Source organism: Somniosus microcephalus, chromosome 4, assembly GCF_052327205.1.
Source record: "Somniosus microcephalus isolate GS21.2 chromosome 4, FLI_Smic_1.0, whole genome shotgun sequence".
NCBI classification, from domain to species: domain Eukaryota; kingdom Metazoa; phylum Chordata; class Chondrichthyes; order Squaliformes; family Somniosidae; genus Somniosus; species Somniosus microcephalus.
Window position 1 is genome coordinate 95,852,765 of NC_140990.1, and position 144,179 is coordinate 95,996,943.

Below are 144,179 nucleotides of genomic sequence, written 5' to 3' on the forward strand. Positions count from 1 at the left end.
GCCCTTTGTATTTCTGGACCGGTCGACCACTCGAGGCAGACCTTCATTCTTTTGTTAATAAAAGCCTTTAGTTACTCTCTTAACTCTCAGTCTTTTATGAGTAATTGATAGCGCATCAGGGAGGAAAGGGGGAGGGGGGAGGGGGGAGGAAAGGGGGAGGGAGGAGGAAAGGGGGGGAGGGGGGAGGAAAGGGGGGGAGGGGGGATGAGGGGGGAGGGGGAATAAGGGGGAGGGAGGGAGGGGGAAGAAGGGGGAGGGGGGAAGAAGGGGGAGGGGGTAAGAAGGGGGAGGGGGAAGAGGGGGGAAGACGGGGGAGGGGGGAAGAAGGGGGAAGGGGGAGGGCCCGATCTCCCGAGGCCCGCCCCCCGAGCCCCGATCTCCACCCCCTGCCCTCCCGAGCCCCGATCTCCCGAGACCCGATCTCCTGAGCCCCGCCCGCCGCGCCCCGAGGCCCGATCTCCCGAGCCCCGCCCCCCGAACCCCCGAGCCCCCCCGATCTCCCGAGGCCTGATCTCCCGAGCCCCGCCGCCACCCCCCCCCCCCCCCCCGAGCCACGATCTGCTGAATCCCGAGCCCCGCCCCCCCCCGAGCCGGCTTCAAGAGCAGAGAGACGCCACCGTGCAACCTACCGCGTGAGGCCCGGCCGGACTTAAGTCGCACGCGCTGACTCCTGCCCCACCCACCTTTACTAAGATGGCGGCGGGTGACGACGCCCGGCTCAGGCCCGCCCCCTCCAGCCTTCACAAAGATGGCGGCGATCGCGAGCCGCTTGCTGAGCGTGACAGGAGGTGCCTAGCTCGGGCATTGCTGGGCAACAGAGGCCCAGGCTTACAGGCCTGGAAAAACGGTGAAAGGTAGGAAAATTCTAGATGTTAGAGAAAAGATTTACAAATTAATTAACTTTTTTAAAAAACAATTTGTGTTTTAAAAGCAACTTTTTTTTTGCTGGAAATGTAGATTTGAAAAGAAACACGCAGAAAGTGGGAAAAAGAAATGAACAGTTTGGAATCAAGATGGCGGCCACTCACCTCGGTTCAGAATGATAAGGCCCGCCCACACACGCACCGATTGGTCAACCGTCAAGTCACTGAACTGTAGGATTGGTCAATCATCACGTCACTCAACTGTAGGATGGCCCGCTCGCACACACAATGAACCCGCCCCTACTCAATGCAAATGAGCGGATAATGAGCGGAATTTTGAACGTTTTTTGGATACCGTCGGCACAACTTTTGTCCGAGCAAAAAGTAAATACACCTACAAGAGTCCCCTAATGATGAGCTTTCTTTTGATATAACATATGTGTAGGTACGCTCTATAACTTTTGATTGTATAGCCGGACAGAGAGACAGACAGAGAGACAGACAGAGAGACAGACAGAGAGACATATCCTTTTTATATATATAGATAGAAGATATATATACACCAGATTTTTATTAACTGCAATTTAGATCCCTTTAATGTTGGTATCCCCTTAGTTAATTTTAATTTTGTTCGTTTAGATCTAATGAATTCCTGATTATTTATATATTTACTGTTGCCTGTTGGTTTAAATCACTTAGCACCAACGTTCCCTTTAAGTTGCGCGACTGCTCCGAACTCTGCACGTGCACGGATTTTTGAATGGGCCTAGCAGCCCGTTAAAGGGCCCTCACGGCTCAAAAAAAAGGGAAGATTGCTGAGCACCTCCTTCCCCCTCTGCAGCAAATTCCGATTCTCACCAAATTCCCATTCCCACTCTGTTTAGCAAACTATTCCATTTAACAGATACTCCCAGCTCTGTGCACACATAGCTTTACTCTGTATCTAAACCATGGTGTACCTGCCCTGGGAGTGTTTGATGGGACAGTGTAGAGGGAGCTTTACTCTGTATCTAAACCGTGCTGTGCCTGCCCTGGGAGTGTTTGATGGGACAGTGTAGAGGGAGCTTTACTCTGTATCTAACCCGTGCTGTACCTGCCCTGGGAGTGTTTGATGGGACAGTGTAGAGGGAGCTTTACTCTATATCTAACCCGTGCTGTACCTGCCCTGGGAGTGTTTGATGGGACAGTGTAGAGGGAGCTTTACTCTGTATCTAACCCATGCTGTACCTGCCCTGGGAGTGTTTGATGGGACAGTGTAAAGGAAGCTTTACTCTGTATCTAACCCATGCTGTACCTGCCCTGGGAGTGTTTGATGGGACAGTGTAGAGGGAGCTTTACTCTGTATCTAACCCGTGCTGTACCTGCCCTGGGAGTGTTTGATGGGACAGTGTAGAGGGAGCTTTACTCTGTATCTAACCCATGCTGTACCAGTCCTGGGAGTGTTTGATGGGACAGTGTAGAGGGAGCTTTACTCTGTATCTAACCCGTGCTGTACCTGCCCGGGGAGTGTTTGATGAGACAGTGTAGAGGAAGCTTTGCTCTGTATCTAACCCGTGCTGTACCTGCCCTGGGAGTGTTTGATGGGACAGTGTAGACGGAGCTTTACTCTGTATCCAACCCGTGTTGTACCTGCCCTGGGATTGTTTGATGGGACAGTGTAGAGGGAGCTTTACTCTGTATCTAACCTATGCTGTACCTGCCCTGGGAGTGTCTGAATGTGCTTCCTTTTACAACAGTGCCACCATTAATCTTGATCAGCAAAGTATCTTTGTCAATTTGATTTACAGTGTAGGGGAGGGGGCTGGGAGCTGTATTTCTCGATATGGGCCCTGCGTGAATATCAGAAGCATTAACAGTGAAAATCCCGGCCCGTCAGCCTGTGCCCGATGAACTGTCAGGGTCGAATGTAAATCATTGCTTACCTTCTTGGGTCAAACCGCTCGTGTCCTCCATTTGAGATACTGCTCCATGTCGTCCCGGGCCTGTCTCTCCCGCTCCCTCTCTGACCTTGATTGGAGTCCTCCAGTCACCTCTCTCAGTGCGTACAGAGGTAGGTATTGAATTGGCCATGGCAGTATTATCACCGTAGGGCGCCTCTTTCGCCCTCTCCTCACTGCACTCCGGAGACTTTAGGACTGAACAGAGACCTAGTGCTGCGGCGGGTAACTCCTGGGGTGCCTGTGTGGGCTCTGTGCTCTTCCGCCAATGGTCTTTTAGGTCTGAGGGAGTCTCGCATGGTAATATTGTGTTGCAATCCGTCACCTGAGACTTCACGGGTCCAGTGGATTCTGGGCTCTTGACAACTTGTTGACGGTCAACCTCTGACCTTTGCAGCAGTGCGGCCGATTGGTTATCTTCAGAATAATCAGCCAATGAGTGCTTGGACCCTGTTGGTGTAGCTGGTGCTGGAGTCCCGGTTGTAGATGTATCCTGTTCAGCCAATGACTGCTCAGATCCAATTAGTTCAACCAATGAATGCACAGTCCCAGTTATAGATGTATCTTGCTCAGCCAGTGGTTGCTCAGTTCTCATTTTACATCTTACCGGTTCAGCCAATGACTGTTCCGTCTTGATTATCGATTTATCCTGTTCAGCCAATAGCTGCTCAGTTCTCATTCTAGATCTGACCTCTTCGACCAATGACCGTGCAGTCTCAGTTTTAGTTGCATCTTGCTCAGCCAGTGGTTGCTCAGTTCTCAGTTTGCATCTTACCAGTTCAGCCAATGACTGTACAGTCCCAGATAGTGCTTTGTCCTGTTCAGCCAATAGCTGCTCAGTGCTTAATGTGGTTCTGACAACTTCGACCAATGGCTGTTCAGTCCTACTTATAGACGTTTCCTGTTCAGCTAATAACTGCACAGATGTGCTTGCGGGTCTCTTGACCAATGGTTGCTCAGGCATCATTGTCGGTGCAGCCTCTTCAGCCAATGATTTCTTGGCTCTACCGGCAAAGGCAGCCTGTTCGGCCAATAGCGGCTGACCTGGAGACTTGTGACCTCCGCCGCCGGTCATTGGCTGCTTTCGGGGGTCGCTGCCTCGCTGGCACGCACCTGTAATCACGTGCCCCGCGCCGGCGGGGAGCGCTTGCGCTTGGCTCCCCACGTGGACCAAACCCCGTTGGCCCAATGGCTGGTCGCAGGCGCGTTCTGCCTTCGCGTCATTGGCCGAAGCTCCTTCGCGGTCCGCGGCCAATGGGCGGCCTCGGCAGGCCCTCTCCTTCGCCCGGGCCACCTCCGGATCGCCGGCGCACGTGCCACGCTCAAGATCGGCCAATCCGGTGCCTCCGTCAGTTGCTCCTGCGCGCGCCGCGTGAGGCTGATTGGAGAACGGGCGGAAGCGCGAGATCTCCTCCTGTTGGTCCCTCCAATCAACGTCGCCGTCGCCGGTCACCCTTGGCAACGGCGTTAATGACGACGACAACGACGAGGCGACGGCCCCACTTCCTCCAGTATCCGCAACGCAGGCGTCGTCCTGGTTGATGTAGACCAGGGAAGCGTGGCAGGTCCTCCATTCTGCTTCCTTCCGACAGCCCTCGTCCTCCTCCTGCACCACCGGGTCACCGTCGTCGAGGGCGTCGGTTGGCGCCGCCGGGTTCAAACGGCGCCGGCGTTCCGCGGCGGCGGAACTTTCCGGAACCGGCCGACTACTCTCCCCACCGCCGTCGTTTGAAGACTCTTCTTCGCCGCCGGCACCGGAATTCTCGGCTGTGGCCTCCAGGTCTTGGGCGCCCGACAATGTCCTCCCACTTCTGACGGCTTCGGGCTTCCGACGGTGGCGGCGGCGGCGGTGGAGCCAAGCCTTGTGCCGCGCCGCCGCACCTCTCGAGCCACGACGGCACGGCAGCGTGGTGGTGGTGGTAGTGCGCAGGCGTCGTTGCCTGGCGACGCCTTGGACCGGCGCCGTCTGACGCACGACGTCGTGAGCGTCGACGTCGTGTTCGACGTGGCTTTTGGGCGCGGAAACCTCGAGAAGCTCGACGTACTCGCCTTCTTCGACGTCGACGACGCCGCCTTCCTCCCGGTAAGTCGAAGCCTCACCGTCCAGCAGGCCGTCGCCGGCTCCTCGCTTGTCGTCTTCAGCCGCCGCTCCGTCTCCCGAGGGCCTCCTAGGCCTCCAGCTCCCGCCGACGGCGGTCGTCGGCGGCCCGGCCACCGCCAGCAGCTGCGGGCAGACCAGGCGGGCCCAGGGCATCCGTCGCAGCCGGCCGCCCGCCGCCACCACTAGGCAGGTGTCGAGCCGCGCCCGGTCTCCGCCGCCTCCGCGATCCCGGTTGACGCCGTCCAGCCACTCGGCGGTGAAGAGGTGCGGGTAAGCGGCCTCGGGCACCGCCTCCTCCTCCTGCAGGCCGCCGTCCAGCCACTTGAGCAGCAGCCGCGGGCCCCGGCCCCCCCGAGGCGCCACCTGCAGGTAGAAGTCGCCCGGCCGCAGCGCCCGCCAGTGCAGCGCCGACAGCTGCACCACCACCCGGTCGCCCAGGCACAGCGGCCATCCTTCGTGGGCGAAGAGGCAGCCATCGTACTGCGCCTGGGTGGGGAATAGAGAGAGAGAGAGATTTTATTAACCGTGACATTGAGGGGGCCGGGAAATTGGTCTCTGGCGGCAGCGGCTCAAAACGGGCGCTGTCGCACCAGCCGCCCGTCCTACGCCTGACATTCGGTCGCGCCGACTGAAACGGAACCGAATATCGGGCGTTGCGCACAACGGGCGTCCGATCCGACACAGCCCATTTCGCGCCACCGCCACCAGAGATCAATTTGCAGGCCTTTTTGCATTTATACTACTGAAAAAGAAATTGTCCCACCCAAGGCTCCGTCATCGGAGCTATTCCCAAGCGAAATTCGACACCCAGCCACTTGAGCGGACATTAGGAGATGTAACTCCCGCCCTTTCACCTCCTACCTTCCCACCATCCTGTCCCCTCCCCAGACGCTCCTTTCCAGGTGAAACAGCGATTTACTTGTACTTTTCGCAATTTAGTATACTGTATTCGCTGTTCACGATGCGGTCTCCTCTACATTGGGTTGACCAAACGCAGATTGGGTGACCGCTTTGCAGAACACCTCCATTCAGTCCGTAAGGGTGACCCGAGCTTCCGGTCGCCTGTCACTTTAATTCACCGCTTCACTCCCACTCTGACCTCTGTCCTTGGCCTCCTGCACTGTTCCAGTGAAGCTCTACGTAAGCTCGAGGAACAGCACCTCATCTTCCGATTAGGCACTTTATAGCCATCCGGACTCAACACTGAGTTCAACAATTTCAGATCGTCACCTCTGCTCCCATTTTTTCAGATGGCAGCTGTTGGTGATTCTGCCATTTCTATTTACGCCTCCTCCAGACCCATCTCTTGTTCCTTAACTTGTCCCATTACCATCTCCTTTTGTCTTGCACCATCCTCCCTTTTATCATTCAATCTCTCCTGCCTTCCACCCTATCACAGACCTTCCCTTTTGTTCTTTCCTTCCCCCTCTCCCTGCCTTGTACTTGCTTAAAACCTGTTACATCTCTAACTTTTTCTAGTTCTGACGAAAGGTCATTGATCTGAAACGTTAACTTTGTTTCTCTCTCCACAGATGTTGCCTGACCTACAGAGTATTTCCAGCATTTTCTGGGGTTTTTTAAGCAGATATCAGGACAGGGGACTAAAAGCTTGGTCAAAGAGTTAGGTTTCATGGAGCGTCTTGAAGAAGGAAAGAGAGTTAACAAGGCGGAGAATTTAGGGAGGGAATTCCACAGCCTAGGGCTTCGGCATCTGAAGGCACAGCTGCCAATGGTGGAGCAATTACACTCTGGGATGCTCAAGAGGTCAGAATTGGAGGAGTGCAGCGATCTCGGAGGGTTGTAGGGCTGGAGGAGATTCTTCTTAGGCAGTCCCTTGGAACCGAGGATGACTTGCTTCCACATTAAAAATGAGTTCTCAGGAGATTACAGAGATAGGGAGGAGGCAAGGCCATGGAGGGATTTTTAAAATCGAGGCGCTGCTTAACCGGGAATCAATTTGGTCAGCGACTTGGTGCAATGTTGGAGGCCGGCCAGGAGACCATTCGAATCGTCAAGTCTAGAGGTACTGAGGGTTTCAGCAGCAGATGTGCTGAAGCAGGGGTGGAGACGGGCAATGTTACCGAGGTGGAAGTAGGAGATCTTGGTGATGGAGAGGATATGGGGTTGGAAGCTCAGCACAGGGTCAAATAGGATGCCAGGGTTGTACAGGAAACTTTTTTTTTTATCCGGGACCGACGTGGTGCCGGTTCATCAAAAATTCTGGATCACCGAGCGCTATAGTTAAAAATTGCGAGAGCTGAGAGCTCCGTATAAAGCAACAAACCCTGTTGCTTAGCAACAGGTTCAGAACAATGGCCACAAGTTACAAGCGTCTCTGTAGCTTAGCAACAGCTGCAGCCACACCCTTGCACAGCAACAAATGGAGGAAGGCAAGTAATATGAAATATGAACCTACTCCTGAATTTTGCCGGTTAACCGAGATTTACGGTTATTGAGGTGCCGGTTAATCGAAAGTTTCCTGTAAACTGTTTCATTCAGCCTCAGACAGTGGCCAGGGAGAGCGATGGAGTTGTTGGCTAGGGAACGAACTTGTGGCGGCAACCGAAGACAATGGCTTCGGTCTTTCCCAATATTTAAGTGGAGGAAGTTTCTGCTTATCCAGCTTTGGATGTCGGACAAGCAGCAGGACAAAGCAGAGGTAGTGGAGGATGCCTTTCACGACCTTGGGACGTCCCAAAGCGCTCTACAGCCAATGAAGTACTTTTCAACTGCTCTTTTGGATGAGATCTTATCCGACAATGCAGCACTCCCTCAGCACTGCAATGAAGTGTCAGCCTAGATTTAGATTTTGTGCCCAAGTCTCTGGAGTGGGACTTGAATCTGCAACCTTCTGACTCCGAGGCGAGAGTGCTACCAGCTGAGCCATGGCTGGCACCTAGGATGGATGAGGGGGGATAGTGCACCATGGTCAGTCACATAGGATGTCATTTGTGACTTTGATTAAGGCCGTTTCAGTGCTGTGGATTGGAGAGGTTGGAGTTGCAGGAAAGATGGGCACGGATTTGGGAAATCATAACCTGTTCAAGGACTTTGGAGAGGAAAGGGAGGTTGGAGATGGGGCGGTAGTTTGCACGGGCAGAGGCATCAAGGGTAGGTTTTTTGAGGAGGGGTGTGATAGCAGATTTAAAGGAGAGGGAGACAGTACCTGAGGAAAAGTCACAGTTAACAACATCAACTAACCTGGGGGCCAGGAAGGGAAGCTGGGTAGTCAGTAGTTTTGTAGGAATAGGGTCAAGGGAGCCAGGCGATGGGTCTCATGGACAAGATGAGCTCAGAGCGGGCAGGAGGAGAGATGGGAGAGAAACTAGAGAAAGATATGAGTTCAGGGCTAGGGCAGGGGAAGTTTGGCTTGGTGGGCTGTGGGAAGGGAGGGAAGCAGCAGTGGATGGTCTCAGTCTTAGTGACAGAAGCCAATGAGCTCCTCGCACTTGTTGGTGGGGAGAGGGGTTTAAGACAGTTTTTAGTGGAGAAGAGAAGCCGGGTGTTACCTTTTGCACTCCAGGATGACCCTAGAGTAGTGAGCAGTTTTGGAAGAGGAGAGCAGGACCCAATAGTGCATTATGTGATCCAGCCAGATATGGCAATGAATGGCGAAACCATTTGTCTGCCATAAACATTCAAATCTGCCTCCCTTGTACTTAAGGGAGCAGAGAGGGGGGCAGGAACTACCAGGGTGACCGAGATTGAGGGTTTTACTGGGGACAAAGGCATCAAAGATTGAGGTGAGGGTGAGATTGAGCAGCAATATCGTGGTGAATGGAGGGCCAAAGGCTAGACTGTTGGGTATTTGAAAGGGACGTCGTGACTTGTGGGAGAGTTTTTTTTCCAGGGGTGGACACAGAATGGGGATATGAGTGGAGTGGGATACAAGAAAGTGAACAGAGATGACCTTATCTGTGATTGACACAATGGGAATAGAGGGGCCACGAGGTGGCACGGTGGAGGGCCTGACCCTGAATATGGGCAGGTAACTTTCTGTGGAGGGAGCATTTAAGGGAGGGCAGTGAATTCAGAGGAAAGATGGCAGGGTCAGTCGTGGTTTTTGGAACAGCCAAAGATCACTTATCACTCAATGATTCTCTTCCTCCCGCTCTTGAAGGCACTAACCTATGCTGGGGTACCACTACCGACCTCTGTGCGAGCCCAGGACAATGAATGCCGGGTGAGCTGTTCCCCAATGGAGGGTATCGGTATCACAGCAAACCAAACGCAGGCAGTTTGGCCCATTGCTTGCGTGCTTTCTCTCTCTCTCTCTCTCTCTCTCTCTGAAAGAGCTCTCCCCTCAGTCTCCATTCACACCATCGCCCCGTGCTCTCTCTCTCTCTGAAAGAGCTCTCCCCTCAGTCTCCATTCACACCATCGCACCGTGCTCTCTCTCTCTGAAAGAGCTCTCCCCTCAGTGTCCATTCACACCATCGCCCCGTGCTCTCTCTCTCTCTCTGAAAGAGCTCTCCCCTCAGTCTCCATTCACACCATCGCCCCGTGCTCTCTCTCTCTCTCTGAAAGAGCTCTCCCCTCAGTCACCATTCACACCATCGCCCCGTGCTCTCTCTCTGAAAGAGCTCTCCCCTCAGTCTCCATTCACACCATCGCCCCGTGCCCTCTCTCTGAAAGAGCTCTCCCCTCAGTCTCCATTCACACCATCGCCCCGTGCTCGCTCTCTCTCTGAAAGAGCTCTCCCCTCAGACTCCATTCACACCATCGCCCCGTGCGCTCTCTCTCTCTCTCTCTCTGAAAGAGCTCTCCCCTCAGTCTCCATTCACACCATCGCCCCGTGCTCTCTCTCTCTGAAAGAGCTCTCCCCTCAGTCTCCATTCACACCATCGACCCGTGCCCTCTCTCTCTCTGAAAGAGCTCTCCCCTCAGTCTCCATTCACACCATCGCCCCGTGCCCTCTCTCTCTCTGAAATAGCTCTCCCCTCAGTCTCCATTCACACCATCGCCCCGTGCCCCCTCTCTCTCTGAAAGAGCTCTCCCCTCAGTCTCCATTCACACCATCGCTCCGTGCTCTCTCTCTCTGAAAGAGCTCTCCCCTCAGTCTCCATTCACACCATCGCCCCGTGCCCTCTCTCTGAAAGAGCTCTCCCCTCAGTCTCCATTCACACCATCGCTCCGTGCTCTCTCTCTCTCTCTCTGAAAGAGCTCTCCCCTCAGTCTCCATTCACACCATCGCCCCGTGCTCGCTCTCTCTGAAAGAGCTCTCCCCTCAGTCTCCATTCACCCCATCGCCCCGTGCCCTCTCTCTCTCTCTCTCTCTCTCTCAAAGAGCTCTCCCCTCAGTCTCCATTCACACCATCGCCCCGTGCTCTCTCTCTCTGAAAGAGCTCTCCCCTCAGTCTCCATTCGCCCCGTGCCCCCTCTCTCTCTCTCTCTCTCTCTCTCTCTCTCTCTCTCTCTCTCTCTCTCTCTCTGAAAGAGCTCTCCCCTCAGTCTCCATTCACCCCATCGCCCCGTGCCCTCTCTCTCTGAAAGAGCTCTCCCCTCAGTCTCCATTCACACCATCGCCCCGTGCTCTCTCTTTCTCTGAAAGAGCTCTCCCCTCAGTCTCCATTCACACCACCGCCCCGTGCCCTCTCTCTCTCTCTCTGTTTGAAAGAGCTCTCCCCTCAGTCTCCATTCACCCCATCGCCCCGTGCCCTCTCTGAAAGAGCTCTCCCCTCAGTCTCCATTCACACCATCGCCCCGTGCGCTCTCTCTCTGAAAGAGCTCTCCCCTCAGTCTCCATTCACACCATCGCCCCGTGCCCTCTCTCTCTCTGAAAGAGCTCTCCCCTCAGTCTCCATTCACACCATCGCCCCGTGCTCTCTGTCTCTGAAAGAGCTCTCCCCTCAGTCTCCATTCACACCATCGCCCCGTGCCCTCTCTCTGAAAGAGCTCTCCCCTCAGTCTCCATTCACACCATCGCCCCGTGCTCGCGCTCTCTCTGAAAGAGCTCTCCCCTCAGTCTCCATTCACACCATCGCCCCGTGCTCTCTCTCTCTCTGAAAGAGCTCTCCCCTCAGTCTCCATTCACACCATCGCCCCGTGCCCTCTCTCTCTCTCTGAAAGAGCTCTCCCCTCAGTCTCCATTCACACCATCGCCCCGTGCCCTCTCTCTGCAAGAGCTCTCCCCTCAGTCTCCATTCACACCATCGCCCCGTGCGCTCTCTCTCTGAAAGAGCTCTCCCCTCAGTCTCCGTTCACACCATCGCCCCGTGCCCTCTCTCTGAAAGAGCTCTCCCCTCAGTCTCCATTCACACCATCGCCCCGTGCTCTCTCTTTCTCTGAAAGAGCTCTCCCCTCAGTCTCCATTCACACCATCGCCCCGTGCCCTCTCTGTGAATGAGCTCTCCCCTCAGTCTCCATTCACACCATCGCCCCGTGCGCTCTCTCTCTCTGAAATAGCTCTCCCCTCAGTCTCCATTCACACCATCGCCCCGTGCCCTCTCTCTCTCTGAAAGAGCTCTCCCCTCAGTCTCCATTCACACCATCGCTCCATGCTCTCTCTCTCTGAAAGAGCTCTCCCCTCAGTCTCCATTCACACCATCGCCCCGTGCTCGCTCTCTCTGAAAGAGCTCTCCCCTCAGTCTCCATTCACCCCATCGCCCCGTGCCCTCTCTCTCTCTCTCTCTCTCTCTCTCTCTCTCTGAAAGAGCTCTCCCCTCAGTCTCCATTCACACCATCGCCCCGTGCGCTCTCTCTCTCTGAAAGAGCTCTCCCCTCAGTCTCCATTCACACCATCGCCCCGTGCTCTCTCTCTCTGAAAGAGCTCTCCCCTCAGTCTCCATTCACACCATCGCCCCGTGCCCTCTCTCTCTGAAAGAGCTCTCCCCTCAGTCTCCATTCACACCATCGCCCCGTGCTCTCTTTCTCTGAAAGAGCTCTCCCCTCAGTCTCCATTCACACCATCGCCCCGTGCCCTCTGTGAATGAGCTCTCCCCTCAGTCTCCATTCACACCATCGCCCCGTGCGCTCTCTCTCTCTGAAATAGCTCTCCCCTCAGTCTCCATTCACACCATCGCCCTGTGCCCTCTCTCTCTCTGAAAGAGCTCTCCCCTCAGTCTCCATTCACACCATCGCTCCGTGCTCTCTCTCTCTCTGAAAGAGCTCTCCCCTCAGTCTCCATTCACACCATCGCCCCGTGCTCGCTCTCTCTGAAAGAGCTCTCTCCTCAGTCTCCATTCACCCCATCGCCCCGTGCCCTCTCTCTCTCTCTCTCTCTCTCTCTCTCTCTCTCTCTCTGAAAGAGCTCTCCCCTCAGTCTCCATTCACACCATCGCCCCGTGCTCTCTCTCTCTGAAAGAGCTCTCCCCTCAGTCTCCATTCACACCATCGCCCCGTGCTCTCTCTCTCTGAAAGAGCTCTCCCCTCAGTCTCCATTCACACCACTGCCCCGTGCCCTCTCTGTGAAAGAGCTCTCCCCTCAGTCTCCATTCACACCATCGCCCCGTGCTCTCTCTTTCTCTGAAAGAGCTCTCCCCTCAGTCTCCATTCACCCCATCGCCCCGTGCCCTCTCTCTCTGAAAGAGCTCTCCCCTCAGTCTCCATTCACACCATCGCCCCGTGCTCGCTCTCTCTCTCTGAAAGAGCTCTCCCCTCAGTCTCCATTCACACCATCGCCCCGTGCTCTCTCTCTGAAAGAGCTCTCCCCTCAGTCTCCATTCACACCATCGCCCCGTGCCCTCTCTCTCTGAAAGAGCTCTCCCCTCAGTCTCCATTCACACCACTGCCCCGTGCCCTCTCTGTGAAAGAGCTCTCCCCTCAGTCTCCATTCACACCATCGCCCCGTGCTCTCTCTTTCTCTGAAAGAGCTCTCCCCTCAGTCTCCATTCACCCCATCGCCCCGTGCCCTCTCTCTCTGAAAGAGCTCTCCCCTCAGTCTCCATTCACACCATCGCCCCGTGCTCTCTCTCTCTCTCTGAAAGAGCTCTCCCCTCAGTCTCCATTCACACCACTGCCCCGTGCCCTCTCTGTGAAAGAGCTCTCCCCTCAGTCTCCATTCACACCATCGCCCCGTGCTCTCTCTTTCTCTGAAAGAGCTCTCCCCTCAGTCTCCATTCACCCCATCGCCCCGTGCCCTCTCTCTCTGAAAGAGCTCTCCCCTCAGTCTCCATTCACACCATCGCCCCGTGCTCTCTCTCTCTCTGAAAGAGCTCTCCCCTCAGTCTCCATTCACACCATCGCCCCGTGCCCTCTCTCTCTGAAAGAGCTCTCCCCTCAGTCTCCATTCACACCATCGCCCCGTGCGCTCTCTCTCTGAAAGAGCTCTCCCCTCAGTCTCCATTCACACCATCGCCCCGTGCCCTCTCTCTCTGAAAGAGCTCTCCCCTCAGTCTCCGTTCACACCATCGCCCCGTGCCCTCTCTCTGAAAGAGCTCTCCCCTCAGTCTCCATTCACACCATCGCCCCGTGCCCTCTCTCTCTGAAAGAGCTCTCCCCTCAGTCTCCGTTCACACCATCGCCCCGTGCTCTCTCTCTGAAAGAGCTCTCCCCTCAGTCTCCATTCACACCATCGCCCCGTGCCCTCTCTCTCTCTGAAAGAGCTCTCCCCTCAGTCTCCATTCACACCATCGCCCCGTGCCCTCTCTCTCTCTGAAAGAGCTCTCCCCTCAGTCTCCATTCACACCATCGCCCCGTGCCCTCTCTCTCTCTGAAAGAGCTCTCCCCTCAGTCTCCACTCACACCATCGCCCCGTGCCCTCTCTCTCTGAAAGAGCTCTCCCCTCAGTCTCCATTCACACCATTGCCCCGTGCTCTCTCTCTCTGAAGGAGCTGTTCCCTTTCCCCGGTGTGCCACAGTTAGCTCTGGCTGGTACTCACACAGGCCTGCTGCTGGACGGTTTGCAAGATGTGCTTGGCGGGGATGAGGAAATCAATGACGTAGCGGAGGGCGTCGTGGCGGAAGGTTTTCTCCAGCACATCAAACACCTGGTCGAGGAGTATTGCGGCCGTTTCCTCGAATGGAGGGTAGAGGGCGGAGAGCAATCTCTGGATGCAGCTGTCCACTGCTTCAGACTCCTGCAGAGATGGTGACCAAAAAATAGGCAGGCGTTAGGCAGCTTCTGGAAAGATCACAATGGCGCCAGCAGCCATTATAGCAGACGGGCGGTGCAGGGCCCAGGACAGAGCTCCACGCCATAACAACGACTGGAAAGCAGCAGAGGTCTACGCAGCCCACTATATTTTCCTAAAATGTGCCATGGCTGCAGCCAAATCGGGCACACTGATTCCCTCGGGCACGAATTCCCAACAGTTTGCTCCCATCGGGCAAAACCGGAAGGTTCAGCAACATGGCCCATGAAAGCCTGATTGTTTCATTCACAGGTTCGGCAATCCTCCTTACCGTGTGCCTCAGTCCCCCCTTTTCCCCGTGTGCCTCAGTCCCCCCCCCTTTTCCCCTCCCAGAATCCCTCAACCCCACCTTCCGAAATATCTCAATCCCACCTTCTCACCTCCCCAGAGCCCTCAACCCCACCTCACCATGTCCTTCAAATCAAATTTCTCAACAAGACCCTCAACCCCACCTAAGCACCTCTCCAGATTCCTCGACTCCACCTTCTCACCATAACCTCCACCCCACCTAATCACCATATCCCTGAGCCCCACCTTCTGACCTACCCATATCCCACAACCCCAACTTTTGGCATCCCCATATCCCTCAAACCCACTTTCTATCCCCATATCCCTCGACCTCCCCTCCCAAACCCCTCAAAGCTAACTTCTCACTTCCCCATATCCCTCAACCCCACCCGCTCACCTCCCCATATCCCTCAACCCCACCCACTCATCTCCCCCATCTCTCAACCCCACCTCACCTCCCCAGAGCCCTCAACCCCACCTTCTCACCTCCCCAGAGCCCTCAACCGCACCTTCTCAACTACTCATATCCCTCAAACCCACATTCTCACTGAAGTAAGATATTAAAAATTGGATATAATAGGGCAAGACAAACCAGGATTCACTTGTAACACCAATATACAAAGTGGAGGGAATGGGTTAATTCATGCTCTGAGTTGAACAATAGAGGTCTGTAAAATTGTATAAACCCAGTTAAGTTTTAAACATGATTAAGGGTCAAATGCTGAGATATTAAAACTGCCAGAACAACTGGAAAGATTGAGGTGGGTTCGGCCAAGCGGGTCGACACCTATGCACTTAAGAGTCTGTTTAGTGTAAAGCACAACAGGGTTCTATTCAAAGTATACTGAGGATTAACTAGTGTTTTTGCTTTGCAGAAATGACCCAAAAGGTGAGACACAGTCTGCGGGTTGCCCGCTTTAAAAGGAATGATATCTTAAGAAAACACTTAAACAGACCGAACCATCTGACCACGGGCAAATGGATGGTTGTAAAGTAATTAAGATGAGGCCCATGGTCACAAGAGGTGACGGGACCAACTGATAACGAAATGTGGGATTTGTAAGCGGCTGGACGGATGAAATGTCACAGTTTTATAATTACAATTTAGCTATAACTCTATATGCTAATAAGCTTATCCCCGCCTCTAGAGCAGGGCCTTAATTTTTGTATAACTGTGTGGACTTTGAGAGGCTTGTTGGAGTTGGATCCAGACATGATCTGGAAGGCTCTCAGGGCTGAGTAAACCGTTTTGACTTCAATTAGTTGGTTTGTCTTTCTTTCAACAAGCCAGTGACGTCGACCTTGTATTCACTTGGTCCGCACTTTGGGGGCTTACATCACTCACCTACTTGTATCGCACAACCCCACCTTCTCACCTCCCCAGAGCCCTCAACCCCACCTTCTCACGTACTCCTATCCCCCAGCCCCACCTACTCATATCCCTCAACCCTACCTTCTATCCCTCAAACCCACCTTCTTACCTCACCATGTCTCTCAAGCCCACATTCTCATCTCCCCATATCCCTCAGCCATAACTTCTCACCTCCCCATAACCTTGAGCCTCACCTCCCGAAATATCTCCATCCCACCTTTGACCTACCAAACCCGTCAACCCCACCTCACCATGTCCTTCAACCCCACCTAATTACCATATCCCTGAGCCCCACTTTCTGACCTCCCCATATCCCTCAACGCCAACTTCTCGCATCCCCATATCCCTCAACCCCACCCACTCACCTCCCCATATCCCTCAACCCCACCCACTCACCTCCCCATCTCTCAACCCCACCCTATCACCTCCCCAGAGCCGTCAACCCCACATTCTCACCACCTCATATCCCTCAACCCCATCTTCTCACCTCCCCATATCCCTCAACCTCACCTACTCATCTCCCCATATCCCTCAACCCCACCTATGCACCTCCCCAGATTCCTCGACTCCACCTTCTCAACATGACCTTCAACCCACCTAATCACCATATCCCTGAGCCCCACCTTCTGACCAACCCATATCACACAACCACAACTCGCACCCCCATATCCCTCAACCCCACCAATCTCACCTACTCATCCCTCAAACCCACCTTCTCACCTCAGCATATCCCTCAACCCCACCTTCTCACCTTAGCATATCCCTCAACCCCACCTTCTCACCTTACCATATCCCTCAACCCCACCTTCTCACCTCACCATATCCCTCAAACCCACCACCTCACCATATCCCTCAAACCCACCACCTCACCATATCCCACAAACCCACCACATCCCTCAAACCCAGCACCTCACCATATCCCTCAAACCCACCACCTCACCTCACCATATCCCTCAAAGCCACCACCTCACCTCACCATATCCCTCTAATTCCTAGAGTGTATACGGGATGGTTCTCTGGACCAATATGTCGAGGAACCAACCAGAGATCAGGCCATCTTAGATCATAAGAAGTAGGAGTAGGCCATACGGCCCCTCGGGCCTACTCCGCCATTCAATAGGATCATGGCTGATCTGAACCTAGACTCACGTCCACTTCCCTGCCCTCTCCCCGTAACCCTGATTCCCTTATCCGCTAGGAAACTCTTATCTCTGTTTTAAATCTATTTAAATTCGCAGCTCTCTGGGGTAGCAAACTCCATAGATTTACTACCCTCTGAGTAAAGAAGTTTCTCCTCATCTCAGTTTTGAAAGGGCAGCCCCTTATTCTAAGATTATGCCCCCCTAGTTCTAGTCTCGCCCATCAGTGGAAACATCCTCACCGCATCCGCCCGATCAATCCCCCTCACAATCTTATGTTTTGATAAGATCGCCTCTCATTCTTCTGAACTCCAATGAGTAGAGGCCCAACCTACTCAACCTTTCCTCATACGTCAACCCCCTCATCTCCGGAATCAACCGAGTGAACCTTCTCTGAACCGCCTCGAGAGCAAGTATATCTTTTAAATATGGAAACCAAAAATGCACGCAGTATTCCAGGTGTGGCCTCACCAATACCCTGTATAACTGCAGCAAGACTCCCCTGTTTTTATACTCCATCCCCCTTGCAATAAAAGCCAAGATTCCATTGGCCTTCCTGATCACCTGCTTGTGGTAAACCACTGTTTGTATTCCACTCTGTACATGCCTCGGCTGACTCCTCCCATGAATCCAGGTATAAAGGTGACTGCTCCACAGCCCCTTTGTATTCTGGACCGGTCGACCACTCAAGGCACACCTTCATTCTCTTGTTAATAAAAGCCTGTTAATCACTCGCTTAATCTCAGTCTTTTGAGTTATTCATAGCGCATCAATTTTATTAACAAGATTTTTATAATGGAGAAGATCCTTACACCAGCATGCCTGGACTTAGATCATCGGGAGGCGGACTCATCCACCAAGTTTACTCACTGGCTTTGGTGTTTCGAAAAATTCCTGACCGCCTCCGCTGCAATCAAATCGGACGAGGACAAACTGGATGTCCTGACCTCCAAAGTGAACCACTGAGTGTACTCGGTCATCCAAGACGCGACCTCGTACGCGGATGCTATCAAGCTCCTCAAGGACCAGTACGCGCGCCCAGTGAACGAAGTGTACGCCAGGTACCTTCTGGGGAGTCGTAAACAACAACCTGGGGAATTGACCGAGGAATACCTTCAGGCACTGTCTGTGCTTGGCTGGGCCTGTGGTTGTAAGGATGTAAAGGCCGCCGTGTACACAGAGGAACTTATCCGGGACGCTTTTGTAGCGGGCCACAGGTCCAATTACACCCGACAGTGACTGTTGGAGCAGAGTGACCTCCACCTCAACAAGGCCTCTGAACTCGCACTATCATTGGACGCAGCCTACCGGGGCATGGATGCCTACTCCTCTGCACCGTGGACGCCGCGGGGAACGACAGCCTGGGACACGGTAGGACCGTCTCATAGCGCCGTGCCACCCCAGCCACATCCCAGCAACGGCCCAACTACCGCAGCAGTGTCCCAAGGCCAGAAATGCTACTTCTCTGGCCAGGCCAAACACCCCAGAGCGCGCTGCCCGGCGAAAAATGCGATCTGCTCGGGCTGCGGGAAGAAGGGACACTACGCCAGCGTCTGCAGGGCCAAAGCCACCCCGAACCCCAGCAGCGCCGCGTGCGGGCCGCCACCTTGGGCCTCCCCAGCCATGTGCGAACCACCGGAACAGCAGCCATTTTGGACGCCTCCAGCCACATGGGGATCATGGACGCCGCCATCTTGGACGACAGCCGGGACGCAGCAGGCCCCCAACACCGCCTCATCTGATACCCGCAGCGACACACCGACCCCTACGCTGGCCTCCGTTACACTGGACCAAGCGAGACCACACCAGCTGGCCAGTTCCACAATGGACATTAAGGTAAATGGTCACGAAACAATCTGCCTTTTTGACTCTGGGAGCACGGAGAGCTTCATCCACCCCGACACGGTGCGGCGTTGCTCTCTCCCAGTCCTGCCTGCGCACCAGCGGATTTCTATGGCCTCCGAGTCCCAGTCGGCGGACATTGGCGGCTACTGCGTGGTGACACTCGTAGTAGACGGGACTGTGTACGATAATTTTAAACTTCTGGTCCTGCCCGACCTCTGCGCTGCCGTTCTACTGGGGTTAGATTTTCAGTGCCACCTTAAAAGTGTTATGATGGCGTACAGTGGACCCCTCCCCCCACTCACAGTCCGCAGCCAGCAGCTTCCAAATTGCCCACCGCGCACCAGGTGCAACCTCTCCACACTCAGAGTCACCCCCCCGCCACTGTTTGCTAACCTCACCCCCGACTGTAAGCCCATCGCCACAAAGAGCAGGCGATACAGTGCCGGGGACAGGGTTTTCATTAAAACCGAAGTGGAGCGGCTCCTGAAGGAAGGGATTATTGAGGGCAGCACCAGCCCCTGGCGAGCCCAGGTTGTGGTCGTTAAGACCGGCGAGAAGCAGCGCCTGGTCATCGACTACAGCCAGACAATAAATCGCTACACCCTGCTGGACGCTTACCCACTCCCCCGCATAGCTGATATGGTCAACCAGATCGCGCAGTACCGCGACTTCTCGACCATTGACCTGAAATCAGCGTTCCACCAGCTCCCTATCCGCCCTGAGGACCGCCAATATACTGCCTTTGAGGCAAACGGCCGCCTCTATCACTTCCTTAGGGTCCCCTTTGGCGTCAACCAACGGGGTCTCCGTCTTCCAAAGGGAGATGGACCGGATGGTCGATCAAAATGCATTGCAGGCCACTTTCCCATATCTGGACAATGTGACCATCTGCGGCCATGATTTGCAGGACCATGACGCAAACCTTGAAAAATTCCTCTGCACCGCCAAACTCCTCAACCTGATGTATAACAAGGAGAAGTGCATATTCCGCACAACCCGCCTCGCCATCCTTGGCTGTGTTGTGGAACACGGAGTCATCGGCCCCGACCCCGACCGGATGCGTCCCCTTACGGAACTCCCACTGCCTCAAGGCCCTGAAGAGGTGCCTAGGGTTTTTCTCTTATTACGCCCAGTGGGTCCCCTACTATGCGGACAAGGCCCGTCCGCTGATCAAGTCCACCTCTTTTCCCGTGACGGCAGAGGCCCGCTTAGCCTTCCACCGTATCAAGGAAGACATTGCCAAAGCCACCATGCACGCAGTGGACGAATCCATCCCCTTCCAGGTGGAAAGCGACGCGTCCGACTTTGCCCTGGCCGCTACCCTCAATCAGGCGGGGAGACCCGTGGCCTTCCTTTCACGAACCCTCCAGGGCCCGGAGACCAGACACTCTGCTGTTGAGAAGGAGGCCCAGGCTATTGTGGAGGCTGTGCGTCATTGGAGGCACTACCTGGCCGGAAAACGATTTACCCTGCTCACTGACCAGCGTTCAGTTGCTTTCATGTTTAACAACAAGCAGAGGGGCAAAATCAAAAACGACAAGATCTTGAGGTGGAGAATCGAACTTTCCACCTACAATTACGAGATCTTGTTCCGGCCCGGGAAGCTCAATGAACCCCCGGATGCTCTATCGCGTGGCACCTGCGCCAGCGCGCAGATCGATAGACTGCGGGCCCTCCACAATGACCTCTGCCACCCGGGGGTCACCAGGTTCTTCCACTTCATCAAGGCCCGCAACCTGCCTTACTCCATTGAGGAGGTCAGGACCATGACCAGGAACTGCCAAGTCTGCGCTGAGTGCAAACCGCACTTTTATAGACCAGACAGGACTCACCTGATAAAAGCCACTCGCCCCTTCGAGCGCCTGAGCGTTGATTTTAAGGGGCCTCTCCCCTCCTCCGACCGCAATGTGTACTTCCTCAATATTATTGATGAGTACTCCCGTTTCCCGTTCGCCATCCCCTGCCCGGACATGACCAGTGCCACGGTCATTAAATGTCTGAACGACCTCTTCACCCTGTTCGGTTTCCCCAGCTATATCCATAGCGACCGGGGCTCATCGTTTATGAGCGACGAACTCCGTCAGTACCTGCTAGCTAGGGGTATTGCCACAAGCAGGACCACCAGTTACAACCCCCGGGGGAATGGACAGGTGGAAAGAGAGAATGCGACAGTTTGGAAGGCCGCCCTGCTAGCCTTAAAGTCTAGGGGCCTTCCGACCTCCCGCTGGCAGGATGTGCTCCCCGATGTGCTCCACTCTATTTGGTCACTGCTCTGCACTGCCACTAACGCCACCCCTCATGAGAAAATGTTTGTCTTCCCAAGGAAGTCCACATCGGGGACATCGCTACCGCCATGGCTGACGTCCCCAGGGCCGGTCCTACTGAGAATACACGTGAGGACCCATAAAATGGACCCCCTGGGCGAGAGGGTCGACCTCCTCCACGCCAACCCCCAGTATGCTTACATTGCGTACCCAGACGGGCGGGAGGACACAGTCTCCATAAGAGACCTCACACCCTCGGGGGCCGCAGTAACCCACTACCCACTACCACCCCCCCCCCCCACGATCCGATATCCAGCCCCAGCAGACGGCAGGCCTGGGCCCCGCGACCCGCTCGACATCTACGAGGACTACACACCAGTGCCCCAGCCTACGCGGGACTCGACGCCGGAAGCTTCACTACCCCTGCCGTCGCCACGTCGATCACAGCGGCAGCCAAGACCTCCGGAGAGACTCCAATACACTAACTTTTAATACACTTCACCCCGCCGGACTCAATTTTAAACAAGGGGTGAATGTGGTAAACCACTGTTTGTATTCCACTGTGTACATGCCTGTACATGCCTCGGCTGACTCCTCCCACGAATCCAGGTATAAAGGTGACTGCTCCACAGCCCCTTTGTATTCTGGACCGGTCGACCACTCGAGGCACACCTTCATTCTCTTGTTAATAAAAGCCTGTTAATTACTTGCTTAATCTCAGTCTTTTGAGTTATTGATAGCGCATCACTGCTGTACCTGCATACTAACCTGTGTTTCATGCACCAGGACCCCCAGATCCCTTCGTACTGTAGCACTTTGCAGTTTCTCTCCATTTAGATAATAACTTGCTCTTTGATTTTTTCTGCCAAGGTGCATAACCTCACACTTTCCAACATTATATTCCATCTGCCAAATCTCTGCCCACTCACTTAGCCTGTCTATGTCCTTTTGCAGGTTTTTTATGTCCTGCTCACTTACTGCTTTCCCTCCCATCTTTGTATCATCGGCAAACTTGGATATGTTGCACTCGGTCCCTGGATATTAGACTGGGTATTATGTAATGAGAAAGGATTAAAATAGCAATCTTGTTGTGCGAGGCCCCTTGGGGAAAAGCGATCATAATATGATAGAATTCTTCATTAAGATGGAGAGTCAAGTAGTTGACTCAGAGACTAGGGTCCTGAATTTAAGTAAAGGAAACTATGATGGTATGAGGTGCGAGTTGGCTAGGATGGATTGCAGAACATTACTTAAAGGGTTGACGGTGGATAGGCAATGGCAAACATTTAAAGATCGCATGGATGAGCTACAGAATTTGTTCTTCCCTGTTTGGCATAAAAATAAAACAACAAAGGCGACTTAACTGTGGCTAACAAGGGAAATTAGGGATAGCATAAGATCCAAGGAGAGGACATATAAATTGGCCAGAAAAAGCAGCAAACCTGATGATTGGGAGCAGTTTAGGATTCAGCAAAGGAGGACAAAGGGATTAATTAAGCCGGGGATAATAAGAGTATGAGAGTAAGCTTTCAGGGAACATAAAAACTGACTCAAAGCTTCTATAGATATGTGAAGAGAAAAAGATTGGTGAAGTCAAACGTAGGTCCCTTGCAGTCAGACTCAGGGGAATTTATAATGGGGAAGAAAGAAATGGCAGACCAATTATTAAATACATATTTTCGTTCTGTCTTCACAAAGGAGGACACAAATAACCTTAGAGATGTCGGGGAACATAGGGTCTAATGGGAGGGAGGAATTGAATGAAATCAGTATTTGTAGGGAAATGGTGTTCGAGGGGCCGAATGGCTTACTCCTGCTCCTATCTTCTATGTTTCTCACCTACTCATAGCCCTCAAATCCACATTCTCATCTCACCATATCCCTCAACCCCACCTTCTCACCCCACCATATCCCTCAACCCCACCTCATCTCCCCATATCCCTCGACACCACCTTCTCATCTCCCCATATCTCTCAACCCCACCTTCTCACCTCCCCATATCCCTCAACCCCACCTTCACTCCTCCCCATATCCCTCAACCCCACCTCACCAGGTCCCTGAACCCAACCTTCTCAGCTCCCCATATCCCGCAACCCCACCTCACCATATCCCTCAACCTCACCGTCTCAAACCCAACTTCTCACGTCCCCATATACCTCAAACCCACATTCTCACCTCCATCTACCTCGACCCCACCTTCTCATCTCCCCATATCCCTCAAACTCACATTCTCACCTCAACTCACTATGTCCCTCAACCCCACCTTCTTACAACCCCGTAGTCTTTAAACTCCACCTTCTCACCATGACACTCAACCACACCTTATCACCATATCGCTGAACCCCACCTTCTGGCCTACCCATATCCCACAATCCCAAGTTCTCACCTCCCCATATCCCTCAAACCCACCTTCTCTCCACATATCCCTCGACCTCACCTCCCAAATAACTCAGCCCTACCTTCTCACCTCCCCATGAGCCTCCACCCCACCTTCTCACCTCCCCATGAGCCTCCACCCCACCTTCTCGCCTCCCCATGAGCCTCCACCCCACCTTCTCACCTCCCCATGAGCCTCCACCCCACCTTCTCACCTCCCCATGAGCCTCCACCCCACCTTCTCGCCTCCACCCCACCTTCTCACCTCCCCATGAGCCTCCACCCCACCTTCTCACCTCCCCATATCCCTCCACCCCACCTTCTCACCTCCCCATATCCCTCAACCCCACCTTCTCACCTCCCCATGAGCCTCCACCCCACCTTCTCGCCTCCCCATGAGCCTCCACCCCACCTTCTCACCTCCCCATGAGCCTCCACCCCACCTCGCCTCCACCCCACCTTCTCACCTCCCCATGAGCCTCCACCCCACCTTCTCACCTCCCCATATCCCTCAACCCCACCTTCTCACCTCCCCATGAGCCTCCACCCCACCTTCTCACCTCCCCATATCCCTCCACCCCACCTTCTCACCTCCCCATATCCCTCAACCCCACCTTCTCACCTCCCCATGAGCCTCCACCCCACCTCACCTCCCCATATCCCTCCACCCCACCTTCTCACCTCCCCATATCCCTCCACCCCACCTTCTCACCTCCCCATATCCCTCAACCCCACCTTCTCACCTCCCCATGAGCCTCCACCCCACCTTCTCACCTCCCCATGAGCCTCCACCCCACCTTCTCACCTCCCCACATCCCTCCACCCCAGCTTCTCACCTCCCCATTTCCTTCAACATAACCTCCCCATATCCTTCATCCCCACAATTATCAACCCCACCTTCTGACCTCCCAATCCCCTCAACCCCAACTTCTCACCTTCCCATATTTTCTCAACCCCACCTTCTCACCTCCCCATATTTTCTCAACCTCACCTCACCTCCCCATAACCCTCAATGCCAGCTTCTCATCTCCCCATATCCTTTAACCTCACACCCCATATCCCTCAACCCCACCTTTTCACCTCCCCATATCCCTCAACCCCACTTAATCACCTCCCCATAAAGCTCAATCCCACCTTCTCAACTCCCTATATCCTTCAAACTCACCTCCCAAATCCCTCAACCCCACTTACCGTATCCCTCAACCCCACCTTCTCTCCATAGCCCTCAATCCCCTTTCCTGCCTCACCATATTCCTCACCCCCACCTATCTGTCTTCTCTCCATATCTCCAGACCACCCCCCCCAGCTCACCTCCCTATATTCTCAAACCCCACTAACCCACCTTCTCCCTGCATCTCCAAACCGCACCTTTTGCCCACCTGCCAATCTCACCGTGTCCCATAGTCCCTTCTCCCTCCAGGAAAACATCTTTTGATGCCATTGTTACTGTCTGCTTCAGTGTCCTTCCCTGAAAACTTCTCCCACGACTCAGTTCTGCCCCTAACTTTCTAGTTTGCTTATAAGTCCCTCGTTTTTAATCCGGGATTTGAACCCTTCAATGCCGTGAGTAATAGGGTAATCTGCGGTACGTCTTGCACTCAGACCTCCCAGGCAACCGGTCCTTATCAGAAAACAGCGCCTGTGATTTCCTGTCTATTAGCTAAGGCTTGGTACTATTTATCCTAATTTACCAGCCAACTCCTTTCATAATCTCAAACTTCAATCAAGTCAGGCAGAGAATAATGGGGAGAAAAAAAGTTACATGAGTAATGCAGAGAGTAATGGTCAGGGAGTGAGTCACACAGAGTAATGCACAGGGATAGAGTTGCACAGAGAGTTTCATGGAGAGTGGTGAAGAGGGAGTGAGTCACAGAATAATGAAGAGGAGTGAGTCATGCAGAGAGGAACGGACAGGGAGTGCCACAGAGAGGGTAATGGAGATCATAGAATTTTACAGCACAGAAGTAGGCCATTCAGCCCATCGTGTCTTTGAAAGAGCTGTCCAATTAGTCCTGCTACTCTGCTCTTTCCTTATAGCCCTGCAAATTTTCCGTTTCAAGTTTATATCCAATTCCCTTTTTGAAAGTTACTATTCAATCTGCTTCCACCACCCTTTCAGGCACTGCATTCCAGATTATAACAACTCACTGCATTTTTAAAAAACCATCTCCCCTCTGGTTCTTAGGCTGATTATCTTATATCTCTATCCTCTGGTTACCAACACTTCTGCCAGTGGAAACATTTTCTGCTTATTTACACTTATTGAAACCCTACATAATTTTCTATTAAATATCCCTTAACCTTCTTTGCTCTATGGAGAACAATCCCAGGGTCACTAGCCTCTCCAAATAACTGAAATCCCTCATCCCTGGCACCATTCTAGTAAATCTGCACCCCCTCCATCTGTTGCTTCTAGGAACAGGAATAGGCCATTCAGCCCCTCAAGCCTGTTCCGCCATTCAATTTGATCATGGTTGGTCTGTACCACGACTCCATTTATCTGCCTTTCTTTCCCTTGATAGCCTTGCCTAACAAAAATCTTATCAATCTCAGTCTTGAAAGCTATAATTGACACCCACAGTATTTTAGGGGATGGAGTGTTCAAGATTTCCACTACCCTTTTGTGTGTAAAAGTGCTTCCTGATTTTGCTGCTGAATGGCCGAGCTCTAATTTTCAGATTGTGCCCACCCCTCCATTCTGGATTCCCCCACCAGAGGAAGTAGTTTCTCTCTATCTACCCTATTGAATCCTTTAATCATCGAATTGCGTGGGTTTTCTCCGGGTGCTCCGGTTTCCTCCCACAGTCCAAAGATGTGCGGGTTAGGTTGATTGGCCATGATAAAAAAAAAATTGGCCCTTAGTGTTAGGGGGGATTAAATACGTGGGGTTACGGGGATAGGGCTTGGGTGGGATGGCTGTCGGTGTAGGGACCGGGTGCTAAGGGTTTGGATGATCAGCCATGATCTCGTTGAATGGCGGAGCAGGCTCGAAGGGCCGAATGACCTACTCCTGCTCCTATCTTCTATATTTCTACGATCACATCACCCCTCAACCATCAGAAATCGAGGGAATACAAGCCAAATTTGTGCACCCTGACCTCATAATTTAACTGTTACAGCCCCAGTGTCATTGCGGTGAATCTGCGCTGCACCCCCTCCAAGGCCAATATATCCTTCCTGCGGTGCAGTGCCCAGAACTGAACACAGATGGGGTCTGACCAAGGCTCTGTAAAACTGAGGTATCGCTTCCTCCTCTTTGTAATTCAGCCCCTTGAGATAAAGGCCAACATTCCATTAGCCGGCCCAACATGCTTAAATCTTGGAACTTAAAATTCCTGATACCCGATGGATTGGTTCTGCAACTGGATCCGTACACGCCAAAATTTCCGAGTGTCTGGAAACGGGGCGCACTTCGTGAGATGAGTGAATGGGAATTGTGCTCCACGTTATGGCCGCAGAGTCTCAACTGGTGCAGTCACATGGGGCGGGGGAAAGAGTCGCAGGGTCAGGTTTGGGAGACACAGACGGAGACTGCTGAGTCAGGGGAGTGGGGGATAGTTGGAGACTGCTTATTGTGCTGGGATTGTTTATAGTGGGAAGGGATTGAGTACAGTGGGAGTGGGTGGGACAGGATTGGGCCTGTTGGGATTGTGTAATGGGTGTGAGAGGGAAGGGATTGGGCCTATTGGGATCGTGGGAAGGGATTGGGCCTGTTGGGATTGTGACAAGTGAGTGGGAACGGGTTTGGATTGTATACAGTGAGTGGGATGGGATTGGGCCTGTGGGATTGTGTACAGTGCGAGTGAGTGGAAGGGGAAGAATGAGATTCTGTACAGGGGGAAGGGATTGTCCTGTTGGGATTGTGTACAGTGGAAGTGAGAGGGAAGGAATTGGGCCTGTTGTGATTGCGTACAGTGGGAAGGGACTGGGCCTGTTGTGATTCTGGATTCCACCCAACTCTGCTTTTAAAGTTTGTCTGCGTTTAGGAGAGCAGCCCTGTGATTTTAGATGAGCTCGGAAGCCCCCCTCGGTTGGCCCCCCTGTTTTACAAGCAGGAATTCCTGGCCTGGGATAGAGTGCTTGGTGCCCCTTTGATTCGAGGGCGAGCCAGAGAGTGTGTTGATCATTCTGTACAAAGGCAGCATTGGACATGCAAGGATGGGAGATTCACAATACCACCAAAGAGGGCGGGAGATCAGCTCCAGCGCAGTGCCGGATGAATGGCCAGTCCCCAATTAACCTCCGATAGTGCCAAATACAAGAGAAACAACAACAGCTTACATATATATAGTGCTTTTACCATAGTAAAACATCCCAAGGTGCTTCACAGGAGCGTAACAAAGATTGACAGAGTGTCAGTTAGCTATTCATCCATGTGGGGCATCACATCGGATCCCTGATTCTATCCTTATCCGCCGCGCGCATCCAGACTTTCAAGGAGGTGTCAGTAGATAGAGATCAGGAGTGGGAATCCTGGCTAATATCTACATCAGCCCAGGGGGAACTGAGGCCAATTGTAGCCTCCCCGGCTGGGATCAGTTAATTCAGCACAGACCAGGGGGCTGGAACCTGGGCCCTTATTACTCTGTGGGGCTCTACCAATTGTAGCCCCCCCACCTACCGCCTGCTCCTGGCTGGAATCAGCTCACTCAGCACAGACGGTGGTGGTGGATGGAACCTGGACCCTCCCTGCTCTCTGGGGCTCTGTACACAACTTGAAGCTGGACATCAACTTACCACAACTTCAGGATTGCTCTTGTCTTCTATCCTGCCCTCCTTTCCAGCCTTGGGGGATGTCAGGAGACATCCCTTTCAATATTTTTCTCTCTTTAGATACCCAGGTGATGGAGCTTGGACACGGAAATAAATATTAATGGGGCTGTCACGTACCCTCTTTCCCTTGCATAGCTTTTCACTAAGACAGGCTTTTCTACATTCAGCTTCATTCAGCTTCCAATTCTCAATGCAATAACAGCATTACGACAGCCTCATTCAGATGACCCAACGACTCCCGATTTCACTGGTGTCTATCTTGATGTTGTAAAATACTGAGCCCTCTGCTCATTAAGGTCAGGGATGTCAGTGCTGGAGAGTGGAACACATTCTATTTGTCACCCCACTATCAGCACAGGTTAGATACAGAGTAAAGCTCCCTCTACACTGTCCTTCAAACACTCCCAGGGCAGGTACAGCACGGGTTAGATACACAGTAAACTTCTCTAAACTGTCCTGTCAAACATCCCCACGGCCATTATAACGGGTTACGTACCAAGTAAAGCTCCTGCTACACTGTCCTTTGAAACACTACCAGGGTAGGTACAGAATAGGTTAGGTACAGAGTGAAGCTCCCTCTACATTGTCCCATCAAACACTGCCAGGGCAGGTACAGCATAGGTTAGATACAGAGTAAAATTCTATCTACAGGGCTGTACGGAGAGCATTGGGCCGTAGGATTAATTAGGGATTGATACAGGGCCATGGGGAGAGCGGGGGGCAGTGGGATTAGTTTGTGATTGTTACATGACTATCACGAGTGAGAAAAGCCATGGGATTAGTTTGGGATTGAAACTCGGTTATGGGGAGAGCATGGGGCAGTGGGATTAGTTTGTGATTGATACAGGGCTATGAGGAGAGTGGGGTTACTTTGGGATTGATATAGGGCTATGAGGAGAGAGTGGAGCAGTGGGGTTAGTTTGGAATTGATGCAGGGCTATGAGGAGAGAGTGGGATAAGTTTGGGATTGATACCGGGCTATGAGGAAAGAGCGGGGCGGTGGGGTTAGTTTGGGGTTGATACAGGGCTATGGAGAGAGAGAGCGAGGCAGTGGGATCAGTTTGGGATTGATGCAGGGTAATGGAGAGAGGGGCAGTGGGATTAGTTTGTGATTGTTACACGACATATCACAAGAGAGAAGCCATGGGATTAGTTTGGGATTGAAACTCGGTTATGGGGAGAGAGTGGGGTAGTGGGATTAGTTTGGGATTGATACAGGGCTATGGAGAGAGCGGAACAGTGGGATTAGTTTGGGATTGATGCAGGGCTATGAGGAGAGAGTGGGTTTAGTTTGGGATTGATGAAGGGCTATGGGGAGAGAGCGGGGCCGCGGGATTAGATTTGGATTGATACAGGGCTATGGGGAGAGAGCGGGGCAGTGGGGTTGGTTTGGAATTGATACAGAGCTATGAGGAGAGAGTGGGATTAGTTTGGGATTGATACGGCTATGAGGAGAGAGTGGGATTAGTTTGGGATTGATACAGGGCTATGAGAAGAGAGCGGGGCTGTGGGATTAGATTTGGATTGATACAGGGCTATGGGGAGAGAGCGTGGCAGTGGGATTGTTTTGGGATTGATTCACGGCTATGAGGAGAGAGCGGAGCAGTGGGGTTAGTTTGGAATTGAAAGAGGGCTATGGGGAGAGAGTGGGGCAGTGGGATCAGTTTGGGATTGGTGCAGGGTAATGGAGAGAGTGGGGCAGTGGGGTTAGTTTGGGATTGATACAGGGCTATGAGGAGAGAGTGGGGTCAGTTTGGAATTAATACAGGGCTATGAGGAGAGAGGGATTAATTTGGAATTGATACAGGGCTATGAGGAGAGAGGGGTCAGTTTGGAATTGATACAGGGCTATGAGGAGAGAGCGGGGCAGTGGGATCAGTTTGTGATTGATGCAGGGTAATGGAGAGAGAGGGGCAGTGGGATTAGTTTGTGATTGTTACACGACTATCACGAGAGAGAAAGGCCATGGGATTAGTTTGGGATTGAAACTGTTATGGGGAGAGTGTGGGGCAGTGGGATTAGTTTGGGATTGATACAGGGCTATGGAGAGAGAGCAGGACAGTGGGATTAGATTGGGATTGATACAGGGCTATGAGGAGAGTGGGGTTTGGGATTGATACAGGGCTATGAGGAGAGAGTGGGGCAGTGGGATTAGTCTGAGGTTGCTCTTGCAGTGAGCCAGCGCGGAAGTGATGGGCGGAATGGCCTCCTGTGCTAGAGCAGACGGGATTCACCATCCATGGTGTTAAAAGGAAACTGCAGCACTCGTGGGACAGGCTCTCGTGGCCCCAGCATTTAGGCGTGACGTGGTTACTGGTTTCCTTCAGCTGCTGCAGCTGTTGTGAGGCCTGAGCCAAAAATATCAGCCCCCGGGTGGGCCTGAGGCCTGATTTACCAGTTCAAACGAGGGAGACGCTGGGAATGTTCCGGGTCGGATGATTAGGGTCAGCAGGGCTGGTTGGTGAAGGTGGCGGTGGGGAGATAGCCATCCGGGTGCGAAACAGTCAGTTCGTAACCCATTTATTGCAGGTGAAAGTTCACAGGTGTAAGTTCACAACAGTGACTTCTCGGCTAGGGAACCGTCCATATAAATGGCCAGATAGTGACATTGGTTGAGTGATAAATATTGAGCCCAGGACACCGGGGAGAACACTCCTGCTCTTCTTCAAAATGGTGGCCGTGGGATCTTTTATATCCACCTGAACAGGCAGATGGGACCCTCAGTTTAACATCACATCTGAAGGACGGCACCTCCGACAGTGCAGCACTCCCTCAGCACTGTATGAGTGTCAGCCTGGATTGTTGGTCTCAAGTCTGGCGTGGGACTCAACCCCACGACCTTCTCACTTGTGGGAGAGCGCTACAAACTGTGCCATGGCTGAAATAAGCATGGCAGGGGCCTAGGTAACGGCAAGCTTTGACAGCTTGCAGCTGGGTTGTGAGGGAAAGTGAGTGTGCCTGGGGGCGAGGAAGGGGTCACCCTTTGGATGCTTGCCTTGAAGTCCTGGGCCCCTGCTGGAGAATATATGTGCATGTGGTGGATGATGACAGATTTCTCGCAGTCCATCCTGTTCCGTGATCTTGGATCACAACTAATGTCGTCTCAAAGGACACTGAACTTGTCATTAAATCAACCGCCTGGTGACAGTAGCAAACCAAGCAAATTGAACGGTCCTCTCCAGGACCAAAGCAAATTACATGTAGGCCCAATCACCCGAATATGTCAATTTAACATCGCAGGCATCTCTCGTTCAAAATGCATATATCTCGAAAGGTTACTCAAGAAGCACAGCATTCAGCTAAGGCCACGGCACCATGGGTGGCTCAGCTGCACAGGGGTGGAGGAAGAAGAGTGGAAGAACAATAGTGATAGGGGATTAATTGGTATAGGGAACAGATGGGCGTTTCTGTGGACGCGGGTGTGACTCCAGGATGGTATGTTGCCTCCCTGGTGCCAGGGTCACGGATGTCAATGAGAGGCTGCAGGACGCTCTGAGGGGGGAGGGTGAACAGCCAGAGGTCGTTGTCCATATCGGTACCAACGACGTAGGCAGAAAGAGGGATGAGGTCCTACAGGCAGACTATAGGGAGCTAGGAAAGAGATTGAAAAGCAGGACCTCAAAGGTAGTAATTTCTGGATTATGCCTGGTGCCACGTGCTAGTGAGTACAGGAATAGGAGGATAGAACAGATGAATGTGTGGCTGGAGAGATGATGCAGGAGGGAGGGCTTTAGATTCCTGAGGCACTGGGACTGTTTCTGGAGAAGGTGGGACCTGTACAAGCCGGACAGATTACACCTCAACAGAGCCGGGACCAATATTCTCACGGGGAGGTTTGCTAGTGCTGTTGGGGAGGGTTTAAACTAGCCTGGCAGGGGGATGGGCACCAGCATATAGGAGTAGAAAAGAGGATTAATGTGCATAAAAGAGTGAGTGTGTTGGATAACACTAGAGGCGGAAGTAGTACCATATTAGATAGGAGCAAACTAGGAAAGACTACGAAAAATTAAAAAATGGGTTTAGAATGTATGTACGTAAACACACAAAGTGTGGTAAATAAGGTTGGTGAGCTACAAGCACAATTAGCCGTGTGGCAATAACAGAAATGTGGCTTAAAAACGGTGAGGACTGGGCACTTCATATTCAAGGATACATGGTGTTCAGAAAAGTTAGGGATGGAAAAAAGGGAGGTGGCGTGGCAGTGCTGATTAAGGAAGACATTGTAGTGTTGGAAAGGGAGGATGTCCTTGAGGGGACAAGGACAGAATCCATTTGGTTAGAGTTGAGGAGCAAAAAGGGTATGATTATGCTATTGGGGGTATTCCATGGGCCTCCAAATAGTGAGAGGGAGGTAGAGGAGCAAACCTGCAGGGAAATCGCAGAGATATGCAAGAGCTATAGAGTGGTGATATTGGGGGACTTTAATTACCCAAATATCGATTGGGATAATGCTAGGGGAAAGGAGGGGGAGGAATTTCTGAAATGTGTTCAGGAGAATTTCCTTGACCAGTATGTTCTTGGCCCAACTAGGAAGGAGGTATTGCTGGGGAATGAGGTGGGCCAGGTCGACCAAGTGTCTGTGGGAGAACACTTGGGTACGAGTGATCATCGTATCATAAGATTTAGATTAGCAATATAGAGGAGCAAGGAATAATCTAGAGTGGAACTTCTAAACTGGAATAGGGCTAACTTCAATGGGATGCAAAAGGATCTAGCCAGGCTAAAATGGAACCAAAGACTGACGGGAAAAACTGACGGAACAATGGGTGATCTTTAAGGAGGAGATGTTCCAAGTACAGGCTAGGTACATTCCAACAAGAGTGAAGGGTAAGGGAACCAAAGCAAGGGCTCCTTGGATGACGAGGGAGACAGAGAAGATGATGAAACATAAAAAGAGGGTGTGTGATGCATGTCAGGTGAATTCTTCAAGGGAGAACCAGACCAAATAGAGGGGACGTGAAGGTGATAAGATTGGCAAAGAGAATATGAGAGTAGAATGGCGGTTAACATAAAAGGGAACCCAAAAATCTTCTACCGGCATGTAAACAGTAAACGGATAGTAAAAGGCAGGGTGGGGCCTATTAGGGACAAAGAAGGTGATATATGCTTAGAGGTGCAGGGCAAGGCAGTATACTCAATGAGTACTTTATCGGTGTTTACTGAAGAGGTGGATGCTGACAAAATATCGGTAGAAGCGGAAAAGGTAGAAGCAATGGAAGGGGTGAAAATTGATAGACAGGATGTACGAGAAAGGCTGGGAATGCTTAGAGTGGATAAGTCGCCTGGTCCAGATGGCTTTCATCCCAGGTTGCTAAGGGAATTGGGGGAGGAGATAGCAGAAGGGCTTGCCATAAATTTCCAATCTTCCCTAGATGCGGGGGAGGATTGGAAAGTGGCAAATGTGACACCATTGTTCAAGAAAGGGTGTAAGGACAATCCTAGTAACTACAGGCCGGTCAGTTTAACATCAGTGGTGGGTAAAGTTTTAGAAACAATAATTGAGGAAAAAATTAACGGGCACTTGGGGAGGTTTAAGCTAATTAAGGAGAGCCAACATGGATTTGTAAAAGGCAGATTGTGTTTGACTAATCTAATTGAATTTTTTGATGAAGTAACAGGGAGGATTGATAAAGGGAATGCAATGGATGTTGTCTACATGGATTTTTGGAAGGTGTTTGACAAAGTACCACATAGAAGGCTGGTTAACAAAATTGAGGCTCATGGAATAGGTGGATCAGTGGCAACTTGGATAAGGAATTGGCTTAAGGGCAGAAAACAGCGAGTTGTGGTAAATGGCTGTTTTTCAGACTGGAGGATGGTAGACAGTGGTGTTTCCCATGGGTCAGTGCTGGGGCCACTGCTTTTTTTGATATATATAAATGACCTGGACATTGGAATACAGAGTAGAATTTCTAAATTTGCCAATGACACCAAACTTGGTAGTGTGGCAAACAGTGAGGATGATACCAATCGACTGCAGCAGGACATAGAAAGGCTAGCAGAATGGGCAGACAAGTGGCAAATGGAATTTAATACAGAGAAGTGTGAGGTGATGCATTTTGGCAGAAGGAACAGGGAGAGGCAATATACACTTAATGGCACAGTTTTAAAGAGTGTGCAGGGCCAGAGGGACCTGGGAGTTAATGTGCATAGGTCCCTGAAGGTGGCAGGACGTATTGAGAGAGTGGTTAGCAAAGCATATGGGATCTTGGGCTTCATAAATAGAGGTATTGAGTACTGTAAGATTCGCGAAATTTTCATTAAATAATCACGTAGGAAAATAGGGTTAATAAAACAGCTTTATTGACCAAAAGAAGCTTTTACAGAGAAACCTTTGATAAAAGGGCACACAAAATGGCCGCCAGACCTCGTGACCAGCTTCTGGGACCATTTGAATTTCTGTTACTGCAAGCCAGACAGGCTTGTGGATTGAGGACATTAAAAGCCCGCAGAAACCAGTTTTCGGGAAGCCGAAACTCATGGAACTGAGCATATATATTGATTAGATTATAAGTACAGGACAGATTTGGGTGGCAGGATGAGACCCATCAAGGAATGGGCGGACAATTGAACGAACGCTTAAACCCATTACACTGTACAAAGAGAAGCCGTTTAACAGCCATCCAGGGCAATCTCCAGACCGATCAATATACAAACCAAGTTACGGTAACAAAGCAAAGACATTATCGGCCCAGGAAGGCCAGTTCACCGACTCCCGTTATGAAGACAAAACACCCCTGCAGAGAGTTCTGCCCGCCAAAATTATTACAAAGACAGGACTATGATTTGGCGGGAGATAAGAATGTTCCAAAAAGTATAACTGTGGATTAAGTAAAGTCCATCAGAGAGTTCTCCATCGGTACGCTTCAGGACAGACTCCATCGGAACCAAGCAGCACTTCGGTTCGGACCGTGTTCGGTGTTCGGCCAGGCAAGGCCCGGCCACGACGAGAGGACGACGAGAAGATTTCGGCTTGGAAGCCAGCTCGGCCAGGCAAGGCCCGGCCACGACGGGAAGACGACGAGGGAGGCCCGGGTACTTTTGTCGGGAGATCATCGACGACCCAGGCCGGAGAAGAAGACACTCAGGGCCCAGGTACTCCAGTTCTCAGAAGGACAATTATGACTGTATAAAGAGTCATTTCGGGGCCCGGTACTCCAGTTCTTCAACATCACATCGGCGAGTGCTCATCGCAGGAGAACCAAGAGGAAAACAAGCTGCGCCAGAAGCTTCCAAACCCACGTGACGGCGGAAAGCTGTGTCGAAAGGCTGCAAAGCCTTTTTCGCAATTCTTAAAGTGGTGAGCATGATCCTGAGTCCCTCAAATCGAAACTTAGTTAGGTCTAGGGGAGGGGGTTAAGGGTAATTGTAATGTGTTACCCCTTTTACGATGTGCCGTGTGTTCCCCATTTCTATAGAGTTAAGTTTATAGATGTGTGCATGCTTGTAGTTGCTTTAATCTGTGCATATGACATGTATTTTATAATGCTGCAAACTGTTCAATAAAGGCATCCATTTCGTGCTATTCGACCTGGTCTATTGAGTTTTTTTCTGCACTACAGCTCCCTGCACCTAAGTCCAAGGTCTAGAACTGTAGGGGCGAGTGGGTCGAACCACTCACGGGTAATTATTGCAAGAAGCCTGGCAGGAGACCAGAGCAAGCAAGAGAAACCCCCTACAGAGATGGCGACCGCAGCAGGACCTTGGCAGCAGGAATGTAGTGTTTTAGATCAAGGTCTGAATAAACGAAATGTGATGGATGAGAGAATAGCGGATTATGTTTTTGGGAAGGTAAACCTTACAAAACAGTGGATATCCGACCTATTAAGAGATAGGCGCCCACTAGACGCAGCCATCAAGTGGACAGAAAGCAAAGAGCACAAAAGATCTGTAGAAAAGGCGGTCAGGCTGATGTGCTACAAGAAGCAAGTCCAGCTTTTGGACCAAGTCGTTGTAGCACAGACGGCCCAGATCAAAGGGTTACTAGCAGAAGTAGAGGAAAAGGTTGCGGGAGGAAAGAGACTGATTGCATCGCTCAACGCGCTGAATCAGGAACGCCACTCCGTAACCACTCGCCATGAGACTAAGATAGATTACTTGGAGTGTCAGGTCACTGAGGCCAAGACCAATGAAGGAAGAATAAGAGACAGGTGTGTCCGCCTAGCTCAGCAGGTAAAGGCACAGGAGGAGAGTATTCTGGGAGCTAGAGCAGCGTACAAGATGGCCATCGAGGATAGGTCTGAGAACGCCGACCATAGCGCTTGCCAAAGGGAGCTAGAGGACCTGAGAACGGCCCTAGCGAAGGCAAACGGCTTGGTGTGTCTCATAAACCCACCAGCGAGCCATCTACAGTTAGCCAGGGAATCCAAAAGACCGATTCCGCGAGAGGCAATTGGGGTACCAACCACCGAGCCCTCGGCACCTCCCAACTATGATGAGTCTTGGGTTGCGGGGGAGGAAACGGTGGAGTTAGTCGAAGAGATTCCTGAGGTAGAGCAACCCCAGGTAGTAGGGTCGAAGCCGGCACCGATGTGTCCCGCTCGACACCGGAGGCTCGGTCCGGACGACGCCAATGGCGATGACGGACCCCTCGTGAATCAGATCGTAATGCCCCACAGCGCACAACAGCTAAGGGCAATGATAAGCCACATCCCAAAACTCTCCGAGTCAGGAGATCCCTCCGTCCATTTTAGGGACGTGGAGCAGACCGCAGCAGTTAATGACTGCGATGGGAGAGAGCAGTCCAGAATGCTGCTGTTCTCCCTGGACAGCTCGATCCTCCAGTGTCTCTCTGACGAGAGCAAGAGAGGGCACAAGGAGTATGAGGATTTACGGGACGAGATCATGGAGGTTATGGGGGAAAATGACGGAAGTCCGTTCCTCCGATTGGATAGGACGGTACAGCTAGAGGGAGAGCCCCCACGGGTTTTCGCCGGAAGGTTGTGGCCAGTGTATCGGCGCAGCTGCCCGGGCGGGCCGGCCCGAGACGGGCTGGACGCTGGTCAAAGGGCTCATTGGCTCCGGTGCCTGGTCACCAATTGCTTGCCGCAGGTGAGGGAGCAAGCCAAAACATGGTTTGACTCCAATAACCCCCGCTCCACGGAGGAGATAGTACTTGATCAGCTCACGATAGGTTACAGGAACAGCAGGAGTAAGGAAGTGCCTCCCCCGAAGGGAAAGGTGCATGAGGTGAGGCCTGCAACTCCTGTTAAAAAGGAATGGCATCAGGAGGGGAATCGCCCTCCCCAAGCCAAGAATAGTTGTTACGGGTGTGGGAAGGAAGGTCACTGGCACCGGGACTGTAAAAATCCCTGGAAGGATTTAAAGGGAAAAGCTCCCTCAGCCCCAGCCCAAACGCCCATCCGGGAGAAAGGAGCCGATGTGTCGATCCATCCCGATGCAATCGAGTCAGTTTTAGAGGCAATGCGGTCTCTAATGACCTCGCAGGGGAAGGTGGCAGTCGCCAACGGCCCTGTTGCTCCCCCCGCCCCAACCGCAGCGCCCCAATGACTAAAGCCCACGCAGCCCGTCTACCTGTGTCCGCTCCGATATGACGCATGGAGAAGACCCCTTGTGGAGATGGAGGTAGAGAAGGAAAAGGGTAGTTACCTGTTGGATACGGGGGCATCATGTACCGTGATCCACACAGCTAAACCTTTTTCCTCACCTCTGTCTACCCAGGCTCCATTCTCATTAGCGGGTTTCACAGGCAAAGAACAGGCTGGCGCGTTCTCCATCCCGCTCTCCATTCATTTGGGAGCACTCCACACCACATGGACGTGTATCCTGATGAAGTGGAACGAGGGGGGTGGTAAAGGCATCCTCGGGTCTGATTTCTTGGTGGAACACGGGATCCTCGAGGACCTTAGAAATCACTGTCTCTGGGGAGCCGAGAATGGGTTAGGCAAGGTAGTCGTGATCCCAGAGAAGGGAGGAAAGGGGACCCTGTGCACCATGAAGCCGTCAGGAGGTTACGACCTCGAGCTTATGGTCGCGGACGTCCCAACGGACTTGCAAGCGTTTGTGTCGGACAATCTGACCGCGCTTGCCACCCACAAGCACGACTGTGGGAGGGTCACCGGGTTTGAGGTCAGCGTAGACGGGGACCCCATGATCCGACCCCAAAAGCAGTATAACTTCCCCAAGGAAGCAGAACCCGACATGGAGACAGCAATATCTTCATTGGTGCAGCAGGGCGTGTTGAGGCCGATAGCCACTCACGTGAACTCCCCATTATGGCCGGTAAGGAAGCCGGACAATTCATGGAGGGCCACGGTGGACTACAGAGTCCTCAACAGTAACATCCCAGCCTGCGCGCCCACGGTAGCAGCAGTTGCCGACCTAATAGGGAGTATTCCAGCATCCGCGACCACGTTCACGGTGCTGGATATCTCGAACGGTTTTTGGTCCATTCCGTTGCGGCGGGAGGATCAGTACAAGTTTGCCTTTACTTTTAAAGGGCAACAGTACACTTGGAACTGCTTGCCACAGGGTTTCCACAACAGCCCCAGCATTTTCCATCAGTGCATGGCAGGAAGTTTAAAGGAATTTAGCCAGCCCAATCAGATAGTGCAGTATGTGGACGACTTGCTCCTGTTCACGGACTCAAGGGAGGAGCACGGCCCACTATTAGCCGAATTATTGGAGCTACTGGAAAGGAAGGGTTTTAAAGTAAACCCAAAGAAAGCACGGATCGGCCAGCAGGAGGTGAAATTCCTGGGTCTGACCATCCGCGCTGGGGAAAGAGCCATAGATAAGACCAGGCGGGAATTGGTGCAAGATTTGCCGATTCCTAACACAGTAACGGGTGTGAGGTCCTTTTTGGGATTGACCGGGTACTGCAGAGACTTCATCGAGGACTATGCAGCCACAGCAGCCCCGCTACTCCGACTCTTACACAAGGGAGTCGAGTGGTCTTGGGACGAGGGTTGTCAGTCAGCATTCGAGAAGCTGAAAAGGGACCTGCAGACCGCGCCGGCCCTAGGGGCCATAGATGGGGGGGGAGGAGTTTTTCCTGGAAGTAGCCGCTAGTGGAGACAGCCTGAGCACCGTGCTGCTCCAGGAGCGACACAGCAAGCTGAGGCCGGTTCGGGTCTACTCCTCCAGGGTGCTTACGGATGTGGAGAGGAGTTTTTCCAATTGCGAACGGCATCTCCTGGCCACGCATTGGGCTGTGAACAGATCAGCGATCTTCACAGGAACCTCTCCCATCACTCTCCTCACCCATCACACCCCCACAAAGATGCTTCTGGATGGAAGGATTAAGGATGGGACCGTAAGCAGCGCTCGGATTGCGCGCTGGACCCTCCTCCTTTCCCAGATGGATCTCAAGGTTAAAGGTCTTTGCGAGCCGAAGCTCGCGGCCAACATGGTATATCCCGGAACAGCCCATCGGTGTTCCGTCGAAGGGGTATGGGAGGTCAACCTAGGTTTACGGGCCGGGATACACCCCACAGGCCGCGAGATCTACGTAGACAGTTCCAGCACGGTATCTGCTGGCGAACGACTCACAGGGTGTGGAGTTTATGACCCCGCGGCAAACATTGCCCTGGCGATTAGGCTCCCCAGCACCATGAGCGCACAGCAGGCTGAACTGTCCACGGTGGCGTACGTGGTTACCCACCCCGAGATCTTCCCAACCCCATACACGATTTGCTCGGACAGCATGTTCACATGCAATTCGTGTACAGAATACCTGGCCATCTGGTCCCGCCGCGGATACACCTCCGCGGACGGACGACCTTTAACAGTTAAGCCCTTGCTGGAAAAGATCCTGGCCGCAGTGGGGGAGGAAGGGGAGGTGTTCATCCACAAGGTGAAGGCTCATTCCACCACAGAATCCCGCAGTCAGGGCAACCAGCAGGCGGATGCGTTAGCCAGGGAGGGTGCCCGCAACGGCATTTTCTGGGACCCCTATGGACCCGGACCCGTGGCAGCGATCCGAGGCAGGGAGGGGACTCCAGGGAACACAGGGGTGACACCGCCCCTAGACCTAAAGACCGTCCAAACCCTGGATCCCGCCCTGAAAACAGTCCTCAATGCTATTGCTGAGGGCAAGCAGGTAGAGGGTCCGTACAGTACGGCAGCCCTCTCCGTCAAGGAAGGCATGTTGTTCCGGGAGGAACAGTGGGTTGTGCCGCAGCAGCACCGAAGGGAATTCCTTCAACTGGCCCATGAGGGTCCAGGGGCAGGACACCCCGGGCCTGAGGTTACCTGGCAACGGGTAGAGCAGGCGGGATGGCGGCCGGGACTTCGAGACGATGTCCGCGAGTTCTGTGCAAGCTGTCTTGTGTGCGCTGCAAACAACCCAGACCCCCAGAAAAGGAAGGTGCCCATGGGGCACATCAGGAGGGTAGAGGGACCATGGCAGTCGATACAGGTCGACTACATAGGGCCCCTGCCCACCGCCCAGGGAAGCTATAAGTACTGCCTTGTCCTGGTGGATGTGTTTACCAAGTGGTTAGAAGCCTTCCCGTGTAGAACAGCTACGGCGCTGGGTACTGCCAAGATCTTGGTCCGGGAAGTGTTCTCACGGTGGGGGCTCCCCCAGTTTGTTGAGTCCGACCGAGGGAGTCATTTCACCGGCCAAGTGATGCAGAACACCCTCATGCTCTTGGGCATTGAAGGGAAGTGGCACGTAGCGCACAATCCCCAGTCATCCGGGATTGTTGAACGCATGAACCGGACCCTCAAGGAAAAGCTGAGGAAAGAGGCAATGGGCTCGCCCAAGAAATGGGCGGAGATCCTGCCTCTAGTCCTCATGGGGATCCGGGCCAGCCAGTCCAAAAGTACGGGGTACTCCCCGCACGAGTTAATGACTGGGAGGATCATGCGAACACCCACCCATGTACTAGCCCCGGTGCTCACTGAGGGCCAGCTCCAAGAGGTGAATCGGGACAAGTTCGTCCAAACCCTTTTGGAGCGCCTGAAACAGGTTTATGAGCAAGCGGCTGGGAACATGGGGAGACAGCATCAAGGCAATCGACTGTTGCTGGAACCCCGAAGAAGCAAGAGTGGGAAGTCGGAGACCAGGTCATGGTTAGGAACTATGCCCAAGTAGGGAGTCTAGAACCACTGTACATGGGGCCCTACAGCATTGTAGACAAGGCCAACCCCATGGTGTACGCAGTGAAGGTGCCCCGACGTACTAAATGGTTTCACATTAACCAGTGTAAACTGTTTAAGCCGGGTGCACAAGGGCCAACAACAGGGGCCAGGTCTGAGGACAGAAACCCTCAGCCTGAGACAGGGTCACAGACCACACAGGCTGGAACTGTAGCCTGCGTGAGGGGAGGAGTCATCCCATCGGAGTGGGAGGTCTCCCCGTTAGTTTGGGATTCGGACGAGGAAGAGCCCGAACAGCTCGACCCCGCCCTTGACCCGATCACGGAGGAGGAGGAGTCGGAGGACGAAGGTCTCGCCCCCGACTCGAGCTTAGGGGAGGTAGGGATTGGGGGCGGAGACTCACCACCTGTGGGGACAGGTGGGGTGGAGTCGGATGCCACGGATCCCAGCCCCAGGGGGGCGGAGCCTGAGGGAAGGGAGCCGAAGCCGGCAGCTGTGGTGGGACCACAGGCTGCGACGGTGAAGGTCCCGATCCCCGGTCCGTTAGCCCTGGGAGCCTCGCCCAAGGTGCCCCCTCGTAGGTCGGCTCGGACGCCTCAGCCCAGAAAGTCTTGGCCAGATCCTCCTTACTTCCCCCAACATCGATCCAGGGTAGCCCAGGAAAGACACGATTCCCGTTCAGCAGCGACAGGCTGCGGGGGATCAAAGCCGAAGGTCAGTGCAGCCCCACCACAAGGAGCGGCACACTGCAGCCCTCACAGGAATTAGGTAGGCTGCCCGAAGGAGGGCGGCGCTGTACATAAGTTTAGGTAATGATAAGTTAAGTTAAGTAATTTTTAATGATAGTTTAAGGTATGTAAAGTTTAAGATGATGGGGATGTTTTAAAAGGTAGTTTTCGAAGTCTGCCCAGTATGTGTGTTTGTTTGGAAGCGGGGTCAAGGGACCCGAGCGTCCGTTTAATTAGGCCAGCACCTATTGGGAGCCTGGCTACATCATCTTATCGGTTACAGAAACCAGGAATACAATGGAGAGGATTCTCGTGGTGCTCGCGGCGATCGGGTGCGGGCTGGCCCACCGAGGCCGCACCAAGGACGTCGTCGTGTTCGGATGCTCCGGGGACACAGCCCCCATCGCGACGGATGGGACGGGGAAGCGAGAGGTTGAGGAAACCGCCACCTACTTCCACCAAGGGAGATGGCCAGGATGGCTGGGGTCGAATTCTACGGAATACTCCAGCAAATCCGGGTTTGCCTACCAAGAGACTTCGTTACTGTGCCCTCAGGTGAGGATCATTGCACCCAGAGTCAGCATTACCGTGGGAAAGAGGATCTGTTTGGTGTGTAATGGGAACGTACCGCTAAGTAGATGGTGGTGGCTTCGAAAGCTGGGAAAGAATATGAAGAACTCTACAACCGAGTGGGAGCGACTGGGTAACAATACCCATTGGACAATTACGGGGACTCACGGACAATTACGTGTGTGTTGGGACAAATGGTGGGAACCAGATGAAGGGATATATGTCTGCATGTGGGGTTCGAAGTACGTTTGCCCCAAAGGCATATCCATCTTTTTCCAGAGGCAGTGGCAGGATGAAGGAAAAGGGATGAGGTGGGACGTCAGCACCCGGGCGTGCGGAGTCCCATTCTCCCCGATTCCGGTAAACGCCACTGAACTCATCACCCGCCCACGCAAGCCCCTGCCCACGATTCCGGTAGCACTAGCCCAGAAGGAAGGGTGCCCCACCACCACAAAGGGACCCGGGAACGGTTTAGTATTGGTACCCACCGGTCAGATGCTGTACCAAGGGGTACACTACGCGGTGGCCTCAGTGATTTTAAACCTCACTGAGGTACGATTACCGGAGTGGTGTCCCAAGGAAACGGAGCAATTGTACCAGGTCCTGTTAACCAGGATGTTCAGACAATTTTATGAGTTTGACTTTGCCGACATCGACAAAGCCGAATTGTACACCACACCACAGGAAGTTTTGGATCGGGTAAGGAGGCAAAGAAGGGGTACTGTAAATGACATTTTCACTGCTTTTAGTACCGGGACGTCTGTTGTCAACGCTCCAGACAACATGGAGCTGCAGACACAGATTAATGGTCTAAAGGCCCAGTTAAGGAACATACTGACAAACAAAAATAAGGTAGTGGGTTCTGAGCTACATGAGGACCAGGCCATGACACTACACTTAAAAGAAATAATCGCTGAGCTGGAGAAACACGCTAGAACGGTAAATGCACTCATTAAGGAGGATCGGAATGCGTCTGATCAGGCTGCACAGAACGAGGCTTGTGTGCTATACGGGGCGTGGTTACTGGGCGAGGACCGCAGTAATCTGGAGGATTTAAAACAAGGTTTGGTCCCGTCCTGGATCAGCAATAAGCACTTGCAAGCGCTCCACCCTTTTGAGAACGCATTAAGTCCGTGCCAGCTCAGACTAGCTGCAGAGGCGTACCCAGTCCCAGTGGACTGCGGACGCTCGAATCACACTATCATGGGAATAGTGGTGAGGATGCCGGTGTTGGGTCCCACAGCAAAACCCGCCCCGGTATACAGGGTGGAGAACATTGGAGTCATTCAGGGGGGTGCGTACATTCGTTACGCAGTGGTCCCACCTTATGTCATCAGATGGGAGCGTACGATGACAGGCACCGACCTCTCGGGGTGTCGAAGCCGGGGAGCACACATCATCCTGTGTCCCCAGCACTTGAATGCCTTTTTTAAAACCACAGTGCGGGTTCAGAGCTGCTAGCGCGAAGCCGGTAAATTGCACCATGGAGGCAATGGCAAAAGACCATGTGCCCCCGCAGGTGGCATATATCGGAGGTGGGACATACTGTGTTACCACTGCAGCGCCTCACTACCACCACGGACAGCACGGGTGGTGTCCGGTCAGTGACAGCAGTTTCTGTTTCAAACCCAGGGCTGAAGTTCAAGTGGCACAACAGCGAATTGTCCCCATTCCTGTACCTTCCACTGTTCACCTCACTGTAAAAGAGAATTTCACGGATTTGCAGCGATTCATTGCGCATTTTGGTTATGCCATTCCCCCTCTCCCCGAACACCTCGCCAAGATTTTAAAAGCCGTAATAGTCTCACAGAAGCATTTTTACACACTAGAGCAGAAGACAGTGGAGATAGGGAAAGACATATTAGACATAGTCACCCCACCATGGTGGGACCTGTTCACTAATATAAAGGTCCCGCCCTGGGTTAGAATAGCATCCCACATCCTAGTAGTGTGTCAGGTTTTGATTGTAATATATTTACTGCTCGTGCATTGCAAGAGAGGCAAACGCCTCCAGAGGCACGAGAACACAGGAGAATGGAGAGAACGCTATGTACGAGTGGGTGAAGAGACCCCCGCTTAGGCTGCTATGTATTAAAGGATAAAGCGTCCCTCCACTCTTGGTTTTGGTTACTATATGATTTAAGTGTATGAATACTGTTGTGTTATAACCGTTGATTGGTTTTTCAATTTTTGATTAACAAAATGTGTATGCAGGTGGTGTAAGGGGCATCGGCCCCTTCACATCTGAAAGATGAATGTGTTATAGTTTGAGGTAGTATTGCCTATGGTTGTCCAACTGTACACAATGTAATTTTTCTGAAATGGGAACTGCATGTGTCGTGGGGGTTATAGGTAGTTAATTACCAGGAATGTTTGGATGTGAGGAATCAGGGAAAATTTGCTCACCAAGGGTTATTGATACTTTAAGCAAGCTATCAGCCTCACAGGAGGGACTGTAAGATTCGCGAAATTTTCATTAAATAATCACGTAGGAAAATAGGGTTAATAAAACAGCTTTATTGACCAAAAGAAGCTTTTACAGAGAAACTTTTGATAAAAGGGCACACAAAATGGCCGCCAGACCTCGTGACCAGCTTCTGGGACCATTTGAATTTCTGTTACTGCAAACCAGACAGGCTTGTGGATTGAGGACATTAAAAGCCCGCGGAAACCAGTTTCGGGAAGCCGAAACTCATGGAACTGAGCATACATATTGATTAGATTATAAGTACAGGACAGATTTGGGTAGCAGGATGAGGCCCATCATGAAATGGGCGGACAATTGAACGAACGCTTTAACCCATTACACTGTACAAAGAGAAGCCGTTTAACAGCCATCCAGGGCAATCTCCAGACCGATCAATATACAAACCAAGTTACGGTAACAAAGCAAAGACATTATCGGCCCAGGAAGGCCAGTTCAGCTATCACCGACTCCCGTTATGAAGACAAAACACCCCTGCAGAGAGTTCTGCCCGCCAAATTTATTACAAAGACAGGACTATGATTTGGCGGGAGATAAGAATGTTCCAAAAAGTATAACTGTGGATTAAGTAAAGTCCATCAGAGAATTCTCCATTGGTATGCTTCGAGACAGACTCCATCGGAACCAAGCAGCACTTCGGTTCGGACCGTGTTCGGTGTTCGGCCAGGCAAGGCCCGGCCACGACGAGAGGACGATGAGAAGATTTCGGCTTGGAAGCCAGCTCGGCCAGGCAAGGCCCGGCCACGACGGGAAGATGACGAGGGAGGCCCGGGTACTTTTGTCGGGAGATCATCGACGACCCAGGCCGGAGAAGAAGACACTCAGGGCCTAGGTACTCCAGTTCTCAGAAGGACAATTATGACTGTATAAAGAGTCATTTCGGGGCCCGGTACTCCAGTTCTTCAACATCACATCGGCGAGTGCTCATCGCAGGAGAACCAAGAGGAAAACAAGCTGCGCCAGAAGCTTCCAAACCCACGTGACGACGGAAAGCTGTGTCGAAAGGCTGCAAAGCCTTTTTCGCAATTCTTAAAGTGGTGAGCATGATCCCGAGTCCCTCAAATCGAAACTTAGTTAGGTCTAGGGGAGGGGGTTAAGGGTCATTGTAATGTGTTACCCCTTTCACGATGTGCCGTGTGTTCCCCATTTCTATAGAGTTAAGTTTATAGATGTGTGCATGCTTGTAGTTGCTTTAATCTGTGCATATGACATGTATTTTATAATGCTGCAAACTGTTCAATAAAGGCATCCATTTCGTGCTATTCGACCTGGTCTATTGAGTTTTTCCTGCACTACAGCTCCCTGCACCTAAGTCCAAGGTCTAGAACTGTAGGGGCGAGTGGGTCGAACCACTCATGGGTAATTATTGCAAGAAGCCTGGCAGGAGACCAGAGCAAGCAAGAGAAACCCCCTACAGTACAAAGGTAGAGAAGTTACGCTGAACTTTTATAAAGCGCTGGTTAGGCCACAACTGGAGTATCGCGTCCAGTTCTGGTCACCACACTTTAGGAAGGATGTGAAGGCCCTTGAGAGGGTGCAGAGGAGATTTACCAGAATGGTTCTGGGGATGGGGAATCTTAGTTACAAGGACAGGTTGGAGAAGCTGGATTTGTTTTCATCAGAGCAAAGGAGGTTGAGGGGTGATTTGATAGAGGTGTACAAGATTATGACGGGTTTGGATAGGCTAGACAGGGAAAGACTGTTCCCACTAGTTGATGGTAGAAGAACTAGGGGACACAGATTTAAGATTTTGGACAAGGGATACAGGGGGGAACGTGAGATAAAACTTTTTTATGCAGCGAGTGGTGAAGACCTGGAACTCGCTGCCGACGGAACATATGTTCTTATGTTCACTCAATGTTTTCAAGGGGAGACTGGATAGGCACTTGAGGGAAATAAACTTACTGGGCTACGGGGATAGAGCGGGGGAATGGGACTGACTGGATGGCTCTACATAGAGCCGGCACAGACTCGATCGGCCGAATGGCCTCATTCTGTGCCATTATGAATCTATGATGTCCTGGTTCTTGAAGAAACACACATCGAACACATCCACCAGTTCGACACGAGGATGTATCACAGGTTTTGACCTAATCACTTGCAATAACCATCCCAAGTATGGCCTGGCATGCAATGTCAAACAAGGCATCGAAGGCTGCACCGAACTCAAGCATACCAGTATTGCTGGAGTTTTCACTACAGCAATACGCCTAGGAGAGCTAACAATCTCCAATGTCTACAAAACACCACTCGTACAGTGGCCTGACCTACCACTCCCTCCTAGTCAACATCCATCCATCTCAGAGACTTTAATAGCCACCACAAAATCCTGGAACTCCCTCCCTAACAGCACTGTGGGAGTACCTTCACCACACAGACTGCAGCGGTTCAAGAAGGCGGCTCACCACTTCCTCAAGGGCAATTAGGGATGGGCAATAAATGCTGGCCTTGCCAGCGATGCCCACATCCCAGGAACTAATATAAAAACAAATCTGGAGGGAGACTAACATAATTGCCCTCCCTGAAGCAGGGGAAGAATGCTTGGGAAGAATGCTTGTGAAGCTTCCAGCTACTGCCCGATCTCCTTACTTTGTACTTGTTATAAAGTGCTGGAGAGGCTACTACTCCACAGACTAGCCCCATCATCGAGCCAACCATCCCTAAGAAACAAGCGGGCTTCCGGAGTGGCCATAACTGCTGCGACCAAGTGGTAGCTTTAACAAAGCACATCGGAGCAGGCTTTCAGCACCAGCTCAACACCGCCGTAGCACTCGTGGACCTGTCGGCGGCATATGGAAGGATGGACGGCTTTTCAAGCTCTCCATCATTTTACCTTGCAGAACAACAATCCACCTTCTCAACTCCATGCTTAGCAGCTGATGCTTCTGTGTGTACACTGGCACCCAGAAGAGAAGATATAGGACATTGAACAATGGACTCCCATAAGGTTCTGTCCTGGCACCCATGTTATTCAATGTTTACACTTGTGACCTTCCCGAAAGAGTCCCACAAGTTCGTATACACTGATGACATTGCCTTGGCCACGCAAAACATGAATTTGTCCATCACCGAGGAGACGCTGACCAGTGATTTACAGAGGATGGAGGCCTACTTCTACCGATGACGACTTTGGTCAAACCTACAAAAGACCCTCACCTTGACATTCCACCTCAACACCCATCAAGCAAACCAAGCTTTGAAAGTTTCCTTTTGCGACGCAGTGGTAAACTATGCCACAAAAAAACCCTATTTATAAGTCATGCTTGATCGCACCCTGTCGTATAGACAGCATCGCCAGAACCTTGGGAAGAAATTAAAGAGTAGAGTCAACTTAATCAAGAAACTCGTGGATTCACATGGGAAGCAGATGCTCAAACCCACCGTAAGGCAGCACTCGCCCTGGTGTACTCTACAGCGGAGTACTGCTCTCCGGCATGGTTATCAAGTCCGCATGTCAAATCTGTAATGTCCAGCTGAATTCTACTATGAGAATTATCACTGGTACGCTTTTATTGACACCAACACCTTGGCTGCCCATTGTGGTGTATGTAACCTGTTCCACCTTAAGAGAACTACTTTAAGAGATGTACTACTTTCTCTTGGCTGCTGTATACTGTAATACCGGTGGTGACCACACCGGTATATAAGTGTTGTGTAAAGATTTGCTGGGCAGTTCAGCCCTGACCTCCGAATAGTAAAGACCTGTTAAAAGTTATTCTTGTTGTCTGTGTCCAGTGATTGATCCTAACATTAACTGGGACACACAGACTCAACAGTGGTGACGAGTCCGACCTTACCCTGCGGCAAATTTACATCCAAGGCAGCTTCGTCCTCAAAACGGGCGTCGAGAAGAGGCATCCGCCCTCATCATCCTGCTGAGCACCATCGCACGGGAGGCATCAAGAACCCGGGTTAAAAAGAAAAAGAATTCTGACCACGAAGCCCTCCATCAGCGACAGGCAGTGATCATCCCTTCTACCACGATGGTGGGTAAGCCGATCAGCGACACGAGCAGAAAGTCGGCCGCGTTGACTGTGGAGTAGGGGAGGGAAAACGGAGGAATAAGGGCGGAGAGCTCGACCACGGCCGGTAGAAAGGGCCGGGCTGCAATCGAGGCCGAGGGGCGCAGCGACTGGGGCAGCTTAAGGCTCGAGAGCCGCGGAGAACTCAAACGCAGCCGGTGTACAGGACCGGGCTGCGGGCGGGGCTGCGAGGCAAAGCAGCGTCGGGGAGTTGAGAAGCTTAAGGCACAAGAGCCGCGGAGAATTCAAACGCAGCCGGTGTAAAGGACCGGCCTGCAAGCGGGGCTGCAAGGCAAAGCAGCGTCGGGGAGTGAGAACCGCTGGGGAGGCGAGAACGGCAGCAGCAAGGCAATCGCCATTGCAGCCAGCGGGGGAAGAAGGCAAACGCGGGAATCCGCCATTGTAGTCGGCGGGGGAAGAAGACGAGCGCGGGAAAGACCGCCAAGCGCGGGAAGCCACCATTTTAGTAGGCGGGGGAAGAAGACAAGCGCGGGAAGCCGCCATTTTGAGAAAAAGAAAAATTTAAAAACTTGCAAGGATGCCTAAACATGGGAGCATTAATACCTTTGATAGTGATATCGAAGATTGGACCACGTATGTAGAACGCATGGAAGTTTATTGTAAAGCAAATAAGGTACCAGATGATGAGAAAGCATTAACCTTATTAAGCTCAATGGGAGCGAAGGCATACGGGCTATTGAAGCACCTTCTATCACCAAATAAACCGACGGATCAGACCTTCGCGAATATTGTTACTGCCCTGAAAAATCATTTAAACCCCATGCCGCTGATGATAGCGGAACGATTTAAATTTTACAGAAGAACGCAGTTGAAAGATGAAAGCAACGCTGAATTTTTAATTGAACTATGTAAGCTATCGAAGTACTGTCAGTTTGGAACAGGGCTAGCAGATGCGCTGAGAGATAAATTTGTGTGTGGATTGTTAAAAGAAGGAACACAAAAGCGACTGCTTGAAGAGAATGATCTTATGCTTGATAAAGCTGTCACTATTGCAGCATCGCAAGAAGCCGCAGCGAGAGGCACTGTGGAAATGCAGCTACGGTCACCGGAACTCTGCACCAATCAAATGGTCTTGAGTACAGTAAAATGTTATCGTTGTGGAAAGACAACGCACGATCAGAACCAGTGCTGGTTCAAAAATCAGGAATGCAGAAAATGTGGCAGGCTTGGTCACATAGCTAAAGTATGCCGGTCAGGAAAGAAGACCAGCAACAAAAAGTCACTGCAGGAAAAGTACAAAAAGGTACACAAGGTGACAGAGAACAGTTCGAACGAACAGAAGTCAGATTCAGACTCCAGCAGTAATGAACTGGGTAGTCTAAGAGTACACAATGTTGGTAAGGAAGCAGACCTCCAAACAATTTGGGTCACACTTCAGATAGCAGGAGTCCAAGTGAAGATGGAATTGGACACTGGATCGGCATTGACGGTCATGAATAAGAAAGATTACAAAAGGTTATTCCCACATATTCCCCTACGGGATACGGAGATTGTATTGAAAACATACACGGGGCAAAGAGTATACCCCATCGGGAAGATAGAGGTAAAGGTGGTCCACAAGGGCAAAGAAAGCCGAGGAATGGACTTATATGTGCTACCTGAGGGAGGTCCACCACTACTGGGACGGGAGTGGATTAGGAAAATAAATATGGACTGGCATTCCTTAAAAGCACTAACGGTAAATTCCGGTACAAAAGATGTCAAACCTAAACGATTGTCCAGAATATTGGACGATGCTAAAGAGGTGTTCCAACAGGGACTGGGAACACTGAGAGGAATTACGGCAAACATCAAGGTTGAAGAACATGCAAACCCGAAATTTTTCAAAGCCAGACCGGTACCTTATGCAATACGACCTGCTGTGGAAGCTGAGCTGGAAGGGCTAGAACGTTCAGGAGTACTGTCTAAGGTAGACTGGAGTGAGTGGGCCACGCCCATTGTTCCAGTCATGAAGCGTTCATCGAGCAACAAGCCGGGGGAACCAGGGAAGGTTCGCATCTGTGGAGATTTCAAGATCACTGTTAATCCGGTGCTTCACATGGTGCAGTATCCGCTTCCACGGATTGAGGATATCTTCGCTTCGTTGTCTGGCGGGAAACACTTCACCAAGATAGACCTGGCGCAGGCGTACTTACAGATGGAAGTTGAGGAAGAGTCACGACAGTATCTCACGATCAACACGCATAGAGGCTTGTACCGGTATAATAGGCTGGTTTTTGGAGTGGCATCAGCTCCAGCAATTTGGCAGAGGGCCATGGAGCAGGTGTTACAGGGAATTCCAGGTACACAATGTTACCTGGACGATATTCTGATTACAGGAGATGATGACGAGGAACACCTTGCAAACTTGGAACTGGTGCTCACCAGATTGAAAGAATATGGTCTTCGAGTTAATCGCCAGAAATGTGAATTCTTTCAGAAGCGGATCTCGTACTGTGGTCATGTCATTGACCAGGAGGGGCTTCATAAGTCTCCTGACAAGATCGAAGCTGTTGTGAAGGCTCCCGCTCCGGATAATGTATCCCAATTGAGGTCGTTTCTAGGGTTGATTAACTATTACCATAAGTTTCTGCCAAATTTATCCACGGTGCTGCACCCGCTGAACGCTCTTTTGCAGAAGGGAGTACCATGGAAGTGGAGCGAGGACTAAGAGGGCCTTTCGCGAAAGCAAGGCATTGATCACCTCAGAGGAAGTGTTGGCTCACTTCAACCCAACGCTGCCTATTCGTTTGGCTTGTGATGCTTCTCCATATGGTATTGGGGCAGTACTCTCACACAAGTTGCCAAATGGCCAGGAGAGGCCAGTTGCGTTCGCATCCAGATCATTGACCTCCGCTGAGCGCAACTATGCTCAGATAGATAGGGAGGCTCTCAGCCTTGTGTGGGGAGTAAAGAAGTTTAATCATTACCTGCAGGGCCAAAAGTTTACGCTTCTGATAGACCACCAGCCGTTGGTATCCATTTTTAACCCTAAGAAGGGTGTTTTGGTGATGACAGCACAGAGACTCCAGAGATGGTCCCTTTTCCTAGGGGCACATCAATATCAGATAGAATTCAAAGGTACAAAGCAGCATGGTAATGCTGATGGGCTGTCGCGCCTGCCACTACCTACAGAGGAGGAGGCACCGACGGTTGACCCTGTTGAGTTATTTCACTCGACTATCATCGAATGTTTACCAGTCACCAATGCAAGTATTGAAAGAGAAACCAGGAATGACCCGACACTGTCCAGGGTCTACGAAGTGACAGTGAAGGGATGGCCAGCACATGGTGATCCACTGTTACTGGCATTCTCAGCAAGACGAGAACAGCTGTCCGTCTGTCAAGGAACATTGATGTATGGGACAAGGGTGATTATTCCTCCTAAGTTAAGAGAGAGAGTTCTAAAGGAACTGCATGAAGGTCATCTGGGGGGAGTCAAGATGAAAAGCCTTGCTAGGGCTTATGTGTGGTGGCTGGGTATCGACCAACAGATAGAGGAGCTGACGAAAAGCTGCTCAGGGTGCCAAAAAGTGCAAAATGCACCTCCGATTGCACCGCTGCATCCATGGGAATGGCCTTCAACCCCATGGCAACGTGTACATATTGACTTTGCTGGTCCTTTCATGGACTCCATGTTTTTAATTGCAGTGGACGCACATTCTAAATGGCCAGAAGTGATTAAGATGACTACCACTACCTCGGAAAAGACGATCGCGGTGTTAAGAACGATATTTGCGAGAAATGGATTGCCAGAACAAATATGTTCAGACAACGGACCGCAGTTCGTGTCAGAAGAATTCCAGAGATTCATGAAGAAGAATGGGGTGAAACATGATGGCCTAGAAATTCAGTTGCCTTCGCGCCGCTTTTGAGGCGCTAGAGGGACTAGCGCCAGAGTTATGGCCAGTTTAAAAATTCCCTGGGGCCCTAAATCGGCGTTGCACCGGTAGCGCTGCGCCGGCACCGATGACGTCATCGGTGTGCGCAGCGTCCCGGTTGCCATGCCGACGGGCCCTAGCGCCGAAATTCAGTTGCGGCCGCCTCGCCCGTGGCAGCCGCAACTAAGGCCTAGAAATTCACTGGCCTTAGCGCCGCTTTTGAGGCGCTAGAGGGCCTAGCGGCGAAGTTATGGCCAGTTTTGAAATTGACAGGGGCCCTAAATCGGCGTTAGGCCGGTAGCGCTGCGCCGGCACCGATGACGTCATCGGTGTGCGCAGCGTCCCGGTTGCCATGGTAACCCGCCCGAACTCGGAAATTGAGTTGCGGCCGCCTCGCCCGTGGCAGCCGCAAGCAACGTTCTGGCAGAGGTGCCTTACAGAACGTTGCGCCGGCGCATTAAAGGCCCCGCGGCGGCCGGCCGCTTTCCCGCCGCCCGCCTGGCCGCAGCTCCCTCCCCAGACTTCCCCACCCCCCCCCGGAACAGAAGCAAGCCCGGCACTTGTCCGAGGTGCCGGGCTCATTTTTAAAAAGATTATCGCGGGCCGCGGCCGGGTGCAGGCAGCTCCTCCTTAAGGGAAGGAGGAGGCCTGCACTTCCCGAACCTGCCGCACCGCAGCAGGCGCCGCAGCGCCGGAATAGCGCCGAAATTCAGCGCATAGCGCCAGTTTTCAGGCGCTAACAGCTTTCAGCAGCGCCGGCAGCCGTTTGGGCGCAGAAGTAGTGAATTTTTGGCCCGCCCAGCGCGACTTAGCTCCGGCACTAACTTCCGGCGCTAAAGCCGTCGCTGCGCCAAAACCCAATTTCTAGGCCTAAGACTCTGGCAACAGAGTCTTGCATGAGTTTGCGCCGGCGCATTAAAGGCCCCGCGGCGGCCGGCCGCTTTCCCGCCGGCCGCCTGCCCGCAGCTCCCTCCCCGGACTTTTCCCCCCCACCCCCCGGAACAGATGCAAGCCCGGCACTTGTCCGAGGTGCCGGGCTCATTTTTAGACAGATTTGCGCGGGCCGCGGCCGGTTGCAGGCAGCTCCTCCTTAATGGAAGGAGGAGGCCTGCACTTCCCGAGCCTGCCGCACCGCATCGGGTGCTGCAGCGCCGGAATTGCGGCGCGAAACGGCAGTTAGCGCCGATTTACCGCCGCAAAGACCCTTCAGTAGCGCCGGCAGCCGTTTGGGCGCGGCCCTGCTGAATTTTTGGCGCGCGCAGGGGGACTTAGCGCCGGCACTAACTTCCGGCGCTAAAGCCCTGGCTAAGCCAAAACCCAATTTCTAGGCCACTACCTCTGCCCCATATCATCCGGCTACAAACGGGTTGGCCGAGAGATTTGTACAAACGCTTAAAAAAGCAATAAAGGCCATGAGCGAAGATCAGATTCCACTACAACACAAGGTGGACAAATTCCTACTGGCATATCGAAACACCACTCATGCAGTGACAAACCAAAGTCCTGCCATGATGTTCTATAACAGGAGGTTGCGGTCCAGGTTGGACTTGTTAAAATCAAATGTGCGGAGGGAAGTTGAAAACAAACAGTTCCAGCATATAAATAACAAGACCACTCGGAGTTTCGAAATAGGACAACCAGTGTTAGCCCGGGACTATAAAAATGAGAAATGGCAATCTGGAACAATTCGGGCCAGACAAGGACCCCTGATGTACACGGTAGATATTGGTGAAAATGTAATACGGCGTCATGCTGACCAACTGGTAGAATTGAGAACAAGGGTCGAACCCATGGTTACGGCAGAGACAACCGTGGAAGAAGTTAGTGAACCTGAAGCATCTACCTCAGAAGTGAATGTACCTGATGATGATGTCCAATCCATAAGAGACCAACTAGATGAGTCACCCCAACAACGAGAATCAGAGACCCCTGAAAGGCGTTATCCAACTCGAATCAGGAGGCGTCCTCAGGGACTGAATCTTTGAACTGTTTTGCATGAAGTTGTATATATGTTATTATGTTATGTTAAATGGGGATATAACTGTTAAGCTAAAAAGGGAGGATTGTGGTGTATGTAACCTGTTCCACCTTAAGAGAACTACTTTAAGAGATGTACTACTTTCTCTTGGCTGCTGTATACTGTAATACCGGTGGTGACCACACCGGTATATAAGTGTTGTGTAAGGATTTACTGGGCAGTTCAGCCCTGACCTCCGAATAGTAAAGACCTGTTAAAAGTTATTCTTGTTGTCTGTGTCCAGTGATTGATCCTAACATTAACTGGGACATACAGACTCAACACCCATGCTTGCAAACATCGCACCAGCACACCTACGCAGCGAATATGCAGTCTCCAGAGAATACAGCCACTACACCAGCAAAGACATGTCAATCCAGGCCAACTTGAACAACCTACCACCAACCCGTCTCAAATCCAGAAGGCCATTTTGGACCGTCGCCAAAGCCCTTCAGCGATCTCCCCTCAGCCTTGATGACCGATGGGGAAGTTTGACATACAGAATTGATTCCTTATGGAGGACCCCACAGTACAATCAGAAGGATCAATCCTTCCTCGCAAAGAGTGGACGACCATCGACCGCCTCAGAACCGGTCATGGTGGATGCTGCCACCTTCTCCAAGGATGGAAGATTAAAGCATCCTCATCATGCGACTGCAGAGCCCCTGATCAGACCCTGGAGCACATGATTGAGCACTGCCCTCAAATGAAATTCACAGGCAGCCTACAAGATATCCACGCTGATACATCAGAAGCTTTGGCTTGGATATTTGACTTAGATATTATCATTTGATTTGCTTTGCTACTGCCATACGAAAGAAAAAATATGTGCATGTTGGTTGTCACTTGGCCCTAATGCCCTCCAAGTTGCTGACACGCACTGGTTATGACAATGGGCACTTGGGTGGGTCGCTGACGGTTGCCTGAGAGGCTTTCATTGTCTACAATATTACTCTCTTGTCCCTCTTCAGCTCCAAATGCCTGTGCCCCACCCTTGTGCGACTCCCTCTCCCTCCCCTGTGCTGAAATCAAGACTAATCGCAACGTCTCCCACTCTGACTCATGCTTTCCCAGGAACCTCAGCATTCTCTTATTTCCTTTCACTCTTGTTGCTGCCAGTCGTTTCTCTCGTAAGGCGAGAGGGAGGAAAAAGGGCAGGATGGTGGCATAGCTGTTCCAGCATTCTATAGCGATGGGAAAAGGGCTCCAAAAAGACTATGGGTCTGGACTGAGCAAAGCATTAGCATGGAAGGGGAAGAAGAGAGTTAGCCGTGCAGAGACACACACACACAGACAAAGATAGACACACACAAATATACAGAGACAAGAAACACGGACACACAGGCACATATAGATAAACACACAAACTGAGAGATACCAAGACAAACACCAATTTTATATATAATATATACAGACACACAAGAAAGGACAGCGACATAGTCACTAACAGAGACAGCTGCACAGACACCGATGTTAAACAGCGATAGTAAAGTTTGCTGATTTTGTGCAACTTTGGGAGCTTGGAGAGGGAAAGCATTACGAGGAGGGCGGTGCTGAAATGAACATTCCTTCGAAATCAATAAATTGCTTGTGTCCGTTAACCTGTCGGATCTATGTCCTTTGGTCAGTGTGTGCTAGCCACTACCCACCGCCTCTTCTCTGCCTATCCCTCTTCCTCTGTCAGTATCTGCCTCTCTCTCTGCCTGTTTGTCCCTCTCTGTCTCTTTCTGTCTCTCGTCCTGTCTCATTCTGTCTGTCTTGCTCTCTGTTTCCCTAACTAACTAACTCTCCATTTCACAGTCTGTCTCTCTCTGTCCCCCTCTCTCCCTCTGTCCCTCGTAAGAACATTAAAAAATAGGAGCAGGAGTAGGCCATTCCATTCAATAAGATCATGGCTGATCTTCTACCTCAACTCCACCTTGCCGCACTTTCCCAATGTATCTTGATTCCCTTAATATCAAAAAATCTATCCATCTGTGTCTTGAATATACTCAACGACTGAGCCTCCACAGCCCTCTGGGGTAGAGAATTCCAAAAATTCACAACCCTTGAGTGAAGAAATTTTTCCTCATCTCAGTCTTAAATGGCCGACCCCTTATTCTGAGACTCTGACCCCAGTTCTAGAGTCCCCAGCCAGGGGAAACAACCTCTCGGCATCTACCCTGTCAAGCCCTGTAAGAATTTTGAATGTTTTAATGAGATCACCTCTCATTCTTCTAAATTCTAGGTAATATAGGTCTAGTCTCCTCAATCTCTCCTCATAGGACAATCCCCCCATCCTCTGAATCAGTCTGGTGAACCTTTGTTGCACTCCCTCTATGGCAAGTATATCCTTCCTTAGGTAAGGAGACCAAAACTGTTCACAGTACTCCAGGTGTGTTTTCACCAAGGCTCTACACAATTGCAGTAAGACTTATTTACTCTTATACTCAAATCCTTTTGTAATAAAGGCTAACATACCATATACTTTCCGTACCTGCATGTTAACATTCAGTGATTCATGTACAAAGGCGCCCAGGTCCTTCTGAATACCAGGATTTCCAAATCTCTCACCATTTAAAAAATATCCTGCTTTTATATTTTTCCTACCAGAGTGGATAACTTCACATTTCTCCACATTATATTCCACCTGCCACGTTCTTGCCCACTCAATTAACCTGTTTGCAGCCTCTTTGCATCCTCCTCACAACTTACTTTTCCACCTAGCTTTGTATCGTCAGCAAATTTGGATACATTACATTTGGTCCCCACATCTAAGTCATTGATATAGATTGTGAATAGCTGAGGCTCAAGCACTGATCCTTGCGGCACCCCACTAGTTACAGCCTGCCAACCTGAAAATGACCTGTTTATTCCTACTCTCTTCTGTCCGTTAACCAATACTGAATCCATGCTAATATATTACCCCCAATCCCATGAGCCCTAATTTTGTGTAATAGCTCTTGAGTGGCACCTTATCAAATACTTTCTGAAAATCCAAATACACTACATCCACTCGTTTCCCCTTATCTACCCTACTACTTACAGTCTCAAAAAACTCTTATTAGATTTGTCAAACACGATTTCCCTTTCATAAGCTGGGTGGAAATGTAAGTTGTGAGGAGGATGCAAGGAGGTTTCAATGGGATATAGACAGGCTAAGTGAGTGGGCAAGAACATGGCAAATGGAATATAATGTGGAGAAATGTGAAGTTATCCACTTTGGTAGAAAAAATAGAGTATTTTTTAAATGGTGAGAGATTGGGAAATGTTGGTGTTCAGAGGGACCTGGGTGTCCTTGTACACAAATCACTGAAAGTTAACATGCAGGTACAGCAAGCAATTAGGAAGGCAAATGGTATGTTGGCTTTTATTACAAGAGGATTTGAGTATAAGAGTAAAGACGTCTTACTGCAATTGTATAGGGCCCTGGTGAGACCACACCTGGAGTATTGTGTACAGTTCTGGTCTCCTTACCCAAGGAAAGATATACTTGCCATAGAGGGAGTGCAACGAAGGTTCACCAGACTGATTCCTGGGATGGGGGATTGTCCTGTGAGGAGAGATTGAGTAGACTAGACCTGTATTCTCTAGAGTTTAGAAGAATGAGGGGTGATCTCATTGAAACATAAAATTCTTACAGGGCTTGACAGGGTAGATGCAGGGAGGATGTTTCCCCTGGCTGGGGTGTCTAGAACCAGGGGTCACAGTCTCAGAATAAGGGGTCGGCCATTTAGGACTGAGATGAGAAATTTCTTCACTCAGAGGGTGGTGAATCTTTGGAATTCTCTACCCCAGGGGGCTGTGGAGGCTCAGTCGTTGAGTATGTTCAAGGCTGAGACAGATAGATTTTTGAATATCAAGGGATATGGGGATAGTGCAGGAAAGTGGAGATGAGGTTGAAGATCAGCCATGATCTTATTGAATGGCAGAGCAGGCTCGAGGGGCCAAATGGCCCACTCCTGTTCCTATTGCTTATGTTATGAATCCGTGTTTATTCTGCCTAATCATATTCTGATTTTCTAAGTGCCCTGTTACCACGTCCCTAATAATAGATTCTAGCATTTTCCCCACTACTGATGTCAGGTTAACTGGTCTATAGTTCCTCGTTTTCTCTCCCTTTTTTGAATAGCAGGGTTACGGTTGATACCTTCCAATCCACTGCCTTCTAGAATCTAGGGAATTCTGGAAGATCAAAACCAAATGCATCCACTATCACTGTAGCCACCTCTATTAAAACCCTAGGATGTAGGCTATCAGGTCATGGGGATTTGTCGGCTTTTAGCCTCATTAATTTCTCCAGTACCATTTCTTTACTAATACTAATAATTTCTTTAAGTTCCTCATTCTCACTGGACCCTCTCCCTCCCTCTGTCCCCCTCTCTCCCTGTATTCCTCTCTATCTTCCCCTCCTTCCTTCCCTCCCACCCCAGTGCAGTGCTGAGGGAGTGCTGCACTGTCTGGGGTGCCGTCTTTCGGATGGGACGTTAAACCAAGGCCCCGTTTGCCCTCTCAGGTGGACGTACCAGATCTAATGGCACTATTTTGAAGTGTCCTGGGGCCAATATTTATCCCTCAACGAACATCACAAAAACAGACTATCTAGTCATTGCTGTTTGTTGGAGCTTGCTGTACGTAAATTGGCTGCCGTGTTTTCTACATTACAACAGTGACTACACTTGAAAGTATTTCATTGGCTGTAAAGCGCTTTGGGACATTCTGAGGTCATGAAAGCCGCTGTATAAATGCTAAGTCTTTTCTCTCTCCCCATCTATTTCTCTCTCTGTCTCCCTATGTCTCTTTTCCCATTCTCTCTCTCTGCTCCCCTTGTTCTTTCCCTGCCCCCCTCAGTGACAAACCAGGTCGTTTCTGCTGGTCACAATGACACATGTCACTGACGGGACAATGCACAGCCAGTGGGGGGAGCGGAGTGCCAGATCAGCGTTTATTATAGCAACTAACACGAATCAGCCAGTCACGGGACATAACGGAACTCTCTCAGCACTGGGCTGAACATAGCAACCATCCGCAATACTCCTCCACAAAAACATTTTCTCTTCTAAGGCCCACAGTTTGGACCCTCTCCGCACTGTGCTCCCTCCTCATACACGTTACTCTCGCTCTCTCCACACTGCTCTCTCTCTCCAGGCTCACTTTACTCAGTTCAGTTCAGTTCAGTTCAAATGCTTTATTGGCATGAAAGTTTACAGAGAACCATATTGCCAAAGCTTACATTGCAAAAAGGTACAGTTTTCCAACATTCTGTAGGTGTCAATCGATTTGACATTTGTTGGGTATATACAATATTACTTTTAAACAATATTAATTTTAAACAGTCTTTCTACTTCATTTGGTACGTTCAATATTAATTTTAAACAGTCTTACTTTTAAACAGTCCTCAGGTTGTGACATGTTGTTACATATTTAGCCCCAAGGTATGGTCTGTCTCCTTCTCCTAGGACTAATCTCAATTTTGACAGATCATCCAATTCCTTGAAATCTGGGGTTGTTTGGCTTAGCTTGTTGAATAATATGTTTCTTGATGTGTTGAATTTTTCGCATTTTAGGAGGAAATGCATTTCTGTTTCAACTTCGCCAGCCAGACATTGATCGCATATTCTATTCTCTCTAGGCTGCCAGGATTTCTTGTATCTGCCTTTTTCAATTTCCAGTTGGTGGTCGCTTAGTCTGTACCTGGTGAGGGTCTGTCTCTGTTTTGTGTCTCTGATGGTCGTGAGGTAGTCTGCCAGTTTATATTCTCTTTTTAGGGCCCGGTAACATTCTAATCTGCTTTGGCTTTCGGTTATTTTGTTCCAATGTTCCAGGTAGGTTTCTTTGCATTTTTTAATGATTTGATTCACTCGGATTGGTGTTTGGACGGCTGTGTTGGTCTGGGGCTGGTCAGGGTCCGGCTGAGTACTTAGTTTCAGTAGCAGCTGACTCAGGGGACTCTTTTCTGGGTTTAGCTCTTGGGTCTGAAAGGCTTTGAAATGAAGGGTGTCTGGGGAGCTAGATTTGAGGTGATTTAGGAAGTTTAGTGCTCGTTTTTGGATGTTTATTATCAGTGGGTATCTGCCTAGTTCGGCTCTGCATGCATTTGTTGGCGTTTTTCTTTGGGTGCGAAGGATGCTTCGGCAGAATTCTGCATGTAGGGCTTCTATTGTGTGTTTTTCCCATTTAGTGTAGCTTTGGTGATTTAGCGGGCCCCATACTTCACTACCGTACAGTGCAATGGGCAGGATTATGCTGTCAAAAATTTTGAGCCAGATTTTGATTGGGATTTGGATGTTGTAGAATTTTCTTTTTATTGCATATAGGGCTCTTCGGGCTTTTTCTTTTAGTGCATTCACTGCTATGCTAAAGCTCCCTGATGCTGTAATAGTTAGACCAAGGTAGGTTTAGCTCATAGTGTGTCCTATAGTGGTATCACTGAGGGTAAACTGGTATTTGTTTTCCTGACATCTGGGTCTTTTCTGAAAAATCATGATGTTGGTTTTCTTTAGATTTACTGTTAGAGCCCAATTTTGGCAGTATTTGTCGAGTAGGTCTAGTTGTTGCTGTAATCCCTGTTCTGTGGGAGACAGCAGAACCAGGTCGTCCGCATAGAACAGGGACTTCACTTCTCCATCCAGGAGACGGAGACCTGGTGACTCGCTTTGCTCCAGCATGTCTGCTAATTCATTTATGTATATGTTGAACAGGGTCGGGCTCAAATTGCAGCCCTGCCGGACGCCTCTTCTCTGGGTGAAGAAATCGGTGCGTTTGTCTCCAATTTTGACCCCGCATTTGTTTTTCAGATACATTGATTTAATAAGGTCATAGACTTTGCCCCCTATTCCACACTGAAGAAGTTTATAATAGAGCCCTTCGTGCCATATAGAGTCAAAGGCTTTCTTGAAGTCGATGAAACAGGCGAATATTTTCCCATTTTTTGTTTGGTGTTTATGTTTTTCAATGAGGGTGTGAAGGGTATAGATATGGTCGGCGGTGCGGTGTTTTGGAAGAAAGCCTATTTGGTTTTTTCTGAGGATATTATGTTTGTTAAGAAAATCAAGTAATCTACTATTTAGAATACTGCAGAATAACTTCCCTAGACAACTGTTGACACAGATGCCGCGGTAGTTATTTGGGTCTGATTTGTTTCCACTTTTATATATGGGGGAGATTAGTCCTTGGCACCAGATATCGGGAAAACAGCCTGAGCGTAATATGATGTTGAATAGTTTGAGTATCGCACCCTGCATCTCCATATTGCTGAACTTTAGCATTTCATTTTTGATGTTGTCTGGGCCACAGGCTTTCTTTAGGTGGAGAGATTTTGTTTTTGTGGCCAGTTCTTTCCATGTGATTGGGGAGTCTAGAGGGTTTTGGTTGTCTTTAATTGTTGCTTCTAATGTGTGGAGTTTTTCTGTGACCTGATGTTGACTTGGGTTTGTTTTGTTTTTTGGGATGTCTTTGTAGAGGTTTTCAAAATGTGTTCTCCAGATGTCGCCATCTTGGATTGGTAATGCTTGCAATTGTGTTGTACTCAGGTTATTCCACATTTCCCAGAATTGTTTTGGATTGGTGGAGTTTTCAATTTCTTCGAGTATTTTGTGGGTATAGTTTTGTGTTTTGTTCCTAATGGTGTGTTTATATCTTTTGAGGGTTTCATTGTATCTAGTACGTAGGTCCGGATTGTTTGGTTGCCGATGCTTTTGGTTTGATATTTTTCTCAGGTCTTTTCTGGCATTTTTGCATTCGTGGTCAAACCATTTCATATTTTTATTTTGTCTTTTGTGATGCTTCCTCTTCTGTTTCACGAGGTCGGCTTTTACAGCTGCCTCATGGAAGATCATATTTATATCCTCTATGGCCGTGTTTACACCATCTCTGGTGATCTCATATAGATTTTCTTTAAATTTTGAAATTTTACTTGTGAGATCAGGTGAATTTAGTGCTGTGATGAATTTATCTCCACTGTCTGGGGCCCATCTGTATGTCTGGTTTATTTTATGTAGCTTACTGTGTTCCTTTTTTGTGTCTGTAGTTTGGGCAGAAAGTTTAAGGTACACATTTATTTGGTTATGGTCTGAGAGGGGGGATTGTTGCCTGACAGTGAATGCGTTGATATCGCAGGGGTCCAGGTCAGTGATTGTATAGTCCACCACACTAGACCCAAGAGTTGAGGAGTATGTGAGTCTCCCTTGGGAGTCCCCTCTGAACCTACCATTAACTATGTACAGGCCTAAGGCTCGGCAGAGTTGCACTACCTCCCTACCGCTTTTGCTTATTACACGATCAAGGTTGTTCCGATTTGCGATGGCTGGTGTGACATCTAAAGGGGTCTGGCCAAACACATGGTTGTTTCCCTGTGGGTCTATGAAGTCAGGTTCACAACCGGTCCTTGCATTTAGGTCCCCACATATTATCACCTTTCCTTGGGCCTGGAAATGGCTGATTTCCATGTGGAGAGTATCAAATAACTCCTCTTCGAAATATGGCGAATCTATTGGAGGTATGTAGATCGCACATAAGTAAACATCTTTTTTTGCTATTCCTATATTTTTATCTAGTTTTAGCCATACGTGTGATTTCCCCTGTTTTACCGGTGAGATGTGTTTGTCCAGTTCTCCCTTATACCACACCAATATTCCCCCGGAGGTTCTGCCCTTGCGTGTTTTAGTGTTCTTTACTGAGGGCACAATGATTTCATGGTACATTGGAGGACAGTGGGTCGGCATGTCCTTTTGGCACCATGTTTCTGTTAACACAATTATATCAATGTCTTTTATAGCTTTTAGGAATTCAGGGTCTGTACTCTTCATCCCAAAAGTTGAGGAGCGGAGGCCCTGGATATTCCAGCAGCTTATGTGGAAAGAACGCATTTATATAGTTCAATAAAACGAAATAAAATGGACCTATTTTGTGGGATGAGTGTGGAAACACTATTTTCTATAATGCTAAGTGATGATTTAGTATAAATTTCATGAGGCATGCACATATATCTATCTAATAATAGTAATAATACTGATAAGATAACAATAATGATAATGATAAATAACAATATTAATAATTTCTCCGGCTTTCTATCAGGCTGTTCAGCATCGTCATGATCTTTCTCAGTTCTTGGTCTACAGTCTGTGGTCTAGAGGGGGGTCTTGGGTCAGGTATAAAAGCACGGTTCTGTTGTCGGTTTTGTAAAGGGGGGTGGGGGACATTGGTGGTCCTGTTTGGGCTCCCAATGGTAGGGGGGGTGGGAGGGCTGCGTCTTTTGGCAGTGTTTATGAGGTTTCTTGCGAAGACCCACATCCGCTGTTTGAGTAGATGTATTTCGTCATAGAGGTCCCTTGTGTTGATGTTTGGATGATGGGCCAGGGAGACGTTGGGGAGGACAGAACATCTCGTGTCGATCTCCCTGTTGGTGTTGTGGACTGTCTCCACACTGCTCTCTCCCTCCAGGCTCACTTTACTCTCTCGCTCTCTCCACACTGCTCTCTCCCTCCAGGCTCACTTTACTCTCGCTCTCTCCACACTGCTCTCACCCTCCAGGCTCACTTTACTCTCGCTCTCTCCACACTGCTCTCTCTCTCCAGGTTCACTTTACTCTCTCGCTCTCTCCACACTGCTCTCACCCTCCAGGCTCACTTTACTCTCGCTCTCTCCACACTGCTCTCTCTCTCCAGGCTCACTTTACTCTCGCTCTCTCCACACTGCTCTCTCCCTCCAGGCTCACTTTCCTCTCTCGCTCTCTCCACACTGCTCTCTCTTTCCAGGCTCACTTTACTCTCTCGCTCTCTCCACACTGCTCTCTCTCTCCAGGCTCACTTTACTCTCTCGCTCTCTCCACACTGCTCTCTCCCTCCAGGCTCACTTTACTCTCTCGCTCTCTCCACACTGCTCTCTCCCTCCAGGCTCACTTTACTCTCGCTCTCTCCACACTGCTCTCTCCCTCCAGGCTCACTTTACTCTCTCGCTCTCTCCACACTGCTCTCTCCCTCCAGGCTCACTTTACTCTCGCTCTCTCCACACTGCTCTCTCCCTCCGGGCTCACTTTACTCTCTCGCTCTCTCCACACTGCTCTCACCCTCCAGGCTCACTTTACTCTCGCTCTCTCCACACTGCTCTCTCCCTCCAGGCTCACTTTACTCTCTCGCTCTCTCCACACTGCTCTCTCCCTCCAGGCTCACTTTACTCTCGCTCTCTCCACACTGCTCTCACCCTCCAGGCTCACTTTACTCTCGCTCTCTCCACACTGCTCTCTCCCTCAAGGCTCACTTTACTCTCTCGCTCTCTCCACACTGCTCTCTCCCTCCAGGCTCACTTTACTCTCGCTCTCTCCACACTGCTCTCTCTCTCCAGGCTCACTTTACTCTCTCGCTCTCTCCACACTGCTCTCTCCCTCCAGGCTCACTTTACTCTCTCGCTCTCTCCACACTGCTCTCTCCCTCCAGGCTCACTTTACTCTCTCGCTCTCTACACACTGCTCTCTCTCTCCAGGCTCACTTTACTCTCTCGCTCTCTCCACGCTGCTCTCTCCCTCCAGGCTCACTTTACTCTCGCTCTCTCCACGCTGCTCTCTCTCTCCAGGCTCACTTTACTCTCGCACTCTCCACACTGCTCTCTCTCTCCAGGCTCACTTTACTCTCTCGCTCTCTCCAAACTGCTCTCACCCTCCAGGCTCACTTTACTCTCGCTCTCTCCACACTGCTCTCTCCCTCCAGGCTCACTTTACTCTCTCGCTCTCTCCACACTGCTCTCACCCTCCAGGCTCACTTTACTCTCGCTCTCTCCACACTGCTCTCACCCTCCAGGCTCACTTTACTCTCTCGCTCTCTCCACACTGCTCTCTCCCTCCAGACTCACTTTACTCTCGCTCTCTCCACACTGCTCTCTCTCTCCAGACTCACTTTCCTCTCGCTCTCTCCACACTGCTCTCTCTCTCCAGACTCACTTTACTCTCGCTCTCTCCACACTGCTCTCTCCCTCCAGGCTCACTTTACTCTCTCGCTCTCTCCACACTGCTCTCTCCCTCCAGGCTCACTTTACTCTCGCTCTCTCCACACTGCTCTCTCCCTCCAGGCTCACTTTACTCTCTCGCGCTCTCCACACTGCTCTCTCCCTCCAGGCTCACTTTACTCTCGCTCTCTCCACACTGCTCTCACCCTCCAGGCTCACTTTACTCTCGCTCTCTCCACACTGCTCTCTCTCTCCAGGTTCACTTTACTCTCGCTCTCTCCACACTGCTCTCACCTTCCAGGCTCACTTTACTCTCTCGCTCTCTCCACACTGCTCTCACCCTCCAGGCTCACTTTACTCTCTCGCTCTCTCCACACTGCTCTCTCCCTCCAGGCTCACTTTACTCTCTCGCTCTCTCCACACTGCTCTCACCCTCCAGGCTCACTTTACTCTCTCGCTCTCTCCACACTGCTCTCACCCTCCAGGCTCACTTTACTCTCTCGCTCTCTCCACACTGCTCTCTCTCTCCAGGCTCACTTTACTCTCGCTCTCTCCACACTGCTCTCTCCCTCCAGGCTCACTTTACTCTCTCGCTCTCTCCACACTGCTCTCTCCCTCCAGGCTCACTTTCCTCTCTCGCTCTCTCCACACTGCTCTCTCTTTCCAGGCTCACTTTACTCTCTCGCTCTCTCCACACTGCTCTCTCTCTCCAGGCTCACTTTACTCTCTCGCTCTCTCCACACTGCTCTCTCCCTCCAGGCTCACTTTACTCTCTCGCTCTCTCCACACTGCTCCCTCCCTCCAGGCTCACTTTACTCTCGCTCTCTCCACACTGCTCTCTCCCTCCAGGCTCACTTTACTCTCTCGCTCTCTCCACACTGCTCTCTCTCTCCAGGCTCACTTTACTCTCGCTCTCTCCACACTGCTCTCTCCCTCCAGGCTCACTTTACTCTCGCTCTCTCCACACTGCTCTCACCCTCCAGGCTCACATTACTCTCTCGCTCTCTCCACACTGCTCTCACCCTCCAGGCTCACTTTACTCTCGCTCTCTCCACACTGCTCTCTCCCTCCAGGCTCACTTTACTCTCGCTCTCTCCACACTGCTCTCTCTCTCCAGGCTCACTTTACTCTCGCTCTCTCCACACTGCTCTCTCCCTCCAGGCTCACTTTACTCTTGCTCTCTCCACACTGCTCTCTCCCTCCAGGCTCACTTTACTCTCTCGCTCTCTCCACACTGCTCTCTCCCTCCTGGCTCACTTTACTCTCGCTCTCTCCACACTGCTCTCGCCCTCCAGGCTCACTTTACTCTCGCTCTCTCCACACTGCTCTCTCCCTCCAGGCTCACTTTACTCTCTCGCTCTCTCCACACTGCTCTCTCCCTCCAGGCTCACTTTACTCTCGCTCTCTCCACACTGCTCTCTCTCTCCAGGCTCACTTTACTCTCTCGCTCTCTCCACACTGCTCTCTCTCTCCAGGCTCACTTTACTCTCGCTCTCTCCACACTGCTCTCTCCCTCCAGGCTCACATTACTCTCTCGCTCTCTCCACACTGCTCTCACCCTCCAGGCTCACTTTACTCTCGCTCTCTCCACACTGCTCTCACCCTCCAGGCTCACTTTACTCTCGCTCTCTCCACACTGCTCTCTCCCTCCAGGCTCACTTTACTCTCGCTCTCTCCACACTGCTCTCACCCTCCAGGCTCACTTTACTCTCTCGCTCTCTCCACACTGCTCTCTCCCTCCAGGCTCACTTTACTCTCGCTCTCTCCACACTGCTCTCTCCCTCCAGGCTCACTTTACTCTCTCGCTCTCTCCACACTGCTCTCTCCCTCCTGGCTCACTTTACTCTCGCTCTCTCCACACTGCTCTCACCCTCCAGACTCACTTTACTCTCTCGCTCTCTCCACACTGCTCTCACGCTCCAGGCTCACTTTACTCTCGCTCTCTCCACACTGCTCTCACCCTCCAGGCTCACTTTACTCTCGCTCTCTCCACACTGCTCTCACCCTCCAGGCTCACTTTACTCTCGCTCTCTCCACACTGCTCTCTCCCTCCAGGCTCACTTTACTCTCTCGCTCTCTCCACACTGCTCCCACCCTCCAGGCTCACTTTACTCTCTCGCTCTCTCCACACTGCTCTCTCCCTCCAGGCTCACTTTACTCTCGCTCTCTCCACACTGCTCTCTCCCTCCAGGCTCACTTTACTCTCTCGCTCTCTCCACACTGCTCTCTCCCTCCAGGCTCACTTTACTCTCTCGCTCTCTCCACACTGCTCTCTCCCTCCAGGCTCACTTTACTCTCTCGCTCTCTCCACACTGCTCTCACCCTCCAGGCGCACTTTACTCTCTCGCTCTCTCCACACTGCTCTCTCCCTCCAGGCTCACTTTACTCTCTCGCTCTCTCCACACTGCTCTCTCTCTCCAGGCTCACTTTACTCTCGCTCTCTCCACACTGCTCTCTCCCTCCAGACTCACTTTACTCTCGCTCTCTCCACACTGCTCTCTCTCTCCAGGCTCACTTTACTCTCTCGCTCTCTCCACACTGCTCTCTCCCTCCAGGTTCACTTTACTCTCGCTCTCTCCACACTGCTCTCTCCCTCCAGGCTCACTTTACTCTCGCTCTCTCCACACTGCTCTCTCCCTCCAGGCTCACTTTACTCTCTCGCTCTCTCCACACTGCTCTCACCCTCCAGGCTCACTTTACTCTCGCTCTCTCCACACTGCTCTCACCCTCCAGGCTCACTTTACTCTCGCTCTCTCCACACTGCTCTCTACCTCCAGGCTCACTTTACTCTCTCGCTCTCTCCACACTGCTCTCTCTCTCCAGGCTCACTTTACTCTCTCGCTCTCTCCACACTGCTCTCGCTCTCCAGGCTCACTTTACTCTCGCTCTCTCCACACTTCTCTCTCCCTCCAGGCTCACTTTACTGTCTCGCTCTCTCCACACTGCTCTCTCCCTCCAGGCTCACTTTACTCTCGCTCTCTCCACACTGCTCTCACCCTCCAGGCTCACTTTACTCTCGCTCTCTCCACACTTCTCTCTCCCTCCAGGCTCACTTTACTCTCTCGCTCTCTCCACACTGCTCTCTCCCTCCAGGCTCACTTTACTCTCGCTCTCTCCACACTGCTCTCTCCCTCCAGGCTCACTTTACTCTCTCGCTCTCTCCACACTGCTCTCTCCCTCCAGGCTCACTTTACTCTCTCGCTCTCTCCACACGGCTCTCTCCCTCCAGGCTCACTTTACTCTCTCGCTCTCTCCACACTGCTCTCTCCCTCCAGGCTCACTTTACTCTCTCGCTCTCTCCACACTGCTCTCTCTCTCCAGGCTCACTTTACTCTCGCTCTCTCCACACTGCTCTCTCCCTCCAGGCTCACTTTACTCTCTCGCTCTCTCCACACTGCTCTCTCCCTCCAGGCTCACTTTACTCTCTCGCTCTCTCCACACTGCTCTCTCTCTCCAGGCTCACTTTACTCTCTCGCTCTCTCCACACTGCTCTCTCCCTCCAGGCTCACTTTACTCTCGCTCTCTCCACACTGCTCTCTCTCTCCAGGCTCACTTTACTCTCTCGCTCTCTCCACACTTCTCTCTCCCTCCAGGCTCACTTTACTCTCTCGCTCTCTACACACTGCTCTCTCCCTCCAGGCTCACTTTACTCTCTCGCTCTCTCCACACTGCTCTCTCCCTCCAGGCTCACTTTACTCTCTCGCTCTCTCCACACTGCTCTCTCCCTCCAGGCTCACTTTACTCTCGCTCTCTCCACACTGCTCTCTCTCTCCAGGCTCACTTTACTCTCGCTCTCTCCAAACTGCTCTCTCTCTCCAGGCTCACTTTACTCTCTCGCTCTCTCCACACTGCTCTCACCCTCCAGGCTCACTTTACTCTCGCTCTCTCCACACTGCTCTCTCCCTCCAGGCTCACTTTACTCTCGCTCTCTCCACACTTCTCTCTCCCTCCAGACTCACTTTACTCTCGCTCTCTCCACACTGCTCTCACCCTCCAGGCTCACTTTACTCTCGCTCTCTCCACACTTCTCTCTCCCTCCAGACTCACTTTACTCTCGCTCTCTCCACACTGCTCTCTCTCTCCAGGCTCACTTTACTCTCGCTCTCTCCACACTTCTCTCTCCCTCCAGACTCACTTTACTCTCGCTCTCTCCACACTGCTCTCTCCCTCCAGGCTCACTTTACTCTCTCGCTCTCTCCACACTTCTCTCTCCCTCCAGACTCACTTTACTCTCGCTCTCTCCACACTGCTCTCTCCCTCCGGGCTCACTTTACTCTCGCTCTCTCCACACTGCTCTCTCTCTCCAGGCTCACTTTACTCTCTCGCTCTCTCCACACTGCTCTCTCCCTCCAGGCTCACTTTACTCTCGCTCTCTCCACACTGCTCTCTCTCTCCAGGCTCACTTTACTCTCGCTCTCTCCACACTGCTCTCTCTCTCCAGGCTCACTTTACTCTCGCTCTCTCCACACTGCTCTCTCCCTCCAGGCTCACTTTACTCTCTCGCTCTCTCCACACTGCTCTCTCTCTCCAGGTTCACTTTACTCTCTCGCTCTCTCCACACTGCTCTCTCTCTCCAGGCTCACTTTACTCTCGCTCTCTCCACACTGCTCTCTCTCTCCAGGCTCACTTTACTCTCTCGCTCTCTCCACACTGCTCTCTCTCTCCAGGCTCACTTTACTCTCTCGCTCTCTCCACACTGCTCTCTCTCTCCAGGCTCACTTTACTCTCGCTCTCTCCACACTGCTCTCTCCCTCCAGGCTCACTTTCCTCTCTCGCTCTCTCCACACTGCTCTCTCCCTCCAGGCTCACTTTACTCTCTCGCTCTCTCCACACTGCTCTCTCTCTCCAGGCTCACTTTACTCTCTCGCTCTCTCCACACTGCTCTCTCTCTCCAGGCTCACTTTACTCTCTCGCTCTCTCCACACTGCTCTCTCCCTCCAGGCTCACTTTACTCTCGCTCTCTCCACACTGCTCTCTCCCTCCAGGCTCACTTTACTCTCTCGCTCTCTCCACACTGCTCTCTCTCTCCAGGCTCACTTTACTCTCTCGCTCTCTCCACACTGCTCTCTCTCTCCAGGCTCACTTTACTCTCGCTCTCTCCACACTGCTCTCTCTCTCCAGGCTCACTTTACTCTCGCTCTCTCCACACTGCTCTCTCTCTCCAGGTTCACTTTACTCTCTCGCTCTCTCCACACTGCTCTCTCTCTCCAGGCTCACTTTACTCTCTCGCTCTCTCCACACTGCTCTCTCTCTCCAGGCTCACTTTACTCTCGCTCTCTCCACACTGCTCTCTCCCTCCAGGCTCACTTTACTCTCTCGCTCTCTCCACACTGCTCTCTCTCTCCAGGCTCACTTTACTCTCGCTCTCTCCACACTGCTCTCTCTCTCCAGGCTCACTTTACTCTCGCTCTCTCCACACTGCTCTCTCTCTCCAGGCTCACTTTACTCTCGCTCTCTCCACACGGCTCTCTCTCTCCAGGCTCACTTTACTCTCTCGCTCTCTCCACACTGCTCTCTCCCTCCAGGCTCACTTTACTCTCGCTCTCTCCACACTGCTCTCTCTCTCCAGGCTCACTTTACTCTCGCTCTCTCCACACTGCTCTCTCCCTCCAGGCTCACTTTACTCTCGCTCTCTCCACACTGCTCTCTCCCTCCAGGCTCACTTTACTCTCTCGCTCTCTCCACACTGCTCTCTCCCTCCAGGCTCACTTTACTCTCTCGCTCTCTCCACACTGCTCTCACCCTCCAGGCTCACTTTACTCTCTCGCTCTCTCCACACTGCTCTCTCCCTCCAGGCTCACTTTACTCTCTCGCTCTCTACACACTGCTCTCTCTCTCCAGGCTCACTTTACTCTCTCGCTCTCTCCACACTGCTCTCTCCCTCCAGGCTCACTTTACTCTCTCGCTCTCTCCACACTGCTCTCTCCCTCCAGACTCACTTTACTCTCTCGCTCTCTCCACACTGCTCTCTCCCTCCAGGCTCACTTTACTCTCTCGCTCTCTCCACACTGCTCTCTCCCTCCAGGCTCACTTTACTCTCTCGCTCTCTACACACTGCTCTCTCTCTCCAGGCTCACTTTACTCTCTCGCTCTCTCCACACTGCTCTCTCTCTCCAGGCTCACTTTACTCTCGCTCTCTCCACACTGCTCTCTCTCTCCAGGCTCACTTTACTCTCTCGCTCTCTCCACACTGCTCTCTCTCTCCAGGTTCACTTTACTCTCTCGCTCTCTCCACACTGCTCTCTCTCTCCAGGCTCACTTTACTCTCGCTCTCTCCACACTGCTCTCTCTCTCCAGGCTCACTTTACTCTCTCGCTCTCTCCACACTGCTCTCTCCCTCCAGGCTCACTTTACTCTCGCTCTCTCCACACTGCTCTCACCCTCCAGGCTCACTTTACTCTCGCTCTCTCCACACTGCTCTCTCTCTCCAGGCTCACTTTACTCTCGCTCTCTCCACACTGCTCTCTCTCTCCAGGCTCACTTTACTCTCTCGCTCTCTCCACACTGCTCTCACCCTCCAGGCTCACTTTACTCTCTCGCTCTCTCCACACTGCTCTCTCCCTCCAGGCTCACTTTACTCTCGCTCTCTCCACACTGCTCTCTCTCTCCAGGCTCACTTTACTCTCTCGCTCTCTCCACACTGCTCTCACCCTCCAGGCTCACTTTACTCTCTCTCTCTCCACACTGCTCTCTCTCTCCAGGCTCACTTTACTCTCTCTCTCTCCACACTGCTCTCACCCTCCAGACTCACTTTCCTCTCGCTCTCTCCACACTGCTCTCTCTCTCCAGGCTCACTTTACTCTCGCTCTCTCCACACTGCTCTCTCCCTCCAGGCTCACTTTACTCTCTCTCTCTCCACACTGCTCTCTCCCTCCAGGTTCACTTTACTCTCTCGCTCTCTCCACACTGCTCTCACCCTCCAGGCTCACTTTACTCTCGCTCTCTCCACACTGCTCTCTCTCTCCAGGTTCACTTTACTCTCTCGCTCTCTCCACACTGCTCTCTCTCTCCAGGTTCACTTTACTCTCTCGCTCTCTCCACACTGCTCTCTCTCTCCAGGCTCACTTTACTCTCGCTCTCTCCACACTGCTCTCTCTCTCCAGGCTCACTTTACTCTCTCGCTCTCTCCACACTGCTCTCTCTCTCCAGGCTCACTTTACTCTCGCTCTCTCCACACTGCTCTCTCTCTCCAGGCTCACTTTACTCTCTCGCTCTCTCCACACTGCTCTCTCTCTCCAGGCTCACTTTACTCTCGCTCTCTCCACACTGCTCTCTTCCTCCAGGCTCACTTTACTCTCGCTCTCTCCACACTGCTCTCTCCCTCCAGACTCACTTTACTCTCGCTCTCTCCACACTGCTCTCTCCCTCCAGGCTCACTTTACTCTCGCTCTCTCCACACTGCTCTCTCTCTCCAGGCTCACTTTACTCTCTCGCTCTCTCCACACTGCTCTCTCCCTCCAGGCTCACTTTACTCTCGCTCTCTCCACACTGCTCTCTCCCTCCAGACTCACTTTACTCTCTCGCTCTCTCCACACTGCTCTCTCTCTCCAGGCTCACTTTACTCTCTCGCTCTCTCCACACTGCTCTCTCCCTCCAGGCTCACTTTACTCTCACTCTCTCCACACTGCTCTCTCCCTCCACGCTCACTTTACTCTCTCGCTCTCTCCACACTGCTCTCACCCTCCAGGCTCACTTTACTCTCTCGCTCTCTCCACACTGCTCTCTCCCTCCAGACTCACTTTACTCTCGCTCTCTCCACACTGCTCTCTCTCTCCTGGCTCACTTTACTCTCTCGCTCTCTCCACACTGCTCTCTCCCTCCAGGCTCACTTTACTCTCTCGCTCTCTCCACACTGCTCTCTCTCTCCAGGCTCACTTTACTCTCTCGCTCTCTCCACACTGCTCTGTCTCTCCAGGCTCACTTTACTCTCGCTCTCTCCACACTGCTCTCTCCCTCCAGGCTCACTTTACTCTCGCTCTCTCCACACTGCTCTCACCCTCCAGGCTCACTTTACTCTCTCGCTCTCTCCACACTGCTCTCACCCTCCAGGCTCACTTTACACTCGCTCTCTCCACACTGCTCTCTCCCTCCAGGCTCACTTTACTCTCTCGCTCTCTCCACACTTCTCTCTCCCTCCAGGCTCACTTTACTCTCGCTCTCTCCACACTGCTCTCACCCTCCAGGCTCACTTTACTCTCGCTCTCTCCACACTGCTCTCTCCCTCCAGGCTCACTTTACTCTCGCTCTCTCCACACTGCTCTCTCTCTCCAGGCTCACTTTACTCTCTCGCTCTCTCCACACTGCTCTCTCCCTCCAGGCTCACTTTACTCTCGCTCTCTCCACACTGCTCTCTCTCCAGGCTCACTTTACTCTCTCGCTCTCTCCACACTTCTCTCTCCCTCCAGACTCACTTTACTCTCGCTCTCTCCACACTGCTCTCACCCTCTAGGCTCACTTTACTCTCGCTCTCTCCACACTGCTCTCTCCCTCCAGGCTCACTTTACTCTCGCTCTCTCCACACTGCTCTCTCCCTCCAGGCTCACTTTACTCTCGCTCTCTCCACACTGCTCTCTCCCTCCACGCTCACTTTACTCTCTCGCTCTCTCCACACTGCTCTCACCCTCCAGGCTCACTTTACTCTCTCGCTCTCTCCACACTGCTCTCTCTCTCCAGGCTCACTTTACTCTCTCGCTCTCTCCACACTGCTCTGTCTCTCCAGGCTCACTTTACTCTCGCTCTCTCCACACTGCTCTCTCCCTCCAGGCTCACTTTACTCTCGCTCTCTCCACACTGCTCTCACCCTCCAGGCTCACTTTACTCTCTCGCTCTCTCCACACTGCTCTCACCCTCCAGGCTCACTTTACTCTCTCGCTCTCTCCACACTGTTCTCTCCCTCCAGACTCACTTTACTCTCGCTCTCTCCACACTGCTCTCTCTCTCCAGGCTCACTTTACTCTCGCTCTCTCCACACTGCTCTCACCCTCCAGGCTCACTTTACTCTCGCTCTCTCCACACTGCTCTCTCACTCCAGGCTCACTTTACTCTCGCTCTCTCCACACTGCTCTCTCTCTCCAGGCTCACTTTACTCTCGCTCTCTCCACACTGCTCTCTCCCTCCAGGCTCACTTTACTCGCTCGCTCTCTCCACACTGCTCTCTCCCTCCAGGCTCACTTTACTCTCGCTCTCTCCACACTGCTCTCACCCTCCAGGCTCACTTTACTCTCGCTCTCTCCACACTGCTCTCTCTCTCCATGCTCACTTTACTCTCTCGCTCTCTCCACACTGCTCTCTCTCTCCAGGCTCACTTTACTCTCTCGCTCTCTCCACACTGCTCTCACCCTCCAGGCTCACTTTACTCTCGCTCTCTCCACACTGCTCTCTCCCTCCAGGCTCACTTTACTCAGTTCAGTTCAGTTCAAATGCTTTATTGGCATGAAAGTTTACAGAGAACCATATTGCCAAAGCTTACATAGCAAAAAGGTACAGTTTTCCAACATTCTGTAGGTGTCAATCGATTTGACATTTGTTGGGTATATACAATATTACTTTTAAACAATATTAATTTTAAACAGTCTTTCTACTTCATTTGGTACGTTCAATATTAATTTTAAACAGTCTTACTTTTAAACAGTCCTCAGGTTGTGACATGTTGTTACATATTTAGCCCCAAGGTATGGTCTGTCTCCTTCTCCTAGGACTAATCTCAATTTTGACAGATCATCCAATTCCTTGAAATCTGGGGTTGTTTGGCTTAGCTTGTTGAATAATATGTTTCTTGATGTGTTGAATTTTTCGCATTTTAGGAGGAAATGCATTTCTGTTTCAACCTCGCCAGCCAGACATTGATCGCATATTCTATTCTCTCTAGGCTGCCAGGATTTCTTGTATCTGCCTTTTTCAATTTCCAGTTGGTGGTCGCTTAGTCTGTACCTGGTGAGGGTCTGTCTCTGTTTTGTGTCTCTGATGGTCGTGAGGTAGTCTGCCAGTTTATATTCTCTTTTTAGGGCCCGGTAACATTCTAATCTGCTTTCGTTTTCGGTTATTTTGTTCCAATGTTCCAGGTAGGTTTCTTTGCATTGTTTAATGATTTGGTTCACTCGGATTGGTGTTTGGACGGCTGTGTTGGTCTGGGGCTGGTCAGGGTCCGGCTGAGTACTTAGTTTCAGTAGCAGCTGACTCAGGGGACTCTTTTCTGGGTTTAGCTCTTGGGTCTGAAAGGCTTTGAAATGAAGGGTGTCTGGGGAGCTAGATTTGAGGTGATTTAGGAAGTTTAGTGCTCGTTTTTGGATGTTTATTATCAGTGGGTATCTGCCTAGTTCGGCTCTGCATGCATTTGTTGGCGTTTTTCTTTGGGTGCGAAGGATGCTTCGGCAGAATTCTGCATGTAGGGCTTCTATTGTGTGTTTTTCCCATTTAGTGTAGCTTTGGTGATTTAGCGGGCCCCATACTTCACTACCGTACAGTGCAATGGGCAGGATTATGCTGTCAAAAATTTTGAGCCAGATTTTGATTGGGATTTGGATGTTGTAGAATTTTCTTTTTATTGCATATAGGGCTCTTCGGGCTTTTTCTTTTAGTGCATTCACTGCTATGCTGAAGCTCCCTGATGCTGTAATAGTTAGACCAAGGTAGGTGTAGCTCATAGTGTGTCCTATAGTGGTATCACTGAGGGTAAACTGGTATTTGTTTTCCTGACATCTGGGTCTTTTCTGAAAAATCATGATGTTGGTTTTCTTTAGATTTACTGTTAGAGCCCAATTTTGGCAGTATTTGTCGAGTAGGTCTAGTTGTTGCTGTAATCCCTGTTCTGTGGGAGACAGCAGAACCAGGTCGTCCGCATAGAACAGGGACTTCACTTCTCCATCCAGGAGACGGAGACCTGGTGACTCGCTTTGCTCCAGCATGTCTGCTAATTCATTTATGTATATGTTGAACAGGGTCGGGCTCAAATTGCAGCCCTGCCGGACGCCTCTTCTCTGGGTGAAGAAATCGGTGCGTTTGTCTCCAATTTTGACCCCGCATTTGTTTTTCAGATACATTGATTTAATAAGGTCATAGACTTTGCCCCCTATTCCACACTGAAGAAGTTTATAATAGAGCCCTTCGTGCCATATAGAAATCGGTGCGTTTGTCTCCAATTTTGACCCCGCATTTGTTTTTCAGATACATTGATTTAATAAGGTCATAGACTTTGCCCCCTATTCCACACTGAAGAAGTTTATAATAGAGCCCTTCGTGCCATATAGAGTCAAAGGCTTTCTTGAAGTCGATGAAACAGGCGAATATTTTCCCATTTTTTGTTTGGTGTTTATGTTTTTCAATGAGGGTGTGAAGGGTATAGATATGGTCGGCGGTGCGGTGTTTTGGAAGAAAGCCTATTTGGTTTTTTCTGAGGATATTATGTTTGTTAAGAAAATCAAGTAATCTACTATTTAGAATACTGCAGAATAACTTCCCTAGACAACTGTTGACACAGATGCCGCGGTAGTTATTTGGGTCTGATTTGTTTCCACTTTTATATATGGGGGAGATTAGTCCTTGGCACCAGATATCGGGAAAACAGCCTGAGCGTAATATGATGTTGAATAGTTTGAGTATCGCACCCTGCATCTCCATATTGCTGAACTTTAGCATTTCATTTTTGATGTTGTCTGGGCCACAGGCTTTCTTTAGGTGGAGAGATTTTGTTTTTGTGGCCAGTTCTTTCCATGTGATTGGGGAGTCTAGAGGGTTTTGGTTGTCTTTAATTGTTGCTTCTAATGTGTGGAGTTTTTCTGTGACCTGATGTTGACTTGGGTTTGTTTTGTTTTTTGGGATGTCTTTGTAGAGGTTTTCAAAATGTGTTCTCCAGATGTCGCCATCTTGGATTGTGTTGTACTCAGGTTATTCCACATTTCCCAGAATTGTTTTGGATTGGTGGAGTTTTCAATTTCTTCGAGTATTTTGTGGGTATAGTTTTGTGTTTTGTTCCTAATGGTGTGTTTATATCTTTTGAGGGTTTCATTGTATCTAGTACGTAGGTCCGGATTGTTTGGTTGCTGATGCTTTTGGTTTGATATTTTTCTCAGGTCTTTTCTGGCATTTTTGCATTCGTGGTCAAACCATTTCATATTTTTATTTTGTCTTTTGTGATGCTTCCTCTTCTGTTTCACGAGGTCGGCTTTTACAGCTGCCTCATGGAAGATCATATTTATATCCTCTATGGCCGTGTTTACACCATCTCTGGTGATCTCATATAGATTTTCTTTAAATTTTGAAATTTTACTTGTGAGATCAGGTGAATTTAGTGCTGTGATGAATTTATCTCCACTGTCTGGGGCCCATCTGTATGTCTGGTTTATTTTATGTAGCTTACTGTGTTCCTTTTTTGTGTCTGTAGTTTGGGCAGAAAGTTTAAGGTACACATTTATTTGGTTATGGTCTGAGAGGGGGGATTGTTGCCTGACAGTGAATGCGTTGATATCGCAGGGGTCCAGGTCAGTGATTGTATAGTCCACCACACTAGACCCAAGAGTTGAGGAGTATGTGAGTCTCCCTTGGGAGTCCCCTCTGAACCTACCATTAACTATGTACAGGCCTAAGGCTCGGCAGAGTTGCACTACCTCCCTACCGCTTTTGTTTATTTCACGATCAAGGTTGTTCCGATTTGCGATGGCTGGTGTGACATCTAAAGGGGTCTGGCCAAACACATGGTTGTTTCCCTGTGGGTCTATGAAGTCAGGTTCACAACCGGTCCTTGCATTTAGGTCCCCACATATTATCACCTTTCCTTGGGCCTGGAAATGGCTGATTTCCATGTGGAGAGTATCAAATAACTCCTCTTCGAAATATGGCGAATCTATTGGAGGTATGTAGATCGCACATAAGTAAACATCTTTTTTTGCTATTCCTATATTTTTATCTAGTTTTAGCCATACGTGTGATTTCCCCTGTTTTACCGGTGAGATGTGTTTGTCCAGTTCTCCCTTATACCACACCAATATTCCCCCGGAGGTTCTGCCCTTGCGTGTTTTAGTGTTCTTTACTGAGGGCACAATGATTTCATGGTACATTGGAGGACAGTGGGTCGGCATGTCCTTTTGGCACCATGTTTCTGTTAACACAATTATATCAATGTCTTTTATAGCTTTTAGGAATTCAGGGTCTGTACTCTTCATCCCAAAAGTTGAGGAGCGGAGGCCCTGGATATTCCAGCAGCTTATGTGGAAAGAACGCATTTATATAGTTCAATAAAACGAAATATAATGGACCTATTTTGTGGGATGAGTGTGGAAACACTATTTTCTATAATGCTAAGTGATGATTTAGTATAAATTTCATGAGGCATGCACATATATCTATCTAATAATAGTAATAATACTGATAAGATAACAATAATGATAATGATAAATAACAATATTAATAATTTCTCCGGCTTTCTATCAGGCTGTTCAGCATCGTCATGATCTTTCTCAGTTCTTGGTCTACAGTCTGTGGTCTAGAGGGGGGTCTTGGGTCAGGTATAAAAGCACGGTTCTGTTGTCGGTTTTGTAAAGGGGGGTGGGGGACATTGGTGGTCCTGTTTGGGCTCCCAATGGTAGGGGGGGTGGGAGGGCTGCGTCTTTTGGCAGTGTTTATGAGGTTTCTTGCGAAGACCCACATCCGCTGTTTGAGTAGATGTATTTCGTCATAGAGGTCCCTTGTGTTGATGTTTGGATGATGGGCCAGGGAGACGTTGGGGAGGACAGAACATCTCGTGTCGATCTCCCTGTTGGTGTTGTGGACTCTCTCCACACTGCTCTCTCCCTCCAGGCTCACTTTACTCTCTCGCTCTCTCCACACTGCTCTCTCCCTCCAGGCTCACTTTACTCTCGCTCTCTCCACACTGCTCTCTCCCTCCAGGCTCACTTTACTCTCTCGCTCTCTCCACACTGCTCTCTCCCTCCAGGCTCACTTTACTCTCGCTCTCTCCACACTGCTCTCACCCTCCAGGCTCACTTTACTCTCGCTCTCTCCACACTGCTCTCTCTCTCCAGGTTCACTTTACTCTCTCGCTCTCTCCACACTGCTCTCACCCTCCAGGCTCACTTTACTCTCGCTCTCTCCACACTGCTCTCTCTCTCCAGGCTCACTTTACTCTCGCTCTCTCCACACTGCTCTCTCCCTCCAGGCTCACTTTACTCTCTCGCTCTCTACACACTGCTCTCTCTTTCCAGGCTCACTTTACTCTCTCGCTCTCTCCACACTGCTCTCTCTCTCCAGGCTCACTTTACTCTCTCGCTCTCTCCACACTGCTCTCTCCCTCCAGGCTCACTTTACTCTCTCGCTCTCTCCACACTGCTCTCTCCCTCCAGGCTCACTTTACTCTCGCTCTCTCCACACTGCTCTCTCCCTCCAGGCTCACTTTACTCTCTCGCTCTCTCCACACTGCTCTCTCCCTCCAGGCTCACTTTACTCTCGCTCTCTCCACACTGCTCTCTCCCTCCAGGCTCACTTTACTCTCGCTCTCTCCACACTGCTCTCTCCCTCCAGGCTCACTTTACTCTCTCGCTCTCTCCACACTGCTCTCTCCCTCCAGGCTCACTTTACTTTCTCGCTCTCTCCACACTGCTCTCTCTCTCCAGGCTCACATTACTCTCTCGCTCTCTCCACACTGCTCTCACCCTCCAGGCTCACTTTACTCTCGCTCTCTCCACACTGCTCTCACCCTCCAGGCTCACTTTACTCTCGCTCTCTCCACACTGCTCTCACCCTCCAGGCTCACTTTACTCTCGCTCTCTCCACACTGCTCTCTCCCTCCAGGCTCACTTTCCTCTCTCGCTCTCTCCACGCTGCTCTCTCTCTCCAGGCTCACATTACTCTCTCGCTCTCTCCACACTGCTCTCTCCCTCCAGGCTCACTTTACTCTCGCTCTCTCCACACTGCTCTCTCTCTCCAGGCTCACTTTACTCTCTCGCTCTCTCCACACTGCTCTCTCCCTCCAGACTCACTTTACTCTCTCGCTCTCTCCACACTGCTCTCTCCCTCCAGGCTCACTTTACTCTCTCGCTCTCTCCACACTGCTCTCTCCCTCCAGACTCACTTTACTCTCTCGCTCTCTCCACACTGCTCTCTCCCTCCAGGCTCACTTTACTCTCTCGCTCTCTCCACACTGCTCTCTCTACCTCCAGGCTCACTTTACTCTCGCTCTCTCCACACTGCTCTCTCCCTCCAGGCTCACTTTACTTTCTCGCTCTCTACACACTGCTCTCTCTCTCCAGGCTCACTTTACTCTCTCGCTCTCTACACACTGCTCTCTCTCTCCAGGCTCACTTTACTCTCGCTCTCTCCACACTGCTCTCTCTCTCCAGGCTCACTTTACTCTCTCGCTCTCTCCAAACTGCTCTCACCCTCCAGGCTCACTTTACTCTCGCTCTCTCCACACTGCTCTCTCCCTCCAGGCTCACTTTACTCTCGCTCTCTCCACACTGCTCTCTCTCTCCAGGCTCACTTTACTCTCTCGCTCTCTCCAAACTGCTCTCACCCTCCAGGCTCACTTTACTCTCGCTCTCTCCACACTGCTCTCACCCTCCAGGCTCACTTTACTCTCTCGCTCTCTCCACACTGCTCTCTCCCTCCAGACTCACTTTACTCTCGCTCTCTCCACACTGCTCTCTCTCTCCAGACTCACTTTCCTCTCGCTCTCTCCACACTGCTCTCTCTCTCCAGACTCACTTTACTCTCGCTCTCTCCACACTGCTCTCTCCCTCCAGGCTCACTTTACTCTCTCGCTCTCTCCGCACTGCTCTCTCCCTCCAGGCTCACTTTACTCTCTCGCTCTCTCCACACTGCTCTCTCTCTCCAGGCTCACTTTACTCTCGCTCTCTCCACACTGCTCTCACCCTCCAGGCTCACTTTACTCTCGCTCTCTCCACACTGCTCTCACCCTCCAGGCTCACTTTACTCTCGCTCTCTCCACACTGCTCTCTCTCTCCAGACTCACTTTACTCTCGCTCTCTCCACACTGCTCTCACCCTCCAGGCTCACTTTACTCTCGCTCTCTCCACACTGCTCTCTCCCTCCAGGCTCACTTTACTCTCGCTCTCTCCACACTGCTCTCTCTCTCCAGGCTCACTTTACTCTCGCTCTCTCCACACTGCTCTCACCCTCCAGGCTCACTTTACTCTCGCTCTCTCCACACTGCTCTCTCCCTCCAGGCTCACTTTACTCTCGCTCTCTCCACACTGCTCTCTCCCTCCAGGCTCACTTTACTCTCTCGCGCTCTCCACACTGCTCTCTCCCTCCAGGCTCACTTTACTCTCTCGCTCTCTCCACACTGCTCTCACCCTCCAGGCTCACTTTACTCTCTCGCTCTCTCCACACTGCTCTCTCCCTCCAGGCTCACTTTACTCTCGCTCTCTCCACACTGCTCTCTCTCTCCAGGCTCACTTTACTCTCTCGCTCTCTCCACACTGCTCTCTCTCTCCAGGCTCACTTTACTCTCTCGCTCTCTCCACACTGCTCTGTCTCTCCAGGCTCACTTTACTCTCGCTCTCTCCACACTGCTCTCTCTCTCCAGGCTCACTTTACTCTCGCTCTCTCCACACTGCTCTCTCCCTCCAGGCTCACTTTACTCTCGCTCTCTCCACACTGCTCTCACCCTCCAGGCTCACTTTACTCTCTCGCTCTCTCCACACTGCTCTCACCCTCCAGGCTCACTTTGCTCTCTCGCTCTCTCCACACTGTTCTCTCCCTCCAGACTCACTTTACTCTCGCTCTCTCCACACTGCTCTCTCTCTCCAGGCTCACTTTACTCTCGCTCTCTCCACACTGCTCTCACCCTCCAGGCTCACTTTACTCTCGCTCTCTCCACACTGCTCTCTCACTCCAGGCTCACTTTACTCTCGCTCTCTCCACACTGCTCTCTCTCTCCAGGCTCACTTTACTCTCGCTCTCTCCACACTGCTCTCACCCTCCAGGCTCACTTTACTCTCGCTCTCTCCACACTGCTCTCTCCCTCCAGGCTCACTTTACTCTCGCTCTCTCCACACTGCTCTCTCTCTCCTGGCTCACTTTACTCTCGCTCTCTCCACACTGCTCTCTCCCTCCAGGCTCACTTTACTCTCTCGCTCTCTCCACACTGCTCTCTCCCTCCAGGCTCACTTTACTCTCGCTCTCTCCACACTGCTCTCACCCTCCAGGCTCACTTTACTCTCGCTCTCTCCACACTGCTCTCTCTCTCCATGCTCACTTTACTCTCTCGCTCTCTCCACACTGCTCTCTCTCTCCAGGCTCACTTTACTCTCTCGCTCTCTCCACACTGCTCTCACCCTCCAGGCTCACTTTACTCTCGCTCTCTCCACACTGCTCTCTCCCTCCAGGCTCACTTTACTCAGTTCAGTTCAGTTCAAATGCTTTATTGGCATGAAAGTTTACAGAGAACCATATTGCCAAAGCTTACATAGCAAAAAGGTACAGTTTTCCAACATTCTGTAGGTGTCAATCGATTTGACATTTGTTGGGTATATACAATATTACTTTTAAACAATATTAATTTTAAACAGTCTTTCTACTTCATTTGGTACGTTCAATATTAATTTTAAACAGTCTTACTTTTAAACAGTCCTCAGGTTGTGACATGTTGTTACATATTTAGCCCCAAGGTATGGTCTGTCTCCTTCTCCTAGGACTAATCTCAATTTTGACAGATCATCCAATTCCTTGAAATCTGGGGTTGTTTGGCTTAGCTTGTTGAATAATATGTTTCTTGATGTGTTGAATTTTTCGCATTTTAGGAGGAAATGCATTTCTGTTTCAACCTCGCCAGCCAGACATTGATCGCATATTCTATTCTCTCTAGGCTGCCAGGATTTCTTGTATCTGCCTTTTTCAATTTCCAGTTGGTGGTCGCTTAGTCTGTACCTGGTGAGGGTCTGTCTCTGTTTTGTGTCTCTGATGGTCGTGAGGTAGTCTGCCAGTTTATATTCTCTTTTTAGGGCCCGGTAACATTCTAATCTGCTTTGGTTTTCGGTTATTTTGTTCCAATGTTCCAGGTAGGTTTCTTTGCATTGTTTAATGATTTGGTTCACTCGGATTGGTGTTTGGACGGCTGTGTTGGTCTGGGGCTGGTCAGGGTCCGGCTGAGTACTTAGTTTCAGTAGCAGCTGACTCAGGGGACTCTTTTCTGGGTTTAGCTCTTGGGTCTGAAAGGCTTTGAAATGAAGGGTGTCTGGGGAGCTAGATTTGAGGTGATTTAGGAAGTTTAGTGCTCGTTTTTGGATGTTTATTATCAGTGGGTATCTGCCTAGTTCGGCTCTGCATGCATTTGTTGGCGTTTTTCTTTGGGTGCGAAGGATGCTTCGGCAGAATTCTGCATGTAGGGCTTCTATTGTGTGTTTTTCCCATTTAGTGTAGCTTTGGTGATTTAGCGGGCCCCATACTTCACTACCGTACAGTGCAATGGGCAGGATTATGCTGTCAAAAATTTTGAGCCAGATTTTGATTGGGATTTGGATGTTGTAGAATTTTCTTTTTATTGCATATAGGGCTCTTCGGGCTTTTTCTTTTAGTGCATTCACTGCTATGCTGAAGCTCCCTGATGCTGTAATAGTTAGACCAAGGTAGGTGTAGCTCATAGTGTGTCCTATAGTGGTATCACTGAGGGTAAACTGGTATTTGTTTTCCTGACATCTGGGTCTTTTCTGAAAAATCATGATGTTGGTTTTCTTTAGATTTACTGTTAGAGCCCAATTTTGGCAGTATTTGTCGAGTAGGTCTAGTTGTTGCTGTAATCCCTGTTCTGTGGGAGACAGCAGAACCAGGTCGTCCGCATAGAACAGGGACTTCACTTCTCCATCCAGGAGACGGAGACCTGGTGACTCGCTTTGCTCCAGCATGTCTGCTAATTCATTTATGTATATGTTGAACAGGGTCGGGCTCAAATTGCAGCCCTGCCGGACGCCTCTTCTCTGGGTGAAGAAATCGGTGCGTTTGTCTCCAATTTTGACCCCGCATTTGTTTTTCAGATACATTGATTTAATAAGGTCATAGACTTTGCCCCCTATTCCACACTGAAGAAGTTTATAATAGAGCCCTTCGTGCCATATAGAAATCGGTGCGTTTGTCTCCAATTTTGACCCCGCATTTGTTTTTCAGATACATTGATTTAATAAGGTCATAGACTTTGCCCCCTATTCCACACTGAAGAAGTTTATAATAGAGCCCTTCGTGCCATATAGAGTCAAAGGCTTTCTTGAAGTCGATGAAACAGGCGAATATTTTCCCATTTTTTGTTTGGTGTTTATGTTTTTCAATGAGGGTGTGAAGGGTATAGATATGGTCGGCGGTGCGGTGTTTTGGAAGAAAGCCTATTTGGTTTTTTCTGAGGATATTATGTTTGTTAAGAAAATCAAGTAATCTACTATTTAGAATACTGCAGAATAACTTCCCTAGACAACTGTTGACACAGATGCCGCGGTAGTTATTTGGGTCTGATTTGTTTCCACTTTTATATATGGGGGAGATTAGTCCTTGGCACCAGATATCGGGAAAACAGCCTGAGCGTAATATGATGTTGAATAGTTTGAGTATCGCACCCTGCATCTCCATATTGCTGAACTTTAGCATTTCATTTTTGATGTTGTCTGGGCCACAGGCTTTCTTTAGGTGGAGAGATTTTGTTTTTGTGGCCAGTTCTTTCCATGTGATTGGGGAGTCTAGAGGGTTTTGGTTGTCTTTAATTGTTGCTTCTAATGTGTGGAGTTTTTCTGTGACCTGATGTTGACTTGGGTTTGTTTTGTTTTTTGGGATGTCTTTGTAGAGGTTTTCAAAATGTGTTCTCCAGATGTTGCCATCTTGGATTGGTAATGCTTGCAATTGTGTTGTACTCAGGTTATTCCACATTTCCCAGAATTGTTTTGGATTGGTGGAGTTTTCAATTTCTTCGAGTATTTTGTGGGTATAGTTTTGTGTTTTGTTCCTAATGGTGTGTTTATATCTTTTGAGGGTTTCATTGTATCTAGTACGTAGGTCCGGATTGTTTGGTTGCCGATGCTTTTGGTTTGATATTTTTCTCAGGTCTTTTCTGGCATTTTTGCATTCGTGGTCAAACCATTTCATATTTTTATTTTGTCTTTTGTGATGCTTCCTCTTCTGTTTCACGAGGTCGGCTTTTACAGCTGCCTCATGGAAGATCATATTTATATCCTCTATGGCCGTGTTTACACCATCTCTGGTGATCTCATATAGATTTTCTTTAAATTTTGAAATTTTACTTGTGAGATCAGGTGAATTTAGTGCTGTGATGAATTTATCTCCACTGTCTGGGGCCCATCTGTATGTCTGGTTTATTTTATGTAGCTTACTGTGTTCCTTTTTTGTGTCTGTAGTTTGGGCAGAAAGTTTAAGGTACACATTTATTTGGTTATGGTCTGAGAGGGGGGATTGTTGCCTGACAGTGAATGCGTTGATATCGCAGGGGTCCAGGTCAGTGATTGTATAGTCCACCACACTAGACCCAAGAGTTGAGGAGTATGTGAGTCTCCCTTGGGAGTCCCCTCTGAACCTACCATTAACTATGTACAGGCCTAAGGCTCGGCAGAGTTGCACTACCTCCCTACCGCTTTTGTTTATTTCACGATCAAGGTTGTTCCGATTTGCGATGGCTGGTGTGACATCTAAAGGGGTCTGGCCAAACACATGGTTGTTTCCCTGTGGGTCTATGAAGTCAGGTTCACAACCGGTCCTTGCATTTAGGTCCCCACATATTATCACCTTTCCTTGGGCCTGGAAATGGCTGATTTCCATGTGGAGAGTATCAAATAACTCCTCTTCGAAATATGGCGAATCTATTGGAGGTATGTAGATCGCACATAAGTAAACATCTTTTTTTGCTATTCCTATATTTTTATCTAGTTTTAGCCATACGTGTGATTTCCCCTGTTTTACCGGTGAGATGTGTTTGTCCAGTTCTCCCTTATACCACACCAATATTCCCCCGGAGGTTCTGCCCTTGCGTGTTTTAGTGTTCTTTACTGAGGGCACAATGATTTCATGGTACATTGGAGGACAGTGGGTCGGCATGTCCTTTTGGCACCATGTTTCTGTTAACACAATTATATCAATGTCTTTTATAGCTTTTAGGAATTCAGGGTCTGTACTCTTCATCCCAAAAGTTGAGGAGCGGAGGCCCTGGATATTCCAGCAGCTTATGTGGAAAGAACGCATTTATATAGTTCAATAAAACGAAATAAAATGGACCTATTTTGTGGGATGAGTGTGGAAACACTATTTTCTATAATGCTAAGTGATGATTTAGTATAAATTTCATGAGGCATGCACATATATCTATCTAATAATAGTAATAATACTGATAAGATAACAATAATGATAATGATAAATAACAATATTAATAATTTCTCCGGCTTTCTATCAGGCTGTTCAGCATCGTCATGATCTTTCTCAGTTCTTGGTCTACAGTCTGTGGTCTAGAGGGGGGTCTTGGGTCAGGTATAAAAGCACGGTTCTGTTGTCGGTTTTGTAAAGGGGGGTGGGGGACATTGGTGGTCCTGTTTGGGCTCCCAATGGTAGGGGGGGTGGGAGGGCTGCGTCTTTTGGCAGTGTTTATGAGGTTTCTTGCGAAGACCCACATCCGCTGTTTGAGTAGATGTATTTCGTCATAGAGGTCCCTTGTGTTGATGTTTGGATGATGGGCCAGGGAGACGTTGGGGAGGACAGAACATCTCGTGTCGATCTCCCTGTTGGTGTTGTGGACTGTCTCCACACTGCTCTCTCCCTCCAGGCTCACTTTACTCTCTCGCTCTCTCCACACTGCTCTCTCCCTCCAGGCTCACTTTACTCTCGCTCTCTCCACACTGCTCTCACCCTCCAGGCTCACTTTACTCTCGCTCTCTCCACACTGCTCTCTCTCTCCAGGTTCACTTTACTCTCTCGCTCTCTCCACACTGCTCTCACCCTCCAGGCTCACTTTACTCTCGCTCTCTCCACACTGCTCTCTCTCTCCAGGCTCACTTTACTCTCGCTCTCTCCACACTGCTCTCTCCCTCCAGGCTCACTTTCCTCTCTCGCTCTCTCCACACTGCTCTCTCTTTCCAGGCTCACTTTACTCTCTCGCTCTCTCCACACTGCTCTCTCTCTCCAGGCTCACTTTACTCTCTCGCTCTCTCCACACTGCTCTCTCCCTCCAGGCTCACTTTACTCTCTCGCTCTCTCCACACTGCTCTCTCCCTCCAGGCTCACTTTACTCTCGCTCTCTCCACACTGCTCTCTCCCTCCGGGCTCACTTTACTCTCTCGCTCTCTCCACACTGCTCTCTCCCTCCAGGCTCACTTTACTCTCTCGCTCTCTCCACACTGCTCTCTCCCTCCAGGCTCACTTTACTCTCTCGCTCTCTCCACACTGCTCTCTCTCTCCAGGCTCACTTTACTCTCTCGCTCTCTCCACGCTGCTCTCTCTCTCCAGACTCACTTTACTCTCGCTCTCTCCACACTGCTCTCTCTCTCCAGGCTCACTTTACTCTCTCGCTCTCTCCAAACTGCTCTCACCCTCCAGGCTCACTTTACTCTCGCTCTCTCCACGCTGCTCTCTCTCTCCAGGCTCACTTTACTCTCGCTCTCTCCACACTGCTCTCTCTCTCCAGGCTCACTTTACTCTCTCGCTCTCTCCAAACTGCTCTCTCCCTCCAGACTCACTTTACTCTCGCTCTCTCCACACTGCTCTCTCTCTCCAGACTCACTTTCCTCTCGCTCTCTCCACACTGCTCTCTCTCTCCAGACTCACTTTACTCTCGCTCTCTCCACACTGCTCTCTCCCTCCAGGCTCACTTTACTCTCGCTCTCTCCACACTGCTCTCTCTCTCCAGGTTCACTTTACTCTCTCGCTCTCTCCACACTGCTCTCACCCTCCAGGCTCACTTTACTCTCGCTCTCTCCACACTGCTCTCTCTCTCCAGGCTCACTTTACTCTCTCGCTCTCTCCACACTGCTCTCTCTTTCCAGGCTCACTTTACTCTCTCGCTCTCTCCACACTGCTCTCTCCCTCCAGGCTCACTTTACTCTCTCGCTCTCTCCACACTGCTCTCTCCCTCCAGGCTCACTTTACTCTCGCTCTCTCCACACTGCTCTCTCCCTCCAGGCTCACTTTACTCTCGCTCTCTCCACACTGCTCTCTCCCTCCAGGCTCACTTTACTCTCGCTCTCTCCACACTGCTCTCTCTCTCCAGGCTCACTTTACTCTCTCGCTCTCTCCACACTGCTCTCTCCCTCCAGGCTCACTTTACTCTCTCGCTCTCTCCACACTGCTCTCTCCCTCCAGGCTCACTTTACTCTCGCTCTCTCCACACTGCTCTCTCCCTCCAGGCTCACTTTACTCTCGCTCTCTCCACACTGCTCTCTCCCTCCAGGCTCACTTTACTCTCTCGCTCTCTCCACACTGCTCTCGCCCTCCAGGCTCACTTTACTCTCTCGCTCTCTCCACACTGCTCTCGCCCTCCAGGCTCACTTTACTCTCGCTCTCTCCACACTGCTCTCTCCCTCCAGGCTCACTTTACTCTCGCTCTCTCCACACTGCTCTCTCCCTCCAGGCTCACTTTACTCTCTCGCTCTCTCCACACTGCTCTCGCCCTCCAGGCTCACTTTACTCTCTCGCTCTCTCCACACTGCTCTCACCCTCCAGGCTCACTTTACTCTCTCGCTCTCTCCACACTGCTCTCGCCCTCCAGGCTCACTTTACTCTCGCTCTCTCCACACTGCTCTCTCCCTCCAGGCTCACTTTACTCTCGCTCTCTCCACACTGCTCTCTCCCTCCAGGCTCACTTTACTCTCTCGCTCTCTCCACACTGCTCTCTCTCTCCAGGCTCACTTTACTCTCTCGCTCTCTCCACACTGCTCTCTCCCTCCAGGCTCACTTTACTCTCGCTCTCTCCACACTGCTCTCTCCCTCCAGGCTCACTTTACTCTCGCTCTCTCCACACTGCTCTCACCCTCCAGGCTCACTTTACTCTCTCGCTCTCTCCACACTGCTCTCTCCCTCCGGGCTCACTTTACTCTCTCGCTCTCTCCACACTGCTCTCTCCCTCCGGGCTCACTTTACTCTCTCGCTCTCTCCACACTGCTCTCTCTCTCCTGGCTCACTTTACTCTCTCGCTCTCTCCACACTGCTCTCTCCCTCCAGGCTCACTTTACTCTCTCGCTCTCTCCACACTGCTCTCTCTCTCCAGGCTCAGTTTACTCTCGCTCTCTCCACACTGCTCTCTCTCTCCAGGCTCACTTTACTCTCGCTCTCTCCACACTGCTCTCTCCCTCCAGGCTCACTTTACTCTCGCTCTCTCCACACTGCTCTCTCCCTCCAGGCTCACTTTACTCTCGCTCTCTCCACACTGCTCTCTCCCTCCAGGCTCACTTTACTCTCGCTCTCTCCACACTGCTCTCTCCCTCCAGGCTCACTTTACTCTCTCGCTCTCTCCACACTGCTCTCACCCTCCAGACTCACTTCACTCTCGCTCTCTCCACACTGCTCTCACCCTCCAGGCTCACTTTACTCTCTCGCTCTCTCCACACTGCGCTTCCCCGCCGGGGGTACTTCACCCTCTTATTTATTCCGCTCTGCATTCTCTCTCCTGCTTCACTTTATCCTCTCATTCTCTTTATGATGTGCTCTTTCTCTGGGGGCTCTTTACCCTCTCACTCTCTTCACACTGCTCCCTCCCTCCTAGGGCACTTCAGCCTCTCATTTTCTCCACACTGCGCTCTCTATGGGGGCACTTGCCCCTCTAACTGTCTCTGCACTGCGCTCTCCCTGCACGATCACTTTATCCTCTCAGTATCTCCGCACTGCATCCTCCATCTGGGGGCACTTTTCCAGTGGAGTCCTTGCCCCTGGTGAGCAAGCAACGTCTGTGCCCCAGCAAGGGGACAGCAAATGTGTGTGTCTCTGTCTCTGTCTCACTCTTGTCTCTCTTTCTGCCCCTCTCTCTCTCTCTCTCCCATGCACCAGCGAGAGGGCGGCACCTTCAGGAGATAGCGATTGGGGAGAAACAAATAATAAGTTCCTGTCAGGGCATTTACCCATCGGCTCATCGAACACTGATTGCATCTCTCTTTGTCTGTCGGACTCTCTCTGTCTCTCATTCTATCTCTGTGTCTGTCTCCCTTTCGCTGCCTCTGTCCCTGTCTCTTGCTTTCTCTCTCTCTGTCTCGCTCTCTCTTTTTCTCTCTCTTGCTCTTTCTGTGTCTCTCTCGCTCGCACTGTCCCTTTCTCTCGTTCGCTTTTTCTCTCACTCTTTCTCTGTCTCTTTCTATCAATCTGAGTAACTTTGGTCCCCTCCCCCCAGGCTTCAATCAGACCCAGCTCCTGTACTTCTGGCACGCAATTGGGTTTGAACGGAGGGATCAAAAAGAAAATAGATTAAACCTACCATGGTCATCAGGGCTCCTCCTTGTTGTCTCCTTCATCTTCGGGGGAGGGTGAGGGTGACCACCATGAGTTGTGGTGGGATTCCACTCTCCCTTTGCTCCAGAGAGAGACCGAGAGTGTCAGAAACAGGCTCCTTTCGGTCAGCCTCTGATCTGACACACACACAGATTCCGAAACTCACTTCTGCAGTTCACTTGGCAGTTACTGAATTCCCCTGTCTGCTCCCACACAAGGGGACGGGCGGGGGGGTGGGGGGGTGCTCCTGACTGCTTTAATAGTTTCAAACTGTCTTAGTATTCAGTGAGAACGAGAGGACTGGGCGGGGGAAGGGACAGCAGATCAGCCTGAGGGGGACTTTCGACAACCAACCGAAGAGGACCCCACGGAGCTCACTGCCGTGTGTGGCCTCCGGCTGGGAGGCTGTGGTGTGAAAGGTTAGCCTGTGACACATACACCATTAATACAGCGAGGGTGTTGCCATGGAGCCTTGTAGTTTTCTCTCCGACGGAACAAGGTGTTGGTTATGACAAGGCCATGTTCTAAGCATTTTGTCAGGAGGAGGGTTCATTGGAGTTGATTTTCCCTACCCCCTCTCTGCCGATCACACCTCTCCAGAGGTCTGTGTCCTTTCCAACTCTGGCGTTGAAGTCGCCAAGGAGGATCAGCTTGTCGCCCGTTGGGACTCGGGACAGGGATTGTTCGAGGCTGGAGTAGAATTCCTCTTTGGTCTCGTCTGTGGCTTCCAGTGTTGGGGCGTACGCACTGATGACCGTAGCGCACTGGTTCCTGGCTAGGGTGAGCCATAGAGTCATGAGGTGTTCGTTTATTCCATAAGGGGAGTCTCTGAGACGTTCAACTAGCGCATTTTCTATGGCGAGGGTAACCCCATGGAGGCGGCGTTCTTCTTCAGGTTTACCTTTCCAGAAGGAGGTGTAACTACCGCCTTGCTCCTTGAGTTGGCCTTCCCCTGCCCGCCGGGTCTCGCTTAGGGCGGCGATGTCTATGTCAAAACGCCTGAGCTCCTGGGCAACGATAGCAGTACGGCGTTCCGGGCCTGTCGATGTTGGAGTTGTCCGTGAGGGTCCTGACGTTCCAGGTCCCGAACTTCATTTTAAAGGGTGGAAGATGCCTGTGCGTGAATTCTTTTAACGTGGGGTGGCCGTTGCACACCAGCTGGTAAGAGGGAACGAGTCTCTCCTGTCTGGTACTGTATAGCCCGTGTGTGTCTCAGTGTCAGCTCCTTTACATGTACAGTACGCATCGGGAAAAAGGAAATGATTCACTCCCGTCAGGTACTGTACGGCCCGTGTGTGTCTGTGTCAGCTCCTGTACATGTACAGTACACAGCGGGTAAAAGGGAACGATTCACTCCTGTCTGGTACTGTACGGCCCGTGTGTGTCTCAGGTTCAGCTCCTGTACATGTACAGTACACAGCGGGTAAAAGGGAATGATTCACTCCCATCTGGTACTGTACGGCCCGTGTGTGTCTCAGTGTCAGCTCCAGTACATGTACAGCACACAGCAGGTAAAAGGGAATGATTCACTCCCATCTGGTACTGTACGGCCCGTGTGTGTCTCGGTGTCAGCTCCTGTACATGTACAGTACACAGTGGGTAAAAGGGAACGATTCACTCCCGTCTGGTACTGCACGGCCCATGTGTGTCTCAGTGTCAGCTCCTGTACATGTGCAGCACACAGCGGGTAAATAGAAACGATTCACTCCCATCTGGTACTGTACGGCCCGTGTGTGTCTCAGTGTCAGCTCCTGTACATGTGCAGCACACAGCGGGTAAATAGAAACGATTCACTCCCATCTGGTACTGTACGGCCCGTGTGTGTCTGTGTCAGCTCCTGTACATGTACAGTACACAGCGGGTAAAAGGGAACGATTCACTCCCGTCTGGTACTATATGGCCCGTGTGTGTCTCGGTGTCAGCTCCTGTACATGTACAGCACACAGTGGGTAAATAGAAACGATTCACTCCCATCTGGTACTGTACGGCCCGTGTGTGTCTCAGTGTCAGCTCCTGTACGTGTACAGTACACAGCGGGTAAAAGGGAATGATTCACTCCCATCTGGTACTGTACGGCCCGTGTGTGTCTCAGTGTCAGCTCCTGTACGTGTACAGTTCACCGTGGGTTAAAGGGAACGTTTCATACGATCTCATACTGTACTGCCCACGTGTGCCTCAGTGTCCAGTATAGGTACAGTACACAATCGATAAAAGGGATTGATTCACTCCTGTCTGGTACTGTGCGGCCCGTACAGTGTCAGTTCCTGTACATATACAGCACAGCGGGTGAAAGGAAACGATTCAATCCCGTCTGCTACTGTACGGCTTGTGTCAGCTCCTGTACATGTACAGCACACAGCGGATAAAAGGGAATGATTCACTCATAGAATGGAATCATAGAAAGTTACAGCACGGAAGGAGGCTATTTCGGCCCATCGTGTCCGCGCCGGCCAACAAAGAGCTATCCAGCCTAATCCCACTTCCCAGCTCTTGGTCCGTAGCCCTGCAGGTTAGAGCATCCCAAGTGCACATCCAAGTACTTTTTAAATGTGGTTAGAGTTCCTGCCTCTACCACCCTTTCAGGCAGTGAGTTCTAGACCCCCACAACTCTCTGGGTGAAGAAATTTCCCCTCAAATCCCCTCTAAACCTTCCCCCAATTACTTTAAATCTGTGCCCCCTGGTTTTTGACCCCTCTGCTAAGGGAAGTATGTCCTTTCTATCCACTTTATGCTCCTCATAATTTTATACACCTCAATAATGTCTCCCCTCAGCCTCCTCTGTTCCAAGGAAAACAGACCCAGCCTATCCAGTCTTTCCTCATAGCGAAGATTCTCTCCTCCCGGCAACATCCTTGTAAATCTCCTCTGTACCCTCTGTAGTGCAATCACATCTTTCCTGTAATGTGGTGACCAGAACTGCACGCAGTACTCTAGCTGAGGCCTAACTAGTGTTTTATACAGTTGAAGCATAACCCCCCCTGCTCTTGTATTCTATGCCACAGCTAATAAAGGCAAGCATTCCGTATGCCTTCTTAACCACCTTATCTACCTGTCCTGCTACCTTCAGGGATCTGTGAACATGCACTCCAAGGTCCCTTTGTTCCTCTACACTACTCAGCGTCCTACCATTTAATGTGTATTCCCTTTCCTTGTTAGCCCTCCCCAAATGCATTACCTCACACTTCTCCGGATTGAATTCCATTTGCCACTGTTCTGCCCACCTGACCAATTTATTGATATCTTCCTGCAGTCTACAGCTTCCTTCTTCAGTATCAACCACACAGCCGATTTTAGTATCATCTGCAAACTTCTTAATCATACCCCCTATATTCAAGTCTAGATCACTGATATATACCACAAAAAGCAAGGGACCCGGTACTGAGCCCTGCGGAACCCCACTGGAAACAGCCTTCCAGTCACAAAAACACCCATCAACCATCACCCTCTGCTTCCTGTCTCCGAGCCAGTTTTGAATCCAACTTGACACTTTGCCCTGGATCCCATGGGCTTTTAACTTCGTGACCAGTGTGCCATGTGGAACCTTATCAAAAGCCTTGCTAAAATCCATATACACTACATCCAACGCACTACCCTCATCTACCCTCCTTGTTACCTTCTCAAAAAATTCAATCAAGTTTGTCAGACACAATATTCCCTTAACAAATCCGTGCTGACTATCCTTGATTAATCCGTGTCTTTCTAAATGAAGATTTATCCTGTCCTTCAGAATTCTTTCCAATAATTTTCCCACCACCGAGGTTAGGCTGACTGGCCTGTAATTACTTGGTCTATCCTTTTCTCCCTTTTTAAACAACGGTACCACATTAGCAGTCCTCCACACCTCCGGCACCACACCTGAAGCCAGAGAGGATTGAAAAATGATTGTCAGGGCCTCTGCTATTTCCTCTTTTGCGTTGCTTAACAGCCTGGGATACATTTCATCCGGGCCTGGGGATTTATCCACTTTTAAAGCTGCTAAATCCCTTAATACTTCCTCTCTCACTATGTTTATATCCTCTAATATTTCACACTCCTCCCCCCCCCCCCGATAGCAGTGTCTGCTTCGCTCCTCTCCTTTGTGAAAACAGACACAAAGTATTCATTAAGAACCCTACCGACGTCTCCCGCCTCCACACACACATTACCCTCATGATCTCTAATAGTTATCCTCTTACTCTTAATATATTTATAAAACATCTTTGTGTTTTCCTTGATTTTACTTGCCAAGAATTTTTCATGCTCTCTCTTTGCTTTCCTAATATCCTTTTTAATTGCACCCCTGCACTTTCTGTACTCCTCTAAAGATTCTGGAGTATTTAGCCCTCGGTATCTGTCATACGCTTCCCTTTTTTTCTTTATCCTACCCTGTATGTCTCTAGACATCCAGGGGGTTGTAGATTTGTTAGTCCCACCTTTTTTCTTTAAGGGCATGTATTCTGAAATATCCCCTTAAATGTCTGCCACTGCAACTCTGTTGACCTATCCCTTAACCTAATTTGCCTGTTCACTTTAGCTAGCTCTGCTTTCATGCCCTCATAATTGCCCTTATTTAAGTTTAAAATACTAGTCTTGGACCCACTCTTCTCTCCCTCAAACTGAATGTAAAATTCAATCATATTATGATTGCTGCTACATAGGGGTGCCTTCACTATGAGGTCATTAATTAATCCTATCTTGTTGCACAATACCAGGTCTAATATAGCCTGCTCTCTGGTTGGCTCCAGAACATACTGTTCTAAGAAACTATCCTGAAAACATTCTCATCTAGGCTACCTTTGCCCATCTGATTTTTTCAGTCTATATGTAGATTAAAATCCCCCATGATTATTGCCGTACCTTTCTGACAAGCTCCCATTATTTCTTCCTTTATAGTCCATCCTACCATGTGGTTACTGTTAGGGGGCCTGTACACCACTCCCACAAGTGACTTCTTGCCTTTATCATTTCTCATCTCTACCCAAACCGCTTCTACATCCTGGTTTCCTGAACTTAGGTCATCCCTCTCTCTTGTGCTAATACCATCATTAATTAACAGAGCCACTCCTCCACCTTTTCCTAGCTTCCTGTCCTCCTTTTTTTTCTTTATCCTACCCTGTATGTCTCTAGACATCCAGGGGGCTCTAGATTTGTTAGTCCCACCTTTTTTCTTTAAGGGCACATGTTTGGTCTGAACCCTCTGGATCTCCTCCTTGAATTCTTTAACTCTGTGGTTTATACTTTCTAAGCTCTCTGTGGTGTAGCGGGGACTGTTTGTAAACCAGGGCCCTTAAATATATCATTTAACTATAGTGAAATTGGTGGGATTGATTTGTTTAATTTAATTTGAATTAATTAAAGGGTAAGTCATGGCAGGACAGCCCGGTGCCGTGGTATGCTCCTCCTGCGCTATGTGGGAACTCAGGGACACTTCCTCTGTCCCTGACAACCCTGTGTGCAGGAAGTGTGTCCAGCTGCAGCTACTGACAGACCGCATTGCGGTGCTGGAGCTGTGATTGGATACATACTGGACCATTCGCAATGCTGAGCACATTTAATCAGTTGGTCACACCGCAGGTAAAAGTGGCACAGGCAGAAAGGGAATGGGTGACCAACAGGCAGAGTAGTAGGCGCAGGCAGGTAGTGCAGGGGTCCCCTGTGGCCATCCCCCTCTCAAACAGATATACCACTTTGGATACTGATGGGGGGGGAGGTGGTGGCTTACCAGGGGAAGGCAGCAGCAGCCAACTTCCTGGCACCAGGGGTGGTTCTGCTGCACAGGACGGGAGGAAAAAGAGGGAGAGCTATAGTAATAGGGGATTCTATTGTAAGGGGAATAGATAGGCATTTCTGCGGCCACAAACGAGACTCCAGGATGGTGTGTTGTCTCCCTGGTGCAAGGGTCAAGGATGTCTCAGAGCGGCTGCAGAACATTTTGGAAGGGGAGGGTGAACAGCCAGTTGTCGTGGTGCATATAGGTACCAACGATATAGGTAAAAACCGGGATGAGGTCCTAAAAGCTGAATATAGGGAGTTAGGAGGTAAAATAAAAAATAGGACCTCAAAGGTAGTAATCTCAGGATTGCTACCAGTGCCACGTGCTAGTCAGAATAGAAATAGAAGGATATTTCAGATGAATATGTGGCTAGAGGAATGGTGCAACGGGGAGGGATTCAAATTCCTGGAACATTGGAACCGGTTCTGGGGGAGGTGAGACCAGTACAAAACGGATGGTTTGCACCTGGGCAGGGCCGGGACCGATGTCCTAGGGGGAGTGTTTGCTAATGCTCTGGGGGAGTGTTTAAACTAAAATGGCAGGGGGTTGGGAACCTGAGCAGGGAGACAGAGGAAAGGGAAACAAGGATAAAAGCAAAAGACAGGAAGGAGAAAAACAAAAATGGCAGGCAGAGAAATCAAGGGTTTAAATCCAACATGGCCACAGTAAATAATAATTCTAAAAGATCTAAGAGCGTTAAAAAAACAAGCCTGAAAGCTTTGTGTCTTAATGCGAGGAGCATTCGTAATAAGGTGGATGAATTAGCTGCACAAATAGAGGTAAATGAATATGATATGATTGGGATTATGGAAACATGGCTCCAGGGTGGCTAAGGCTGGGAACTCAACATCCAGGGGTATTCAATATTCAGGAAAGATGGGCGAAAAGGAGATGGGGTAGCATTGCTGGTTAAAGGGGGGATTAACACAATTGAAAGGAAGGATATTAGCTCTGATGATGTGGAATCTGTATGGGTAGAACTGAGAAATACCAAGGGGCAGAAAACGTTAGTGGGAGTGGTGTATAGACCTCCAAATGGAGGTCAGGGATGGCATTAAACGGGAAATTAGAGAAGTGTGCAATAAGGGCACAGCAGTTATCATGGGTGACTTTAATCTACATATAGATTGGGCTAACCAAATTAGTAACAATACTGTGGAGGAGGAATTCCTGGAGTGTATACAGGATGGTTTCCTGGACCAATATGTCGAGGAACCAACAAGAGATCAGGCCATCTTAGACTGGGTATTATGTAATGAGAAAGGATTAATTAGCAACCTTGTTGTGCGAGGCCCCTTGGGTTAGAGCAATCATAATATGATAGAATTCTTCATTAAGATGGAGAGTGAAATAGTTGACTCAGAGACTAGGGTCCTGAATTTAAATAAAGGAGACTACGATGGTATGAGGTGCGAGTTGGGTAGGAATGATTGGGGAATGTCACTCAAAGGGTTGACAGTGGATGGGCAATGGCAAACATTCAAAGATCACATGGATGAACTAGTTTGGCATAAAAATAAAACAAAAAGGTGACTCAACCGTGGCTAACAAGGGAAATTAGGGATAGCATAAGATCCAAGGAGAGGACATATAAATTGGCCAGAAAAAGCAGTAAACCTAAGGATTGGGAGCAGTTTAGGATTCAACAAAGTAGGACAAAGGGATTAATTAAGAGGGGGAAAATAGAGTATGAGAGTAAGCTTTCAGGGAACATAAAAACTGACTGTAAAAGCTTTTATAGATATGTGAAGAGAAAAAGATTGCTGAAGTCAAGCGTAGGTCCCTTGCAGTCAGAATCAGGGGAATTTATAATGGGGAACAAAGAAATGGCAGACCAATTAAATACATACTTTGGTTCTGCCTTCACAAAGGAGGACACAAATAACCTCCCAAAAGATGTCGGGGAACATAGGTTCTAATGAGAGGGAGGAACTGATAGAAATCAGTATTTGTAGTGAAATGGTGTTAGGGAAATTGATGGGATTGAGGGCCGATAAATCCCCAGGGCCTGATAATCTACATACTAGGGTACTTAAGGAAGTGGCCCTAGAAATAGTAGATGCATTGCTGGTCATCTTCCAAAATTTAATAGACTCTGGAACAGTACCCATGGATTGGAGGGTAGCTAATGTTACCCCACTGTTCAAAAAGGGTGGTAGAGAGAAAACGGGGAATTACAGCCTGACATCGGTAGTGGGGAAAATGCTAGAGTCAATTATAAAGGATGTAATAGCAGAGCACTTGGAAAACAGTGACAGGATCGGACAAAGTCAACATGGATTTACAAAAGGTAAATCGTGCTTGACTAATCTACTGGAATTTTTTGAGGATGTAACTGGTAAAATAGATAAGGGAGAACCAGTGGATGTGGTGTATTTGGATTTTCGAAAGGCTTTCGATAAGGTCCCGCATAAGAGATTAGCGTGCAAAATAAAGGCACATGGGATTGGGGGCAAGGTATTGACTTGGATAGAGAACTGGTTGGCAGACAGAAAGCAAAGAGTTGGAATAAATGGCTCTTTTTCTGAGTGGCAGGCAGTGACTAGTGGGGTACCGCAGGGATCGGTCCTTGGACCCCAGCTAGTCACAATATATATAAATGATCTAGACAAGGGAACTAGATGTAATATCTCCAAGTTTGCAGATGACAGAAAGCTGGGTGGGCGTGTGTGCTGTGAGGAGGATGCCGAGAAACTCCAGTATGATTTGGACAGGTTGGGTGATTGGGCAGAAGCATGGCAGATGCAATATAATGTGGATAAATGTGAGGTTATCCACTTTGGTGGCAAAAACAGGAAGGCAGATTATTATCTGAATGGCAATAGATTGGGAGAAGGGGAAGTGCAACGAGACCTGGGTGTCCTTGTGCACCAGCCGTTGAAGGTAAGCATGCAGGTGCAGCAGGCAGTTAAGAAGGCAAATGGTATGTTGGCCTTCGTAGCGAGAGGGTTTGAGTACAGGAACAAAGATGTCTTGCTGCAGTTGTACAGGGCCTTGGTGAGACCACATCTTGAGTATTGTGTGCAGTTTTGGTTGCCTTATCTGAGGAAGGATGTTCTTGCCATGGAAGGAGTTCAGTGAATATTCACCAGGCTAATACCTGGGATGGCAGGAATGACGTATGAGGAGAGATTGGGTCGATTGGGCTTGTACTCACTGGAGTTTAGAAGAATGAGAGGGGATCACGGCAGCACGGTGGCATAGTGGTTAGCGCTGTTGCCTCACAGCGCCAGAGACCCGGGTTCGAATCCGGCCTCGGGCGACTGTCTGTGTGGAGTTTGCACATTCTCCCCGTGTTTGCGTGGGTTTTCTCCGGGTGCTCCGGTTTCCTCCCACAGTCCAAAGATGTGCGGGTTAGGTTGATTGGCTATGATAAATTGACCCTTAGTGTTAGGGGGATTAAATACGTGGGGTTACGGGGATCGGGTGGGGTATGTGTCGGTGCAGGCTCGATGGGCCGAAATGGCCTCTATCTGCACTGTGGGGTTTCTGTGATTCTGTGATTCTGTGATCTCATAGAAACTTACAAAATTCTAACCGGACTAGACAGACTAGATGCTGGAAGGATGTTCCCGATGGTCGGGGAGTCCAGAACCAGGGGTCACAGTCTAAGGATAAGGGGTAAGCCATTTAGGACAGAGATGAGGAGGAATTTCTTCACCCAGAGAGTGGTGAACATGTGGAATTCTCTACCAAAGAAGGCAGTAGAGGCCAATTCATTAAATATATTCAAGAAGGAGTTGGATATATTTCTTAGGGCTAAAGGGATCAAGGGATATGGGGAAAAGGCAGGGACAGGGTACTGAATTTGGATGATCAGCCATGATCTCATTGAATGGCAGAGCAGGCTCGAGGAGCCGAATGGCCTACTCCTGCTCCTATCTTCTAGGTTTCTATGAATGCCTCCCACTGCTCTGACACTGATTTACCTTCAAGTAGTTGTTTCCGTCCACTATGGCTAAATCCCCTCTGAGCTTAGCAAAATTTGCTTTTCCCCAATTTAGAATTTTTATTCCTGGTCTATCCTTGTCCTTTTCCATAACTACCTTAAATTTAACAGAATTATGGTCACTAGCACCAAAATGCTCCCCCACTGATGTGCCTTCTACCTGCCCAGCTTCATTCCCTAAAACTAGGTCCAGAACCGCCCCCTCCCTTGTTGGGCTTGCTACATACTAAAAAAAGTTCTCCTGGGTGTATTTTAGGAATTCCGCACCTTCTGTACCCTTCACACTAATTTTGTCCCAGTTAATATTGGGATAGTTGAAATCCCCTACTCTTACTGCCCTATAGTTTTTGCACTTCTCAGAAATTTGTCTACATATTTGTTCTTCTATCTGCCTCTCACTGTTTGGGGGTCTGTCGTACACTCCCAGCAGTGTGATCGGCCCTTTCTTGTTTTTCAATTCGACCCATATGGCCTCATTTGGTGATCCCTCCAACATATCATCCCTCCTCACAGCTGTAATAGTTTCTTTAATCAATACTGTGACCCCCCCTCCCTTTTTACCTCCCTCTCTATCCCATCTGAAAATCCTGTAACCAGGAATGTTGAGCTGCCATACCTGCCCCTCTTTCAGCCACGTCTCTGTAATAGCTATAATATCAGAGTCCCAAGTATCTACCTGTACCCTCAGCTCATCTGCCTTGTTCGCTATACTCCTTGCACTGAAGTATATACCATTTAGTACAGACAAACCTCCTTGTTGACTACTATCTAGTCCTTGATTCCTCTGTCCTTCCAATTTACTTTCTACTTTTTTGTTTTCCAATTCCAGCTTTTCTTCCCTCCCTATTGACTCTATACTCAGGTTCCCATCCCCCTGCCAAGCTAGTTTAAACCCTCCCCAACAGCACTAGCAAACCCTCCCGCGAGGATATTGGCCCCGTTCCCATTGAGGTGCAACCCGTCTGGCTTGTAGAGGTCTCACCTCCCCCAGAAACGGTTCCAATTCCTCAGGAATCTAAAGCCCTCCCTCCTACACCATCTCTCCAGCCACGCATTCATCTGCTCTATCTTCTTACTTCTGTACTCACTAGCACGTAGCACTGCTAGTAATCCGGAGATTACTACCTTTGAGGTCCAGCTTTTTAACCTCTTTCCTAGCTCCCTAAACTCTGCCTGCAGGGCCTCATCCCTCTTCCTACCTATGTCGTTGGTACCGATATGGACCACGACCTCTGGCTGTTCACCCTCCCTGCTCAGAATGCCCTGCAGCCGTTCAGTCATTCCCGTCTGGTACTGTACGGCCCGTGTGTGTCTCAGTGTCAGCTCCTGTACATGTACAGCACACAGTGGGTAAAAGGGAACGATTCACTCCGGTCTTGTACTATATGGCCCGTGTGTGTCTCAGTGTCAGCTCCTGTACATGTACAGCACACAGCGGGTAAAAGGGAACGAGTCACTCCCGTCTGGTACTGTACAGTCCGTGTGTGTCTCAGTGTCAGCTCCTGTACATGAAACAGTACACAGCGGGTAAAAGGGAACGATTCACTCCTATCTGGTACTGTACAGCCTGTGTGTGTCTCAGTGTCAACTCCTGCACATGTACAGTACACAGCAGGTAAAAGGGAACGATTCACTCCCGTCTGGTACTGTACGGCCCGTGTGTGTCTCAGTGTCAGCTCCTGTACATGTACAGTACACAGCAGGTAAAAGGGAATGATTCACTCCCGTCTGGTACTGTACGGCCCGTGTGTGTCTCAGTGTCAGCTCCTGTACATGCACAGAACACAGCGGGTAAAAGGGAACGATTCACTCCCGTCTGGTAATGTACAACTCGTGTGTGTGTGTGTGTGTGTGTGTGTGTCTGCATCAGCTCTTGCACATGTACAACACACAGCAGGTAAAAAGGGAATGATTCAGAGCCTGTAAATCCTAATATCTCCTAGGTGGCTCGGTGTCAAATTTTGTTTGATAATGCTCCTGTTTGTCAGTGTGAACCTTGGGCTTTCGGCCTATTGACAGCATTTTGGAAAACTTTCCTGTGACTCCAATGATAGAATGTTCCTGCGCTGAGTGGTGGAGAAAATGAGTTTAAAAAAAAAAGCAGAGATTAACGTTTAAACATGTCGTAACCTGGTACTGTTGCTGGGGAGTTTGCAGACAGATACAGCTATGTCGTACTCTCAGAGAGTGTCGCGACAAGCTTGTACCACTTTTTTACAGTCAGGTACTGTACCGCTTCTATATGTCTGTCAGCTTCTGTACATGCACAGCACACAACAACAACATCTTGCATTTATACAGCGCCTTTAACATAGTAAAAGGTCTCAAAGAACTTCACTTCCGGGGACTTGAACACATAAAGCTAGGCTGACACTCCAGTGCAGTGCTGAGGGAGTGCTGCACTGTCGGAGGTGCCGTCTTTCGGATGAGATGTTAAACCGAGGCCCTGTCTGCTCTCTCAGGTGGACGTAAAAGATTCCACGGCACTATTTCGAAGAAGAGCAGGGGAGTTATCCCCGGTGTCCTGGCCAATATTGTTGTGTATGCAATGTGTGCTACTTTGAACCTATGGACAGGACTGCACTACTTGTAGGGCGTAGTGATACGCAGTACCACTCCTGGCCATAGGGGTATAAATAGTACTGTGGGTACTGATCTCCCCTCAGTTCCAGCCTGTGGGCATGAAGTAAAGACCTACGTATAGTCCCTACCTCCAACCAGTAAAGACCTGTTTTATTGTTACTGATTAAGTCTGAGTATTAATTACTTGAACAACTCACAGATTTAACAAATATTTATCCCTCAACCAACATAACTAAAAAACAAATTATCTGGTCATTATCACATTGCTGTTTGTGGGAGTTTGCTGTGCCTAAATTGGCTGCCGAGTTTCCCACATTACAAGAGTGATTCCATTTCAAAAGTACTTCAGTGACTGTAAAGTGCTTTGAGACATCCGGTGGTCGTGAAAGGCACTATATAAATGCAAGTCTTTCTTTCACAGGAACATTATCAAACAAAATTTGACACCGAGCCACTTAGGAGATATTAGGACAGATGACCGAACGCTTGGTCAAAGAGGTAGGTTTTAAGGAGTGTCTTAAAGGAGAAGCGAGAAGTGTAGATGTTAGGGAGGGAATTCAAGAGCTTAGGGCCGAGGCAGCTGAAGGCGCGGCCGCCAGTGGTGGAGCGATTGAAAACGGGGATCCATAAGAGACCAGAATTGGAGGAGCACATAGATCTCAGGGTTGTAAGGCTGGAGGAGGTTACAGAGATGGAGAAGGTCGAGGCCATGGAGGGGTTTAAAAACAAGGATGAGAATTTTAAAATTGAGGCGCTGCTGAACCAGGAGCCAATGAAGGTCAGTGAGAACAGTGGTGAAGGGGACTTGGTGTGAGTTAGGATACGGGCAGCAGAGTTTTGGATGAGCTGAAGTTTATGGAGGGTGGAAGATGGGAGGCCGGCCAGGAGAGCATTGAAATAGTCAGGTCTAGAGGTAACAAGGGCATGGATGAAGGTTTCAGCAGCAGATAAGCTGAGGAAGCGGCGAAGTCGGGTGATGTAAGAGAGGTGGAAATAGACGGTCTTGGTCATGGAGCGGCTATGTGGTCGGAAGCTCATCTCGGGGTCAAATAGGCCACCAAGGTTGCGAACAGTCTGGTTCAGCCTCAGACAGTTGCCAGGGAGGGGCGGAGTCGGTGACTAGGGAATGGAGTTTGTGGCGAGGACCGAAGACAATAGCTTCGGTCTTCCCAATATTTGTTTGGAGGAAATTTCTGCTCATCAAGTACTGGATGTTGGACAAGCAGGGTGACAAATTAGAGACAGTGGAGGGGTCGAGAGAGGAGGTGGTGGGGAGGTAGAGCTGGGTGTCGCCAGCGTACATATGGAAACTGATGCTGTGTTTTCGGATGATGTCGCCGAGGGGCAGCATATAGATGGGAAATAGGAGGGGGCCAAGGATAGATTCTTCCGGGACTCCAGTGCTGATGCGGAAAGAGAAGCCATTGCAGGTGACTCTCTGGCTATGACTAGATAGATAAGAATGGAATCAGGTGAGTGCAGTCCCGCCCAGCTGGACAATGGTGGAGAGGCATTTGAGGAGGATGATTAGTAAATTTGCATATTTCTCTTACCTCTCTCCGATCTCCCCTCTTGCCCTTTCAAAGCTCATCTTGTCAATGAGACCGACCTCCTGCTCTCTCGACCCTATACCTACTAAGTTGCTGACAACGCAACTTTCCTTCCTGGCTCCCATGTTAGCGGATATTGTTAACGGTTCTCTCTCCTCCGGTATTGTCCCCCTTTTCTTCAAACCTGCCATCATCACCCCTCTCCTAAAAAAAAACAGCCCTTGACCCCTCCGTCCTTGCAAACTACCGCCCCATCTCCAACCTCCCTTTCCTCTCCAAAGTTCTTGAACGTGTTGTCGCCTCCCAAATCCGTGCCCATCTTTCCCACAATTCCATGTTTGAATCCCTCCAATCAGGCTTCCGGGCCTGCCACAGTACTGAATCTGCTCTTACCAAGGTCACAAATGACATTCTAATTAACTGCGACAAAGGTAATCTACCCCTTTTTGTCCTTCTGGACCTGTCTGTACACTTTGACACGGTTGACCACAAAATTCTGCTCCAAACGCCTCTCCACTGTCGTCTAGCTGCACTCGCCTGGTTTCATTCCTATCTTTCCAGCTGTCACCTGCAATGGCTTCTCTTCCCGATCCCACACTGTCACCTCTGGTGTCCCCCAAGGATCTATCCTTGCCCCTTCTTATTTCTCATCTACATGCTGCCCCTCGGTGACATCATCCGGCAACACAACGTTAGTTTTCACATGCACGCTGATGATACCCAGCTCTACCTCTCCTCCACCTCTCTTGAACCATCCACCGTCTCTATACTAGCAGACTGCTTGTCCGACATACAGCATTGATTGAGTAGAAATTTCCTCCAGTTAAATATCGGGAAGACCGAAACCCTTGTCTTCGGTTCATGCCATAAACTCCATTCCTTTCCCCTGATTGGGCTGGATTTTCCAAGCCCCATGGAGGCGGGCATTACTGGTTAAAGAAGGGATTAATACAATTGTAATGAAGGATATTAGCTCTGATGATGTGGAATCTGCATGGGTAGAATTGAGAAATACTAAGGGGAAAAAAACATTAGTGGGAGTGGTATATAGACCTCCAAACAGTAAGGCGGAGGTTGGGGATGGCATTAAAAGGGAAATTAAAGAAGCGTGCAATAAGGGCACAGCAGTCATCATGGGTGACTTTAATTTACATATAGATTGGGCCAACCAAATTAGTAACAATACTGTGGAGTAGGAATTCCTGGTGTGTTTACGGGATGGTTTCCTGGACCAATATGTCGAGGAACCAACCAGAGATCAGGCCATCTTAGACTGGGTATTATGTAACGAGAAAGGATTAATTAGCAATCTTGTTGTACGAGGCCCCTTGGGTCGGAGCGATCATAATATGATCGAATTCTTCATTAAGATGGAGAATGAAGTAGTTGACTCAGAGACAAGGGTCCTCAATTTAAATAAAGGAAACTACGATGGTCTGAGGAGCGAGTTGGGTAGGATTGATTGGGGAATGGCACTCAAAGGGTTGACGGTGGATAGGCAATGGCAAACATTCAAAGACCGAATGGATGAGCTACAGAATTTGTTCATCCCAGTTTGGCATAAAAATAAAACAAAAAAGATGACTCAACCGTGGCTAACAAGGGAAATTAGGGAGAGGACATATAAATTGGCTAGAAAAAGCAATAATCCTGAGGATTGGGAGCAGTTTAGGAGTCAACAAAGGAGGACAAAGGGATTAATTAAGAAAGGGAAAATAGAATATGAGAGTAAGCTAGCAGGGAACATAAAAACTGACTGTAAAAGCTTTTATAGATATGTGAAGAGAAAAAGATTGGTGAAGTCAAGAGTAGGTCCCTTACAGTCAGAATCAGGGGAATTTATAATGGGAAACAAGGAAATGGCAGACCAACTAAATACATACTTTGGTTCTGTCTTCACAAAGGAGGACACAAATAACCTCCCAGAGATGCCGGGGAACATAGGGACTGATGAAAGGGAGGAACTGAAAGAAATCAGTATTTGTAGGGAAATGGTGTTAGGAAAATTGATGGGACTGAAGGCCGATAAATCCCCAGGGCCTGATGGTCAACATCCCAGGGTACTTAAGGAAGTGGCCCTAGAGATAGTAGATGCATTGCTGGTCATCTTCCAGAACTCGATAGACTCTGGAATGGTACCCATGGATTGGAGGGTAGCTAATGTTACCCCACTATTCAAAAAAGGTGGTAGAGAAAAAGTGGGGAATTATAGACCGGTAAGCCTGACATCGGTAGTGGGTAAAATGCTAGAGCCTATTATAAAAGATGTAACAGCAGAGCACTTGGAAAGCAGTGACAGGATCGGACAAAGTCAACATGGATTTACAAAAGGTAAATCATGCTTGACTAATCTACTGGAATTTTTTGAGGATGTAACTGGTAAAATAGATAAGGGAGAACCAGTGGATGTGGTGTATTTGGACTTTCAGAAGGCTTTTGATAAGGTCCCACATAAGAGATTAGTGTGCAAAATTAAGGCACATGGGATTGGGGGCAAGGTATTGACTTGGATAGAGAACTGGTTGGCGGACAGAAAGCAAAGAGTTGGAATAAACGGGTCGTTTTCCGAGTGGCAGGCAGTGACTAGTGGGGTACCGCAAGGATCGGTCCCAGGACCCCAGCTGTTCACAATATATATATTAATGATCTGGACGAGGGAATTGGATGTAATATCTCCAAATTTGCAGATGACACAAAGCTGGGTGGGCGGGTAAGCTGTGAGGAGGATGTCGTGAAACTCCAGTATGATTTAGACAGGTTGGGTGATTGGGCAGAAACATGGCAAATGCACTATAATGTGGATAAATGTGAGGTTATCCAGTTTGGTGGCAAAAACAGGAAGGCAGATTATTATTTGAATGGCAACAGGTTGAGAGAAGGGGAAGTGCAAAGAGACCTGGGTGTTATTGTGCACCAGTCGCTGAAGGTAAGCATGCAGGTGCAGCAGGCGGTTAAGAAGGCAAATGGTATGTTGGCCTTCGTAGCAAGAGGGTTCGAGTACAGGAACAAGGCTGTCTTGCTACAGTTGTACAGGGCCTTGGTGAGACCGCACCTTGAGTATTGTGCGCAATTTTGGTCACCTTACCTGAGGAAGGACGTTCTTGCCATGGAGGGAGTGCAGTGAAGATTCACCAGGCTGATACCTGGGATGGCAGGAATGACGTATGAGGAGAGATTGTGTCGATTGGGCTTATACTCACTGGAGTTTAGAAGATTGAGAGGGGATCTCATCGAAACCTGTAAAATTCTGTCAGGTCTGGACAGGCTAGATGCAGGAAGGATGTTTCTGATGGCCGGGGAGTCCAGAACCAGGGGTCATAGTCTAAGGATAAGGGGTAAGCCATTTAGGACTGAAATGAGGAGGAATTTCTTCACCCAGAGAGTGGTGAACCTGTGGAATTCTCTGCCACAGAGGGCGGTGGAGGCCAGTTCATTAAATATATTCAAGAAAGAGTTGGATATATTTCTTGAGGCTCAAGGGATATAGGGAGAAGGCAGGGACAGGGTACTGAAATTGGATGATCAGCCATGATCTCATTGAATGGCGGAGCAGGCTCGAAGTGCCGAATGGCCTACTCCTGCTCCTATCTTCTATGTTTCTATGTATGGGACTGCTGGTAAAGTAGCAGAAAGTGGGGGCGGATGGCAAACCCGCCCCCATCCCGCCTCCGTGCCCTTTTGCCAGGAAGCGGGAAGATGTGCTGCTTCGAGTCCCGTCTCCTGGAGGCGGGAAAGGCATTAAATACTTTTAACTGCCTGTTAACAGGCAGAAAAAAGGATTAGTGCTATTTTACCTTCACAGGTGAAGGCCTCCCGACCTCGGAGAACCCAGCCGGGTTGGAGGAGACGTGAAGGAGGTCTGCGGCGGTCGGAGGCACCTGGAAGTAAGATGGAGAGGTGAGTGATGGGTGCAAGTGTGGCGTGGTAAGTATGTAAGGTGAGTGATAAGTGTGAAAAACTGTTCACTTACCTTGTTTTCTTCCTACAGCCTTCATCCTCTCTGGATCGGGAGACCCGACATCTTCCTTGTCGATTTCACAGACTTGCTGTTGGATCCTCCGAACCAACAACCATCTGAAATCGACAAAGTTGAAAGGTTTGATGAGTCCTGAATGCAAAGACTCATCAAACTACAGAGAATGTCAGTGTTTGACAGCTGCACAGAGCTGTCAAACGCTGACATTTCTTCTTCCAAGAAGTCTTGACAGATAGCACGTCTGATGTTGACGTGCTCTGTCAGTGACTTCCTCCCTAATTGGCCTGCTGAGCCCGCAGGGCGGGCTTAACAAGGTCAATCAGGGGAAAATCCCTCTGGTTGGTCAGACAAGGAGGGAGGCGGGACATTGACACGACAAGCAGCAGTCCCCCCTCCAACTCTTCTCCATTGAGAAAATCCAGCCCAATCTTTCTCCATGGCAACTGTCAAAAGCTGACCAAGGCTGTTCGTAACCTTGGTGTCATATTTGATCACGAATTGAACCTCCTACCTCATATCCATTCTGTTGTGTATGTACCTTTAAGAGAATAACTGGTCTCAGACTGCAGTACCGGCAGTGACCACCCCTGTATAAAAGGCGCTAGTGAGCCTCTGTTGTTTTAGTTTTCACTATTGACTTCCACCAGTAAAGACGTGTTTTGTTTAACTCCTGCTGTCCGTGTCTCAATCATTCACGGACATAATACTGGCGACGAGCAGATACGAACCTACCTACAGTCTGCACCACCTCCTGGGATCCATTCCTACAGCGAAGTGAGCAGAGGTCGAGGCTGTAAAGTCTGTGGGTTGTTAGTTAATTAATACACAGACTACCAGAGTAACTTAAAACAGGACTTTACTATTCGAAGGTCAGGGCGAATCTGCCCAATAAATCCTGACACAACACTTATATACTGGTGTGGTCACCGTCGGTATTACAGTATACAGAAGCCAAACAAAGTAGTGCCACACCTAAAATAGTTCTCTTAAAGGTGAACGGTTACATACAATAGTTCTCTTAAAGGTAGACGGGTACATACACTACAATCCTCCCTTTTTAGCTTACAACATACTTATTCCCCATTAAACATAACATATAATCAACTTCATGTAAAACAATTCACAGATATAGTCTCTGCGGGAAACAGTTCACAGATTCAGTCTCTCGTCTTGACTCGGTCCGAACAACATCTCTGTGGTGTAGCCGGTTCACATTTCTAGCGTGACTCATCCAATAGTCTTTCCCTTGGCTTAACAGCTTGAACTTCCGTCCTGCTGAACCAGCAGTGCTGACTTTTACAAACAGCTGGACTGCCTTGGTAATTTTTCCTACTTTCCAACTGATTTGGCCCCCTTCGTAGGGCCCACGTGCATGATCTGATAGAAGTGATAATGATTTAGATGGTTATCGTCTTCTGCTTCGTCTTTTTCTTTTCTGCTTCTTGGAGACTCTCGGGGCTCCCTTATCCGCTGCCAGCTGTAGCGCCACCATCTCCCTATATTCCTTAGACTTTAAGTGCTTCATCCTGATTTCTGCACTTTGGGAGTTTTCATCACAAGCTGGGCAGACCAAGTCATCGTAATATTCCGTGTCACTCAACAGGTCATGGTAATATTCGGTGTCGTCCTGAGCTAGTCTAGCGAGAGGGCCTGCTACTTCTTCCTTACCCAACTGGACGTTAGCCGACTGTTGTTCCCTCCCTAGACATCTTTCCTGAAGAGACTTCTTCCTGCGTTCATATTCATCCCGCTCTTCCTGGGTTTCCTGCCAATCCTTCACTAATGACCTCATTTGTGATTCCAATACTTCCCCTTCCATCGGGGATTGATTGATCGGGCTATTCAATCCTTCTACTGGAGCAGATGTTTCAACATTCTGTAGTTCACATTGACGTGATTCAGCGTACTTTCGGCAGCCCCGTAAAATCTGTGTTGCAACCTCAACTATTCCCCAAACTTTTGAGAGCTCCGAACCCCTTCCCTTTGAAGATTGAAGCTCGTGTTCAAATGGTTCCCATTGCAGAGTCTTGTCTCTCAGCATATGAAGGAGTTGGCTGACCGTTAACTCTTCCACGGGGACCCTGTGGATCAGAGTCTTCTCCATTTCATCTACCTTTTCCTCCAATGCTTTCACCTTCTTTTCCTCTTGTACTTTGGCTTTAAGCGCTCGGAGAAGTTGCGCCTTGATGCTCTCTAGCTCATGTTCAGGGGCCATTCGTACAGTCTCTGTTTCTTACAGTTGCCTTTTCTTTCACTGAAAGGATTCCCAGTTGAATCTGTTCTTCAAGTTGTTGAACCTCGGTCATTGCCGCCTCATATTTGTCTTGGGTTTCCTTCAATATTTTTATGAGTTCTTGGACATCTTGACTTTCATGTTCTGCCATGTCTTTCACCTCTAATTTCTCATCTATGGATGAAACTTCTACCGATGAGTCTGTCTTGGCCTTGAGCTCATCAAGAATTTCCTGCAGCCTTTGGACTTCTTGCTCATGTTCAACCTTTAGTTGCTCATAAGCTTCCACTGAAACTAGCTTTTCGGAGGTTGCCGAGTTAACCCCCTCCAGGATTGTAGCCTGGGCCTGTTCATACTGTTCCTTCAACTTCTCAAACTCTGCTTGTAAGGAGTCGTAGAGAAGAACTGGAATAAAATCCTGGCTTCCTGAAGATTCCTCTTCATTTGCTTCTTTCTGCAAATATTCTAACTCCTGAACATCATAAGGGAGATGTGATCGGTGATTGGTCACGATGGCTCTATGGTCGCTCTCTGCTTGAGCTAGCTGCTTCTGTTGTCTTTCCAGATTCTCCCATTCGGTGTCATAGAACTTTTTCATTGTTTTCATCTCTTGTACGAGACGGTAACTCAATTGTTCTAATTGTTGTCGTAATTTGAAATAAAGTTGAGTCCGAGCTCGGTGTTCTTCCGTCATGGATATGTCCTTAAACTGAACAGACTCAGAATTCTCTGTCAAACTATCTTGTCGTTGTTCGGTGGAGATCTGTTCTGAAACTTTGTTCTTCTCTGGAGCATAAGCCTTTCTGCATGCCTTCGTTATTCCAACCTTAGTCGGCAAGTCCATTTTAGCCTTGTCTTTCACATTTGGGTTGGTCTTATCGTCATCCGATTCAGAATCTGAGCTGATTGTCTGCACCGAGTCCTCACTCGTTATGGCTTTTAGATAGTGCCATTCCATGTCTATTTTCTTGATCCACTCCCGTCCTAGAAGTGGTGGTCCTCCCTCAGGTAGTACGTATAAGTTCATTCTTGGGTGTTCTTTACCCCTATCTCTCACCTTGACTCTTATCTTCCCCATGGGGTATACTTTATGCCCCGTGTATGTCTGCAATACGAACTTGGTATCTCTTAAGGGTATATGTGAGAATAGCTGGTGGTAATCCCTTCGATTTATGACTGATAGAGCTGATCCAGTGTCCAACTCCATTTTCACTTGGGCTCCAGCTATTTTTAGCATGACCCAGATAGTTTGTAGGTCAGCTTCCTTACTCACATTGTGAATTCTCAGACTACCCAGCTCCTGGCCGTTTGGGTCTGAGTCCGAATTCTGTTCGTCTGAACTCTTCTCAGCCACCTTGTGTACCTTGTTGTACTTTTCCTGTGATGGCTTCCTTTGGTTGTTGGTCCTTTGGTTGTTGGTCTTCTTCCCTGACCGGCATACCTTAGCTATGTGACCCAGTTTGCCACATTTCCTACATTCCTGGTTCTTAAACCAGCATTGGTTCTGGTCGTGTGTTGTCTTCCCACAACGATAGCATTTTGTTGTTGTCGAGGTAATTTGATCCACACTGAGTGCCGCTGTCTTTAGCTGCATTTCCGCAGTTCCCTTCGCTGCGGCTTCGTGCGATGCTGCAATAAGGACAGCCCTGTCAAGTGTAAGGTCGTTCTCTTCGAGTAGTCGCTTTTGCGTTCCTTCCTTTGCCAATCCGCACACGAACTTGTCTCGCAATGCCTCTGTCAGATTCCCTCCAAACTGGCAGTATTTCGCTAGTCTACGCAGTTCGACCAAGTATTCTGCGTTGCTTTCGTCTTTCCGTTGCGTTCTCGCATAGAATTTGAATCGTTCCGCCAACATCAACGGTGTGGGGTTCAAGTGATCCTTCAGAACAGCCACAATATCATCGAAAGTCTGATCCGCCGGTTTAGCTGGTGATAGTAGATGCTTCAAGAGCCCGTATGTCTTCGCGCCCATCGAGTTTAGCAAGGTTATAGCTTTGTCATCTTCTTCTATTTTATTGGCCTCACAATAGATCTCCATGCGTTCCACATACGTGGCCCAGTCTTCTACCTCGGAATTAAAATCGTTGATGTTACCACGCTTAGGCATCTTCCTCTCTTCCTGTTAAACACCACGAATTATTTCTTTAAAATTTTTTTTTTTTTTTTTCAAGATGGCTGTTCCCGCGAAAATGGCGGTTTCCCGCGCTTATCTTCTCTCCCCGCCCACTTCAATGGCGGTTTCCCGCTTCTGTCTTCTTCCCCGCCTAATGGCGGCTTCCCGCGTTTCTTCCCTGGCGGGAGGGGTACACTTTCCCCACGGGCGACGGCCGCTGGCTTTCAGGTTCACAGCCTGCGCGTCGGCTTCAGTGCTTTCCCTTTTCTCGGCAGGGCAACCGGCGCTGGGTACACCCCGTTGATGGCGAACAGTTTCAGCCACTGGGCTGGCTCTCGCTCAGTTCCCCTTGCTCGGGCTCTGTCTCTCTCCCGCTCGCTCGGCTCTACCGGCGCTGGGTACACCCCGTTGACGGAGAACAGTTTCAGCCGCTGGACTGGCTCTCGCTCAGTCTCCCTTGCTCGGGCTCTGTCTCTCTCCCGCTCGCTCGGCTCTACCGGCGCTGGGTACACCCCGTTGACGGAGAACAGTTTCAGCCGCTGGACTGGCTCTCGCTCAGTCTCCCTTGGTCGGCTCTGCCTCTCCCGCTCGCTCGGCTCCCAATCGCGCCTCCCAGCCCTCTCGCAGTCCGGTGCTTCCCTCCCCGGCTGCGGCTGAGTTTATCTCTTCCCGCGCCTACGTTCCCGGTCGCAGCGCTTCGTGGCTTCGGTCGCTGCCCGGCCTTTTTCGCCGGTCGCGGTCTAGCTGTCTCACGACGTCGTTGCGTCCCCCAGCCTGTCTGTACCGCGGCTTCCTTGCTCCACGCTGCCCCAGTCTCAGCGCCTCTGGGCCCGACTTCTGTCCGACTCCTTTCCCCCTCGACCGTGGTCGAGTGCACCGCCCTTATCCTCCGGTTATTCTTTTTACTTTCCCTTACTCACAGTCACCGTGGCCGCCTTGCTTCTCGTGCTGATCGGCTCACTCCTCACCGTGGCAGAAGGGACAGTCCGTGCCTGTTGCTGATGGAAGTCTTTGTCTCTAAATTCTTCCTCCTTTCTAGTTCTGCAGCCTCGAGTTTTCTCCCAGCAGAACAATGAGGGCGGTTGCCTCTTCTCGATGCTCGTTAACTGCTTCGGAAGTATTGTTGCCGCAGGGTACGATCGGACTCGTCGCCACTGTAAAGTCTGTGGGTTGTTAGTTAATTAATGCACAGACTACCAGAGTAACTTAAAACAGGACTTTACTATTCGAAGGTCAGGGCGAATCTGCCCAATAAATCCCGACACAACACTTATATACTGGTGTGGTCACCGTCGGTATTACAGTATACAGAAGCCAAACAAAGTAGTGCCACACCTAAAATAGTTCTCTTAAAGGTGAACGGTTACATACAATAGTTCTCTTAAAGGTAGACGGGTACATACACTACAGAGGCCACAAAGAAAAGAAAATAAGAGGCAGTAGAAACGGGCGTCGACCGTGGGCATCCGCCCTGTGTTGCAGAGTTGAAGATTGCTGGAGAAGCTGTCAGATGCGGGGCCTGGTTCCTGTCGCTGGTGCTTCAGCTAATCGGGCTGGTGGCAGGTAGTGCACTGATCCTTCCTGGGCTGCAGCGGTCGCGAACTCGAGCGGGTGGTTTGCAACGGGGCCGAGCAGCGTTGTCGGGAAGAAGAGAGAGAGAGAGTGGAGCACACAGGGCGCGGCCGGTGCTACGAAGCCGGGCTGCGTATAGACCCGCGAAGAGGGAGGCAAGAGTCCCACAGGGTTGTTCCACGACGGGAAAATAATTTTAAAAAAAATATATTAAACGCACAAGAAACGGTGGAAAGCAGCGCTAACAACAGCGGGGAAGAAGGCAAAGCGCGGGAGGCGCCATCTTAATCAGCGGGGAAGAAGGCGGGAGGTGCCATTTTGTTAAATCGGGGAAGAAAGCAAAGCGCGGGAGGCGTCATTTTAGATTTGCAAGATGCCGAAGACTGGCTGTATCACTGCTTTTGATAATACAATAGAGGACTGGACCGCGTATGTGGAAAGAGTCGAGGTATATTTCGAGGCAAACGAAATAGCGGAGAAGAAAAAGGCATCGATATTGTTAAACTTAATGGGCGCTAGAACGTACGGCCTATTGCGGGACCTGATTACTCCAGCCAAACCGAAGGCGAAGAGTTTTAACGAAATTGTTGCTGTCCTACAGGAACACCTAAACCCTGCACCGCTGTTGATAGCAGAAAGATTTAAATTCCACAGGAGAACTCAGCACAAAGATGAGAGCAATGCTGAGTATCTTACGGAACTACGCAAGCTATCAAAGCACTGCCAGTTCGGAGCAGGACTGGCAGATACCCTACGGGACAAATTTGTCTGTGGACTCCTGAGTGAAGGAACACAGAAGAAGTTACTCTCAGAGAAAGAGCTGACGCTAGATAAGGCTTTCAGCGTGGCAGTATCGTATGAAGCAGCAGCCAGGGGAGCTGCAGAAATTCAACAAAAACCACAGGAATACGGCACCCACGAAATGATACAGGGATTTGCAAAATGTTATCACTGCGGCAGAACTAACCATGACCAGAAGGACTGCTGGTCCAAAGACAAAATATGCAGGCAATGCGGGAAGATGGGACACATTGCACGAGTTTGCAGGTCTGGGAAGAAGACCAGCGACAACAAAAAGGCTACTAAGGAACCGTACAAGAAAGTACAAAAGATGACGGACAGTAGTTCCGAAGACCAGATGAGTGATAGTGAATCCGGGAACAGGAGACTAAGCTGTCTCAAACTTCACAATGTAATCGCAAAAGAGGATCACCGAACCATTTGGGTCACCCTCACGATAGCAGGGTCCCAAGTTAAAATGGAATTGGATACAGGATCAGCGCTAACCGTCATGAATCGACGAGACTACGAGCGGCTATTTTCACACATACCCTTGAGAGAGACATCCATCGTCTTGACGACGTATACGGGGCAAAAAGTATACCCCAGAGGAAAAATAAGGGTGCCTGTCGAATACAACGGCAAGAAAATACGGAAATTGTATCTCTACATACTGCCAAATGGTGGACCACCGTTATTGGGATGGGAATGGATCAGGAAGATAAACTTAGATTGGCACTCCATTCATGCAATGACGGTGGACGGTAAAAAAGATGAAGACGTCACTCATGGACGATTGTCAACAATCTTAGCTAACGCCAAAGAGGTATTCCAACAAGAACTGGGCACGCTTAAAGGCGTAACCGCCTCGATAAAAATAGAAGAGAATGCAGTTCCCAAGTTTTTCAAAGCAAGACCGGTACCATATGCAATTTGCCCAGCCGTCGAGGCAGAGCTGGAGAATCTGGAGAAGGCGGGCGTGTTGTCTAAGGTCGACTGGAGCGAGTGGGCGACACCCATCGTTCCTGTCATGAAGAAAACGTTAAGCAATAAGTCCGGGGAGCCAAGGAAGATTCGCATCTGTGGGGATTTCAAGGTGACGGTGAACCCAGTCCTTCACACAGTACAATATCCTCTTCCAAGGATAGAAGACATCTTCGCCTCACTGTCTGGAGGGAAGCGTTTTACAAAAATTGACCTAGCACAAGCATATTTGCAGGTGGAGGTTGAAGAGTCCTCTAAGAAGTATCTCACGATAAACACTCACAAAGGTCTTTACCAGTATCATCGATTGGTATTCGGAGTAGCATCGGCTCCAGCGATATGGCAAAGAGCGATGGAACAAGTCCTGCAAGGGATTCCGGGGACTCAGTGTTACTTGGACGACATCCTTGTGACAGGTGAAGATGACAGTGAACACCTTAACAACCTAGAACAGGTGCTCACTAGACTACGGGAACATGGGCTGCGAGCCAACCGCCCCAAGTGCGAATTTTTTAAGAAACAGATATCGTATTGTGGCCACGTGATTGATGAAGAGGGGTTACATAAGTCCCCTGACAAAATTGAAGCAGTTGTTAAGGCCCCAGCACCTGAAAATGTGTCGCAACTGAGGTCATTCCTCGGATTGGTGAATTACTATCATAAGTTTTTGCCGAATTTGTCGACAATTCTGCACCCACTGAACGCCCTGCTACGAACGGGGGTAGCATGGAAATGGAGCGATGATTGTAAGCGTGATTTTCAGAAGAGTAAGGACTTAATCACTTCAAGGGAAGTATTGGCTCACTACAACCCAGCACTGCCGATCAGACCGGCGTGTGATGCGTCTCCCTACGGCATTGGGGCGGTACTGTCACATAAATTCCTTGATGGGTTAGAGAGGCCGATAGCTTTTGCGTCACGCTCGTTAACTTCTGCCGAGCGTAACTACGCCCAGATTGACAGAGAGGCCCTCAGCCTAGTGTGGGGGGTGAAGAAGTTCAATCACTACCTGCACGGTCAAAAATTTACTCTACTAACCGATCATCAACCTCTTGTCTCCATTTTCAACCCTCAGAAGGGCGTACCGATAATGACAGCACAACGGCTGCAGAGATGGTCCCTTTTCCTAGGGGCACACCAATATGACATCGAGTACAAAGGAACTAAACAGCATGGAAATGCTGATGGATTGTCACACCTACCGTTGCCGACGGTGGAAGAAGAGGACCTTGCAGTGGATCCAATGGAGTTATTCCACTCGACTATAGTCGAATGTCTCCCTGTGACGAATGCAAACATAGAAAAGGAAACACGGAATGACCCGACACTATCACGGGTCTATGATTTAACGGTGAAGGGATGGCCAGCACATGGCGAACCACTGCTGCCAGCATTCTCGCCGAGAAGAGAACAGCTGTCAGTGTGCAGAGGAACCTTGATGTGTGGATCCAGAGTAGTAATTCCACCTAAGTTGACGGATAGAGTGCTCAATGAGCTTCATGAGGGTCATCTGGGTGGGGTAAAAATGAAGAACTTAGCCAGAGCGTTTGTGTGGTGGCCGGGAATCGATAGAGAAATCGAAGAGATGACCAAGAGCTGTGCAGGATGCCAGAAGGTCCAAAACGCCCCACCACAAGCTCCTCTGCATCCATGGGAGTGGCCCTCATCTCCATGGCAAAGGGTGCACATTGATTTTGCTGGTCCCTTCATGGACTCGATGTTTTTAATTGCGGTGGATGCACATTCAAAGTGGCCAGAGGTAATAAAAATGTCCTCAACCACCACGGAAAAAACGATCAGTTTTACGAACCATATTTGCCAGGAATGGGCTGCCTGAACAGATTTGCTCTGACAATGGACCACAGCTTGTGTCTGAAGAGTTCCGGATGTCCTTAAAGAACAATGGTGTTAAGCATTACACATCTGCCCCATATCATCCAGCCACTAATGGATTGGCCGAGAGGTTTGTCCAAACATTCAAGAAGGCTATCAAGGCAATGTGTAATGAAGATATACCCCTACAACACAAGGTGGACAACTTCTTGTTTGCCTACCGGAATGCGACACATGCGGTTACCAACCAAACTCCAGCCATGATGTTCTTCAATCGAAGACTACGATGCCGCTTGGATTTGGTTAAGCCAAACGTCCGAAGAGATGTGGAGAACAGGCAGTTTCAGAATATGAATGAAAGGCCGACCAGGAGTTTTAAGATAGGTCAACCAGTTTTGGCCCGGGACTACCGCACTGAGAAATGGCAGCCAGGAACGATTTGTACACGACAAGGACCTCTCATGTATACCGTGGACGTTGGGGAGAGCATTGTGAAACGCCATGCTGACCAGATTCTAGAGTCACTGGAAAGCGTCAACTCCACACCACGATCTGATACACCTGGTAATGAAATCGACGTTCCAATTGCAGCTACCGCAGAACCGGTAATATTGGAAGCAGATGAACCAAACAACGACATTGATCCCGACTCAACATTGCCAGAAGAACCTGATACCCCAAAGAGGCGTTATCCAGACAGAATCAGGAAGCCTCCTCAAAGACTGAACTTATAATTGCTTAAACTTAACCAAGTATCTTGCAACAGTAATTGTGATTGTAATTAGTTATCATTTAGTTGTTAAATGAATGTTATGTACTGTTTATCTAAAAGGGGAGGAATTGTTGTGTATGTACCTTTAAGAGAATAACTGGTCTCAGGCTGCAGTACCGGCAGTGACCACCCCTGTATAAAAGGCGCTAGTGCGCCTCTGTTGTTTTAGTTTTCACTATTGACTTCCACCAGTAAAGACGTGTTTTGTTTAACTCCTGCTGTCCGTGTCTCAATCATTCACGGACATAATACATTCTATCACTAAGACTGCCCATTTCCGCCTTCGTAATTTTGCCCGTCACCGCCCTTACCTCAACTTATCTGCTGCTGAAACTCTCAACCATGTATTTATCACCTCTAGACTTGACGATTCCAATGCACTCCTGGCCGGCCTCCCTAGTTCTACCCTCCATAAACTTGAGGTCATCTAAAACTCTGCCGCCCATGTGCTAATTCGCACCCATCTCCTCTGTGCTTGCTGACCTACTTTGGCTCCCAGTTATGCAATGCCTCGATTTTAAAATTCTCATCCTGGTTTTCAAATTCCTCCATGGCCTCGCCCCTCCTTATTTTTGTAATCTCCTCCAGCCCTATAATCCCCCATGACCTCTGCGCTCCACCTATTCTGGCCTTTTGAACATCCCCTATTTTAAATGTTCCACCATTGGTGGCTGGGCCTTCAGTTGCCTTCGGTCCTAAGCTCTGGAATTCCCTCCCTAACTCTCTCCACTTCTCTTTCCTCCTTTAAGACGCTCCTTAAAACCTACCTTCTTGACCAAGCTTTTGGTCATCTGCTCTAACATCTCCTTAAATGGCTTGGTGTCAAATTCTGTTTTTTTTTGATAACACTCCTATGAAGCACCTTGGGACATTTTATTATGTTAAAGGCACTATATAAATATATAAGTTGTTGTTGTGACTTTTTGCTAAGGGCCTTTTCAGTACTGTGGCAGGGGCAGAAACCTCATTGGAGGAATTCAAACATGGAGTTTCGGGAAAGATGGGTACGGATTTGGGAGGCGATAGCACGTTCAAGGACTTTGGAGAGGAAAGCCAGGTTGTCGGTAGTTTGCAAGGACAGTGGGGTCAAGGGTGGGTTTTTTGAGGAGAGGGGTGATGGCGGATATGGAGGGGAGGGGGGCAGTACTTGAGGAGAGGGAACCGTTAACAATATCAGCTAACATGGCGGCCAGGAAGGGATGTTGGGTGGTCAGCAGTTTGGTGGGAATAGGGTTGAGGGTGCAGGAGGTGGACAAGATGAGCTCAGAGAGGGCATAAGAAGAGATAGGAGATAAAGATGCGAGTTCAGGGCTAGGGCAGGGGGGAACCTTAGGGGAAGTTTGGCCTGGTGGGCTAAGGGAAGGGAGGGAAGCAGCAGAGGCAGCTGAATGGATGGTCTCAATCTTAATGAAAAAGAAGCCTATGAGCTCCTCGCACTTGTTGTTGGAGGTAAGGGTGGAGGAGGCAGAGGTGTTTAAGAAGACGGTTTGTAATGGAGAAGAGAAGCCGGGGTTATCTTTGCAATCTGGGATCATCCTGGAATAGTGAGCAGTTTTGGCAAACGAGAGCAGAACCCAATAGTGCTTTTTGTGGTCAGCCCGATCTGGCGATGAATGGCTAAACCAGTTGTCCACCATAAACGTTCAAGTCTGCGTCCCTTGGACTTGGGGGAGCAAAGATGAGGGTTGTACCAGGGGGAACGGCCAGGGTGAGAGAGAGTAATGGTTTTAATAGGGACTAGGGCAGCAAAGGTGGTGGTGAGGGTGTGGTTGAGCGGATCGGTAGCTGAAGAAGTGTCATGGTGAATGGAGGGCCAAAGGCTAGACACTTGGGAATTTGAAAGTGTAGTTGTAAGTGAGTTGAGGGAATGTCTTTTCCAGGGACGGACACAAAGGTGGTGGGATTGGAAGGGGGATGTGGGTGGAGAGTGATACATAGAAGTGACCAGAGGTGGCTTTATCTGTGATTGGCATGATAGGAGTAGCGAGGCCACGTGAGTTGGCAAGGTCAAGGAGGTGGCCATGAATATGGGTCGGGGAGTTTGTATGGAGGAAGAGATTAAGGGAGGATAGGAAGGCAGTGAACCCAGAGGAGAGAAAGCATGAGGAGTTGAGATGGAGGTTGAAATCACGGAGGATGAAAAGTCGCTCAGTGCACAGGCTGAGGGAGGAAAGCAGTGAAGATATCTCGGTGAGAAATTTGGCGAGGTACTTGGGTGGAAGGTAGAGAACGAGGATTTTAAATGAGAGGTGATGGGTGGAACAAGGTGAGATGCTCAAAGGAAGAGAAGGTGCCAGAGGAGTAGGGGGACAGACCAAGGTGTGATTTGGTGATAAGAGCCACACTGCCACCACAGTGGTCTAGGCGGAGCAAGTGGTGGAAGGTATAGCCAGGCGGGGAGGCTTCCTTTAGGGGGAAGGTGCCACCACCCCTCAGCCAGGTTTCCATCAAGGCCATGATATCGATGCAATCACCCACAATAAGTTCATGGAAGGCAAGGGACTTGTTCGCAAGTGAACGGACATTCTGCAGGGAGATGCAGAGAGGGGCGGTGATAGCTGATCTGCTGGCAGAGTCCACAGGATCAGCATTGGGGGGGGTTGAGTACAGGAAGGAGGCTGGAAAGATTAGCCCCCAGTAGGTGTGCTGGCCGGGAAGGTCATCGAGAGAGTAGGATGGGGCAGTTGGGGTTGCTGCTCATAAGGAGGCAGCGACAAGTGCTTCAATGGGCCCTTCGAAGGATGTTGAGGCACAGAGGTAAGCTGTAGACTTATCTAAGAGGGAGTCAAGCCTGGGACGGCGGCAGGAGAGTAGGAAGGTCGAGAAGTACTGAACTGCTATGGGTGGAATTTGAGAGGGCAGATTACCCAAGAGAGGAGAAATGATGGGAGGCATGATGACAGGAGAGAGGGGTCCAGGAGGGGTAAAGAGAAAAGAAGTAAAAAAAATGGGGGGGGGGGGGGGAAGTGGAAGTAGAAGTGATGGGCTCGGGTCCGGAGTGGCAGCCAAAACGCGCACGTGAGTGGACACAGGGAAATGCAAGTTACATAGGCCTGGTTACAAAAGAAGATTAGGCTGATATGTCCTGGTAATAAACGAGAGTCCAGCATTAAAGTCAGAGGTCCCGTGGTGGGATAAAGTTAACGTAGGTCGGGTGGAGTCAGCTTGGAGCATTGATGAACTGATGTCCAGGTTCGGAGACAGGTGTGGAGGCGAGTGAGTCTGTGGAAATGAAGATCCAGAAGGTGTGCAGAATCGATCGTGGAAAAACTGTGGCGAATTTGGAGGTCACCATAAGATCCAGAGGTGGCGGAGAAATAGTCTTTGGCCCAGGAGAGTGAATTGCTGGCCAGCAATCAGACTGAAGCACACAGCAAGTAAAAGGGAACGATTCACACCCATCTGGTACTGTACGGCCCATGTGTGCCTCAGTGTTAGCTCCTGTACATGTACAGTTTACAGCGGGTAAAAGGGAACGATTCACTCCCGTCTGGTACTGCACGGCCCGTGTGTGTCTCAGTGTTAGCTCCTGTACATGTACAGCACACAGCGGGTAAAAGGGAACGATTCACTCCCGTCTGGTACTGTACGGCCCGTGTGTGTCTCAGTGTCAGATTCTGTACATGTACAGCACACAGCGGGTAAAAGGGAACGATTCACTCCCGTCTGGTACTGTACGGCCCATGTGTGTCTCAGTGTTAGCTCCTGTACATGTACAGTACACAGCGGGTAAAAGGGAACGATTCACTCCCGTCTGGTACTGTATGGCCCGTATGTCTCAGTGTCAGCTCCTGTACATGTACAGCACACAGCGGGTAAAAGGGAACGATTCACTCCCGTCTGGTACTGTACGGCCCCGTGTGTGTCTCAGTGTCAGCTCCTGTACATGTACAGCACACAGCGGGTAAAAGGGAACGATTCACTCCCGTCTGGTACTGTATGGCCCGTGTGTGTCTCAGTGTCAGCTCCTGTACATGTACAGTACACAGCGGGTAAAAGGGAATGATTCACTCCCGTCTGGTACTGTACGGCCCGTGTGTGTCTCAGTGTCAGCTCCAGTACATGTACAGTACACAGCGGGTAAAAGGGAATGATTCACTGCCGTCTGGTACTGTACGGCCCATGTGTGTCTCAGTGTCAGCTCCTGTACATGTACAGCACACAGCGGGTAAAAGGGAACGGCTCACTCCCGTCTGGTACTGCACGGCCCGTGTGTGTCTCAGTGTCAGCTCCTGTACATGTACAGTACACAGCAGGTAAAAGGGAACGATTCACTCCCGTCTGGTACTGTACGGCCCGTGTGTGTCTCAGTGTCAGCTCCTGTACATGTACAGTACACAGCGGGTAAAAGGGAACGATTCACTCCCGTCTGGTACTGCACGGCCCGTGTGTGTCTCAGTGTCAGCTCCTGTACATGTACAGCACACAGCGGGTAAAAGGGAACAATTCACTCCCGTCTGGTACTGCACGGCCCGTGTGTGTCTCAGCGTCAGCTCCTGTACATGTACAGTACACAGCGGGTAAAAGGGAACGATTCACTCCCGTCTGGTACTGTACGGCCCGTGTGTGTCTCAGTGTCAGCTCCTGTACATGTACAGCACACAGCGGGTAAAAGGGAACGATTCACTCCCATCTGGTACTATACGGCCCGTGTGTGTCTCATTGTCAGCTCCTGTACATGTACAGTGCACAGCGGGTAAAAGAGAACGATTCAGAGACTGTAAATCCTGTTTGCCTGTTTGTTGTCGGTGTGAACCTTGGGCTTTCGGCCTATTGACAGCACTTTGGAAAACTTTGCTGTGACTCCAGAGATAGAATGTTCCTGCACTGGGTGATGGAGAAAGTGAGTAAAAAATAAAGCGGAGTGTCTTGTTTTGCACACTTTGTACAAAAATAATAAATTGCAGGACAACGGAGTATTACAGTTAAAACTCTTTTAATGAAGCATCAGGTCTGTAAGCTTTCTCAATCAATACAGCACCGTGTGGACAAGATGGAGTCAGGACCCCCTGGGTCTTCTAAACAATAGCAGTCCTTACAGATGCCTGCAGGCCAATGACAACTCAGCATGTGATCACATGTGAATATAATAGGTATTCCTTACAGATGCCTGCGGGCCAATGATAATTCAATATGCAAATGTTACATCCCCTTTCTTTTAAAAGAAAAATGTTACGCATTACTTTTGAATCTTCTACATAATGTTCTCAGTAGCATCAACATATAAGTAAACTCAACATTTAACTAGCACTGAAAACATCTCAACGTTTCAATAACGATGTACTTTTTTTTTAGGGCAGCGATCCACCTACACCCTTTGACAGTTCACACGTCAAGGATAACTCTAGGCTTGACCTCTCGTCCCGACCTTGTGTTGTTCCTTGGTGTTCAGGAGGTGCCTGCGATTGCGGCGGTACACCCGTCCTTCTGGGGTGCGGACGTGATATGATCGCTCAGTGTCAGCTGGCTGGATGACGACTGCTGGCTTCCAGTAGTCATGCTCCTGGATTCTGACGGATTCTCCATTGTGCAGCGGCGGCAGTAGTCTAGCTGACCTGTCATAGTATCTCTTTTGGTGTTGCTGTCTCTGTACACGTTTTGCATGCACTTGCTTGCAGCCGACGACCTGCCAGGGCCTGTCTGGGATACGGCGAGGTATCATGGGCTCTTTGACATTTGATGGGCGGCGTTCTAGACAAATAGAACATTTTCCGACAATGTCCTCAATGTGTTTGCACATTCCGGGCCAAAACATAATGTCACGTGCTCTTTGTTTGCATTTTTCCATGCCCATATTTCCAGCATGAATTTTTGTCAACATCTCTTCTCTGAGACTGGTAGGAATGATGATTTTCTCCCCTTTGAAGACGATTCCGTTGATTTGTGACAGTTCGTCTCTGTGGTTCCAGAATTCAGATATGCTCTGAGGGCATTTCCTCCTTTCCTCAGGCCATCCTTCATGTATGACTTTGCTCAGCAGTGTGAGTTGTGCATCTTTCTCTGTTCCTGCTCGGATCTCCTTCAGTTTTGAGTCACTCACAGGTAAGCTGTTGTACACCATGTGCACCTGCACATCCATGCCTTCACTGAGGCTGCTGTCCTGGTAGCTAAGAGACTTTCTGGAGAGCGTGTCTGCGACAGGAATGTCTTTGCCTGGACGGTGAATGATTGTGAAGTCGTACTTCTGTAGCTGAAGGATCATTCTCTGTAGCCTTGGTGGGGCTGCGGCTAGTGGTTTCCTCATGATTGACTCGAGGGGCTTGTGGTCGGATTCCACAATGACTTGTCGGCCATAGACGTACTGGTGGAAACGCTTACATCCAAACAGGATTGCATATAGCTCTTTCTCGATTTGAGCATAGTTGATTTCACTGTCTGTGAGAGATCTGGAAGCGTAGCCGATGGGCTTTCCTTCTTGCAGTAATACTGCGCCTAGTCCGTACTTTGATGCGTCCATTTGTAGTCTGAGCTCTTTGTTGGGGTCGAAGTAGGCAAGAACTGGTCCTGGTTCTCTGGTGATTAGGTCTTTCATTTTCTGAAATGCTGTGTTATGTTTGTCCCACAGGAACTCATTGGATTGTTTGAGCAACTGACGCATGTGTGCGTTGATTTCGGAGAGGCTCGGGGCAAACTTGGCTAAGTAGTTAACCATACCTAGTACTGTCTCTAGTTCTGCGCGGTTCTTCGGCGGCTCCATCTTCTTGATGGCGGAGATTTTCTCTGGATCCGGCTTAATGCCATCAGTTGAGAGGCGATGCCCGAAATAACTGATCTCGGTGGATCCGATTATGCTTTTCTCGGGTTGAGCCGGATACCTTTCTCCCGTGATCTTTGTAGCATCGCACTGAGGTTCCTGTCATGTTCCTCTCTATTCCTGCCATAGATGAGGATGTCATCTACGATTGCGACTACTCCGTCAAGGCCTTCATAGGTTTCGTCGATCTTCCGCTGGAATTCATCCTGAGCTGAGATAAGACCAAATGGTAAACGCAGAAATCGTTAGCTTAGATGACTCTTCCGTGAGCTTGATAGTCCAGTATCCTGATCGTGCGTCCATTACACTGAAGTAACGTGCTCCCACTAGCTTGGGTGTGATGTCATCTAGCGTTGGTAGAGGGTAGTGAGGGCGTTTGATAGCCTTGTTCAAATCTCTGGGGTCGAGACAGACTCTGAGCTTGCCTGTACGTGGTTTCTCAACCACTACTAACGCGTTGACCCACTCTGTCGGACGATGATTTCTGTATTCTCCATGCTCTGCAGCTCCTCCTTCAGGCGACTACGTAGAGCAAGGGGTATCCTTCTCGGTGGGCAAACCACAGGGGTTGCTGCTGGGTCAAGGTGAATAGTGCATTCACCTGGGAATAGTCCGATTCCTTTGAAAACATTAGAACTCCTCCATGACTGTCTGCTTATCAACTGGTGCTGTCAATGATAGCACTAGCTTGATGAGGTCCATGTCTAAACATGCCTTTAGACCTAGCACTGGAGGTGCTCAGGTGTCAATAATGTAAAAGTCCAGCATCACGTCACTTTCTTTGTACAGGAAACTTTGTGCTATCCGGCACCGACGGGACCGAGCTGTTGCTGTCCCATCAAAACTGCCGGACAAACCAGCGCTAATGTTGAAACATACGGAGATTTTGAGCTCCATATCTGGCAACAAACCCTGTTGCTTAGCAACAGCTTCTAAACAGTCGGCCGTACCTTGCAAGCGTCTCTGTAGCTTAGCAACAGCTTCAGCGAGACCTTGCAGAGCCTGACTAGTGGAAAAAAAAGCAACGAAAAGAAAAAAAAACAAACGAAACGGCTCCTGATTTTTGCTGGTGGTTCGAGCATTCCGGACAGTTAACCTCCGGATAAACCAACGTTTCCTGTCCTTGGATTTCATCACGCATGTGCCTTTTACATTGAGCTGCTCACCCCCATAGCCGGTCAGTCTGCGTGAGGTGGGCTGTAGCTCACATTCATCCTTCAAGCTGTGATACTCACTCAGAGTAATTACGTTAACCTGAGATCCAGAGTCTAGTTTAAACTTAAGCTCTTTGCCCTGTTTTCCTATCTCAATATTGGCATAGGCTTGCTCAGTCCCTGAAATCTGTTTTTTCTGTGACACAGAATCAATAAACAGTCCCTCTGCGTTTGGCTCTCTATCTGGCATTTGGCTGTCACTCACTGTGTGTACTGCTTTTCCAACAGTCCTGCAAACTGTAGCAAAGTGGTTCCGTTTACCACATTTAGTACATTGCCTTCCTTTGGCAGGGCAGTACTCCTTTTCTCCATGCCAGTTGTTTCCACAATATCCACAGTTTTTGAAGCATTTTATGTCTGTGTCGCCCATTTTTAGAACTCTCACTGTTCTTTCTGTTCTGAAACACGCTCTCTGGGCAGTGTTCTTTGGTGTGTGTCGATTAACTGCGTGCACTGTCTGTTCACTCGAGCTGCTCGTGGCACCGGTTATGGTTTTCAACTGTGCTTGGGCTATCTTGTGCGATCTAGCTATGTCCATAGCTTTGTCCAGCATTAGCCCGGACCCAACATTCAAAAGTTTCTCTCTCACTTTAGCTGAATGTATTCCAAACACGATGCGGTCTCTGACCATCTCATCTTTATCTGCATATGCACAGTCTTTTACCAGCAGTTTTAACTCAGTCACGAACTGTTCAAATGACTCACTAGCTCCTTGTACTTTCTCCTGAAACTTGTACCTAGCGAATATCGTATTTGTCTTGGACATCACATATGCTCAAAATGGGCAAAATAACGTTTCAGTACCTTTGCTTCATCTGCGGTGAGAGACCATGTGTTAAAAATGTCTCTCCCTTTTTCTCCGATCCACAGGAGTAGGTAGCTGCATCTTTCTTCCTCCCCTTTGCTTTTCAGTGGACCCGAAAACATCAACTCCACGTGTTGCTTGAACTTGCACCATTCTCTAGGTAAGTTCAAAGATTCCCAATTCATTCGAGGTAAGGAAGCTCCAACGATGTCCATTTCAAATCCCTGTTCTGACACCATGTCTTGTTTTGCACACTTTGTACAAAAATAATAAATTGCAGGACAACGGAGTATTACAGTTTAAACTCTTTTAATGAAGCATCAGGTCTGTAAGCTTTCTCAATCAATACAGCACCGTGTGGACAAGATGGAGTCAGGACCCCCTGGGTCTTCTAAACAATAGCAGTCCTTACAGATGCCTGCAGGCCAATGACAACTCAGCATGTGATCACATGTGAATATAATAGGTATTCCTTACAGATGCCTGCGGGCCAATGATAATTCAATATGCAAATTTTACACGGAGATTAACGTTTAAACATGTCGTAACCTGGTGCTGTTCCTGGGTGTTTGCAGGCACTCCCAGAGAGCGTCGCGACAAGCTTGTATCACTTTTTTTCCTGCAATCTACTAGTGAGAGTTTAACCTGAAAACTGGGAGTTCTGAAGAAGTCTCTGGAACTGACCAAATGGTGGGCTCCCATCAAAAGAGTACACAGAGATGGAGCATCACCCCCACCCATTGGCCACGGCTGGCATTACATAAGAAATAGGAGCAGGAGTAGGCCATTCGGCCCTTCAAGCCTGCTCAGCCATTTAATAAGACCATGACTGATCTACCTCAAATCCACCTTCCCGCACTATCCCCATAACCCTTGATTCCCATAATATCCAAAAATCTATCTGTCTCTGTCTTGAATATACTCAACGACTGAGCACCCACAGACCTCTGGAGTAGAGAATTCCAAAGATTCACCACCCTCTGAGTGAAGACATTTCTCCTCATCTCAGTCCAAAATGGCCGACCCCTTATTCTGAGACTGTGACCCCTGGTTCTAGACTCCCCAGCCAGGGGAGCAACCTCCCTGCATCTACCCTGTCAAGCCCTGTAAGAATTTTATGTTTCAATTACATCACGTTTCACTCTTGTAAACTCTAGAGAATATAGGCCTAGTCTACTCAATCTCTCCTCATAGGACAATCCCCCATCCCAGGAATCAGTCTGGTGAACCATTGTTGCACTCCCTCTATGGCAAGTATATCCTTTCCTTAGGTAAGGAGGCCAAAACTGTGCACAATACTCCAGGTGTGGTCTCACCAGGGCCCTATATAATTGCAGTAAGACGTCTTTACTTATACTCAAATTCGCTTGTAATAAAGGCCAACATATCATTTGCTTTCCTAATTGCTTGCTGTACCTGCATGTTAATTTTCAGTGATTCGTGTACAAGGACACCCAGAGCCCTCAACACCAACATTTCCCAATCTCTCACCATTTAAAAAATACTCATCTTTTCTATTTTTCCTACCAAAGTGGATAACTTCATATTTCTCCACATTATATTCCATTTGCCATGTTCTTGCCCACTCATTTAGCCTGTCAATATCCCCTCGAAACCTCCTTGCATCCTCCTCACAACTTACATTCCCACCCAGCCAGGGGAAACAACCTCCCTGATTCTACCCTGTTAAGCCCTGTAAGAATTTTATGTTTTAATGACATCACGTTTCACTCTTGTAAACTCTAGAGAATATAGGCCTAGTCTACTCAATCTCTCCTCATAGGACAATCCCCTCATCCTAGGAATCAGTCTAGTGAGCCATTGTTGCACTCCCTCTATGGCAAGTATATCCTTCCTTAGGTAAGGAGACCAGAACTGTTCACAATACTCCTGGTGTGGTCTCACAAAGGCCCTATATAATTGCAGTAAGACTTCTTGGCCTAGAAATTCCCTACCTTACCGTCACGAGTTAGCGCCGCAATCCTGGCGAAAATTGGCGGCCACCACTCTAACACCCTTCTCTGGTGTGGGACTTGGCAGCCGCTATTTTGGTGAGGGCTTTAGCGCTGTCGATAGCAGTGCTGGCCCTGGAGATGCAAAAATGGAGAGTGTAACGTCAGACGGTGTGCAACGCCGATTTCACACCACGCTCTGCAAACTTGGAGTTTAGCGCTGGGTCCTAAGCTCGCTCTAAAAAGCTAGTATGCAGCAAACTGACAGAGCACTTCTTAAAGGGACACACACATCTTAAAGGTAAGTTTGCACTTAGGCTTTTTGACTAGATTTTTATTGAAGTAGTGGCTTGGTGCAATACATGTTAAAAGTTTTTTTATGTGTGCAGTGAGTGCTGCTGGATGCTTGCAAGGCCTCGGATGGTAAATGAAGGCCTCTAAGAAGACAGAAAATGATGGAAATACTCAGCAGGTCAGACAGCACCCGTGGAGAGAGAAAGAGTTCACGCCTCAGGTCGAGATGCTGCCTGACCTGCTGAGTATTTACAGAATCATAGAATGGTTACAGCACAGAAAGAGGCCGTTCAGCCCGTGCCGGCTCTCTGCAAGAGCATTTTAGCGAGTCCCACTCCCCACCCTTTCCCCGTAGCCCTGCAAATTTTTTCCCTTCAGGTACTTATCCAATTCCCTTTTGAAAGCACCGATTGAATCTGCCTCCAACACCCTTTCAGGCAGTGCATTCCAGATCATAATTACTCATTGCGTAAAAATGTTTTTCATCATGTCGCCTTTGGTTCTTCTGCCAATCACCTTAAATCTGTGTCCTCTGGTTCTTGACCCTTCCGCCAATGGGAACAGCTTCTATCTACTCTGTCTAGACCCCTCATGATTTTGAACACCTCTATCAAATCTCCTCTCAATCTTATCTGCTCTAAGGAGAACAACCCCAGCTTCTCCAGTCTATCCACATAACTGAAGTCCCTCATCTCTAGAACCATTCTTGTAAATCTTTTCTGCACCCTCTCTAAGGCCTTCACATCCTTCCTAAAGTGCTCCGCCCAGAATTGAACACAATACTCTACTTGAGGCCGAACCAGTGTTTTATAAAGGTTCATCATCATTTCCTTGCTTTTGTACTCCACGGGGGTGATTTTCCCACTGTAGGCGGGTTTCAGTTTGGGTGGGTTTGAAACCCGCCTCCACTGATAGTTTTCAAAAAATTGTGATTTTCCCCTGATTGGCCACTTGATTTCAGAGGTGTGGGTTGCCCTTGGTCAATTAGTGTTTTGGGACTGGAACTCGCCTCTGCTGACATCACTTTTCCAGCCTGATTTTAGGGCTGCTTGCTGCCTTGGATCATTCCACTGGATTTCTGCCGATGCTGCACCACCTGCAACATATTCTGAGAAACCACTATGTCCAATTCCAAGGCACGGGCCTCCCCGAGTTTCTTGGATGAGGCACTGCAAATGTTGGTTGAGGGGGTGACAGCTAGCAGGGAGGTGCTCTTCCACTCATCTGGGAGGAAGAGGCCTCCCAAAGAAACCAAGGCTGTGTGGCTCCAGCTGGGAAGGGATATAACCTCCAGATAATGCAGACTGGATGATTGTTTCAGTTTATTGATGAAATGCCATCCCTGTTGGAAAGCATTACAATGATTTGATGCCAAAATGTTGGGTTATGGCATCTGTTCTTTGGCCTTAGGCAGCTCCACATTGCGGGCATCGCCACACTTGTGTTGTCAGGTTAGTGGCCAGAGTGAAAGGAGGCCAGAGAATCATGTCCATTGCCAATGATGTCTTTAGGTGGAGCCAAGGACAAGTGCCAACTTGGGCAACCTAAGCAAATCTGGCCAGGATAAGTTCATCCGTTGCATCACGGGCAGCCATGTGCTCACGTGCTGCCGCTGCTGCTGGTCGATACACTGGCGCCCTGGCCTCCTCCTGCTCCTCCTCCTCCAGATCCTCCTCATCTGAGGTCCATGGTGAAAGAAAATGAATGCTTCCCATGCTGCTTGCAGATGCCTCCGTTGGGGAAGTGCTCATTGCAAGCGGGGAGAGGGTCTTCCAAGGAGGTCCCACAGTTGATAGGTTCAAGCTGCAGCACCTCCGACTTCGCAAGGCTTGCTAAAAGTGCTCAAAGACCTTTTAAAGCAAAGTTCTGCCACCTGCAACTAATCCCTGATGAAGTCTCCGATTTAATGTTTGAGCTGCAGCTGTGAGGAGACCACCCAATTCTCAACCCGCCAGGTTTAGCTGGCGTGATTTAGGAGGGCCGTGGAAGACGCCGAAATGGTCAAAAAATAATGAGGGCCTCTCAAAATAGGCTTAAAGAGGCTCTTAATGAGCATTTAAGCCTCTTAACAAGCTCTCTGGCCAGCTGGAGGCGGGACCGTTTTCCGCCCTGCAAAACCGGCACTGGCAAAATCCCGCACTCATTTTTCCCGCCTTTCCCACCTCCAAACCCGCCTCCTTAGACCTCAGAAAATCGCCCCCCACATCTCTATTTATGAAGCTCACTATCCCGTATGCTTTTTTAACCGCTTTCTCAACCTGCCCTGCCACCTTCAACGATTTGTGCACACATACCCCCAGGTCTCTCTGTTCATGCACCCCCTTTAGAATTGTACCCTTTAGTTTATATTACCTCTCAATCTTCCTACCAAAATATATCACTTTGCAATTTTCAGCGTTAAATTTCATCTGCCACGTGTCCGCCCATTCCACCAGCCTGTCCATGTCCTCTTGAAGTCTATCACTCTCCTCCTCACTGTTCACTATACTTCTAAGTTTTGTGTCATCTGCAAATTTTGAAATTGTGCCCTGTACACCCAAGTCCAAGTCATTAATATATATCAAGAAAAGCAGTGGTCCTAGAACCGACCCCTGGGGAACACCACTGTATACCTTCCTCCAGTCCGATAAACAACTGTTCACCACTACTCTGTTTCCTGTTGTTGTGTATGTAACCTGTTCCACCTTAAGAGAGCTTAAGCCTGTTCCACCTTAAGAGATGTACTACTTTCTCAGGCTGCTGTAGACGTAATACCGGGGGTGAACACACCGGTATATAAGCACTGTGCAGTAGTCTTGTATTCAGTAAAGTCCCTACCTCCAACCAGTAAAGACCTGTTTTTATTGTTACTCATTAGTCTGTGTCTTAATTAACTAAATAATTCACAGACTTAACACTGGCGACGAGTCAGGTTCTTACCCTGCGGCAGTTATTCCACGGCGGTTGAAGAGAGGTTTCAAACCACACCACCCCACTGGATGCGACAGGCATTAGGACCCTGAAGCCTCCATCAGCTTGTGAACCGGAGTAGAAGACAGGGCTGGGGAAGACAGAGGTACAGGGCGATAGTGATCGACAGATAAGGGCCGGGCCGCTTTGAAGTGAGGGGCGCAGCCGGGCCATCGATCGCAACCACCGATAAGGGCCGCACTCGGGCTGAAAGGGCAGCGGCTGCAGAAATTGAAGGCGCGAGAGCCGCGGTGCACAGCGCGGGCCATCGATCGCGATCGGGAGATAAGGGCTTTGGAGTGCGAGGCGCAGCCGGGCCATCGATCGCAAGCACTGATAAGGGCCGGGCCGCTTTCAAGTGCGAGGCGCAGCCGGGCCATCGATCGCATCCGCTGATAAGGGCTGCACTCGGGCGATCGCGGCGAAGATAAGGGCCGCACTCGGGGGCTGAAGGGAGACGGCGTCGGGGGACGGGTGAAGACCGCCAAGCGCGGGAAAACCGCCATTTTGTGGGCGGAGGACGACGGCAAGAGCGGGAAGCCGCCATCTTTGATAACAAGTAAAGAAAATAAAATCTGAGAAATTGCAAATCTACAATGCCTAAACACGGGAATATTAGCACCTTTGATAGTGACCTCGAAGATTGGGCCATATATGTTGAAAGAGTAAAAAATTATTGTAAGGCCAATAAAATTCGTGACCAAGATAAAGCTCTAACATTATTAAATTTAATGGGTGCGAAGACATACGGGCAATTGAAACACCTGTTATCACCAGATGAACCGGCGGATAAGACGTTCGATGAGATTGTTACTGTCCTGAAAGATCATCTAAACCCCACGCCGCTGATGCTAGCGGAACGATTTAAATTTTATGACAGAAGGCAGCTACAGCATGAAAGCAATGCTGAATATTTGCTGGAATTGCGTAAATTAGCGAAATACTGCCAGTTTGGAACGGGACTGACAGATGCACTACGAGACAAATTTGTGTGTGGTTTATTTAAACAGGATACACAAAAGCGACTGCTCGAGGAGAATGAGCTGACGCTTGAGAAGGCGGTCACTATGGCAGCAGCACACGAAGCTGCAGCGAGAGGCACGGCAGTAATGCAGCTACGGTCACCGGAGCTCAGTGCACACAAATTGGGTGTGAGTTCTGGCAAATGTTATCATTGTGGAAAGACAACGCATGATCAGAACCAGTGTTGGTTTAAAAACCAAGAATGTAGAACTTGTGGTAGGCTTGGACACATAGCTAGAGTATGCAGGTCAGGGAAGAAGACCAGCAACAAGAAGTCACCGCAAGGAAAATACGCAAAGGTACACAAGGTGGCCGAACAGGAGTCCGATTCAGATGCTAGCAGTAATGAACTGGCTGGCTTAAGCAGTATTGAACTGGCTAGCTTAAGGGTACTCAACGTTGGTAAGGGTGCAGACCTCCAGACAATTTGGGTTACTCTTCAGATAGAAGGAGTCCAAGTAAAAATGGAATTGGACACTGGATCGGCATTGTCGGTCATGAATAAGAAAGATTACAGAAGGTTATTCCAACATATTCCCCTACAGGATACGGAGATTATATTGACAACCTACACGGGGCAGAGAGTGTACCCCATCAGGACAATAAAGGTTGCAGTGGCCAACAAGGGCGAAGGAAGTCAAATAATGGACTTATATGTGCTACCGGAGGTAGGTCCACCACTACTAGGCCGGGAGTGGTTTAGAAACATAAATATGGACTGGCATTCGCTAAAAGCCATAAAGAGTGAGAACTCGGTGCAGATAATCAGCCCAGACTCTAGAACTGATGATGGTAAGACCAATCCATGTGCAAAAGACAAAGTTTCAGCACAGAATTCCACTGAGCAACAACAACATAGTTTAACAGAGAATTCTGAGTCTGTCAAGTCTACTGATATGCACATTTTTGAGGGACACTGGGCTCGAACTCAACTCCATTTCAAACTACAACAGCAATTAGAACAAATGATTCGCCGTTTTGAGCAAGAGATGAATGAAATAAAAAAGTTCTTTGTTACAGAGTGGGAGAATCTGGAAAGGCAACAGAAGCAACTGATGGAGAAAATGGAGCAGGAGCACACCAACCATCTGCGCGAGGAGGCCGAACGAATCAAAGCTGATTCAGGTTCTGAAGGTGCGTGCCATAATCTGGTGTCAGAAGAGTTAACGGTCAGCCAACTCCTTCATATGCTGAGGGACAAGACTCTGAAATGGGAAAAACTTGAACACGAGCTGCGATCTTCAAAGGAAAAGGGTTCGGAGCTCTCAAAAGTCATTGAGATGGCTGATGTGACGACACAGACTGAAACGACTGCAACAGAGCAGCCATTGGATGCCAAAAGTACGCTGACTCACGTCAATGTAGAACAACAGACCGCTGAAACAGCTGCTCCGGTAGAGGGATTGCATAGTCCGATCAATCAATCTCCAAAGGAAGTTGAAGTATTAAAATCACAAATGAGGTCACTAGTAAACGACTTGCTGAAAGCCCAGAAAAAGCTGGATGCAGAGGTACACATGAAGAAGTCTCTTCAGGAAAGATGTCTGGATTTGGAACAAGAGCTGGCTAACGTCCAGCTGGGTATGGAGGAAATAGACGACCCTCTCACTGGTCTAGCTCAGGACGACACCGAATATTACCATGACCTGGTGGACGACACCGAATATTACGATGTCCTGTCCTGCCCAGCTTGTAACTTCGACTCCCAAAGTGCAGAAATCATGGAGGAGCACCAAAAGTCTACGGAACATCGGGAGAAGCTGGCTCTACGACGGAAACAGGAGGAAGAGAAGGAGGAACTGCGCATGCAGCTGGCAGCTGTGGCAGCTGACAATGGAGCCCAGAGAGTCTCCAAGAAGCAGAAAAGGAAAAGTAAAAACAGAAGATGACCCATCTGAACCATTATCACCTCTACCAGATCACACACGTGGTCCCTCCGAACGGAGCCAAATTAGTTCGGAAGTTCAAGCTGTTAAATCCATGAAAGGACTATTGAATGAGTAACGTGAACCGACTACACCACAGAGATTGAATCTGTGAACTGTTTTCCGCAGAGACTGAATCTGTGATATGTTACGTTAAACATGAAGTTATATATGTATATATGTTATTACGTTATGTTAAATGGGGGGATGACTATAAAGCTAAGAAGGGAGGAGTGTTGTGTATGTAACCTGTTCCACCTTAAGAGAGCTTAAGCCTGTTCCACCTTAAGAGATGTACTACTTTCTCAGGCTGCTGTAGACGTAATATCGGGGGTGAACACACCGGTATATAAGCACTGTGCAGTAATCTTGTATTCAGTATAGTCCCTACCTCCAACCAGTAAAGACCTGTTTTTATTGTTACTCATTAGTCTGTGTCTTAATTAACTAAATAATTCACAGACTTAACACCTGTCACTTAGCCAATTTTGTATCCATGCTGCCACTGTCCCTTTTATTCCATGGGCTACAACTTTGCTGGCAAGCCTATTATGTGGCACTTTATCAAACGCCTTTTGGGAGTCCATGTACACCACATCAACCGCATTGCCCTCATCAACCCTTTGTTACCTCATCAAAAAACTAAATCAAGTTAGTTAAACATGATTTGCCTTTGACAAATCCGTGCTGGGTTTCCTTAATCAATCCACACTTATCGTTTCTAAAAGCTTCCCCGCTACTGAGGTTAAACTGACTGATTGCTGGGTTTATCCTTGCACCCTTTTTTGAACAAGGGTGTAACATTTGCACTTATCTACATAGTTACATAGTCACATAGCATTACATGGTATTTACAGCACAGAAACAAGCCATTTGGCCCAACATGCTGATGTTTATGCTCCACATGAGCCTCCTCCCATCCTTCCGCATCTAACGCCATCAATATATCCTATTCCTATCTAGGGAGTTCCAGGATTTTGACCCAGCGACGATGAAGGATCAGTGATATATTTCCAAGTCAGGATGGTGTGTGACTTAGAGGGGAACTTGGAGGTGGTGGTGTTCCCATGCGCCTGCTGCCCTTGTCCTTCTAGGTGGAAGAGGTCGCGGGTTTGGGAGGTGCTGTCGAAGAAGCCTTGGCGAGTTGCTGCAGTGCATCTTGTAGATGGTACACACTGCAGCCATGGTACGCCAGTGGTGGAGGGAGTGAATGCTTAACGTGGTGGATGGGGTGCCAATGAAGCGGGCTTTTTTGTCCTGGATGGTGTCGAGCTTCTTGAGTGTTGTTGGAGCTGCACTCATCCAGGCAAGTGGAGAGTATTCCATCACAATCCTTAGTTGTGCCTTGTAGATGGTGGAAAGGCTTTGTCGCTACTGTGATATCTTGAGACACAGCATATATATACAACAGCACAACATGGCTTCCGGTAAGGACTGTACTGCACATAGCTTTATTATTATATACACATCAGTAGTCCACCAGGTGACTCTATTACACTTCTTCAATAAGGAGGGAGAAGTGTATCATAGCAAATAGTCATTGTACATGACTTGCATGGTATACACAACTCTTGGTATACATTTCTCAAATGGAACCCATTTTATGTTTCCAAATTCTACTGTAGAATTCTGTAACACAAACAAAAGATATGAACTTATTCTCCATATTTACAGATTAAACTTAACCACTAGTTTTCCGTTTTGAAGAGGGTACCTTCTTTCTTGAACAGAACTTTCAGATCCTGTTGTAGGATTGTGACTCATTCTAGGCTGAGCCTGCAGATAATTTTTCTCCAAGGGCTGACCTTGGTCTACATTTGAACTCTATGCACTTTCAGACTGTTTGTCTGCCTGACTCGGGCTCAGACTTAAATTCTGACTTTGTCTTGGACTTGTTTCTGGTACATCAGATGTAGGATTTGCTACTGGTACTTTACTTGTAACAAGACTATCTGACTCATCAGAATAAATTGAATCATCCCAGCTTTCAATTCCTTCCACATCTGTAGGTAAGATATGATCAATGTGAACAAACGTAACCTTTCCATGATCAAATATCTTGATCAAATATGTGCGAGGGCCACATATCTTCACTACTCATTCTGGTAACCATTTTAACCATTTATGGTAATAGTTCTTCACTCTAACCTTCTGGTTCAACTTCACACTTCTCTCTCTAACTCGACCTTTATCATGACTCTCGTTCTGCCTTGATTGTTTCTCTTCTACAGACTGTGCCAAGTTTGGCTTTAATAACGAGAACCTGGTTCATGGCTGTCGTTTGAGAAACAACTCTGCTGGTTTTCTACCAGTAGTGGTATGAGGAGTATAGGTAATCAGAAAATTTGCTGGTTTATAGTCCAATGACAACTGATGTTTCTTTGAATTTGGATCCAACATTTGCTTGATGAGGGCACGTTTGCCAATTTGTACTGTGCGCTCTGATGCACTATTTGAAGCAGGGTGGTACGGTGGAATTTTGGTATGTTTCACACCGTTTCTGCTCATGAACTGTGTGAACTCTTCTGAACAAAATTGCAGCCCATTATCAGACACAATTTCTTCTGGAAGGCCATATGACGAAAACAATCTTCGCAAATTGTCTAGTGTTTTGCTTGTTATTATTCGCATCGGAAACACCTCTACCCACTTCGAGTGACTATCTGTCACTATGAACAATTGCTGTCCTTATAGCTCAGTAAAATCTACATGTAACCTTTGCCACACTCTGGGAGGCCATTTCCATGGCTGTAATGGTACTGATGGTGGTTTCTTGCTCACCGATTGACATGTTGTACACTGACTGACTATGTACTCTATCTCTTTATCTAAACCTGGCCACCATAAGTAACTGCGTGCAGAGCTCTTGGTCAAGCACATTCCCAGGTGCTGGTCATGAAGATCTCCTAACAATTTAGACCTGAAGCTATTTGGGATAACCACTCTTGCTCCCCACATGATACAATCTTTCACCACTGACAATTCATTCCTACGAACGAAATATAGATGGATATCTTCCTGTGATATCTGATTTGGCTATCCATTTGCTATGTAACCATACACCTTTGACATAATTGGGTCACATTTGATTGCCCTACCAATCTCTTCAGCTGTGACTGGCAGCTCATCAATGTATGAGAAATAGAACACTTCTTCCTTATTGGGTGTAACTTGCGATGGGGATGGCAACCTGGACATAGCATCAGCATTACTGTGATCAGTTGATCGTCTGTACTCAATGTCATATGTATACACTGACAAAATCAAAGCCCATCTCTGCATTCAGGCTGCAGCTAAGGTTGGAACTGGGGACTTTGGATGGAGGATTGCTGTCTGGGGCTTATGGTCAGTAACTATGGTAAACTTATGATCGAAGAAGTATTTGTGAAACTTCTTGACCCTAAAAATCAATGACAAAGCTTTCCTTTCGATCTGCGCATAATTCCGCTCACTGGCACTGAGAGTGCATGAAGAAAAAGCAATTGGTCTCTCCTCCCCACTATCTAGTACATGAGAGATCACTGCCCCAACTCTGTACGAAGAAGCGTCACACGCTAGCTTGATCTCCTTAGATACATCATAGTGAACTAACATGGTATTCTCTACTAACTGGCTTTTACACTCCTTGTATGCCGTGTTGCATTCTTTTGACCACTTCTAAGAGACCTGTTTTCTCAACAGCTCATTCAGTGGATGTAACAATGTAGCCAAGTTTGGGAGGAACTTTCCGTAATAATTCAAACGACCCAAAAATGATTGAAGTTCAGAGACATTCTTGGGAGTGGGTGCATTTCTGATTGCATCCAGCTTTCCCTTGGTTGGACGTAAACCATCTTTGTCTACTCTGGGCCCTAAGTACTCCACTGAGTTTTGAAACAACTCACACTTGTGAGCTGTCACTCGTACTCCGTACTTCTCCAGCCATTTGAGCACTTCATTCAACACCTCATCATGGATTTGCCTGTTTGGTGCTGAAATGAATATGTCATCCAAATAACACCACTTCAATCCCTCGCAAAATTTGGTTCATCAACCCCTGGAATATGTCGGAGGCAGAAGGCACTCCAAATGGAAGCCTATTGAACTGATATAGGCCTCGGTGAGTATTTATAGTCAAGCATGACTTGGACTCTTCATCTAACTCAAGTTGTAGGTAGACGTTTGTTAGATCAAACTTCGAAAAGATCTGGCCACCTGTCAGCGTTGTGAACAAATCTTCCACATTTGGCAACGTATTGGGTAGATTACACTCTGGAACCTGGTTTAGGGTTACCACACAACCTTACCTTACCATCTAACTTAGGTACAACAACAATGGGTGTAGCCCAATTACTCAGATCTACCTTAGAGATCTTGGGCTGGATTTTGCCAATAGGGAGCTTTTGGAGGCGGTTGTCCCACTTGTCGGGTTTCAGTCCCGCCTCCATCAACTTCTGGCTAACCCACGCTATTTTCCCTTGATTGACCTAAGCTGGGCGGGCTTAGCAGGCCAATTAAGGGAAAGCTGGTTACAGAGAACGTTAGCGTATGACGTTTCATCTGTCAAAATTTTTTGACAGATGAATTGTCATCATTTGACAGCTCTGTGAAGCTGTCAAACACTGACATTCTATGTAGTTTGATGAGTTCTTGAATTCAAGACTCATTAAACCTCTTTCTTTTGCAGAAATTAGATGGTTGTTGCATTGGAGAATGCAACCACCATCTGTCATCTCAGCTGCGGAGGTGCGAGACTCTCTGCATACCCACCGATTGAAGCCTGCGGGAAGAAACAAAGGTAAGTAAACTTTTTCTAACACTTTCCACTTACCTCACATACTCACCTCTCCACACTTGCACCCATCACTTACCTTCACAACGCACTTTTGCACCCCGCAGACCCACTACTCGCCTCGGTGACCCTGGCGGGGTTCGGAACCTTCGGGAAGCCCGCACTTGTGTGGGTAAAATGGGGATAATCCCCTTCCTGCCTCCAAGGAGACGGGTCCCGGCGTGGGATGGCTACCCGCCTCCTGGCAAAATGGCACGGGGCGGGTTGGGCACCCACCCCCAGATTCTGCCGTTTTCCCAGCAGTCCCGCCTCCCCAGGGCTGGCAAGATCACGCCCAATGTTCTCCGTTTCTAGTCTTTTGAGTTCTTGATCAACTTTCTCCTCGAGTGCATATGGTATTGGGCGTGGCTTGCAGTAAACTGGTCTTACATCCTTCTGCACCCTGACACTTGTCTTGAAGTCTTGGATCAGACTGCCCGTTTCGCTGAGCACCTTCGGATACTGCTTGATGACATCATCCTTCGATGCAAATTTCACTTCCACACAAAAAATGTAATTCCAATCCAGCTTCAGTGATCCTAACCAATGTCTACCCATCAAGGCAGGCTTTTTTCAGAGGCTGGTGTCGGGAGCAGCAGGAGAGCGGCGTTACAGTGAGTATTTAAACTCACTTTCGCGGGCTTTTTTACAGAGGCTTACCAATCTCGCAGACCAGCGGCGGCGTTCCAGAGCCACGTCACGATTCAAAAAGTGACGCGAGCAAGAGAAGCAGCTGATTGGGTGAGTACGGCCAGGTGAGTATTTATACTACTCTATAGTTTGACAGTTAAGGTTAATAGTTTATAAAGTTTAGAAGGTCTTAATTTTTGTGGTTATAGTTTCTAAGTTCTCTGTTGTGTAGTGGGGAGTGCTAGTAAACAAGGGCCCTTGAGTATATCATTTAATTGTAGTGTAATTGATGGTATTGATTTGATTTAATTTAATTTGAATTAATTAAAGGGTAAGTCATGGCAGCACAGCTCGGCCCCGTGGCATGCTCCTCCTGCACTATGTGGGAAATCAGGGACACTTCCTGTGTCCCTGACGACCGTGTGTGCGGGAAGTGTATCCAGCTGCAGCTACTGGCAGACCGCATTGCGGCACTGGAGCTGCAAATGGATACATACTGGAGCATTCACGATGCTGAGGACATCGTGTATAGCACGTTTAATGAGCTGGTCACACCGCAGGTAAAGGATGCACAGGCTTAAAGGGAATGGGTGACTGCCAGGCAGGGTAGTAGGCGCAGGCAGGTAGTGCAGGAGTCCCCTGTGGCCATCCCCCTCTCAAACAGATATACCACTTTGGATATTGTTGGGGGAGATGGCTTATCGGGGGAAGGCAGCAGCAGCCAACTTCCTGGCACCATGGGTGGTCCTGCTGCACAGGACGGGAGGAAAAAGAGCGGGAGAGCTATAGTGATAGGGGATTCTATTGTAAGGGGAATAGATAGGCGTTTCTGCGGCCGCAAATGAGACTCCAGGATGGTATGCTGCCTCCCTGGTGCAAGGGTCAAGGATGTCTCGGGGCGGCTGCAGGGCATTCTGGAGGGGGAGGGTGAACAGCCAGTTGTCGTGGTGCATATAGGTACCAACGATATAGGTAAAAACTGGGATGAGGTCCTAAAAGCTGAATATAGGGAGTTAGGAGGTAAATTAAAAAATAGGACCTCAAAGGTAGTAATCTCAGGATTGCTACCAGTGCCACATGCTAGTCAGAGTAGAAATAGAAGGATATTTCAGATGAATACGTGGCTAGAGGAATGGTGCAAGAGGGAGGGATTCAAATTCCTGGGACATTGGAACCGGTTCTGGGGGAGATGGGACCAGTACAAACTGGACAGTTTGCACCTGGGCGGGACCGGGACTGATGTCCTAGGGGGAGTGTTTGCTAGTGCTGTTGGGGAGGGTTTAAACTAAAATGGCATGGGGTTGGGAACCTGTGCAAGGAGACAGAGGAAAGGGAAACATAGAAACATAGAAGAAGGAGTAGGCCATTTGGCCCTGCTCCGCCATTCAACGAGATCATGGCTGATCATCCAAACCCTAGCACCCGGTCCCTACACCGACAGCCATCCCACACAAGCCCTATCCCCGTAACCCCATGTATTTAATCCCCCCTAACACTAAAGGCCAATTTTTTTATCATGGCCAATCAACCTAACCCGCACATCTTTGGACTGTGGGAGGAAACCGGAGCACCCGGAGAAAACCCACACAAACACGGGGAGAATGTGCAAACTCCACACAGACAGTCACCCAAGGCCGGATTTGAACCCGGGTCTCTGGCGCTGTGAGGCAACAGTGCTAACCACTATGCCACCGTGCTGCCCAAGCAAGGATAGAAACAAAAGACAGGAAGGAGAAAAGCAAAAATGGAAGGCAGAGAAATCAAGGGTGTAAATCAAACAGGGCTATAGTAAATAATAATTCTAAAAGGACCAAGAGTGTTAAAAAAGCAAGCCTGAAGGCTTTGTGTCTTAATGCAAGGAGCATTCATAATAAGGTGGATGAATTAGCTACGCAAATAGATGTAAGCGGATATGATATCAGGATTACGGAGACATGGCTCCAGGGTGACCAAGGCTGGGAATTCAACATCCAGGATTGTTCAATATTCAGGAAGGACAGGCAAAAAGGAAAAGGAGGTGGGGTAGCATTGCTGGTTAAAGAGGAGATTAACACAATAGTAAGGAAGGATATTAGCTCTGATGATGTGGAATCTGTATGGGTAGAGCTGAGAAATACCAAGGGGCAGAAAACGTTAGTGGGAAATAACAACAGAAAACACTGGAAAAACTCAGCAGGCCAGGCAGCATCTGTGGAGAGAGAAACAGAGTTAACGTTTCAGGTTGAAGACCTTTCGTCAGAACTGGAAAAAAGCAGGAAATGGAAAGCAAGTTTAGGGGCTGGGAAAAGGGGGAGGGGATGAAAGAACAAAAGGGAAGGCCAGTGATAGGATAGAAAGCAGGAGAGATTAAGAGACATTAAGAGATATTCAAGGTGAGAGGAGGTGGTAATGGGAAAGGTTAAGGGATAAAGGATGGCTCTAGATGAAGTGTGAATTGCGCTGGCAGAATGAAGGACAGCTGCCATGTGGGAGGGAAGAAAAAAAGGCCAAACAAAAAGTGTGGATAAAAAAAGAAAATATATGTGATAGGGGCCGAGGTTATGATCTGAAATTGTTGAACTCTATGTTGAGTCCAGAGGGCTGTAGAGTGCCTAATCAAAAGATGAGG

General features: G+C 49.5%; 1 protein-coding gene and 1 long non-coding RNA gene across 2 annotated transcripts; one reads left to right on the top strand and one right to left on the bottom strand.

The window, feature by feature from the left end:
* Nucleotides 1–2,632: 2,632 nt before the first annotated feature.
* Nucleotides 2,633–91,509, bottom strand: LOC147119534 (uncharacterized). Its single transcript, XM_085985107.1, has 3 exons — nt 91,105–91,509; nt 13,721–13,918; nt 2,633–5,387 (listed from the first exon to the last, which is right to left on the bottom strand). The coding sequence occupies exons 1-3, from the start codon at nt 91,111–91,113 to the stop codon at nt 2,775–2,777; spliced, it is 2,820 nt and encodes a 939-aa protein (XP_085841233.1). The 5' UTR covers nt 91,114–91,509; the 3' UTR covers nt 2,633–2,774.
* LOC147119535 (uncharacterized) lies at nt 4,794–15,519 on the top strand. Its single transcript, XR_015078038.1, has 2 exons — nt 4,794–4,883; nt 15,136–15,519. It is a non-coding gene; the product is annotated as an uncharacterized LOC147119535 (long non-coding RNA).
* Nucleotides 91,510–144,179: the final 52,670 nt, after the last annotated feature.

What these genes read in the sequence shown, in the direction of transcription:
- LOC147119534 (XM_085985107.1), bottom strand. An exon ending in CCGTCCAGCAGCAGGCCTGT is followed by an intron (nt 5,388 to 13,720) that starts GTGAGTACCAGC and finishes TTCCCCACCCAG; the next exon opens with GCGCAGTACGATGGCTGCCT.